This window comes from Amphibalanus amphitrite, unplaced genomic scaffold, assembly GCF_019059575.1.
Source record: "Amphibalanus amphitrite isolate SeventyFive unplaced genomic scaffold, NRLGWU_Aamphi_draft 000032F_arrow, whole genome shotgun sequence".
Classification (NCBI taxonomy): Eukaryota; Metazoa; Arthropoda; class Thecostraca; order Balanomorpha; family Balanidae; genus Amphibalanus; species Amphibalanus amphitrite.
This window is the reverse complement of record NW_024881528.1, coordinates 578,463-722,641: the sequence shown is the minus strand read 5'-3', so window position 1 is coordinate 722,641 and position 144,179 is coordinate 578,463. Positions and strand designations below refer to the sequence as shown.

Genomic DNA, 144,179 nt, shown 5'->3' with positions numbered 1-144,179 from the left:
GCGAATATCTTAAAAATAGCTGCTTTCGGGTCAAGGTCACTCAAGGTCAGGTCAACAGGCCACGTCAAATGATCTCACCTCGTAAGAAGTTTCGATGCCTGCAATAGGCATACCGAGTGTCTGATCGCCTTTGAAATTTCAGCGATTGATAAGGGCGACAATGTACAAAAGGAATATTTCGGAATTTTGATATAAGGTCAGTGAGCTAATGTCAGGTCATTTTTCCGAACTCTATTTTTAAATCGCCTGTTAGGCAGTTTTGGGGCCCTGTAGTCAGACCGTTGACTTTAGGTCAAATTTGAGAAAAGATTCAGAAATAGCGTTAATAATAGGGCTACTATTAGACGAGCTTTTCGAGGTGCTGTGGGTGTATTGGCTTCTGAGTCATTCGCCAGTTTGTTGAAAGTTTCCGACGTTTGACTGATAATGGGCAAAATTTAGCCTTCAATGACATTGATGACCTGACTTTGGCCTAAACAAAGAGTGACCGGAACATTTTGACGTTATTCGTCAGCCTTTCAACAGGATTTTTGTGATTTTTCATTTTCTCATTTTGGTGTTTTACATTTGTCTCGACGTTTCAGGTACCAAGACGCCATGGCCATAGTACGAGTGTACGGCCGGCCGACGTACTTCGTTACCTTTACCTGCAACCCAAACTGGCCTGAGATACAGGCGGCACTGCTGGAGGGGCAGGATGCACAGTCCCGCCCCGATCTGGTGGCCAGGGTGTTCCACCTAAAGCTGAAGGCTCTACTGAAGGAGCTCACCACCAGCGGTATCTTCGGACGCTGTGTCTCCATGCTGATGGTGGTCGAGTTCCAAAAACGAGGTAGGTAAACATTCAATCTTTGTCACTGTATTTTTTGTTCGGGGGGGGGGGGGGTCACAATAGCCAGCAGTCTCTTAAAAGGTCATCTTAGGTCATAAAAACACTATCGTTTTTCAACTTAAACCTTTGTGTAATGCGTGTTACAGCAATGGCAGCCGCATGGATTGTGTTAATTTCACCATGTAAAATCGATTAACCCGCGCCCTGCTGGGGGGTGGGTGGGATGTTTGACCCCCCCCCCCCTCCTGTGGTAATTTGGCACACCTCATCACACATCAATTCTACACATGTTGTGAAAATTTCAGACCGATATCATTAAAGGCCAGGTCACCAGGTCACTTGAAGTGACCTCACCTCCTAAAAAGTTTCATTTTCTGTCATAGCTGCACTGAGTGACCGATCGCTTTGAAACTTACAGTGATTACTGGCAAAAGTAATGTCGTGCAAGGCTTGAGTCAAAAGTTATTGCAGAAAAACTGTTACCGAAAAAAATCGGTTTTTTGGCAGGTTTTGCCCCTGCAGGCAAAACCGTTGAGGTTAAGTCAAAGCTGAGAGGATTACTCAGAAAGGGCGTTAATAGGGCTATCGAATGCGCTTTATGTCGTGCAAGGCTTGAGTCAAAAGTTATTGCAGAAAAACTGTTTCCGAAAAAACGTTTTTTTTTGCCAGTTTTTGCCCCGCGCAGGCGAAACCGTTGAAGTTAGGTCAAATCTGATTAGGATTATTCAGAAAGGGCGTTAATAGGGCTATCGAATGCGCTTTTCTGCGGCGCTGTAGCTCAATTGGTTCCCGATTTATGCGTTGGCTTCTTGGAGACTGTCGACATTCGACCCGAAAATCGGCGAAATTTTGCCTTCAATGACCTGGTGACATGACCTTTGACCTGACCAAAAAAGTGACCAACTTGATTTCGTCAATATTTTTGGCGCTCTTTCGAACGCCGCCTTCCGCGTATCGCTACGTGTCCCAGGAGCCGAGTTAGGATGGGGGTGTTCAAACCCCCCCCCCCCCCCAGCAGGGCGTGGAAATCCAAAGCCCCAGCCGGGCGCGGGTTAATATGTAACATTCTTTCCCCGTCAGGTCATGACCTTCACTTAAAGACATTTTTTTAAGTTCATATTTCATCTCAATCGGCTTTTGTGTTCCATTTCATTTTCAATGTTTATCTCTGTCGTTAACACATTAATGTTATCTTTACGGTCAAGTTATGCGTCGTGTAAATTTTCCGTATAGTGCATCTTATCAGGCACAGCGAGTGATTCCCTATGCATCGTTGGCTTAGCTAAAACATAATTTATTTTTCCTGCAGGTCTGCCGCACGGCCATATCCTGGTCATCGTCCGGCAGGAGGACCGCCCGCGGACTGCCGACGATGTAGACGCGGTGATCACGGCGGAACTGCCCGACCCGGCCAGGTCAGACCAGGCACGCCGCCTGCACGAGATCGTGGTGAGTACCATGGTACATCGCCAGTGCGGCGCCGCCAACCCGACAGCCGCCTGCATGGACGGCGGCCGCTGCTCCAAGGGCTTCCCCAAGCCGTTCGCCAACGAGACAGAGTGGCGGGATGACCATCCGTACCCTGTCTACAGGCGGCGACCAGCGGCCGAGGGCGGCCAGGAGTTTGTGCGTGACGGACGGCTCATCACCAACCAGTGGGTGGTACCCTTCTCTCCATACCTGTCCCTAAAATATGAGGCGCACGTGAACGTGGAGGTGTGCTGTTCGGTGCAGAGTGTGAAGTATCTTTTCAGGTACATCTACAAGGGCCCGGACCGCCAGATGGTGCGCGCTGACAACCTGATCGGCGGCGATGACGAGATCGCCGAGTACCAGGACATGCGCTCGATCGGCGCCAGTGAGGCCTGCTGGCGTCTGTTTGACGTGCCGATGAGCCAGCGGCAGCCGAACGTGGTCGCCCTACAGGTGCACCTCGAGGACCACCAGCTGGTGTACTTCGAGCCGGGACAGGAGCGGCAGGCGGCCCAGGCCGCCCGACGCACCCACCTCACCGCCTGGCTGGAGTATAACCGGGAGTCGGCCGCCGCCGACCCGGACTGCCGCCGACTGCTCTACCCGGACTTCCCGTCCCGGTACACCTGGCAGGCCGGCCAGAAGGTGTGGCGCAAACGGCGCCAACAGCAGGCGGCAGAGGCCATCGGCCGCGTGGTGAGCCTCTCACCGCGTCACGGCGACGTGTTCTACCTGCGCGTGCTGCTGCACCACGTCGCGGGGGCGGCGTCCTTTGAGGAGCTGCGCACCGTGGACGGCGTGGTCTGTGCCACCTATCGTGAGGCGTGCTGCCTGCGCGGCCTTCTGCAGGACGACCGCGAGTGGGAGGTGACGATGGAGGACGCGGCGCACGCACAGATGCCGGCTCAAATCCGGCGCCTCTTCGTGACGCTGCTGCTCTTCTGCGCACCAGCCGATCCGTCAGAGCTGTTCAGGCGTCACCTGGACGCCATGTCTGATGACTTCGGCCGCCGTCATCGCGACCTGCCGGACGAGCTGCGCGCTGCACTAACACTGGTGGACCTTGAGCGGCAGCTACAGCAGGCCGGCAAAGAGCTCCGAGACTTCGGTCTGCCGGAGGTGACGCCCGATCAGCGGGCGCGGGCGGCTGAGCTGCAGCAGGCCGCCGAGCTGCGCCAGCTGCCGCGGCTCATTCAGGAGGAGCTGGAGTATGACGCAGCAGCGCTCAGAGACCAGGTGGCCATCCAGCTGCCCACCCTGCTGCCGCCGCAGCGCCACGTCTTCGACCTGGTGATGACGGCCGTCGACGGGCGGCGTCCGCTGGCCGTGTTCGTGGACGCCGCTGGCGGCACCGGCAAGACGTACGTCTTCAACACGCTGCTGGCGGCGGTGCGCTCGCAGGGTCTGGTGGCGCTCGCCGTGGCCTTCAGTGGAATCGCTGCCACTCTGCTCGACGGCGGGCGCACTTATCACTCGCGTTTTAAGGCACCGCTGCAGGTGGACGCGACATCAACGTGCGCTATCAGCGCGCAGAGCCCGCTGGCGGAGCTCATCCGACGGACGGCGCTCATCGTGTGGGACGAGGCGCCAATGGCCCACCGTCACCATCTGGAGGCGTTCGACCGCACGCTGCGTGACGTCACTGGCAGCGAGGAGCCGTTCGGCGGAAAAGTCCTCGTGCTGGGCGGGGATTTCCGCCAAATTCTCCCAGTCATCAGGTAACTAACAACAACAGGCGTTCAGTGTGTATGAGAAAAAAGTATATACAAAAATAGCTGTGGTACGTTTGTTGTTATTAGTGTGTAATTGAATACGACTGATATAAGGCTCTTCGGCCCAATCGCATTATTGCAGTTTAACATGTGAAATAAGTCGTAGCCATGAACATTCAACCGCTATGCCTTCAAAACGTATTCACTGACTTATATCGATGCCAGCGTCGTAAACACACTGCCGCAGCGGATTGATCGTAGACCGCATGCTTTGTGGTTTCTTTAGCTTCGCCCTGGTGGGAGGAGCTTTTTGACCACACTCGCCAGTTTACACTCAGACTCGCCCACACAGTGAGCCCAGTAAAGAAATCTGGGATAAATTTGTTATGGCCGAAAATAAATCGCCTGTGCATCGAATGAGTTATTTCTTACCTCCGGTCACATAAGGTCAACGGGTCTCCAGATTAAGATTAAGACGGGTCATCCAGCAGTTTTTTTGCGATAACTTTAGCTAAACATGTTAGAGCGATGCAAACACGTTAGTTAGATGGATTCAGTTAAACGATACAAATCGACAGTTATGACACATGACCTTTACCGGTAGGGTCACGACCTCGACCCTAGGTCAGATTTTGTAGTCGGCCTTTTGAGGTGAGATTATACTTCATTCGACGCGTCTCAACGAGCGGAATGCGTCGCTGATAAAATCGACAATACAACCTTGATGAAAAAGTTTCGCAGAAAAACGTTTCCCGAAAAATGTTAACGCTTTAGTTTTTCCCCTGTGGCTTAGACCCCCACCAGGGCGCCGGCTAAGCAGCCATTTCTGAGCATTAGTGGCCGTCTCGGCGCGTTTTTATATGCATATTATTGTCCGTTTCAGGCACGGTACCCGCGCACAGGTGGTGGACGCCTGTCTGCGGCGGTCAGCGCTGTGGCGTCACTTCATTGTGGCGCCGCTGCTGGAGAACATGCGGGCGCGGCGGGCAGCCGGGCCGGACGGTCCAGAGCTGCGGGCGTTCTGTGACTGGCTGCTCGAGCTGGGAGAGGGACGCGCAGAGGGCCCCGAGGATGGGTTTGTTCAGCTGCCCCCGCACCTGGTGATGGACGCCGATATCGACGCTGTCATTGACTGGGTGTTTGATGACCTGGCAGGGCGACACGGCGACCGGGAGTGGATGGCGTCGCGGGCTGTGCTCGCGCCGCGAAACACTCGGGTCGACGAGCTGAACGCCGCAGTCACCGAGCGCTTCCCCGGAGAGGCCGTCCGCCTGCTGAGCGCCGACAGTCTGGTGGAGGAGGCCGAGCAGCTGGATATTCCACATGAGTATCTAAACACTCTGTGCGCTCCCGGCTTCCCACCTCACTGCTTGATGATAAAGCCAGGCATGCCACTCATGCTACTTCGTAATCTGTCCGCCACTGACGGACTGTGCAATGGCACGCGACTTATCGCTGGTCGCATCATCAGCCCGCGACTCATGGAGGCCACTATCGCCTGCGGCAAAAACGCCGGAAGGCAAGTGCTTATTCCACGGCTCCCACTCCAGCCCCCGGATGACGCGTTTCCCTTCCGCTGGGAGCGTCGCCAGTTCCCCGTGCGGCCAGGTTTCGCCATGACGGTGAACAAAGCCCAGGGGCAGACGCTCGGTCGGGTCGCGGTCTTTCTGGAGGAGCCAGTGTTCAGCCACGGGCAGCTGTACGTGGCTGCATCGCGGGTCGGCCGGCCGGCGGATCTGAGGATCGCGCTGCCCAGAGGTGGCCAGGGCGCAACACCCAATGTGGTGTACACGGAGGTGATGGGCCGAGGTGATGGCCGGTAGATCCACGGGTCGCAGAGGCGACGGGTAGCCAGAGCGCTACGAGCAACGTGGAGAGGAGGAGCGAGGAGCAACGAGGAGAAAACGGCCGGCCGACCGTGATGCAGGACGGATAAATCCTGGCGAGCCAATGCGCCGTCAAGTGGAAAATTTACACATTTAACATAATGCCGCAACTGGCTTTGGTGACCTCCAATGCGCGAGCGCAACTTATATTTTGAGGATAAATCAATGTATTGAGTGGCATGTTACAAAACATGTTTGATATGCTCTGATGATATATTTGATATTTGATGATATATTTTGATATTTGAGAGCACATCTAACAATGGGCGTTTGCCTCCAGCTATACAATCGGCTGCGAGTAGCACACACCGAGTACTTCTCGGGGGGCCTTATTGCCGCTGCCCACGGCCGCCGTGTCTTCCCTCACCAGAGGTGTGCGCTCTGCACCCGGTGAGGGGTCTCGGGCGTTAAATAGAGACGCAATCCGATGTGGCAGCCTCCACGCGGCGGGTTGCGGGGTAAAAGCTAATAGCCACACAGAGCGACACGTAAGTATTTCACTGTTGTATTCACTAGATTTGATTACGTTGCAGAAACCTGTCATGTACTGTCACCTGCACACTGCAGCTGCTTCCACTTTTTATCACGACATGACTTAGTGTCAGCCCCGCTGAAGACAAAAGGACGCACAAGCGCTGCGCTGGATTCTCCGACAGCATCTTCTCAGTCGCGGTGGTGACTGATACAACCAGCGTCTTACGGGTAAGGCAAGAAGTAAAGTATGGTTTGGTATGTGTTGAGTAGAGCTTCTGGGTAGGGTAGGGTAGTGTAGCGTATGGTAAGGTTGAGTGCATAAGCGGCCAGCATGCGAAAGACTCAAACAACCCGTAATCAGCACCAGCATACCATACACTTTAAAGTATCAAATTTCACCTAACTCATACAAATGAAAATATAACCTCATACATCAAACTAATGGCCCCATGAACAATGGCCATCGAAACGTACAGTTATCGCGTGTGTCCATCCATCAATCCTGGGTAGGGTAAGGTATTGTAGTGTATGGGTTTGAGTGCATAAGGGCCCAACATCCGAAATACTCAAACAACCCGGTAATCAGCACCAGCATACCATACAGTTCAATTAAAGCCAAATGTCAAACTTCACCTAGCTCATACAAATAAAAATATAACCGCATACACCCAAACTAATGCCCCCTCAAACGTATCTACCCAAACGTACAGTTATCGCGCAAACATGGCCATCTAGTCTATATTATGAATTATAACATGTCCGTGCGTCCATCCGTGTGTCATGACTTATGTGTCTTATTGCGCCTGCAAGGCGCCGCGTATCGGCGTGAAATTTGGCATGCCGAATCTGTGGGCGTGGGCGGCCTTTGTATTAAATTTTGGGGGTGATCGGCCCAGGGGTGCGCCGTCAGCACGCGCTCGCGTGCGCCATAGGGTTAACACAGGAAACGGCCAAAACGAACATCGGACGAAAACCGGCCGACACTGCTTGCTCCCCGCGCTAATAACTCTGCAACGGGGGGCCGCAGCGAAATGGGGTTGCCACCACTGGATAGAGGAGAGATGGGCCTAGCGTATTGATATGGTTTCATAGTATAGTACGCGCCACGTGCAAGACAGCACCCCCGGTTGTGAAAAATGACCGATTTCATGCATTGTGGGAAGAAAACCGATGCCGCTGGAAAACGGCTCGACGGAATGAAATCGGTGTTGTATCATTTTGCAGACAAATGTACGTGTAATAATAGGAAAGCAAATAAAAAGTGACGATCCGTACCATTTCTTTAATAATGAAAAATTAATTTGAAAATTTGATTTGCACGGAGCGCGATGTCCTTTACAACACCAAAACGTATTGAAAACGATGATAAATCGTTATGAAACCTACATATTCGGAAAGAGCATTCTTTTCTGACCAATATCCACCCAAAATATTATCGAAAAGTCAATAAACTTTTGGTGAAAATGACTCAAGCATGCGACCGTGTTTTGATAACGTTACGCGTATTTTCCGACGAAATCGATCGATGGCTTCGGCAGGCAGGCCCAGGCAGGCCATTGAACCTTTGACAACAAACGGTAGCGGAAGGCACCTCTCGCCAGGGGAATTCGCCAGTAAATAAAATAAATTTATTCTTGCAATAACTCAGCCGCTACCGGGCCGATTGTGCTGAATTTTGGGACTGTCAACGGGCACATATCGAACGACACATTACCATATGTAGGGTGCTAAATGCTAATGCACGTGCACACCTGGAAAGGAGCAGTTTCCTATCTCAAGAACGGCTGGGCCAATTTCTCTCAAACTTGGTGCACACTACAGAACCCGTAAAATCAATTAAATACCATACAGTTATCGCGCAAACATGGCCATCTAGTCTATATTATGAATTATAACATGTCCGTGCGTGCGTGCCTGCGACTGTCATGCCTTATGTGTCTTAATGCGCCTGAAAGGCGCCGCGTAAGGACGTGAAATTTTGTGGGCACAATCTTTGGGTTGATATGACCTCTGTATTAAAATTTGGGAGTCATCGGCCCAGGGGTGCGCCGTCAGCACGCGCTCGCGTGCGCCATAGGGTTAACACAGGAAACGGTCAAATCGAAGATCGGGCGAAAACCGGCCTGCGGCGCCCACTTCCCGGGCCCAAAACTCGGCGACAGATTGCCGTAGCGAGGTGGGGTTGCCACCACTGGATAGAGGAGAGATGTGCCTAGCGTATTGATATGGTTTCATAGTATAGCACGCGCCACGTGCAAGACAGCACCCCCGGTTGTGAAAAAATGACCGATTTCATGCATTGTGGGAAGAAAACCGATGCCGCTGGAAAACGGCTTGACGGAATGAAATCGGTGTGGTGCCATTTTGCAGGCAAATGTACGTGTAATCAGAGGATGGCAAATAAAAAGTGATGATCCGTACCATTTCTTTAATAATGAAACTTTAATATGAAAATTTGATTCGCGGGGAGCGCCATGTCCTTTACAACATCAAAACGTATTGAAAACGCTGATCAGTCGCTATGAAACGTACATATTCGGAAAGAGCATTCTTTTCTGACCAATATCCACCCAAAATATCATCGAAAAGTCAATAAACTTTTGTGAAAATGACTCAAACATACGACCGTGTTTTGTTAACGTTACAGGTATTTTTCGACAAAATCCGATCGATGGCTTATGGCCGTCAGGTCATTCCACTTTTCACAATAGCTATCAAAGCATGGGCTGCAACGCACCGCCCGGAAAGGGGAATTCCAAACACTGAAAATAAGTGCATACCAGTAAACAGCACATTATTGTACTAGGAATAACTCAGCTCCTACTGGGCCGATTGCGCTGAAACTTGGACTGTGGGTGGAGGGGGCACTCATCTGGCGATGCATGGTCATTTGTGACAGGTAGGGTGGATCGATTGCACGTGCGCACGTGAGGGGTCCACTTATACATCTCAAGAACGGCTGGGCCGATTTCGCTCAAATTTTGTACACCGTTAGGAACAATTTAGAAGGGTGGCTGGCACAAGTCATCTAGAGTCTCAGCGCGTGCGCACGTGCAGCGGGCCGCTTTTATATCTCAAGAACGGCTGGGCCGATTGCGCTCAAATTTGCTACATTACTTTAATCGAGTATGAGAAGGGTAACTACGTGTAGGTTATGAGTAAGGTAGGGTGTGGGTTGGGTAGGGTAGGGTAGGGTAGGGTAGGGTAGGGTAGGGTAGGGTAGGGTAGGGTAGGGTAGGGTAGGGTAGGGTAGGGTAGGGTAGAGTAGGGTAGGGTAGAGGTAGGGTATGTACATTTGTAGGTTAGGGTAGGGTTTTTAGCGGCGTTTCCGGTGGCGTTTACGGCGTTTCCGATTGGCGGTGGTTGGGCGTGCGATGCGGGCGGTTTTCTTTTTTTGAGGTTATATTTTTTTCATACAGATAAAAATATAGCCTCATGCATCGAACTAATGGTCCCATTAGTTCGATGCATGAACAATAGCCATCGAAACGTACAGTTATCGCGTGTATCCATCCATCCATCCTGGGTATGGTAGGGTATTGTAGTGTATGTTAAGTTTGAGTGCATAAGGGCCCAACATCCGAAAGACTCAAACAACCCCGGTTAATCAGCACCAGCATACCATACAGTTCAATTAAAACCAAATGTCAAACTTCACCTAGCTCATACAAATAAAAATATAACCTCATACACCCAAACAAATGCCCCAATTAACAATATCTATCGAATCTATACAGTTATCGCGCAAACATGGCCATCTAGTCTATATTATGAATTATAAGTTGTCTGTACGACCGTGCCTGCGTCTGTCAGGACTTATGTGTCTTATTGCGCCTGAAAGGCGCCGCGTATCGACGTGAAATTTGGCATGCCGAATCTGCGGGCGTGGGGGACCTCTGTATTAAAATTTGGGAATCATCGGCCCAGGGGTGCGCCGTCAGCACGCGCTCGCGTGCGCCATAGGGTTTACATGGCAAACGGTCAAAACGAACATCGGACGAAAACCGGCCTGCGGCGCCCGCTTTCCGGCTGTATAAATCGGCAACGGAGGGTCGCAGCGAGAAGCGGTTTACACCACTCGATAGAGGAGAGATGGGCCTAGCGTATTGACATGGTTTAATAGTATAGCACGCGCCACGTGCAAGACAGCACCCCCAGTTGTGAAAAAATGACCGATTTCGTGCATTGTGACGGGAAAATCGATGCCGCTGGAAACCGGCTTGACGGTATGAAATCGGTGTGGTGCCATTTTGCAGGCAAATGTACGTGTAATCAGAGGAAAGGAAATAAAAAGTAATGATCCGTACCATTTCTTTAATAATGAAAAATTAATTTGAAAATTTGATTCAAGTGGAGCACGATGTCCTTTACAACATCAAAACTTATTGAAAACGCTGATCAATCGCTATGAAACCTACATATTCGGAAAGAGCATTCTTTTCTGACCAATATCCACCCAAAATATTATCGAAAAGTCAATAAACTTTCGTGAAAATGACTCAAACATACGACCGTGTTTTGTTAACGTTACAGGTATTTTTCGACAAATTCCGATCGATGGCTTATGGCCGGCAGGTCATTCCACTTTTCACAATAGTCATCACAGCATGGGCTGCAATGCACCGCCCGCAAAGGGGAATTCCAAACACTGAAAATAAGCGCCTATACCAGTAAACAGCACATTATTGTACTAGGAATAACTCAGCTACTACTGGGCCGATTGCGCTGAAACTTGGACTGTGGGTGGAGGGGGCACTCACCTAGCGATGTATGGTCATTTGTGACAGGTAGGGTGGATCGACTGCACGTGCGCACGTGAGGGGTCCACTTATACATTTCAAGAACGGCTAGGCCGATTTCGCTCAAATTTTGTTCACTGTTGGGGACAAATTAGAAAGGTGGCTGGCACAGGTCATCTGGAGTCTCAGCTAGCGCGTGCGCACGTGCAGTGGGCCAGTTTTATATCTCAAGAACGGCTGGGCCGATTGCGCTCAAATTTGGTACATTACTTTAACCCGCGCGGGGCTGGGGGGGGGGGGGTAAATTTTACCCTCCCTCGCGAATTTTTGCAATATCTCAAAAACGGCGGCGCGCAGCGCCGCCAAACTTTCAGTACCTTTTCTTACATCAATTTGACACGTTCCCTGAAAATTTGAGCGAAATCCGTCGGAATTTTTTTGAGAAATTGACGTTTTAGTGACGTCATGTTCGCCATTTTCGCCTCAAAAACGGCAAAAGTTCAAACGCCGCTAACATCTTCATTTTTAAAGGAATCAAGACGTAACAAAAAAGGTTATACGTAATTCTTCTTTGTCTATCAAATGGCTATCTCGGTTTTTTGAAAATTTTGGATTTTGGCCCAAATTTTTTTAAAAAACTGACTTTTTTGGGAAAATGATTATAAAATCCAAAATTTTGAGTGTATCGAAAAAACCGGAATATATGTCAGAGAAGTGGTCTATATGCACCTACATACCAATTTTTAGAAGAATCGGTTCAAAAATGTGGGAGTTATTCAAGATTTTATGACGTCACGACACACATAAATTTTGAAAAATGATTTTTTTTGGAAGTTCTAGACCTCGTACGGAAACAAAAATAGCACCATTCGATTCGCCGTGAAAAACTGCATCAGATAGATACCTTTTTAGGCCTTAACAACCAACTTCAAAATTTGACCTTACTTGACCTGACCTTGACCTGACCTCGACCTGAAATTCATCCAGAGGTGGTCCATATCACTTATTGAGTGTGCCTATTGAATTCTATGAGTAAAATGACCCATAAAACATGTGTCGCACATGCCCTTTTCTATATTTTGTTTTTTGGTGACCTGACCTGACCTGACCTGACCTTGACCTTGACCTCTGAATGATATTGTATGCAACGAATATTGTCTTGGTAGCCTAAGAACACGTTTTGGGCAATCAGTCTCAGTCGATGACTCCATTCTTCGGCAACTACGGTGCAAGGCCGATACTGTAGAAACTTGCAATTTGTACCCTTGACCTGACCTTGACCTTGACCTCAAACTTTAAATTAAGTACATGTTTTTAGTTGTTCGTGATGAGATCTTTCGATTGGCGTTTGATTTTTCTAAATCGGACCATTAGTTCGGGAGATAACAGGGGGGGGGGGGTAAAATTTACCCCCCCCCAGCCCCGCGCGTTCGGCTGGAGACCCCAGCCCCGCGCGGGTTAATCGGGTATGAGAAGGGTAACTATTTGTAGGTTATGAGGAAGGTAGGGTGTGGGTAGGTTAGGGTAGGGTAGGGTGGGTTTGAGTTCGATAAAGGCAAACCATGAGAAAGGCTCTAACAACCCGCAACCAGCACCAGCATACCATGCCGTTCAAACAAATATCCAACTCCGACAAAATAAGACAAATAAAAATCATAAGTTCCCCCACCCAAACTAATGCCCCCTCAAACGCTTCTATCAAAACGCACAGTTATAGCGCAAAACATGGCCATCTAGTGTGTCATTAAGTATAACTTCAAATAGTGGGTTTAGTTAGTGACATATGGTGGAGCATTAGGGGTTTTAGGGGTGCACATGCACCCCCTAACTGAATAAAGCACCTTCCCAAAATGACGCTTGAAACACTTCAAAAACAAGTACAGGTAAGGGGAAATTGTGTCTTCCTCTGTTAACCCTCCCCCGTATAGGGGGAGGGGTCGAACAGACCCCACCCCCCTCGGTTTTTCGCGAATAACTCGCGTAAAAACGGCTAATCGCGACGAAACTTTCAGTACCCTCGAGTTAATCAATTTTGCATCTACCCTGAAACTTTAATTACCCTGACCCAAGTGACCTTTGACCTGTGACCTATTTCTCGAGACCATGTTTGGCCGGGATCGCGATTCGGCGTATGTTGGCTCGCATTAGCCGCGCGTTTGCAGTCTTTTCGTGGTTTCAAGCGTTCAAACATGTGATATGATGTTGGTCCCATGCATTTGGATGGGTGTGAAGGTCACCTGAAGGTCAGGTCAGGTCATTGACCTTTGATGACCTCAGTTCACTTTTTCGGGTTTTACATGTTTCTAGGCTAGTTTTTGGAGCTGAACTCGAATTCAGCAACCATTTGAACATTTACGAAGTACTTTTGGTGCCTTCGTAACATGTTACGAAGCTGTCAGAGGCGGTTGACACGTACTACGAATACCCGGCAGGACCACTACTGGTTGACCTGACCCGACCTGGCCTAAATGCATGAAGACATCTTCTGGGATCAACACTAACACGATATTCGTGATCAGCACCCCGGAAAAGCTCAGCCACACTTACGACGCTCTAACAGGTCCCAATTTTCCCGACTTTTGGGTCATTGACCTGACCTGGAAGGTCAACCATGAACCAATGACCTAGGACCTTAAATTGGGTATCATCGTCTTCCTCTCGTCACGAGCAGCACGCTCTTTTTTTTTCGCGAAGCTCTAGCTCGATCAGCGGCCAAACGGCAATGGGGGCAACGCCCCCCCCCCCCCTATACGTTCGCGGCTGACAAAACGCCAATACGGGCGAGGTTTAAATCCATATACAGGCATGAGACAAGAAAGCTCCTGTTTAATAGTGTTAATGAACTATGAAGAAGCTTCAGCTATTAAGAAGCTTCTGAAATCTCTCAAGCTGAAGTTGATTATACTCAGTGTTGTTATGATCATTCCTCAGTTTTCTGACAAGAATCACACATTTGGCCATGGCAAAAGTTGAAAATACCTTTTTCTTTAAAAAAGTGCCTAATGACAATCTTATTTTCAAACAAATTTGCAATTAAAACCAACCAGTACACAATACAGAACACGTGCCTATGAATGCGAATAACAATGTGATATCATGTCAATTTCTCCTACATGTTAACCTTCGCCGGCACAGGCCATTTTGACTCTGGTTGGCAGAGTTTTTCACGTTTGCCCCAAGGTCACTCAATCATCAAAGCAATATTTCAGTTTTTCAGCATAGGAACTTTGAGAATGTTTATTTTTAAGTTTTCTTGACTTATGTCTTGGGGGGGGGGCCAAAAGATAGTATGGCCCCCCCCTTTGACCGTCTTGGGGGGGGATGGCCCCGTTGGCCCCCCCTTGGATCCGCCCTTGGCAGGTGGCCCCCTCCAGGGCGAAATCCTGGGTACGTGCCTGGGAGAAGGACGGTTTGTATTTGTATTTGTATTTGTATTTAAAGAGCACTCCACAGCAGCAGTGGCTTTTCTGGCTCCGCGTCACAATGTCACATGCATGGTAGAAAGGATAAAAATATTCACTCATACATACAAATTACAGGTGCAACGGCACACCAACATGCATGTCACCAGTCACACACATCCACACTCTCATACACGGCGTCAAATCAGGTAATAGAAGACAGCATTCGTCGTTTTAAAGCGCGTTTGAAGCCCTGTCCACTGAGCGAAACCAGTTCGGGTGGCAGCTGGTTGTGCAGCGCCGGCGCTCTAGCACAGAATCGTCTTTTACCCGCCTCGGTCCTCGACCTCGGCACACTGAGCAGACCGTCCTGCCTGGTGGCGCGCTGGCGTACCTCCTCATTACGATGGAGGACGGCTGCTAGTGAGTGGGGCTCTCCTCTGCGGAGCACCCTGTGCGCCAGGCAGAGTGTAGAGTGATCGGCCAGCTGCTGGGCCTCGAGCCAGCCCAGTCTCTCCCGCAGGTCCGCCACGTGATCAAATTTTCCTCGGCCGAAAATCACCTTTGCAGCGAAATTTAGGATCTTCTGTACTCTGACCATGTTCTTTTTAGTACCGTTACCATAAACTGATATGCAGTAGCGGACCTGCGAGAGAACCAGGGCTGTTACAAGGGAGGTGATGACACCTCGCGGCACCACATGTCGCACGTGCGACAGGCCGATCAGGGTCCCAGTGCAGCGGCGGGTGACGGCACCCACGTGACTGTCCCATGTCAGGTTTTTGTCAAACGTTACGCCCAGATTTTTGACCTCGTCACAAGGGACGAGGGTTGTGTCACGGAAGGTGACTGTGAAATTTGGGAGGTTCCGCAAATTTTGGCGGTTTCCGAAAGCAATGAGTTGAGTTTTGTTCGCGTTGACCTTGAGAGCATTGGCGCAGAACCATTTGTCCAAAGAAGCAAGTGAGTTTTCCATGCTAGTGATGAGTGCTGGGAGTTCACTCTTTTTGCCTGAGACAATCACCTGGGTGTCGTCTGCGTACTGCAGCACTCTAGCATCGGCGGCGTGTAGCGACAGGTCGTTGGCGAACACCGTAAACAGCAGCGGTCCGAGGGCGCTGCCCTGAAACACTCCCATGGTGTTCGGGAGCGGGGGCGAGACTCGCTCGGCGCCCGTGACGTCACGCAGGACGACACTCTGCGTGTGACCGCGTAGGTACGCCTCGAACCACGCCGTGTCGATGCCGTGCAGACGCAATTTGCTGATAAGTATATCGTGGTCAATGACATCAAAGCACTTGCTAAGGTCGATCAGGCACAGAAGGGAGATTTCCCCACCGTCGGCGGCTGTCAGGATGTGATCGGAGACAGTAACCAGCGCGGTTTCCGTCGAGTGGTGAGGGCGGAAACCGTGCTGGTTGGGGGATAGAAGGTGGTTTGATGCAAGGTAATGATAAAGTTGGCGATGAACCACCCTCTCTACGATTTTCGAAATTATCGGAATGATGGAAATCGGGCGGAAGTTAGAGGGGTTGGATGGGTCACCGGTTTTGTGGATAGGATGGACGAGGGAATGTTTCCATGAGGCTGGATAGTCTGACAGGACGAGGCAGGTGTTGATGATGTGAAGGATAACGACGCCGACGGCAGGGAAAGCAGCCTTCAGCGCCCGAACACAAACACCATCAGCGCCGCGAGCGGGAGAGTTACGCATACTCAGCAACGTGCTGGTCAGAGAGTCGATGTCAATCGGTAAGAGCTTAAAACCACAGGCACCGACCCTGGGCAGACGGCACTCTACCTGTGGAACCGCGCTCCGGCCCCGGTCGGCTACCTCAGCAGCCACTCGCGGTCCAACAGAGACGAAAAAGCGGTTCAGCTCCTCGCTGGATAGCTGAGGCAGCACCGGTGTACCGGAGCGCTTCCCACCCACCACGCTCCGAATGCTCTGCCAGACAGACCGCGGCCCGCGCTCCCTGATACGGTCCTCAATCCCCTCGCGAGTGTCACGGCGAATGGCAGAGCGGACGGCACGGTTCAGATCGCGGTAGTCGGCCGAGCTACGCCCGCAGGCACGCAGGGCGGCACGGCGGCGAGACATGAGTTCACCGGTGGCAGCCGAGATGGGAGGGGCCGCCGGGTTTCGCACGCGAACAGATCGCAGCGGCGCGTGCTGGTCGAGTATGTTCGTAAAAGTTGATAAAAAGGCATCCCACTTCTCGGTCACGGTTGGCGATCTAAAAACGTCACCCCAGTCGGCATAGTGTAAATCTAAAAGGAAGGCGTCCTGATCGAGTCCTGATCTCGGTTGTGCTCAGCGCGGGTGATAGCGGGTGTGTAGTGTGTGCATTGATCATTCGAGCAAAGGACGTCGTGGAGGACATCGAAAGCACAGCTGTGGAACCCAGAAAAGACGAAACCTGCACGACAAAGACTTTTCGGCGTGCCGGAAACCGGAAAATTCACCCAAGAGACCCTTGGTGGGCGTGTTTGCCCGCACCCGGTGTAGATCTGCATGACTATTTTACGGTCAGCGCCCGGACCCGAGCAGTGCGCAGTATCTGGTCCTATTATCCCTTTTACAGGGTCCGGCATATAAGTTTTGTCTTGTAAAAATGTGTCGTGTAAGCTGCTAGGTGAAAGTCAGTAATTGTTACAGGATGTGCAATGCTCTAATGACATCTCTTTGGTAATGAACAGTTATTTAACAAAAACGCCATTTTTTGCGTTGCTGAAACCACCGTTGATTTTCGTGTTTATAACCGAAATAGATATTAAATATCCATTCATGATGATCTCAGATTTACTTATCCCAAGTTGCGTCTTATCGGAAGAGAAACGGTGAAGCTATGTCCATGCTGTTGTCACCAATGTAAAACATGAATAATAATAAAAGACCAAATGTCTGTGAGTTTTGGATGTGTTACGATATAACCGCAGGTTGTTGTTTCATTAGACAAACACTATTCGTTAGAATTGTGTTTTTCTATTGAAAAACAACCGGAGCGGTCCTTCTCCGGGCTTATAAAGGGAAATCGGACGAGGGAGCTGAGAGTAATGAGACAGTTTCTGAGCAAGTTCTACGACGAATATACCTTAGGGCATTATTATTTTCCCTTCTGGGTTTATGTGGGGTCTAATGCAAGAATACATTGAGATCAGTGATGGAAATCACAGAATAATACGGGAGTGTTAAAGGGACTATCCCACCTTTAACATGGGGTTTGAGTTGAGATAGCCAAGTTTGCGGCGAGGCTCAGAAACCACTATCTATCTAGGTTGCAACCCCCGCGGCCTCTTGGTGTTGAAGAAATTCGTTTCCTTCATTTGAAAATGGGCCTTGCGCAAGGCCCTATCTTCAACATGGAGCGACCGTTAGTGTGACGTCACCTCGTTTAGTCATTCTGATTTAAATGGGTTTGTTCGTTGAAAAATCGCTTAAAACTTGGTCTGAACTTTGCTGTGGTGCCTACAGAGTAAAAAGAATCAGCTTTATGACAGTAATGTGGCCTGGGGAAGGAGGTTATTTTGGGCTGTGACGTCACATATTTGAAAGTTTGTGTTTGGAATATGGGAAGCCTAAGATGTTTAATGAAAAATAAATGCCAGAACCGTGTTTCTGGTCATCCAATCTATAAAGTCGGGCACAATTTAACTGGTTTTAACAACATTTTAGAAGGTGGGATAGTCCCTTTAAGTGGTATAATGCGAGTATAGCAGGGTTGTATACGACTCAGAGTTGAATCATGAATCGACTCAAGAATCAGTCGTTTTTCTTCGAGTCATGAGTTGAGTCGAATCAAATAATTTGAAAGCTTAATGAATCATGAGTCGAGTCGATTCACATATGTATAGGCCATTTGAGTCAGAGTTTGAGTCGATTCAAGGTAACGCGAGTCACATTTTGAATCGATTCAAGGTAACTGTCACAGTCTGCTCCAGCCACCAGGTAAGATAGTCTTATTTTAAGGTCATGAAACTGCTAGTGAAGTAGTGAGCACCTTTTATGTTTTGGCTGGCATCAGCTACCTATTATATTCAACTTTGGCAAGTCAGCATTGCAATTGCCTCAGCCTGTATTTATAACTATATGCAATCACTACATCTGTGGACTGTTACTGAAATACTCACATTGGGTTGGCTTTGTGAGTGCTAGTAAGGGACACTATCAAGTATGAGATAGATACCCGTTTACAATTGAACTAAAACCTTAAATAATTGTCTATCAAAGTTGTCTAGAAAGACCATCAATAACCCTCACATTTTTCTTTTCCGATGGTTCACAATTGCTAATTCGTGAACGCGCATGACGTCGCAAATAAGTATTCGTAAACAAGATGAAAAATAAAGTTTTTATCTAATTCAAGCTGATAAATGAATAGGAACAGTTTTAAAATGATATAAGAACTTGATCTTTTTAGCCAGTGAATCATAAAATGATAAAGGTTAAGAAAAAATATAACATGATTTGGTTTCAAATTAAAATTGTATGACGTCATTAACGTGGACAAATGTTTCTCGAGCTTGAATAGATAAGAGTAATATTTGTAAGTTATTAGCAATTTCGGTCGACAATCATATTTGCTGCCATATCCCGAACGTAAAGGAAAAGCAAAAAATCGTAGCGGCGCTACCATAGCTAAAAAAACGCTACCATTACGCAAATCAACTGGAAAGTGACGTTTTATTTAACTTTGTTATTTATAATAAACGCAAACGTCCATTGTTAGGCTTGGTGTTGTATTTTTCTGCTAAATTTAATAAAAATTGGTTTGTTTATTTTAACCTTCCAGGCGGTGGGGGGGGGGCATTTTTTTGCCCCCCCTTTACTTTTTTCGATATATCTCGAGAACCGCTGCGCCGATCGTCACCAAACTTTCAGTACCCTCCCGGGAGCAGCTAGCGCACATGGTGACCAAAAATGTTTCCAAAGGCTATGATAGGTTGGCCGCTAATGACGTAAGAGTGACGTCATTTTTGCCATTTTCGACCCAAAAAAAGGTTTCGCGGGAAGAGCTGTCAGACCTACAGCTTTAGAGATACAGAAAAATGTTTTAGACATAAAAGATGTGGAATCAAAAGGGCTACAAAACTGCTATTTCGGTTTTTCGAATTTTTCGGATTTTGACCCCCAAAAATCAAAAAATATATTTTTTGAATATAATAGCCAAAAAATCCAAAAAGTTTTTTGAATTTCGAAAAAACCGGAATATATGTGATATTCCCTACCGCCTTCTATCTACATACCAAATTTGAGATCGATACCTCGTTTTTTGGCCAAGTTATAGCGAAAAAACTGTTCAAAATTGATGACGTCAAATTTTCAAACTCAATTTTTAGCAATTCTAGACCTCGTAGCGCAAAACAAAGACCACCATTAGACTCCCCGTGACGAGCTGCATCGAATCGATACCCATTTTATGCAAAAATATCAACTTTGAAATTTGACCTTTTTTGACCTGACCTTGACCTGACCTCCACCATAAAGTGACCTAAACCGTACCTGATGGTCTTATAACCAACACCATTGAGTTGGAAATGAAAAACTGGCCATAAAACATGCATCACATAACCTTAGTAAAGTTGGGCTCATGTGGTGACCCTTGGTGACCTTTGGTGACCTGACCTGTGACCTGACCTGGTATGACCAGTGACCTCTAATAGCAACATATGTACTAGACAACTGACGCCTTATCGCTGATTTTCGACAAAATGCGTTTTACTCGGTGTTATAGCGCTTTCCCTAGAAGCCCTGTGAACGGTGAAACATTTTATCTTTGACCTGACCTGTGACGTCATCGGTGACCCCGAGGTCAATGAAATTTGGTTTCTTACGACAAATTTGACAGGGCTATCGAACGCCGTTTGAATTTTCCGGATCCGTCCAGTAGTTTCGGAGATACGGGGGGGGGGGGCAAAAAAGTGCCCCCCCCCCACCGCGTGGAAGGTGGCTGGTAGGCCCACCGCCTGCCGGGTTAAGTTTAATTAGTTATGACAAGCTAAAGCTAAGGTTAAGATAATTGACGTCATGTGTTTATACCTTTAAAAAGTGGATCACACTACATTATTGGATTAGGCCCTAAACCTTGTCCTGGTAAATTCTCAAGGCCACAAGGCAACAGGGCATGAACAAAATGTTTTTTCTTTGCATTTTGTGATTCTAATTAGCCTTATATTTGGCTTCATATTTGTCATATATTAACCCGCGCCGGGCCGGTGCTCTGAGATTCCGCGCCGGGCCGGGGGGGGGGGGTGTCTGAACACCCCCCCTTCTAACTCGGCTCCTGGGCCACGTAGCGACACGCGGTAAGCGGCAATCGAAAGAACGTCCAAAATAAGACCGAAAACACTTTGGTCATTTTTTGGGTCAGGCCAAAGGTCAGGTCACCAGAGGTCACCAAAGGTCAAATGTCCACTATTTCAACATTTTGGAAACTGCCTACGGCTATCTCGAGAACCGATAGAGCTACAGCGCCGCGGAAAAACGCATTCGATAGCCCTTTTACAGACCTTTCTGAGTAATGTTCTCAGATTTGACCTCAGGTCAACGGTTTAGCCTCCAGAGGGCAAAAACTCCAAAAATAGCCGTTTTTACGAAAAACGTTTTTTTCGGCAATATCTTTTGACTCAAAAGAGCCACGACATTACTTTTGCCACCATCGTGTTCCTCTCGTCGAGACGCGTCGAATGAACTATAATTTGACCTTGAAAGGTCAACTTGAAAATTTGACCTCAGGTCAAGGTCATGACCTGACCGGAAAAGGTCATTTTGCATATCAGTCGATCCGCAACGTCGAGCCGAACACATCTAAGGCGTTTTCAGCGCTCTAGCACGTCTCTATCAGAAGTTATTAGCGAAAAACTGTTAGATTCTGTTCGTGACCTGAGATGACCTCGGGGACATAACGAGGGGTCACAGTTGCCATTTTCCGGTTCAGTGTGTCCATTTTACCTACATCTCGATGTTTGAGAGTGTCTAGAATAACGTTCGTGCAAAACAGACGCTTTTAAATTTTCTCCCATTGACTTATAATGGAGAGGTCGCAAAATTGACCTGACCTTAGGTCACCGATATCAAAATTCCGAGATATACATTTTATAGATATTGTTGCTCGTATCAATCGCTGAAAGTTTCAAGGCAATCGATCAATCGGTGTAGCTATGACGAGCATTCTTATTTTTTCTGAGGTGAGGTCACTTGGCGTGACCTGGTGACCTGACCTAAGGTGACCTGGGTCTGAAATTTTCACAACATGTGCGGAAAAGATGTACGAACAGGTGTGCCAAAAACGGCGGCGCTCCGCGCCGCCGTTTTTGAGATAACTGCGAAAAACCGCAGGGGGGGTGTTCAAACACCCCCCCGGGTGCGTTTCACGCGTAACGCTATGAGAAATGTTTTTCGTGAATATCTAGAGCATCGTTGCTTCGATTGCCTTCGTTTTTGGATATGTTATGAAGGACGTTAACCTCGTCATCACAGAGTGGTTACCGTTGTTCTGCAATCCACGTATACTGAGCAATTGAGACAAACATATTGCAAAATCAAAATTTCAAACGAATAGAACTCAATAGCGGATTGTCGTACGACTGTGATGTTTGCAGTTTTGGACTGAAGAAGTCAAGGAAAACATTTCCTAGCAAGCCTTTTTTCAAATTTTGTACTATGTTTTGCATGATACAATTTTCATCTTGCAGTGCATTGCATGAAAGCCATGACAACAATTTCAAAAATGTGGCTGCTAGGAATCATAAAGACATCGATTCTCTACACAATCCTGTAGAGTGAATCATCATTGCATGCATCACTATGCAGTTCTATTCATTTGAAAGTAATTGCACAGCTAGTTCATAAAATCGCCGAGAGATGTCTCTGGCTGTATGGCCCGCGCGTTTCGACGGTCCCCTCGGCTCGTCACTCAGCGGCGTTTGTTGACACAGTGTCACACCCATTAGTTACGGCGCTCCGCTGGCGTTCGGCCGCCCTCGAGGTGCTCTGAACCCTCCCTGCTAAGTTTCGCCGTGACTAGACGGGTCGGAGGCTCATCCCACGATCTATCCATGAACGGCGCCCAGCCAGGCGTCTCCTATCGCGCGCCTCTCACTCTTGATCGGGAGTACGCCGGGAAGAGCTTGTGAGAAACTGACAACTTTGAAAGAAGTCAGTTTGTGTGAGTGGTATTACGAACAGCGAACAGGTATATTTTGACAATAGGTATTTGACCTGACCTGGGCAGTCGGTACTGAACATAAATAATGAATATAACCGGCAATACCTACAAATTCCATGGAGACATAGACCCCAAGTGACGTGAGACCAAATGTCAGTTCGGCTGTTATGTCAAAACCCTCGTCCTGGCAGGGTATTTTTCATACCCCTCCCCCGGCGTTTCGAAACTGGATGAGCGTCGTAGCTCGCTTCGCAACAACGAGCAGTCGATTGCTCTCAACGAGCCTACCTACTCGCGATTGGTGGTATATTTTTTACCCGAATTCAATATTTGACCCAGTTATGGCAGGTCAAAGGTCAAATTTCGGGGAAAGCTGCAATTATCCAAATTACTAAGCAAATATTGGCGAATCTATGAAAGATAGCGACATTAAACCTTCATGACCGTGTTTCTCAACGAATCAGCAACAAAATGATGTATAATTGATTGCATTTCAGTCAAACTAGCGTCTCTAGAGATAGTTTTTCACGTATCACTTTTGAAGTAATACCTAAAGCTCGGCAAAAACTGCATAATATGCAATTAGCAGCATCGTAATCCTCTCGTAATTTCGCCTCGTAGCAGGCAAGCATACGGTCCGGGACTAGTGATGTCAATTACAGAAAATCGGAATACCGATACCAAACCAAATACCGACCAAAACCGTGGGGAAATACCGAAACCGAACCAACTTTAAAAGATGAGGGAAATACCAACTTTTTACGAATTTCTTAGCCTCTTATATATTAGTAAGGGTTCATAATACCAACAAAATACCAAACACATTAGGATTGAAATACCAAATACCAAGTTGGTATCGGTTTGGTATCGGTATACCAAAAAGTTGGTATCCGATTGACATCTCTATCCGGGACATCAGACATCAACATGTCTAGCTTCTGTGGACTGATCTTGGACCAGACAGATCGAACGTTCCTGGTCAGCGTGCGTTCAGGTTATCCTGGCGCCGTTTTGCTCATCTCTTACAGGACGATCGCCCAAAGATTTTCTATCGGCGACAGGTCGGGGCTATTCACCGGCCATTTGTCCTTCTCCCAGAATGCTGGGAAGTTCGATATGTACCAGCCCTTCGTCGTTCTAGCTCGATGAGCCGGGGCGCCGACTTGTTGAAAGATGGCCCTGGACATGTTCAGCAGAAGTTTTCGGCTGGAAACGTGGCTTGTTGGGCTTCAGCTTTAGAGACATCCTCCGGTACCGATGGATTATCCATTTGAAGACTGGGTGACTGTTGGCAATCAGCCTCCTTGCCAGTTTCCTTGTGGATAAGCCCGTCTTTAGCTCCTCACTTCGCGATGGCGATCTGCGCTGTCCCGGCTGGCGGAAGTCTTCCTGCCGCGACCTAGCTTGTTCCCAGGCGTCTATCCGCTTCTGTCGCGTGATAACCAGCGCCAAATCGTGCGACAACTCATGCCCAGTACCTCGGCGACCTGGCCGTGGGTCATGCCACCGGCAACCATGCCGACTGCCCCGCTGCGGGACGATTTGCTCTGCAGTTTCGCCATCCTGGACACCTGGTCCGCGCGCGCTGGGTACTGTCTCGGAAATGACCTCCGTACACCCCTTGACTGGTCAGGGTCACAAAAATTCGAAGGTCACGTGACTACAATGTAGCGTATAAGATCTGGGAGCCAGTACCGGTGAAATTATATTGATATTGCGCAGAAGAAGGCAAAACAAAGGTTGTGTGAGGGTTGTGACATTAATTTTGGGACACCCTGTACAGATAGTTGCTAAAAGACGTCACTGATACCAGGTCAGGTCACAGAGGTCAGGTCACCAAGGGTCAACACATGAACCAAACTTTACAAGGGCCGTGTGATGCATGTTTTGTGACCAATTTTTCATTTCCAACGCAATGGTTTTGGTTAGACGACCATGAGGGACGGTTTAGGTTACTTTCTGTTGGAGGTTAGGTCAAGGTCTGGTAATAAAAGGTCAAATTTCGAAGTTGCTACTTTTGCATAAAAAGGTTACCTTTTTCGATGTACCTCATCACGGGGAATCCAATCCGTCGCAAAACGTCCTCAATTTTGCGACCGATACACACGAACTCGATTACGACACGCTGACGTTTTGTGATACAATTCGAAAGCTCTGACCCGAACGATTTCTTGGGGGACATAAGTCCGGATGAACTGATAAGATTCCGAGGCATACAAGTTGTAGCTACCAATGGCCTTATTACATCGTGCACTGCATCGTGCACAATACATCGTGTATTGTTACATCTGTTTCAAAGGACTCGGGTATTCACTGTAGCCCTGAAGCGGTGACAAAATTGCAAAGAAAGTGTTTTATAAAGCATATTCTTCTGTGCCTTCTGTTGCGATAGTCCGTTGCTATACAGTGTAGCTCATGCTGATAGCAGAGCTCATGCAATAACCCGAGTTTCGAGCATCTAGGATATACCTGAACTGGGTGACCTAAACTTCTGAGGGTTCCACAATTTCACACACGATGAGAAAATGATGTATGATAAGCTATGTCAAGTTTCGCGGCGCTTATACGGGCAAAAAAAAAACTTGCAAGTTTGATCAAAAAACGCCCAATTTCCCCAAGCGCGGATTAATGAAGCTAACACTATTAATGTGACTGAAGCTGCTTTCCTGTACCTCATTCTGTTAGCCCTTTCATTTTTCCGGTCTTTCCCTATCCGTGTGTGTCGGCGCGGGTTCGGCCCAATGTGGTTCGACTGAGAGCATGACATCTGGTCCTTTCCGCCCGGCCAGACCGGCGCGGTGGACCCGTGCCACTCCTCCCCGAACTCGCGGGGCGCGGATGGGGAGGGGCGGCCCGGCAGCCCAACCCCTCTGCGCTAACAGATGGATGGACAGGGGAAATGTGATACTTGTCCTATGACAACAAACCGGCGTTCAGCGCTAGGGCCATCTACTGGTCTAGAAACGTATCTCTATGTCAGCAAGATCCTCGCCAGGTGGTGTAAAGGTCGCGTGAAACGCACCCTTAAAGGCTTCATATTTGCATTCTTATTTAGAAATCAATACTGTGCTGGCTTGCAGCTGGCACGTAGTTAGGTACCTATCGATTTGCTGCTGACATTTTTATTTACATTATAGGTATGCGAAGTGTGTTCTGTTGTTTCAATAATAATAGCAACCTGTTTTTCTTTATTTTTATTTCATACATAAATAAATGGTTAATGTTAACTTTTTTAAATATCTACATGTATATAGTTCACTAGTTGTCAGGAATTACATATGCAGTATGCACCCATGAATGTATTTCACTACCTAGTAAAGCAAGCGTCACACTTCTTTTTGCAACAAAGGGGAGGCGCTGTAGGTTAGGTTTTAGGTGGTAGGTTTTAGGTTGTAGGTTGTGTTAGGTTAGGTCAGGTTTGATTAGGTTTGGTTTGGTTTGGGTTGATAAGAAAGCATCTCTTGGTACAGCGCCTCTCCATGGTTGCAGAAATAAGTGTGACGCCTGCTTTACGACTACCTGTATTTCTTGGGTTTGCACAAACATTTTATGTTAAATAATTTGATGAGTCTGTCCAATGAGTTGAGTCAGAATTGAGTCATGAGTCGATTCAAATTATTTAACAGAACCCTTGAGTCATGAGTTGAATCGAATCGTTAAACTGAAAATATGCTTGAATCATGAGTCGAATTGATTCATATATTTCTTGTCATGTTTGAGTCAAGAGTTGAATCGAATCATTTCAATTAAAGTTTTTGGAATCATGAGTCGAGTCGATTCAGTTTTAGGAAACTCTCTTCTGAATCGACTCACCAAAAATTTGAGTCGTATACAACCCTGGAGTATAGTTTGCAAAATATTCCCCTTATACGCTTAGAAGGAATACTAGAGGTTTCGATGTAAGGGTATTTTGGTAGGTTAAAAGGAGTGTACTGTGGGTATGGCAGGGAATAGAACAGGAATCATATTCCTTTCCTCTTCGGTACTTACTAGGGTATATTAGAGGAATTCAAGGGAGCTATTTAAAGAACAAGGGTATAGTTTCGGTATATTCGAAGAAATGATCAGGGTGTTGTTTTAGACCAAAAGACCTAATATGCTTAAAAGGAATCAAAAAGGTTTTCAGTGTAGGGTATATAAGAAGAATTTCAGAGCGATATTCAAAGAAAGCGTATTTGGGGTATATTCGGAGAAATGATCAGGGTGTTGTTTTAGACCAATTCCCCTAATATGCTTAAAAGGAATCAAAAAAGCTCTCAGTGTAATGACCTTTGCTTATTGTCACATGTGCGCCGCATTCACGATTGTTGCCGACGCCTGTTTGCAAGTCAGCCCACTACAGTTGTTATACATATCGACAAACCGATAAGCTTTTAGGCGAAAAAAAACACTATTCCAGGCCCATTTTTTTATTTCTTTTTGCGATATCAGGTAAAAACAGAAGCTTCTTATCCTAGGAAAAATAAAATGGGGAATCATTGGAAAGTGGCACACTCCCTTTAAAGTCCGAGGCGGTGGGAGGCTCAAAGAATTGACAAACGCTTCCAACACCGCGCCGCAGCACGCTCTCGGGGGATCTCACTCCATTTGCTTCACGGTTGCGATGGCCGCCGCTGATGGAGGCATATCGGCCTTCAGTCCACCGGACACTTTGGAGTTTGGTTCTCAGAAACCAATTCAGATTGGCCATGTTTTTAGGAGTTTTGATGTTAAAAATCCAAAAGGCGGCGTGCCACAACACTCACAGCCAGACATGTGCATGGATCCGAGTGATGGATCTATGATCCCAGTGGATCTCGAAGCAAAGTACAGGTTGGGATCTATGATCCCACCGGATCCGGCGTGAAAAATACATCTTGGATCTATGATCTCATATGATCTGACAATAAATTAAGAACATGGATCTATGATCTGAGTGGATCCCACCATGCACCACATTTGAAACCATTTTTAATGGGTTTATATGCCAATAAGTGACACAAAACTATGGATTATGACGTGCGATCACATAAAATCACTAAAACAGAACGTTTGTGAGTTGAAACAAGTGTTTTTTTTTTGGATATATGTGTTGACAAAAAATAAGTGAGGATCTATGATCTCACTGGATCTCAAGCAAAAAAGAGACTCGGATCTGTGATCCCTACAGATCTCTCGATAAATTACAGAGCTGGATCTATGATCCCGTCGGATTCGAGATCAGGATCCGTGGGATCAGATTCCAGATCCATTTTCTCGGACCCATGCACATATCTGCTCACAGCAGGATTGCTTGGTACTAGAGATTGCAATCCCGGGATCGGGATCCCGGGATCCCGGCGGGATTTTAATCCCGATCCCGATCCCGAAATTCCGCCAATCCCGGGATCCCGAAAAAATCAGTTTTTCACCATAAAAAGAATGCAGCCGCTGCACGAGTCTTGTTTACACTGTTCATGGTGCTGCGTGACATAAAGCAGATAAACTATTTAGCTGGCACCCCGTATTGGCCGTCCACAATCGACCGTGTTGGTAGCTCCCGGGTATCACCCACAGCGGTTAAGCCGCTTAAATACGTACGAAAAAGGGTCCCGAACGCCAAAAAATTGCAGCATCAGCGCTGCAACATCTTTATCAGGACCACAGATCGTTCAGCGATTCGGCCGGGAAAAAGAGGTCATCAAGACAGTCTTTGAGCTCGTGTCGCAGATGTCACGCAAGTGACGGCAGAGCTCACTGATTCAGACGTTGAAGACGGTAGAGTGGAGCTCTCCCAGTCAGTGACTCTGCTCTCAAAGCGACTTTCGAGCAAATTCTGAGAGACATTAGTGATGAAAGCGGAACCGAAGGAGGTGAAGTGACCAACCGACGTCTTGAAAACATTGTGAAATTCGAAATAGGGAGCTGCCAAATTTGGCGTACACTGGTTGCGAGTTTTTAAGTAGACAGACCTATCAGCAATGGCTTAAAACTGTCGCGCTAACTACGAGTAGCGTAGACGAAGAATGAGTGAGGCGTGGATATGCTGGAACCCGTCTAGTAAACGTACTGGTCGACGCTCAGTTTTATAAAGGCCAATTGGGAATAAATGATAATGCTAATCAAATCGAAACATTTTCTTCGCAAATTCAATCGTTTTTAATGCAAATGACATAGTTGGCTTTTGATGCCTCTTTGTTTGTGGTAAGCTAAAAGACGCAAAATATGTCAGTAGGAAATCACTCTTACGACATTTAGTGACAAGACCGGGATCCCGGGGTCCCGGGATCCGGAAATAAAAACATTCGGGATCCCGAGATTGGCAAAACGTTCCGGGATTGCAATCTCTACTTGGTACGTACGGTGGCGGCGCTACCACCTCCTGGGCTTCGACAATTACCGCGTCTTCCCCGTCCGGCTCTCCTTCCACGATGGTTGGATGGATATTTTGCGGGCCTCCATTGGCTTCCGCCGTCTCTTGGAGGAGCGCTGCAGGCTCTCCAGCTCATCCCCTGCAAAATGTACATAACCATGAAACCATAGGTACGCTAAATATTGCGTGAAAGGATATAGAGGAGAAAGAAAAGGAGAGAGGGAGGGAAAGAGCTTAGGAGGGAGGGAGGAAGGAAGGGAGGGAGGGGAGGGATGAAGGGATGAATGAAGGAAGGAAGGAAGAGAGGGAGGGAAGGAGGGCGAGAGGCTGATGGAGGGAGAGAGGGAGGCGAGGGGAAGGAGGGAGTGAGGAAGGAAGCGAGGAGAGATGGAAGGAAGAAGTGATGGAGGAGAAGTAGGCAGATGAAACAAGACGGACGAGACGAGACACACGCGACGCGACCTGACGTGTTGGCACTGATACTAGGGGAGAGTGGGGTAAAGCGGACTAGCAAAGAAACAGCGTCAGATAGCTGCTAAGTGGTAGTGAAAATGCTAGTTTAAACCGCCCTACGTGTTAGCTTAATCCTTCAGCCCAAACTTCCATGTAGGTGAGTTTTGTCTAGCTCATACTTTGGAAAGTGGTTTACCAGTAGGGGTCGTGACGGGTATTCGTGCTTCGTTCTAGGGGAGAGTGGGGCAAAGCGGCCACCTTAACGCTTCTTACGATACCGACGCTTGATTTTGAAGCTTAGAAAGATTCTTTTTATACCAATGTGATCCCTATTAAATTGCCTTTTATTTCAACTGCGTTTAATTTCCAAAGACGTTCACATATGGAAGATATTAACTAAACTTTGAAATTGAACCTATGCATATTGGCCGCTTTGCCCCATACCCTGGGGCAAATCGGCCACCGGCGACTTCTCAAGTCTCGATATGAGAAACAGAATAGTTGCCTCATGTACGACTAGGATATTTTATAGTGACAAGGTTTAAGCGAGGATGGATGCTTACTTTGTCAGCATCCCACCTGTAGGTAGGTAAACAAAGAAAGGATTTTCATGGAAAAACATTTAATTGCATTATTTGGTAACTCGTGTAACCGGAAAGTGGCCAAGATGAATGCATGACGACATATTTGAACATAAATCATGTTTTTTTTTATCCAGGTGAAAACAACTTATGGTCATTTGGGGGCTGGCCACTTTGCCCCGGCCACTTTGCCCCGCGCATACCGTCCGAGACAAAAATATTTCAGCTCAGCTATCGGTGGGGTAAACAGCATTGAAATTGGTGGAAGACATGTACGATGACCACGCAATGCATGGACAAGAACGCTTATAAAAATTCCAAACAGTTATGGAATAAAACAACATTTAAAAGTGTTTACATAGTTGGTAATCTGGCAAGAAATGCTTTTCAGTGTTTCACTAAACAATGGCTATGGGCCTAAAACCCCGGTCTGGCTCATTCGAACGACCGCAAAGAGAAGCATAATTGGAAACCATAAATTGGAACTGAAGCCAGCTGTGGAGGGCTGAAACGATGGGTGGCCGCTTTGCCCCGGGTGGCCGCTTTGCCCCACTCTCCCCTACGTGTCAACCGCCTCTGACAGCTTCGTAACATGTTACGAAGGCACCGAAACTACTTCGTAAATGTTCAAATGGTAGCTAATTTCTAATTCAGCTCTAAAAACTAGCCTAGAAACATGTAAAACACGAACAGGTGAACGAGGTCACCAAACGTCAATGACCTGACCTGACCTTCAGGTGACCTTGACATCCACCCTAATGCATGGGAGCAACATCAAATCACATGTTTGAACGTTTGAAACCACGAAAAGCTTGCAAACGCGCGGCTAATGTGAGCAGACATACGCCGAATTGCGATTCCGGCCAAACATGGTCTCGGAAAGTAGGTCACAGGTCATAGGTCATTTGGGTTAGGGCCATGAAATTTTCAGGTTAGGCGTAAAATTGATCAATGCGAGGGTTCTTAAAGTTTCGTTGCGATCGGCCGCTTTTTACGCGAGTTATTCGCAGGGTTGCATCCCTTGTGCCGGCGAGGGTTAACCCCGCGTTCGATGTCTCTCGGACGACGAAGATTCTACGTCGTCCGGGCAATGCCGTTCAAGGTCAGCGGGGGCTTGGCGGCGGTTATGGACCGTGATTAGCCGGAGCCCGGACGACGTAGAAACTTCGTCGTCCGAGAGACATCGAACTGGGGCAAGACTGCATTTGATGGGTGTGACACTGTTAAGTGCTGCCACCTGGTCAGAATTGTGTTAGCGACATCGTGCGGGACTGAAGTGAAACCCAAGCAGGCGATGTTATCGCGTTGAACTAAACGATCAACAGGACCAATTATAATTCCTAACAAATTCTGATAAAGAGCACTGAAAACTTCTGGCATTGGTGCCACTTACATAGAGCTATTGTGGCTGCCTGTATTGCACCTATTATATTGTATTAAAGATAAGCCACACACAGGCAACGCCCATTTAAGGTGGTCCTCATTAACCCCTGCACTCACACATGTGACTTTGTAAACAATACATAGCAATAGCCTTTACTGTCTAAAATAAAAGAAAATCTGGGAAAGCCCTAAAATGTGAACATTCAAAAATAGAAACACCAAAAATAAAGGCAGTCTAGCCTAAAAATCATGATAAAAAGACTGAGTAAAGTCGCCTTAGAATCATTAAATATGTCGTAAGAAGGGTGTTTGAGTAATCGTGCGTTTAAAACACGTGGGAGCCGACAGAACAACGAAGACGAGCACGAGAACGCTCCAACGCGAGCAGTTGGAACACACATGAAATCAGCACGGCGAGTTTGATGAACGGGAACGCGCAACGGAAACAGACTTAGCAGAAGAGAGCTGTCTATCCTACCAGACATGACACCATGTTAAAACGTGTAAATATCTTGCAAACCGGTGAATATTTTTTTCGGTGAAATTTGGTACATATTCCTTTTTGTTCTTTTTGAACTGAGCGACATCACTTTTATGCCATTCAATAACTTTTTTGAAGGTGGGAGGGTCCCTTTAATGGGGGGAAATATAGAAACTGTTTTTTTTTTGTGCCGGGAATGATTTTAAACTATTTCAATTTTCAAGCACATGTAATCATGATTTCATGCACTTCTGGCAAGGTCCAATGCTTCGCATTTACGTCGTTGACCTTGTGTGACGTCATCTAGTCATCTATGACGTCATTAACTCGCACCGTGCTGGTGGTCTGTTTTCCGTGGTGTGCTGGGGGGGGGGGGGGCGTATTTATGCCCCCCTCTAACTCGGCTCCTGTGTCATGTAGCAACACGCTTGCTTCGCAAAAATGGCAGTTATTGGTGCTGAAACACGCCCCCCCCCCCGCCCCCCCCCCCCAGCAGGGCGCGGGAAAAACTCTTTAAGAAATATGCACTATGTTTTTCGCAAATAGCTCGCGTTAAAGGGACTATCCCACCTTCTAAAATGTTGTTAAAACCAGTTAAATTGTGCCCGACTTTATAGATTGGATGACCAGGAACACGGTTCTGGCATTTATTTTTCATTAAACATCTTAGGCTTCCCATATTCCAAACACAAACTTTCAAATATGTGACGTCACAGCCCAAAATTACCTCCTTCCCCAGGCCACATTACTGTCATAAAGCTGATTCTTTTTACTCTGTAGGCACCACAACAAAGTTCAGACCAAGTTTTAAGCGATTTTTCAACGAACAAACCCATTTAAATCAGAATGACTAAACGAGGTGACGTCACACTAACGGTCGCTCCATGTTGAAGATAGGGCCTTGCGCAAGGCCCATTTTCAAATGAAGGGAACGAATTTCTTCAACACCAAGAGGCCGCGGGGGTTGCAACCTAGATAGATAGTGGTTTCTGAACCTCGCCGCAAACTTGGCTATCTCAACTCAAACCCCATGTTAAAGGTGGGATAGTCCCTTTAAAGCCCCCTCCTAAGCGTTAGCGACTGGGGAAACACCAATAAGCGCGAGAGTTAGCGCTAGGACCGGCAGCATGTGCACTATACCGGGTACTTACCCTCCCGTTTAGCTCATTGACTTTATTTACCAACAAGAGCGGAGCGGCGCCGTCTCTCTCACTGAGCTGACGTCGCGGCGCGGCGCGGCGGCCCTGGCATGGTGGGGCGGTTTACGGGCGGCCGTGCACAGCTCAGACCGCGTGACGTCACTGCACTGGCAGCGGTGGGGAGCCGGTCGGGCGGTCGGAGCGCGGCGGACAGCGGACACGCAGTGCCGCCGGGTCCGCGCGTTTGGGCAGAGTGAGGGGCCGCCGGCAGCCCGCGTTGGAGTAGACTGGCTGAGACCGCTGCGCGCTGGCGTGATGTGGAGACTAGTGATGAGGATACCGGCCCTCCTGGCGTTAGCGGCCGTCGTTACAGCGCTCGAAGGGCCGAACGTCTGTACTAAACAGGAAACGTGAGTACGCTATCCGCAGTGCGAGGCGCGTCGAACGGCTGTGCGTAATTAACATGTGGCCTTCCTCAGTGTTCCAGTGGCCTTCCGCGACAAATATCCACCATAGCAGCTGCCGTTTACCCTACCTCGCCGTAGTCTGCCGTAGTGCCCCAGTCGTGCCTGAACGAGTGACCTTCCTCTGTCCTGTTTTCCTCGCCACCAAATGGCTGGGCCATTACGCAGTTTTTGTTCGTCGAGTTCTGTGAAACGGCCCCGCGAGACGGGCCGCCGCCGGCGCGCGGCGCGCTTGCTGTGACGTCACCAGCAGTGCGTACAGCGCGCTCGGACTTTTCAACCCGTGTCAACTGCAGGGCACATCGAACTCCAATACCTACCTTCCCCTGTCTCCAGCTGGGGTTCCACAATTCAGTCGTGCTATTTGGAAAGATAGTGCGCATGGAAAAATGTTTTGCATGCCGCATGCGTACATGTCTGTGATTTCACGTAGGTAGGTAGGGGAGTGAGCATAGGTATAAGTAAGATTGAAGAGATGGGAGGATTTTAGTCCAAACACTGCCGTGCCTAAGATTTACAAGATATTTCCCTATTGGACCTCGAAAGAGGCTATTTTGTGGGGTAGGGGAAAGGTCGAATTAGACTGTGACTGAAGTTAAGCGGTCCGCAGGGTGGAGATGACTGCCAGTTTAGGTAAAAATGTCCATGGTGAATGTGAATGTCCATGGTCAACGTCAACGTAAACAGCCGCCTCGTCTACCTATTTGTTTTTTCTGCATCGCCATCGCCATAATGGCTCAACGGAGTTCTGCTGAGACTGACATCACGGCCAGAAGACGAGTCACGTGACTGACGCGAGAGGACACGTGTTTCGCGCAGCGCTGCAGCTCACGGCACTCAGCACTCGGCAACGATGTCGATGACTGATGTTATCTTGTTACCATCAGAACCGATGCGTGGCAGTCCGTCTTCGTCTGTAGCCGGTCACCTATCTATGATTGTGGTTCTACTTAGTGACTGTTTACCCGAGAGGAAAGTCCACAAAATGCCCCCTGTGGGTGAGCCTTATTTGTCACTCATGAATCGGTCCTGGCTAGTGGTTGAATCGGAGCGCAAAACTGAATAGTCCGTCAAAATTCAATAATGATTACTTTCTTGCATAGGCGGCGGAACGGGGGGGGGGGGGCACCGGGGCACCATGCCCCCCTTGATTTTGCCATTTTTACGTTAGCCCTATGGGCGTTGCATGGAAAGAATGGGACCAAAAGTCGGCAGTGCCCCCCCCCCCCCCCACCTAATTGAAGGTAGGGGGCTACTGTTTTGTTGCTGTTCCGTCCCTTATAATGAAGTTTGACGAAAAAAATATCATTATAAAGCCAACTTTTGCAGTGCATGCATTTATTTAAATCTCAAAATAATACGCCAATGGCCTCGGTGTACTCGTAGTTTGGTCAGAACTGTTTTATCATTGACGATGTAAAATGAATAACACCAGAGCCAGCCTCAGGTCAACTGTTCGGGCTCCTGAGGTGAGAGTTCACCCAGAGCGGCACGAACACGCTCGAGCCAAAGGCCAACGGAAAATGGATCCTGCTTGGTGAATGCACTCACCTGTATAACGGACATTTTGCTTATCGAATGACTCAATTCTAGGGCTGTCCGTGACCATTACCGACCTTTGAGACTGAATGAATACGAGTACAGTTAGTCCTTCAAATCGGGCCTTTATCGGGGTCTATCCAGGCCCACGCTGCAAGGCACTGGTGGTGTTTCCGCGACGTTTTCTGGGTTCTGCTCGTCGGGGCCATGTGCTGCTGTTTGCTAGTGCACCTTGTGGCACCTGTAGGTGCACTGTGGCCGATCATCGGTGAACAGATCCACCGATATCGACGGTACCGCCACCAAGCTTCCTGCGGCTGATGGGCTTTTGTTCTCCGCGACCGATGACGACCGAGGTCGACGGAGGTATGGAGGCTTGTGTGACAGCCCAGGATGGATCGAAATGCAAGCCGTGCAGGGCGACCGTGGTTTCTCTGAACTCTATCCTGTCTTCAGAGATCATCCCCAAATTTCATCAAATGTCGTTTGAAAGCTGACAACACAGTGGCGCGGGAACTTCTTCCAGACTGTGGGGTAGAGGTCTGCACCGGCCGGCTGCAGCCGCGGCTGGCTGCAGCCCCACGGCTGTGGGCCGGGGCGGCTGCAAATATCTCCAAGAACACGGCTACGGCTGTGGCCACGGCTGTGAGATTTCAAGCTCAATCTTAAGTACTCAAATATAAAATTTTAAATCCTTAATCTTACATTCTGATAAGCAGTCTAGCCTGTAAATATCATGCAAAGGATGCCCAGCAACATTGAAAGTGGTGAAGCCTTTGAAAACCTGTAATGGTTTTACCATTTGCTGCAGGGGAGTTTGACCTCTGGTACAGAATACTAATTATAGGTTAAGGTACCAATTGTTCCTTCATCATCAAGAGCTTGACAGTTTCAGAAAATGCAACATGTTGCATTGTCACATCCCTCTCAAATCAATCTCACCTGGTCATTAGGAGAGCACCTTACAGCTATTGAGGACGAGCGTTCAATAATTCTTTCAGGTAATAAAAAAAGAAATCACATCTAGGTAAAGGCAGGTAAAGGCTTCATAAAATATTATCTAAAATACCTCTTAGACGCATTTCTGGATTTTCGGCAAGTCCAATTACATAATATAAAACTGGCGCTTTATGTTCTAACTGGTGTGTGAGTGACCGCTAACAGAAAATGCTGATCAACGAAGCCAATGGAATTAGATTGTAAGTGAGCATGAACCTTACTTACGGTTAATTCACATGATGGTGAAAACCCTGAACACGTAATTCACATGACTGTGAAAACCCTGAACACAATATTTCTTACGCGAGCTGTTGACTTTACTAATAAAATGACGTCTTCTTCTAAAAATATAAGAATTTGATAATCAATCTTTGTTTGAGAGAAAGCTTTTAACTGTATAGCATTATTATTTATTAATTTTAATTTTTATGGCTGTTTATAGTGACACAAAACAATTTTTCGCCACTTCTTTGGTATTTACGTCATTACAAACTCAAGTAAAATTTTTGATTGAAAGAGGCAATTGTGGCTCACACGTCCTTGGGGATTTGAGCGAAGATCATTATTTGGAAAAATCAAAATAGATGAATGTTTTTCTTTCTTGGATGCTCACTAGTGTTTTGACTTTTGATGCCTTGCACATCAAATTAGTTTGAGACTTGCTCAGAAGGCTGCTTCAAGCCTGACATATCACACCCCAGAAAATATGCAAGGTAAGAAAGAAGCAAGAGTTTTGACTAGACAATCACTGTTTGACAGTCCATCAACTTCAGTTTCATTTTCCATACCTAACATTGATAATGAAAAGCATCAGGGTCTGTTGTTCTGTCCCACAACCATGCTTCAGGATTTGGCATTAGATGTCTACACTGCTAGTGCTTCTATTCTGGTTCGTTGTTTATGTTTTCTGTTGATGTAGGTACCTACCTAGGTACCCATCTTTCTTAACCCCTTGCAAGGGCTTGTGTAGGCATGCGATGCGCATCAGGCTTCAGGCCTTCGGCCTAAAGCCAGATACACAACCACTTAATCTATGATGCTTCATGAGCTTGAGAATCTATAGCCCATTGCAATGTGCTTTTGGCTATATGTTTCAACTAAAAACAACTTATTATATACTATTTGGTTGCATTTCATTGAAAGTATCCACACTGTAAACCAAATCTACAAGTTGGCTCCTTGTTACAAGTTTGGTTCCAATTCGCATAGGCGTCACCTTGTCGATACCTTGTCGATTCACCAACCCCAGGCTTGTTGGCCAACAAACTAACAGTTTGTCTACAAGTTTGGTTCCAATTCGCATAGGCGTCACCTTTTTGAGTACTAGTCTGGGCCTTGTGGACCTACCAACTTCTGGATAGGCATAGTCGTTTCCTTGTCGGTTCACCAATCCCTGGTTTATTGATGAACTAGCCTAGCCTTTGACTGGGCATTGCTAGCTTACAAATTGTCAACAAGTAAGTGCACTAACGCTCTGTTCGAACTTGCTCTTCCTTACAATCGCTTTGTTTGCGTTGATACTTGATAACCTTAAGAACTTACGATTCGCGTTCGTTTTCAATTGCCACGATACTGATTCAGGAAATATTTTCTATACGGACAGGTTATTTTTTTGGCTGGAAGTGGTGCACAAAACCATGACTGGCATCAGTTATTGCTCATGCTCAAAGGCTTGCGCTGACAAGAAACGAAATGCTGATGGGTTATATAATCAATGAATGCATACACCACATCCATTCGGAAGTTTCTGGAAGCATTAGTATTTATTACGGTCACGTCATTAATACTATTGACTGGAGACAATTCCGAGTGCATATTTCCGAATGGATGTGGTAAATGCATGAGGTAGGTATACCCAGTAGGTATACCTATCGTGCACCGTCAGCATATAAGTATTTGAAGCAAGAACTGCTGCGTATGTGGAAGAACATGGTTTTGTGCACCGCATCAAGCCAGAAATATAACATGCCCGTATGACGAATACCTATTTCCTTAACATTAAGCATAACAATCATGGCAGTTGCACGATCACGCAGATAATTCGAATAAATCATGATCGCCAACCAGATTAGCTTTTACAGATCATATATGTCCATCAGTTAAGTTAAAAATACAAAGAGTTGAATTAAAGGCAAATAAATGTATTTATATATAAAAAACACCGACCGCAGAACATCTGCTCACATGTGCATGCACAGGTCTGGTCCACTTACATTGCGCGCGCAGGGGAATGGAGGCGTCTCGACCGCGGGTATAGTCACGATTAGTGCGTCCCGCAGGCCAGAGGGGGCCTCACTCACAGCACGAACACCACAGTTCACAGATTTCACTTTTTACTGCACAAATGCTGGAACAGCCCTCGTCGCTGCTCCAGGCTGCACGGCGGCCGCGCGACAACTGCTGGTTCGAAACCGCCGCGCCGGGGCCCGCTAACGGCTGGCGGCGACCGCTGATTGGTCCGCCAAGTCTGACGTCATGGGCGCAGCTGACCATGTGTATGCTGACCAGCTGACCAGTACAAGTTAGGCGCCGGTTAAATAACCATGCGGCAACAAGTTTCCAAAACTGGTTAAGAAACAAACGTTGAAACAAATGTAGAGTTGGTCTGGATACTGAGAAGTTGGTGTGCATAGTAACTATTGACTCGTAATTGTCACCTGACAAGCAATGCACCAGACAACGGCTTGTTTAAAAAGTATAAGTTGGTAAACATACCAAGAGATGATTGGTTATATTACACAAGACTTGTCAATTTGGTTTACAGTGCACGGCCGGCTGACGGCTGGCTGCCCACAGTTTGCCACGGCTGTGGGCGGCTGTGGCTGTGGAGCCACGGCTGCGGGGCGGCTAGGCTGTGGAAAAGTGCAGCCGTGCAGAACTCTACTGTGGGGAGCTGAACCATAATAGAGACCAACCTAGGGTACCCCCAAATCTAGTTTTCTCACCGGTTTTGGGCCACTTATTTTTCAGACCTTGGCCTTCCCCCCCCCCCCAAAAAAAAACACGCAAATATTTGCAAAAAAGTCAGGTATTCCGTCTCAGCTGAGTGAAGAAACTACCGTTTTGGCAACCTGGAATAAAGGTTTCAATCTGCCAAATGAGTTGCCGAGCCAGTGAAAGAGGTAGATTTTTCACTTACATGCTTCTTTCCTTTGTGACCCACAACCCCTAATTTGGGGAGGACAAGCTGCCTCAACGGGTCTGACCTCAAGAAAAGTTGTGGGGCACCGCCCCCACGACCCCAGAGCTGTGGGGCAAGCTCCCCCCACTGCCCCCTCCCCCGGTTCCCGCGCTTACGTATGAATCTATGAAATTATGTTGGTAGATTTCCTATTTCGATTCCTCCAGCTGGGGGGGGGGGGGGCTCAAATACATTACGAGCCCCCCAGCCGAAAAGTTGGAGGGGCTCAGCCCCCGCTAGCCCCCCCCCCCGGTTCCCGCGCCACTGCTGACACATAACCAATGACCATCCTCTTTCTTCCAGCCTTTGAGACATGTATATGAAAAGGTCCGCGAGTAGCCGCCCGTGTCCCTCCTAAGTGTCTTTCTGACACAATCTTTCCTACATAATCCGTTGAGCTTTGCGTTGCAGCAGGGTCACAACACTGACCGCCTGATGTCCACTGCCTACTCAATCGCGTTCGCCCAGTGACAGTGTCCCAAATCCAGCAGTGGTTCATTGTATCCGGTTGATATCGATACTTCTGTTCATCGGAAAGTAGCTGTCATTAATGCTGAAAAATGTATTTAACGTTGAGTGTTTTCGTCTCACTTGAATACCGAGCGTCGGCTCTTCGTGTATTGTCACAGCCGATTGAGGAAGAACAGTAAATTAATGCGATATTATGTCCTGTGGCACGTGCCCTCCTCTTCTGCGTCCCTGGAGCGCCAGCTGACCCAGTGCTCTCGGTGCCATGCTGGAGCGGGACCCCGACCGGCCGGCCGGCCGGCGCGGCGGATGCAGCTCGGAGCCCACGGGATCAGATAGGTTTCCGGTGCATCGGCCGGTTTCTGTCGCTCCCGGCCACTGGCGGTCGCAGCCGCTAGCAAAAGGGGGGCCAAACTCACACTCGCAGGACATAACATTTATCCGTCACAGGGGGGGGGGGGTGATCGGCCTAATGTTTTACGTCCACGAGGCGCCGCGCAGTTGGCACTGCTCATGCTTCATTCATCTCATTCTTGCGTGGAATCTTTAAGCTAAATTTAAGGCAAAATCACCAGTTCCATTTCCCGTCCCACGGTGTTTCCACCGGTCGGGCCACTGCACCATGGCGACGGATCAGTGTAGCATATACTGGAAGGTTGGGCACGCGGACTCATGACCTTACCACTATAAACCAATTCGGAAAAGTACAGATACCTACCTCTTGCTTTGAACAAGCATGTGAAACCCAGAGAGCATTTTCAGACTATGACATTTACCCATATAGTTGTGTGGCGGCGGGAGAGAGTAGGTACACCGACTGACCGACCTCTGGAGACCAAAGGTTCCTGGCTTTCAAAATTGGCATCTGAGGGCCGCGCGCGACTCCTGTGGGCTTCGCAACGGCTCTATTGGGGCTCACTCAACCTGCCTAGTCCTCATGCTAAAAAGACTGGCCCTGAGCCCTGAGGACTTCATCAGTCTCTGCCAGCCCCAGGAACCACAACGGCTCATGGGGTCCCGACGTCGAAATATGAGGGAATCTACGCGGGACCATCAGGACGTAAAGTGATCTCGATCAGGACCAACGTAAGGCTGTGCAGGTCGCAGGAGTCTGCGTAAGCCCTTTGATCTTCAGAAGCCCACCCATGTATGTTTTCACTTAGAGACCAGTTTAGGGCCCTCAGAGACCAGTACAGGGCCTGCAAACTGCAAAGGCCAGTAGTTTGAGACCATCAGAGACCGTGTTGGACTCTCAGAAGCTAATGTGGTCCTTACTCATCACAGGCCAACATGGGGCCCTCAGAGGTCAGCGTGGGGCTCTAAAAGACCGGCATGAGCCGTCGTTGGACCCCAGAGGCCAGCAGAGGACCCTCAAAGGCCAAGATGGGCCCTCCTCAGAGGCCAATGCAGGCCCTTAGAGGCCGGCATCGGGTCTTTAGCAACCAGTGCGGGGCCCTCATTGGCACCTAAAGGTTCGTCTTGGGACACCAGAGACAGAAATAAGGCCACCAGAGACCGGTGTGAGACGCTCAGACGCCGGTTGGGGCCCCTGAGGCCGGTTAGGGGCCCTCATAAGCCAGCTGTGGGGCTTCAGAGGTCAATGTGGGCTCTTAGCGGCCAACGTGGGCGCTTGACCGCCACTGAAGTTCCCTCAGAGGTCAGCGTAGGATGCTCAAAGACCGGTGTGGGAGCTATATTAATAGCTGAGAATGGGTTTTTTGAGCCTCGTGACGATCGAATAAGGGCCAGGGCCCCATACACCTATGGTGGCCCATCGGTTGTTTGAGGGGGGAGGGCAAATGATATGATGGCCTCCTTTATTGGCCTTTGGGGGGGCATGGCCCTGATGCCCCCCCCCCCCACCGCGACCGCCACTGTGTACACATTACACACAGGCCTCTGAGATTGCATACTAGTTCATGCAAACTCTATGCAGGCTCCGGAGGTCCCAACTCCCACGCTAATCCTTAAGAAACCAAGCCGGCATACGGCGTCACCACCGGCCTTCTGAGGTGTACAGCACCAACCCACGAGGTCTTACTTTAGTGTCGTAGAGCCACGCTCATTTGGCATGGCCCACCCGCCACTGCCGAAGAGGGTCTCAGCCAGCCATTGTTGGGCCTAGAGAGCCTCAATTAAACCCACGCTGATATTCCATATAAGATCCGGCCATACTCGTCAACCGGTGCCAGCGACGCTGACCGCCAAATTGACAGAATGCGAAACTGAGCCCACTCATGAGTGAAATTTACGTCCTTTGATGGCGCAAGAAAGAAAATGAAACATACAAAAAGCTTTCTAGGACTTTTGTTCGATCTGAAAGGTGGGGCCAAAAGATAGTATGGCCCCACCTTTCAGCACCAAAGGGGGGGCCATGGCCCCCGTGGCCCCCCCCCTGGGACCGCCTATGCTCCCGGCTAGCGGTGACAGACTCCGGGCGGACCGGCAGCTGACCCTGCCGTCCGCTGTAGGCGGTGACAGACCGGCAGCTGGCCCGGCCGTCCGCTGTAGGCGGTGACAGACCGGCAACTGGCCCGGCCGTCCGCTGTAGGCGGTGACAGACTCCGGGCGGACCGGCAGCTGGCCCGGCCGTCCGCTGTAGGCGGTGACAGACCGGCAGCTGACCCTGCCGTCCGCTGTAGGCGGTGACAGACTCCGGGCGGACCGGCAGCTGGCCCGGCCGTCCGCTGTAAGCGGTGACAGGCCGGCAGCTGGCCCGGCCGTCCGCTGTACCCTGTGGTGGCTGACCTAGCCGCGCAGGCTGACCCGTTTGCGTGTGGCGTACCAGAAGGAGCAGGATTCACAGGCCGGTGCAAGCTTACACGGCTATTCCCTCCGTCCTCGATTGTAGAAGGTCTGTAGGGGACTGCAGATATTTCGGCTCGTGAGGCGTTTACCGATGACTTGGTCCAACACGGCTCTCCGTGAGCCATTGCTGCACTGGTCGAAGAGGTCATTTCATGTCGGCGACCAGGTCAGCTACCTGTCCGTACTCCGACCACCTGACCGGTCATCGGAGCTGTGCACGGACCATGTGTCCGGTGAAACCACAGAACCGCACGTCCCACTTGCAATGACGAAAAACGGCGATTGTCAACAGCAGTCTGGAACCACAGTCGGCGGCCGTCATATACATATATAGTTATGCTCGTCGTGGTTCGCCGTCTCATTTTCTTTGGCAGTGACGCTTTTTTAATTTGAACATATCTAACTGCTTTAGCTATATTGTCATGGATGATATTGTTCTACACATGTGGTTCATTTCTATTGTTTCGTTTTTCAGTTCCCTGTAGGATTGTTTTTGTAATCAGTTCACAACACATGCAGGTGTGCCTTTTTTCATGCTACAGTTTGGGTACTTATTGGGGTTTCAGCAGCCTAACCCTGATACAAAGCAATTCTGGAACCCTGACACCTGCTTTCAACAGCAGTCCGTCGAAATCCACTTGGCTGCCTGCCGAAAGCCGTCTGTGTGTGTGCCAGCATAGCGAGCTGACGTTTAATCCGCACACTTTACTGAATGTCCCGCGGGGCTTTATCGGGAAATGGACCGACTCCGGGAAAATGGAATGGGGAACGCCAGGAGTTTGCACTAGCTTCGGTAAATAAGAACTGTTTTTATGAGCAGTTGAGCTGAAATCAGCTTTGTATATTTGGCTGTGGTGAATCAGGGCGCTGATCAGCTGTTAGGGGAGCTTCCTTTTGATGTTTTATGTAGTATTTTACCAGTAAAACGCCTTTTGGGCGAAGAACGAGCGAGCAAGATAGTGAGCCCTGCACGTGCGGAAGGGCGAGAGGGTACTTCCAACGGGCTTGTGCAAAGCACCCTTCTAACCGGCCGCTAGCGGTGTGCCAAATTTGAACGCAATCGGCCCGGCCGTTCCTGAGATCTGGAAGCGGCATTCTGCACGTGCGCACGTGCAAACGGTGTCCAAACTGACTTATGCACGGCACCCTACTAACTGGTCCCCAACTGTGTACCAAATTTGAGCGCAATCGGCCCAGCCGTTCTCGAGATCTGGGAGCGCCCCCTGCACGTGCGCACGTGCAGTAGCACCCCAACCTTAACACATGCAGATGAATTATCTGATGGAGACCTAACTGTGTACCGAGTTTCAATTCAATCGGCCCAACCGTTGTACCGTTGTTGAGGTTGCAATTTTGGGGGTTCTTAAAAAATGTCCAACTTTACCACGCGCCACGTGCGGTGGTTGGCAAGAACGCATGGTGGCCATCACACCACAGAACTTTTACGTCCAAGTGACATTCAGTAAAGAAGACCGCTTGTCAATCGGATGTCCCGTTCCTAAGATATTAGCTTTTGAAGAGCGTCCCCACGGCCGGCCGGCCGGCCGGCCGCTCATACTCAGGATTTTCCCTTAACCCGCCCGGCTGGGGGTCCTGGATTTCCACGCCCTGCTGTAGCCTTTCTCATAAAGCTTTGTCTAGTAAAAAGTAATAGCATGGATGATATAACACTGGATTGGTGTCTCGTGGAAATTAACATTGGGATCCGCGACATTGGGATCAGGCCTGCCATCTAGCGAGAGAATTATCGTAAGTTAGGAGCAAGCCGAGTGAACGCCATCTCTCAGCATTATGACACACGTGGGTGTGGTGTGTTAGTTGGCTTGAAGTGCATATTCCCACGAGTTGGAGGTAATCTTACTGGACCTGAGACGACAAAAAACGTCTTAAATGCTTGAAAGCCAAAAACGTCAAGCAGCCTTTAGGTAATAACGAAAATAAAATGCGTAAGACGGTGTGTATTGAAACGCCCAGTCCCATCGGCTTGTACGACCTTTTATATGGTCATTTACTCACAATGGTACAGCAGCTTGACAATATGTCACTTACATATTTGGTAGGCTTATTCCTTCTTCTCCGAATTTCGCCCGATTTTCTTCATCTTAGTTAATGTTACGGCACGTGTCACGTGCCAACTTAGGGGTGTCGAAATTGTTCCACATAAAGTAACTCCGCAATGGCTGGGCCAATTACAGTAAAACTTCGTCAATAGTTAGGCACCCAGTGGCCAATGCATTTCCATGTGTCACTATGGGGGTGCTACTGCACGTGCGCACGTGCGGGGTGCCGCTTCCATATCTCAAGAACGGCTGGGCGGATAACACTCAAACTTGGTACACAAATGTCACATCGATGCTCGCACTGCATTGATCAGTGCTTACATTGGTGCAGAGCTGTTAGGAAAACGATGAAATGAGATGCGTGGTGTTTATGCCTTTCTTTTCCAGCAGCTGATTGATTCGCAACAGGAGATCCTTGTTTGCGAAGGCTTTGTCTCCCTTTTCCACCCCTTGTTTAAAATAACATTAACAATGTACGAAGAAGATCACACATAAAAGTTGTTTTAGGCGGCTATCTTGGGCCAGGGCTGCGAAGTTGTCGTCAGAGCCAGCGGTTCTGTTCCGACTCGGAGTCGGTTGATTTTTAAAAGCTGTAGCCCGAGTATGAGTCGAACGTCACCGAAAAGTCATCACTCCACAGACTTACCAGGGCTGCAGAGTCGAGTGAGAGTCGGTGTCTGTGTGAATTGACAGTTCTGCCCGGAGGAGTCGGAGTCGATATTTGGATACCGGAATCGGAGTTGGAGCCAAAGTTACTGAAATTTCATCGACTACGCACCACCGGTTGGGTCCTTTTCATAGAGCGTCTTGAATGACATATTGAGCGGCAATCATAGGTGTAGCAACGTATCTCTTTGGTGAAGGATACCTTTCACCAAAGTTTTAGATTGGTGAAGGATCCTTCACCAATCTTGAGCAATGCAGGTGAGGGTCTTCACCAATGCTAGAACGACTGGGTTCGACGGTCGATCAAATGTTAAAAAAAGAAAAGCAATGCCGAATGGGATGAACAAAAAGGCTAAAACGGCAACAGGTACCCAATTACCCCATCCTTTCAGTTATGAAGTGTTATGCCCACCTTCTATCTTCACAATTCACACCATTTAATAAATGATAGGTAAAGCCGAAAACTGTATTGAAGTTGGTAAACGTGTAAATGTGTCTCAGTAAATGCCGTGAATATCAAAATAAATTGGCTTGTTTTTACTCGTGGGAAAGTTGTAAGACTTTGGTCACGAAAAAAGAGCAGTGGAGCATACCTTTAGGTTCCAAAGGTATGCTTGGATAGTGGATACCTTTGGTAGGTATCCAAAGGTATGCTTGGATACCTAAAAATTCAATTTTAGGCACGTACTGAAAAGTTGGCGTTAATTAGATGATAATGGCGTGAGACATTTGCTAGAAAAAAAAAACAGGAGGAGTTGGCGAAATTCCCCCCCCCCCCCCCCCCTCCACTGCGGTAAGGTCCTGCACCTTCTCCGAAGGCTCAGGTGACTTCTCCGAAGGTTCAGGTGACATCCTTCACCAATATTTTTGGCGCTCCTACACCCATGGCGGCAATGACGTTAGCAATTCCGTTTTAAGTTTTTCATTAGACTTATAGATAGTACTTACGTTCGTTTTGTTCTTTGATCGGACAATTTGTTTGATTTAGGCCAAGTAAAGACTCATGTGAAAAATAGCGAAAACGACACGTGCTGGCGAAGTCTCCAATAACTCCCTGTTTCACGATTTAATGAGGAAATAACATGAAACTGCTTATCTTATTACTGACCCTGCACATAAATCTATTAATTTCTTCGCTTTTACTGACATATAAAGACATAACCTTTTGAAAAATTGCACAACAAGCCTGCTACTACACCACACTCCCGTGTGTCACAATGCTAATCAGCGGCGTTCACTCGGCTTGCTCCTAACTTACGACAATTCTCCCGCTAGATGGCAGGCCTGAGCTCAATGTCGCCAAAAACTGCGAAGACACCAATCCATTATTATCTCATCCATGGTAATAGTAAAAAGCACGATTTTACTGTTGACCAGTAAAAATCTGTTTCATAAAGCAAAAATTACTTTTACCTAGAGTTGCAAATTTACTAGGTTACTATAGCGCAGTTTTACTGGTGACCAGTAGGAAGATCCTGGGTTGTGTTTCATAAAAGCACGTGCCGTAGTAAAAAAGTCGAATGATGTTTGCTTTCGTGCTGTCAATTTCACCCAGGGGGCTGTCATCCCGAGCTTTCCTATGTGCCGGGCGCCCGACTGTTTAACATTACCCGTGACGTCACCGGGGCGTACACTTGTCAGCTGGCCTTCCCCGCAAGTTTGGCCCTGAATACGATTTTGAGGGTCACGGTTGTAAACAAGTTCCTTTCCGGAAACGTTCCGGAAACGCTGGAAACGTTGTGATCCTTTTACTTTCCGGAAATTGCTTCATTACTACTTTGCGTCTAAAATCACTTTAACCCTCGCCGGCACAGGGAGTTGAGTTGATGCAATCCACCTAAGGTTTTTCGCGAATAACTCGCGTAAAAAGCGGCTGATCGTGACGAAACTTTCAGTACCTTCGCATTGATCAATTGTACACCTACCCTGAAAATTTCATGACCCTGACCCAAATGACCTTTGACCTGTGACCTACTTTCCGAGACCATGTTTGGCCGGAATCGCGATTCGGCGTATGTCGGCTCGCATTAGCCGCGCGTTTGCAAGCTTTTCGTGGTTTCAAATGTTCAAACATGTGATTTGATGTTGCTCTTATGCATTAGGGTGGATGTCAAGGTCACCAAGGTCAGGTCAGGTCATTGACCTTTGGTGACCTCGGTTCACTTTTTCAAGTTTTACATGTTTCTAGGCTAGTTTTTGGAGCTGATTTCGAATTTAGTAACCATTTGAACATTTACGAAGTAGTTTTGGTGCCTTCGTAACATGTTACGAAGCTGTCAGAGGCGCGAGGGGGGGGGGGGTCGTACCAGCCCCCCTGCCGTCGAATGACGCAAAATGGCCTGTGCCGGCGAGGGTTAAGCAAAGGCTACTTAACGCTTTCCTAATTGTAAAGTGTTGCATTGTCTGCATGGTGAGGAGAACGCTTACCGCTCAGAAGGGCGGTGTGTTGTGAGGAGGGCGCCGACAGGTCAGGAGGGCGATGTACGATGAACGGCGACGCTGACTGGTCGGCAGGGCGATGCATGGTGATGAGGGCGCTATGCGTTGCAAAAGGCGCAGGCTGGTCAGGAGGGCGCTGAACGCGAAGATGTCGCCGACAGGCGTGAGGCGAGGGCGCTGACAGGTCAGGATGGCACTGCACGGTGATAAGAGCTGCGACAGATCTGGAGAACGCTGTCCGTGAAGAGGGCGCCGACAAGGCAGCAGGGCGCTGTATGGTGGGGAGAGCGCCGACAGGTCAGGAGGGCGCCCATGGTGAGGAGGATGCTGTACGATGAGAAGGGCACTATACGAGTGAAGAGGGCGCTGACAGGTCAGGAGGACACTGTATAAAGAGGAGGGCGCGGACAAGGTGAGGAAGGCAATGTACGGTCAGGAGGGCGCCGACAGGTCAGAAGGGCCGTCTACGGTGAAAAGGACACCGACTTGTCAGGAGGGCGCTGAACGTAGCAGGAGCCGGTCTGGAGGGCTTTGTATGGTTAGGAGGCCGCTATACAGTGAGGACTGCGACAGGTCAGGAGGGCACTGTACGGTGAAGAGGGCGCTATAATACGATAGGCGCTGCCAGGTCAGGAGGGCGCTGACAAGTGTGGAGGGCGAGACAGATCAGGAGGATGCTGTGTGATAATGTCCATGAGGGCGCTAACTGGTCTGCCCGGAGGGCGCCGAATGTGAAGAGGGTGCCGACAGGCCAGGAGAGCGCTGAAGGGCGAGAAGGGTGCCGACAGATCAGAAGCGCGCCGAGCAGACAGAAGGGCGCTGAAGGTGAGCCGAGGGCGCTAGATGGTCAGGTGATTGGGAGTGGATATCCGGCATTTCAGGATTGTGGGTGCATCTTCACCCACAAAGAGATATAAAATTGTAAATCTGGGCGCCAGTACCGCATGATGACGTCGCAATGGCTTACCGTCGAGGGCGACTAGAGTGCTGGACACTGAAAAGGCGCCATCGGCGCACAGAATGATCGTGGAAGGCGCTGCATCCAGGGCGCCTTCGGCGCCTGGATGGCGTCTTTCCAGAGGGCGCCTGCTAGATTTGGGAGGGGCTAAAGCCCTAGTGTGCCCCTCCCCCTTGGCTGCGCCCCTGAGTCCTTTGTCTAGCGATTTTCGAAGCATGTATCGCGTCCGTAGGGGCCTTGGGAGCTGCCGGTGACCACAGGGGCCTTATAAGGACCCTGATGACTCGGGAGGGTACCCGTAGGCCGTATACGGCTTACGGGTCCCGAGTCATGTGGGCCATATCACCACAGGGCACCGCATCTTTTTCGGATAAATGACCGTTCTTAAGCGTGTCGCATTTTCCTGAGCATGATCTGGCGTTTACAGCCTGACGGCCCCTCTCCTGTCCGGCTGACAGCTTACTGACAAGCCACCTGGCGATCGCCAACTCAACCCTAATTACGACGTTGTCCGATAGGTGGCGGGGTCATACAATCCCAGTCAGGACAAGGGATTCTCATTATTATTTTGCTATCATATTTTCCCCCCTTTTAAAGTCATTTAAAAGCGCTATTGCACAAGTAATTTTTCGATTAGCAGCGATTCCAGCGGCCGCATCAGGGTCCGGATGGAGCCAGGGAGCGTATGCTCCGGTGACGTCACCGTAGTGTTGCAGATTTGTAACATTAGCGAGCCCGGACGATCTTACCTAACTTATACGGCCTTGATTTCACCCTTGCTTTACCTTGCAGTAAAACAGCTTACGAGTTTTGCTTTTAGCTTTAATTGTACTTTATGTCTTAATGCATGTCCTGAGTTTTCGGCATAAGCCTTTTATTGACAAATAACAAACTTCATTTTTTCTTTAAAAACATGTTGCTAAAACCTCACGTTAAATCATGTGAAAACTTGGTTCTCCATCCTGGCAAACTGAACGAGGTCAAGCGTGTTTCTGGCAAGCTAATGTGAAGTGGAGATATGTTCGAAACGTTCAAAATGTGGACTGCGATGGTTTTTCATTGAAGGAGAGACATTAATTGAAAAAGGACAAGACACACGGACAAAGGGCTATCAACTGAAACATGATAAAGGAAGACCCAGTAGGTAACCGAAGCATTTTCGATGTCGGCATAGAATAAACGCAAGTCCAACATTAGCCTACTACTTGAACCTGAACCTAAACTGAAAAAAAAAAAAATCATAATTGGTCTTACAAATACGATGCTGAATATTTTGTGGGCGATGAACACTTAGATGCAACTTGAAGCAAAATAGCGCTCACCGCCGTGACCACTGATGGTTCGAGGGGCACGTTGGAGTATTTGTCCCCCTCTGCAGCGCCCCAAAGGTACGAACATACGCATTTTTCCTCGCATTGAGAGGATAACCAACAACTTTTATAAGAAGTTTGATTTAAACAGCACAAATAAGCATAATATATCACAATATGAGAAATTTTTGAAAAAGCAAAAATGAAGCACATAATTGGGGAGCATGCCTCCCCAGCATATCAAATGACTTATGGATCTTCTAATGACTACCGGTTGGTCGGACGGAGTCATGCATTACATATACAGTGATGCCATCCACTGGGGCTATTGTGTGTGCGACGTTCTCGCATGCCCACCTACAAGCAGCGTTGTAGGTGACAGGTCAGCTACGACGAATGGGATCTGCCGGCTATTGAAGTCATGTGCTCAAATAACCAACCGTGCACACTGCACAGTGTGAAGGAGAAGGCCAACGAGCAAATACCAACTTTGACCGCGACGCGGGAGAGCCCGTACGAGCTCATATTGGGCCGTACTGGCGGCACGTGGGATATCTCTTCTCTCGCCCATGTGTTGTAGATACGTAAGTGTCTGTGCGGTTGTGCGTTTGTAATCTTTGATATAACCATTTGAATATGTAACTACAACGAAATACATGCAACTGAAATGTGATGTGCATTTTTTAAAGCCACGTACAAATATGGTACGGACTAGGCTAGCCGAGCCAGGGAAATCCAACCCAGGGAAAGTCTAGTCCAATCCAGTGCCCAGGTCCGGGGGTGTTTCCCTGTCCTTTGCATTGTTCTGTAAATGAAGCAGCTACCGAAAATGAAATGTTAGTGACCAGACAAAAAAAAAAAAAATTCTCAGCAAAATAAATCTCGACCTTAAAATTGAGTTCGAGCCAATTTAGGCCAAAAGTCAATACCAACATGCTTGCAGGGATCCTTAACTTAATGGCAAGAAGCGCATGGAATACTGAAATATTTTAAAAGTGGGTGTGCCGTGGGGGCCTGCTTTAACCCCCGCACGACCAGGCCATTTCTCATAACACGAACGACCAGGGGGGGGGGGGGTTGTTACGACCCCCCCCCCTGGCGTTTCGAAACAGAAGGTCGTAGAGCTTAGCGGAAAAAACCAACGGATTGCTCTCAACGAGATCTCGCGATTGGTGGTATATTTTTTGGTCCTAGGTCAACATTTGACCTACTTATGACCGGTCAAAGGTCAAATTTTAGGAAAAATCTAACTTTTTCAGATTTCCGCGCCGATTGCGGCAAAACGGTAAGAGATATCGACTTGAAACCTTCACTATCGTGATCCTTGATCAATTCTCTATCGTTTGGTGCGTATTTCGATGTCATAACTCTAAAAATGATGCGTTGGGAGCATCGGAAGTCTGCAAGGTCATTTGTGCATTGGGTCACGTCAGGCGTGTGACGTCACTGACCTGACCCTGACCCAAAATGAACTACAAGAAACAACCGACGATGCCTGAAATGGATAGCAAATTCGAATTCAGGGCATCAAAATACCCCGAAAAGGCATACAAGTGCAAGAAGTCATTACAGGTCAACCGAGGTCACTGACCTGACCTTGACCTTTAGTAACCTTGAAAAGGTCAACGGACATTGTGCCAATGTCAAATCAGCCAGTTATGGTTCTAAAACAATCCATCAGTGTGTCAGGTCAGTCGGCATTTATACCAATGTGAAGCAATCTCCAATTTAGCGTAAATCTGGCCGGAGGTTGTTCCCTTTATGACGTCATAACTCCGTGACCTGACATGACCCGATCAATTTTTTTTCGGCAAAAGATGCGCAAAGGTTGCCCCAGAGGGTATTGAAAATTTCAGCCCGCTACGACAAGCCGTTTAGCGTGCACTTCGAAAAAACCTCAGGGGGGGGGGTTGATACAACCCCCCCCCCCCCCTAGGCGTTCTAGGGTTAAAAACTCTGACCCCCTTTCATCGAAAACAATATATAGTTTCGGTAGCTATCTCCAAATCGCATGATTCATGAAACATTCGCCGGTGCCTTCGTCGCATAAATCGATGTTATTTGATAGCTCGTTCAATTATCGATACGTGGATGCTGGTCCCGTGCCGATCATTGGTCTAGCTACCAAGATATATAGCCAGAACTGCAACGGTGTCTACCGCATTTCGACGATCAAAATAAAATTAAAAAGATATCTTCCACACGGAGGTCTCATGACTCGTTTTCAAGCGTTACTGAGCTCGGAAATCTTACTCTTTTACTAATTACTTTTCACTATTGTTTATGAGACAGAGGACAGAGGGCAACAGTGATTAGTAAACTTGAAATCACTATTCTACTATACACCAGTAATAGTAAAAAATGTTTATGAGAAAGGCTACGGGGGGGGGGTGTTTGAACACCCCCCCCTTCTAACTCGGCTCCTGGGCCACGTAGCGATACGCGGAAGGTGGCGTTCGAAAGAGCGTCAAAAATAATGAGGAAATCACTTCAGTCAATTTTTTGGTCAGGTCAAAGGTCAGGTCACCAGAGGTCATTGAAGGCAAAATTTCGCCGATTTCCAGGTCGAATGTCGACAATTTCCAAGAAGCCAACGCATAACTCGGGAACCAATAGAGCTACAGCGCCGCGGAAAAGCGCATTCGATAGCCCTATTAACGCCCTTTCTGAGTAATTCTCTCAGATTTGACCTAACGTCAACGGTTTTGCCTGCAGGGGGCAAAAACTGCAAAAATGGCCGATTTTTTCGGAAACAGTTTTTCTGCAATAACTTTTGACCCAAGACTTGTACGAGCTTACTTTTACCGGCATCGTGTTCCTCTCGTCAAGACGCATCGAATGAACTATAATTTGACCTTGAAAGGTCAACTTGAAAATTTGACCTCAGGTCAAGGTCATGACCTGACCGGAAAGGGTCATGTTGCATATCAGTCGATCCGTATCGTCGAGCTGAACACATCTAAGGCGTTTTCATCGCTCTAGCATGCCTCTATCAAAAGTTATCTGCGAAAAACTGTTAGATACCATTCGTGACCTAAGATGACCTCAGGGCATAAACAGGGGTCACGGACACCATTTTCATGTTCAGTGTGTCTAAACCACTTGTAATTCAGTGTTTGGGAGTGTTTATAATGTATTTCGTCCAAAAGAGGCGCATTTCAGTTTTCTCCCATTGACTTATAATGGGGAGGTCGCAAAATTGACCTGACCTTAGGTCATCGATATCAGAATTCTGAGATATACATTTTGTACATGCTATTGCTCTTAGCAATCGCTGAAAGTTTCAAAGCGATCGGTCACTCGGTGTAGCTATGACAGACATTGAAACCTTTTATGAGATGAGGTCACTTCAAGTGACCTGGTGACCTGACCTTGAATCCCCTTGGTCTGAAATTTTCACAACATGTGTAGAATTGATGTATGATAAGGTGTACCAAAAACGGCGGCGTTCCGCGCCGCCGTTTTTGAGATATTTGCGAAAAACCACAAGGGGGGTGTTCAAACACCCCCCCAGCAGGGCGCGGGTTAATTCAGTATGAACTCGCTCGCTCGCTGCGCTCGCTCGCTCGTAACCACTTGGCAAATGAGATCCGTGCAAAATTAGGCGTTCATCATTTACGCAGTCCAGTTGATACATTTTCACAAAGTGTCTGTGCATAGGTGCCATGGAAATTGTCATCCCAGCCCTAACTTTTGGTTCAAAGTGGCCTAAGATTAGCGCACTCGAGCTCAGGGCCATCACAAACATGAGCTGATGTGACCCTTCCCGCAATTCCGCATTCATTGTAAATGCAATGTGCATGCATGTTCTAGACGAACGTCGCAGTTGACATAGCTGCTTATCACATGTGTTTGCGACTGATGGGCGCGCCGGTATGCCGTCACTATGTTTATTAATAAAGTGCTGGTCGGTGCGCGGTGTATCTGGGCCCAGTAACGGCCTGCGCTGCCACTGGGAGCGGTGGATCCCGCCCCCACTCGTCCAGTAGCGCTGACCGGGCCGGCAGGGTAGCACCGGTGCCGGACAGAAATGTCGCGATCAGACGCAGGAAAATCGCAACAGCTTTGTCGAAAGCAAGGAAATCAGCCGCGCTGGCTCCTGGCCTTCATGTGAACAATGCAACCTTTGTTTCGAGCCAGTCATCGACCCTAAATAGATGTGTAGGCTAGTGACTTGATCGCTTTTTGCGGCTTCTGCATAGTGTTATTCCATAGTCCCTGGTGACGTTTCCAGAGCTGACTGGCCGCGTTTTCGAGTCTCCAAGCTGACTGGAGTGTGTCTCTCTGTCACTGCCGCTCACAAGCGTGGGTCTCTTTGGTCACCCACTGGTCACAGACCCTGGTCCCCAGGGGTCACCGACTGGTCACAGATTCTGGTCCCCAGGGGTCACCCACTGCCGGACGCGCGCCGGTCGCTCTAAGAGTGACGTGCGAACACGGAGCAGGACCTTACCGGTGACAGCGCGCGTCACTGTGTCACCGTCAGCGACTGGTACTTCGTCAGTCCCATCGTGTCTGTCTTAATTAGAGAGGGATGCTTTGTGATGGTGTTCATATCGTTGAACTGACTTCCTTTGCGACATCCTGTTGAATGACTTAGCTCGATTATCAATAACGCTTCGATTGCGTAGCTTTGTTTGCCAGGAAAGCAGTGAGTAATGATTGAACGTCCACGGGCTCCGAAGAGACATTTGAAAGTAACCAAGTTATTTTGCGTTTCTTTGACAAACCTCATTGCCAGACCAGAGTTTGTCCAGCTGAAGTTTTTTCAGTCGGATTTCCCTGTATCGATGGAGGAATCAATTGATCCGTTGGGATGCTGCGAAGTTGTCGAAGAGGCCCTTCAATGGCACTACAACGGTGCCAGACTTGTAGAGTGTTATCCAGAAGTACGAGATGACCGTCGTTTAGTTGCTTAGGCATTTACGCCTTATCGAAAAGGGTAGCTTGAAAGAAGTGGATACGTGCAAGCCTTACATACCATTTCATTTGTGGAGGGGACTGCGTAACGCACACGCGCCCCCAATTTGTCCAGGCGATTGGCTTGATCACGTGCACAGATTGAGCAAGCCGAGGTCATCGCACGGTGCACATGCGTCTGAGCTCGTTCTCCAAACCGCTCCTCATAATTCACACTAAGAACAGATGTGCATGTTATGTTATATGTCTGTCATAGTGGGGCAATATCGCACGTCCTTCATGATTACGGGAAGACATTGACACTATGCAACGTTTTACTTTTATACACTGCTCGCTAGAAGTTCTCAAAATGCTTTTTTAATATACCTACTTTGCCTCACTGCAATTTCGGAATCGACTAAATTCCGCCTTACCGATAGCTACGAAGCCAGCTGGTCTATTTGCTGCAGGAAATGATTCTGTACTCAATTGAAGCTACACGCTGCACAGTGCACACACGCTGGCTTGGCTGATCCTCGTTTGATTTATTTTCGATAGTGTGTGCGTTTTGATATTAATTGACTGATTTTGTTGCTGCGTTTTCCTGCTTTTCCCAGATAAATATCTGCTTTATATTGTATCAGGTATTATCTCTTTTATTATGCTACATGTTACCCGGAGCGCGGGACTTTGTCCATTTGGTTATCGGTATTAGTTGTCGGCTCTGTTCATTGCACTGAGCTATACTCCTTTCTCATATCTTGCTTTATTAGCAGCGGAATCGAACGTAATTGCCAGCCATGGGAGATACCGTAATGAAATGATGCCACGCGATTGATGTGACGCATCTGGGCCGGACCATGCCACTAATTTATGTTCTATTTATTCCCTAATTTATTGGTGACGTCTATAATATATTACGCATAGGTATACGAGTATACTGGTGACGTTTGACATTTCGAATCAGTGTGGACAGGAAGATGAATAGATAGTGCTTTCACTTCGGCGTCCACTGCTGAAAGTTAGCTATAGTAAACAAAGTACTCGCGCTAATTTTGGATTATGTTTTTTTCCTAAATATAATCAATATTTTTACTGTCCTTTGCCATCGTATCATCATTCCTTATATGGCTTATCTCATGTTTTTCATCCAACCATCTTCTCTCGTTTCCGTTTTCATTCTTTTTCTGTATCCGTGCACTCGTCTCCCTTTCTGCAATATAGTGCGCACACCAGACTTGTAAACGACTCAATTTTTTTTTGAGTCGATTCTTTGTTTGAGTCTGGAAATTTGAATCGATTCATCAAACGACTCATGATGTTAAATTTAATTGATTCGAATCAACTCATGACTCATCAAGTTCCTCGATAAAATGATTCGAATCAACTCATGACTCGAGCAACTAGCCAACGGAATGATTCGAATCAACTCATGACTCACACATTTTGATGAATCGATTCAAATCAACTCATGACTCACACGACATTTTTATTGAACTTATTTCATTCAACCCATGACTCACTTTAGGCATTTGTTGATTATTTGACTCAAAGCTATGATAAAATGAATATGCCGCATACCACAATTGTATTAAGCAGCATAGTAGCCTTGACCAAAGATTCAAGCAGCTACCTAGTAGGACTAGGTACATAGGTACCTACCTTACACCTACCTATCTTCAACACTCAACAGTCAACAGTGCAATGTCAGATAAATTTGTAAGTAACTCTGAGAGACAATTATAATATAAGTAAGGACTAAGGAGTAGCATAGTAACCTATCTCTTATTATTACCTAGAAAGTCTTATTTGAAAATTCAAAATCACAAGTTCCGAGAGGCATTCATGTTTTTTTTTTAATCAAACTTTTTCTTCATGGTAATGAGACAAATGTTACTACTTCTTACTTATCAGATAAAATTATTCAAACAGTACAACCTCAAAAATAGGATTAATCCCACCTGTGAAACATTCAGCATCAGCAGGGACTCCATGGGCCACGAGGAGGCCATGACCTTGCATGAGTGGCTCAGGCCTCAGAATCAGATATGATCTTGAGTTGAGACTCATTGAAAGTAGCTAATGTAGGTAGGTATACAATATACATTCTCCAAACGGCACCTAGTTTAGCAGTGCCAACTGGCTGCCAGCTAGATAGAGCCCATCAGTCACTTACCATTTATGTTGGCTCAACGTGGAGATTAAAATGAAGGAATATAAAAAAATATTGTTAGTCTACAATTTTAGATTAAAAATGACGTCATTGAATATTAATCGATATCAGGAGCACCGGAGCACTGACCAAGTGGCTCTTTTGGTAAAAATAAATTGTCATTGGTGCAATTCGGGCAACGTCATCCGGCCAATTTGTCAAGTATAAAGAATTAGGATCCCATGCTTGCTTTATCGCGCACGCGCCATGATTTGTCACCAAGGCGCCTTTGGGCTTTGGGTCTGGAGAATGCACTACTAAAATATAAGTGGCGAAAGGATGTTGAGATCACGCAGTGCAAGTGTTCGTGGTAATCGTAATTTACTGTTTTTCTTTCTTCCTATGCATCAAATAAAAAATATTTTCAATTTTTTTATTTGTCATCGTATATTTCTATTTTTCAACAAAATTACTCGTTGACTTCATATTTATCGAGATTCAGACGTGGAAGTTATCAACTGCGCCATTAATGTAGTTTTCTTAAAACATACTATGACTTTCACATTCTATTCTCGAATTCATGACGTCACTCATAGTACATATTTTAGGCGAATGGAGATCGCTGAGGAAATATTTCAAAGCCGCTCCTTTACATTATTCTGAAGATTCTATGATGTCATAAAACAAGTTTCTTTTTAAACTTCTATTTCATGGAAAAATGTGCATTTTGTGGTTTATTGGCAGTTGAGCATCGCAATTTTGCGGTTTATAGGTGAGTTTATTTATATTATAGCATAGCCTATAGGTAGTTTATAGGCTTTAGGTAGTTTGGGCGTATTTGACTCTATAGACGCCCAAACTCTTATGCTGTTGATTGATTATTGGGACCAAATTGGGACTGGGAGAAGGGGAGGCAGCCGCAGGTGTCAATTCTGACTCCTGACATGTAAAATGTAGGTACCTAGGTAGTGTAGCAGGCACTTGGTTTGGTAAGACTAAGTACCTACCAACTGCCAAATGCTTTTGGCTCATTAGGCGCCTGTGCCTGAGCCTCTGAGGCTCTTGTAAGTCTGAAATATGGAGTTAAGTGATGGCTAAAGCTGAGGGGGTGATCTAGCATTGATTATTAGGGTGTTGATGGTGACTTGTAAACGACTCAAATTTCTTTTGAGTCGATTCTTTGTTTGAGTCTGAAAATTTGAATCGATTCATCAAATGACTCATGATGTTAAATTTAATTGATTCGAATCAACTCATGACTCATCAAGTTCCTCGATGAAGTGATTTGAATCAACTCATGACTCATCGAAAAACGGTTTGATTCTGAGTCGATTCACGAATCAACTCAGAGTCGTTTACAAGTCTGGCGCACACCTAGCCCATGGAATAAGAAGCAGAGCTATGCGAACCACGGATTACCCCACGCATTGACCAATAGTTACTGGGTAGAGTCCCCTCCTGGGGCCATCGGGACTCGGGAGACCTCGTCACCAGTGAAAGTTGGCCAGCGGTGTCACTGTTAGGTGCCAGGTGCCTCTATCGGTCTAGAGAGTGCGGACGAGTGTTTGCTAGGACAACCAGACAACAGACCGGTCGTCCCGCTGCCATGGCTGAACTGGGGGCAGTAATGGGTGAAAGTGTCGCCAAGGCCGGAGATACAAATGCTCCCCTTTGTGATGGGTGATGGTAAAACAAACATGACTGTGTTCTTATTTTCGAGCTGCTATCTGTGTTGACGATCTCGCATTCCGTGGCTTCACATATAACACATACGACACCGAGTTTGCATTTATGGTAATTGGGCACTGAGTGTTCGAATCGTAGCGTCACTGTTTGTGCGTATTTTGCTGGTTCCTGACAATCGCAAAACTCATCCACGTATTTTGTTTGTTTCGTTTACTGTTTAGCTGTTCTTTGACTTTCGAAGTTGAAAATTGTTGCCTACTCGTATCTTATTCACGATATTTCATCTTTTATTCAAAACAGAATGGCAATGTATAGCTGCTGACTGTTATGTCCCACTCAAAAGATATATTTGCGGATATCTTGCGTATTGTTCAGAAGTCCCTCCCTCTCCCCACATTCCGTTTTCGCGTTCCGTGCCTCCCGGACCCGCCTGCGTCGAGCGCGTGCGCCGCCCCGTGCCGGCGCCCCTGCCTTGTTCGGGAGCTGCGCGCGCCCTGGCCGGGCCCGGTCAATAAGCCGTTATCAGCCGGCCCGGCCCGGCCCGGTGCGTCGCAGGCGGGCCGCCGGGCCGGGCCGCCGGCCCGCCGGCCGACCTGTCGCTCCTCCTGCTGACCCGGTCACCGCCTGTTGCAGCTACGCCAAGCAGATCCGGACGTCATATATGGCGCCATACCGAGTGCGGACAGTCACCTGGTGCCTCAAGATCCCGCCGTTCTGCACCAAATACAAGACGGCCTACACGCTCAAATACAAAACAGAGGTGAGTGGCGCAGAGTGCAGCGCAGCTGACCCGCGCACTGACCTGTTGCTGTTGGATTTGTGGTGGGGCTGTTTTGGCAGAAGCCCTGTTCTTTTTGTGGAGGAGGGGGTTAATTGCTAAATGGCGCTCTCTATATGAGTGTGATATTGCCCATATGGCGCGAGCGATGAAGGCAGATCAGAGGCAGCTGCGTGTGAAAATATGTTTCCTGGCTATAACAATGATATTTATGACCTCACTAGAAATTTAAATTAGGCATGTGTTTACCTATACTGTTTTTGGCCAAAATAGGTATCAGATATTAGATATACCTACATATATGTTGCAACGCATGACTGGAAGTTGAGTATTTTTGCGCCAGTTGGTGGCTTTTAATGGGTGACAGTTTTTTTTTTGGATATTGGCAAACATATGTACGCTGATAATCAAACGTAACATGTATAAATGAGGCAGGAATGTCATGAATGAGTAGGTAATGCTAGGATGCACGCACGAACTAAGTCTATTTGATGGTTGAAATGACTGATGTCTCAGGCTACGGTGTTATTTGCATCGGAAAACATCGCGCTTTTTTGCGAACTTAAATGGGACTGTTCTAGTTTTAATTCTAAGTAGACTGACTATAGGTAACAGTTTGATAAGTTTCCATAGTATATTGTTAGGTAGGTATTTGAACAACATAATAACTATTGGCATACTCGTATTCTCGCGCGGAAATGAGCGAAATCTTCAATACGAGTACATCCAGCTGGAATCACTTTTAAAGTACTGGCGTATCGGCTTACGGTTGCCCTCTGCTCCTATGCGGGCATTGTGCTGTAAATAACAGGAAATGGCGCTCAATGAGCCGCTGATGACACTTCTTTGACACTGATCTCCTCTGTGTGCTCATTGATGCGCGCCTCGTTACCTGCCCTCACCACTATGAGGGAGACAACGAAACGTAGGCCCAGTGGTGGCTGTCGGATGTTACGGCCTACCACCCCTGTAGCTTGTTCTCCAGTGTTGCGGCTAACGAGCCGCCGCCGCCGCCGTCTCCTCTCCGCGGTGTGAGACCAATTGGCTCGTCAGAGATGTGGCCTCCCCCGGCGGAGGGAGGGAGGAGGAGGGTGCTGCTGCTGATTACTGCCGGAGGGATCAGGTTCGCCCGAGCCGCGGGGCGCTCATTGGATCGGGAGGGGGAGGGAGATGTCGATGGGCATTACTCGCTGGGGTGCCCGCTGGGGTAGCTGGTCGGATGCTGCTCCTTTGAATGCCTGTCAGTCGCTACCCATTCTTGGAATTCTTGGACAATATCTGGATTAATCGCACGTATCGTCGTGATGTCACTGTTGTCATCATTATGCACGTCTGCTTTGTTTTCGAAGCAGGCCGTCATGTGTCATCGGTTTCGCGAGTTGGCCGTCAGCCTGTGCCCCGGGCTGTGGTCCATTGGGGCAGCGGCCGCCGAGGGCGGCGTCGGTTGTTGGCCAGTTCCAGTTCGTTGTGGTGGTTGACGCTGGAAGGCTGCCAGTGCTCCCACGGCCGAGCCCGTGCCCGTGCGGTCTGATTATGACCCCAGCCTGCGGTCTGATCATGCTACGGTCGGCTGCATCATACAGTACGGCGCAGTTTGGCAGGTTGCAAACGTTCCATCATCTTTCTTGGAGCTGAATTTACCAAAACATTTGTTCTAATAATAAGCACAGTGCTCATTGTAGATGAAACATCTGACATAATGAAAATTTATTTTTTCAGTCCGTTTCAAATGTGTTCTTAATGAATAACTATCATTGCATGTCGTCTGACCTTACCTCTCGTCTTATAAGCACATGCATACTGCAAAGATTTGTGCTATCTGAAAATGTGTCATTTATAGTTTACTTTGGATATATTTTCCCGATTTTTTTGTCTTCCAAAAAAGTACAATTGTGAGACTCGTGACAAGCTTTTCACGACAAGCTAGATTTAAATCAGTCGCACAAATCATATAACTGGTTGTCCCTTTCTGAAGCCCTCGTCTGCAGAGCAATAACCCGAAGCCGGGGCCCGTCCGCTACCTATGAAGGTAGGGTTTCCCGCGAGGGAGACGGCCGAGGACGGGAGGACAGGTGCCCGCCGCCGTCGCTCGGGTGGCTCGGGTGACCTTCGTTCACGCGCGCCGCGCTCCTGATCGGATCAGGCCGGCTCCACCGCACACCGCACACCGCCCGCGCTCCCAGTCCGCCCGCGGCCCGCTCAGCTGTGCGCCCGGCGTGGTTCCGCACGCGCCTCCGCCTGGATGCGCCCGCTGCGTCCAGACCTACCGTTTGTTGATGCGGTCTGTGCGGCCAGGCTTGAAGCGTGCACTGTGAAGAGTGAAGAGCTGTAAAGATGGCGCCGCCCTTCGGCACGCGTCCACGAAAAACAGCGCCGCTCGACGGCGTCGGGACAGTGGACGAGAAAGCCGGAACTGGCGGCGACCCGACGGCAGGGTGACGTGGCAGCCGTCGGCCGACACGCCGAAGAACGGGGAAAGGGTGAAGAGCTTTCACAGGGTACTTCTCGGGAAGGTGGTTCAAGAACTGTGCCGTTTCCGAGTTAGTCTGATGCGATTCACGGTGAGGCGTAGGTCCGGTCCAAGAATCCGAGTTTTATGCACGGATGTGCTTCTCCAGTTGTTTTGCTTGCTGTATTGGCTCCGTTTTAGTCGAAACGCTATTATCGAGTGACGAGTAGAAGGATTGAAGAGGACCTTTAGCTGTAGGAAGGTGTCTGTTCCTCATGATATTGGGCTCCCCAAAACACAGTAGCATTTACTCTGGCTCGATTCAGCGCAGCGCTTCTGGTTTAAAGCAAGTCAGCTGGCCCAGACAGCCTTTACTCGGCCGTCAGCACGATTCGGAGGTCAGACCGCGCCTCTGCTCACGGAATGCTGTCTCATGGTGTTTTGTTTGTTCAGCGGTGTCGGATGAGCTCGATTTCTCTGTTACTGTCGGCGTTGACTGGTGAAGTTCACTCGGGCTGAGCTGCACCCGCTCAGACACTGGCGCGGTTGGTAACTATAACCAACGTATTAGACAGCGTTATTGGTTTTCTGGGGTGCGTCAACTACTGGTTATTGGTATCATGCTGGCGTGAGTCAGTGAGCCAATACGTGGAAAATGCCCGCTCCTTTCTTACGTGGATTCCTCGGTCGCTCGGCATGGCGTTTCCCGGTAAACGTTTCGGCAGCGCGGCCCGGGGGTGTTCGCGGAATCCCGGTGAGTTGGCACCCGCTCCTGGCACCGCTGTGGCCGCGCCAGACACGTCGCCACCTGACTATCGCCTCCGATCGACATCAGCTGCCGAGCTGCGTGACAGCAGGACGTTCAGTGGAACGGGCTCTTAGGATCCTCCCCTTGTTCATATGGACTAACCCTTGAGCCGCTCCTGCCACCATCACAAATTCACCAATCACCCCGACTTCAACATGTTTTTGATTGGTCCCTGCTTTGGCCCTTTTAAACGTTGTCTTATCACTTCTTTATTTATCTAGTTTCTTAGTGCCAAACGGAATGTCAGCTCCCCTCTTGATCTTCATCCCATCATGCGCCGTGCGATGGCGCATGCTAATCTATCCATGCCAGAGGCTAAACGTGAACAATGGACAATCAAAACAACTCTTGCGTTGAGAGCTTTATAATCAGACCAATGAAGGGTTCGTCATTGGTTCGTCTTATCGCATTGGTTGATCCAGTTCTGAACTCAATACTGCCGCCTGGTAAGTAGATATAACGGAATCCTTTCAAGCGGTCACCAATGACTAATGAGTCTTCAAAACTAAGATGGAAATAATCACCTGCCGCCTAAGCGGGAGATGGCTGCCAGTGCCACCTGGCCGGAGCGTGTGCCGCCGTCACCCCGACCCATGACTGGTGCTGGCGCGGTGTGATCAGCGCCTGCCACCGGCCTCTGTGACGTCACATGGCACAGGACGCCGACCCGCTCCCCTCTGTTTACATCAGACGGCGGCGGAACATCCACCGTCCCTCGGAGGCCGGCCAGCTGTGGGCGCTGGGAGGCGCAGGGATGGACGGACCCGTGAGGCACGAGCGGAGGTGCCGGGCACTGGGACGGGAGGCTCCATCACAGGGTGTGTGGTGGTGGGGGACACCCGTGACCTCAGCACGGGGCTCAACATACATAACCACGCTAATCGAAGGTTATCAGCCGATTTCGTAACGGCTTAGTGGACGGCGGACTTTGCTCGGGATAGTCCCGCTTGGTACAGTCAAAGGGCTATCAGTGTCTGACATCGTGTTCGCTTAGCATTCAAACGCCACGCTCAGCGGTTTGAGGGGCCGGTCAGTGGCAGCAGTGGGGTTCCTGCGACTGTTGGTGTCGGTCCGCCAGGCTCTTGCAAGGCCCTGTGTACCGTCTCTTGTCGGTGCAGAGACGCTATGCCGACCGTTATTATCGGACGTGCACATGTGCTGCAGGGAGCGGCGTCGCCGCCGAGTGGACGCTCCCCGTTATCCGGACTTCATCCAGCTATCACATGTGATATATGTACGTGTAAGGTTGTATGAAAAGTTGATAATGAAATGCGAGTGTTGGAATATATTGTTTCTACAATCTACATTTAACCAATTTACAAAAGTAACATATCAACCAGTGTCAAATCTGCAGACATCAGCCCTACATGGAGACGAGCAGCTGGGATAAACGCTAGCCGTCATGTCACGGCAACTAAGCTAGGAGATGACACAGCGGGTGGGGTCGCAGTGACCAAAGCTCACCCAGAGACCAGATGTATCTGAGATGATGGTTTCAACGTCCCGATTCATACGTCAGAGAAAATGTTTATATTGGTGATTGAAGAACCGTGAGAAGCGGGAAGATGAGACCGAGGAACGCTCACCCATCCAAAAGTCCTAATGCTGACGCGCGGTTAATGTCAACACCAACCACGCAATCGTCTGATGCTGAAGCTGTGAAAGCTTTGTTGGCCCGTCTGTGACGTCATCAATGCCCATTGGGCAATCCTTCCGGGGGAGCCGCTAGTCTACGGGACTGGGACATCGGCCGGGTCCGGGTCACTCCGGGTCGACCCCGGACGGCAGCTCCGGGTCGACTCCGGGCTCCGGCTCCGGGCGGGGTCCGGTGGCTCGAGCTGTTCCGGGAGGGTTCGGTACGATGCGGGACTCTCCAGATGCCTGTCAGTCGTGTGGTTAACGGTTAGTCGGTCAGACGGTACGTGCATGCCGTATACTGTTTGACTATCGCCGATATCGCAGGTGAGTCATCTGTCAACCACAGGCGATTTATCTAATGTAAACGGAAAACCTGGGGCAGCTTCGCTATTTGACGACACAGTGTTGGTATGGAGAAAGTGCACCGCGGTGCGGTAGCCGGTACCGAGCTCGGCATTTGTGACGGTCGCAATAAAAACATTGTGTTTTTGTGGGATTCCTCGGGCACAGATAGCAGTGGTGTTTCCTTCTGAGGGCCTCGGCGACTCGACTCGCCACCTCCCCGGACCCCGGGTTTCAGTATCCGCCTGCTCACGCTGCCATCACCTCTGCGTGATTGATAAAGTAACAACATCAACCCTTTTAGTGCAGGATATTTGTCTTCGCAATAGCGCAGCGCTCTTCGATGGAGACATTAATAAGTGAGTCGCATATGGCGCTGCTACCTCAAAGAGGCATTCGGTTGGTGTCTGGCCCGATTCTAATATTTCGCTGTGTAAGCCTCTTTATTCGGTGATGATTCAACCCGGAACACGGCTGGCTGCACGGTGGGATGCTGTTGCCGGTATGTCGGCCAGCTAATCCCGCCCGTCAGCCCGCTGATGATTTGTCGCTGCACTCAAAACTTTTTTACCACCTCCTGGAGGATTCATTTTTACCAAACCCGCAAGATAAGAGTATATTGAAAGGGTACCTCGCTGCTACCATTATGTACATGGTAACGGTAAGTGGTTAAATTGAAGTTATTCGCCAACAAAGAGTATTATTACCAAGTAAATATCAATATTACTCTCGCAATCCTGAACATGACGAAAACTCTTTCCTCCTGGGTATCGTGACTCGTGTGCAGGTGGTCGTTTCATGCGTGGATCTTGTTTACCCTCGTGAAGATAATATTTGAATGAATATCAATCAGCCAATCAAAAACGAGATCGGCCGTTTGAAGGTTGGAGGCCACGCGCATCTGTCAGTTTTCCGTCGTTGGTCTCCGAGAGCGGATGTGAGCAGTGTCGATGCCGCGCGGCGTGGCCGTTGGTGATTGTGCTTGTGTGCTGTTCATCGCCTTTAGAACCTCTGTGGACATTTTATTGTAAGATACCGTTGTGATAGAGCATTGCGTGCTGTTGAGTGGTGCTAGTTTGATCTGGCTAACAGAACCCCTGCACGGCCACGTGGCAGAGTGTTGTAAGTAGGTACATAAATTTTGTTGTGATGCATTTTGTTGGTGACTTACAAAAAGCCATGCACTGTAGTGATGCAGTTGTATTATCCCACGTAGACGGGCGACCACCCAGGAACGCTGCCGTTCACTTCAAATGTTGTGGTGCCTTATCCAATTGGAGGGAGCTGAATTATTATTCATATTCGAGTATTCATTTTGAGTATTCGTATTCAAGTTGCTTTCAAGTTGTATCGTGATGTTTATTTACCGCGTGTGCATCGCTGAACGCGTATGAGTAAGTGGAGAGTCTCAATGCTCATGGCTGGTGAACCCCTCGTATTGTTTGTACGGAATGCCAAATATATATTGTTGCTCTTGAAGCATGTTTTTTAGTTGATGAACTCCGGTTAACAGAAGCTTCGCGAAGCTTCTGAAGAAAGCGTCTGTGGGTCCGTTACCATCCTCTGGGGGGTTTACACTAAAGGAAAGAGTAAACATTACCATGTGACTTAGGGTAAGCCAGAAGGATATACTCTCTGTAAGAGGGTAAATTACAAATTAGATGGCATGCTACTCTTTAGAGGAGGGTCACGTTAAAGAGTTACTCTTCCACAGCGTGTAACTTCGAAAATGTTACCCTCTAGACGAGAGTAAATCAAAAGAGTTTACCATACAGAAGATGGTAAAAAAACGTCTGTGTGTCACGTTACCCCTCCCTGACGCGTATACTCTCCATGAAAGAGTAAAATTTACCATCTGGAGGGTGGTAAAAAACGTCTGTGTGTCAAGCTACCATGCTATGGCGGGTTTACCCTCCAGGAGATGGTAAAAAAGTTTTCAGTGTGAACTGGCCACTGATGCGCAGGCCTACTGAACCGTGACCCGCGGCCGGATGCTCGAGCCGCCCCCGCCCACCATTACGTAACAATGCTGGTCACGACGCGATCGCGGAACCGTTCCTTTCTGCCCAGTGGCCGCCGCGTGACGCGCTACTCTGTCCGGGAGAAACTGCTGGCGTCTGCCAGTCACGTGGTGGCGATATGGAAAGGAAAACACGGTTGAGACGCAACCACAGTCTGTCACGCCGCGTGTGACGGACGGCGGAAGTGTTGGCAGACGGAGACGTGACAGATGCGTGGTGCGGGCGTGACGGTCTGACTCCGGTCATACGCTGCCGGGCCTCTAGCAGGTGTTTGCGTCGTTTTGCTACAGCTGCGCAGGTTCTGTGGTAACAGTCTATCTACCGATAACGTTATCGCCGCCATCACGCCTCGCCATACAGTGGACTCTGATGTGTGGGTGTTTTACGCCCCTATAACTGGTTGGAAACGGATAGATTTTGCCGTATGAAGGCCTTGATTGTCCGTGTTGAAGGCTGCGCAGTGCGCATCGCCAGCCACGCGGGAGGACGGTGATTGATGCGGAGAGAGCTGCTGGTTTCGGAAGCTCACAGGTCACCCGAGTTCACGTCAATCCTTTGTTGTGATGTATAGTCTCTCTTGAAAGTATCGCGTCCTGGGCTGCGGCGGCTCAGCGAACAATTCCATTCAGTTTGAGGACCCCAGTAGTGAGGTCATGTCCTGTATCATAAAAAGTACGCTGTAACACGATTTTACGCCAGCGGTAGAAGGAAAACTGCTATTTGACGCAGGCCCCAGCGGCTGACAACTGGGTCGAAACAGGTGAAGGCCGGCCAGAGGTCATGCTCGTATCGCTCTTCCGTGACCCCGTCCACCGCCCCAGGTGGATACTGGCGCCGCAATTGGGTTCACCAGCCGGGCGCTCATTGGTCTGCCTTAGTGGGTGCCAATCACTGTTAACTCAGTGTGCGTGACGCGTAAAGTCACAACGAAGCAAAGTTCCGCCATGACCTTATTGACCCTTTCTGAAGGGGCCTTCTGAACGACGTAAACAGGTCAGGTAAGGGTGGCAACCTGGCATCAAATAAATCTTTTTTAAAAAGAAGACAGATAAAGGGTAATATTTTTTTTGTCGCCGATTACTAACCGGCTTATTAACAAAGAAAAAAACAGAGAACGTTCAAATGAAGGACAAAGTGGCTAGAGAGCAGATATTTTTGTGATTGGAATCCGCTCGCGGGTGCACCTGCAACCATGGATGCATTATGTTAGCCGGTGCAACTGAAGCTTTTCTTTTTGTTCGTATTCGTGCACGCCGCACGGGTTTCCGGATTATACCAAAAACCTGTGGTAGTCGTGCTGATGTCAACGCCGCAGTCGATGTCAATGCTGCAGTCAAATTTTCAGCTTTGTAATGAAACAAATCTCAACAAATCCTCTGCGAGTAGGGTGGCTTCCGTTGACCACATGCTTACTGCCATCGCAAGTTACCGCACGGCGACCGCCCCCCCCCCCATCCCTCCGCAAACCACTCCCCTCGCCCCGCCGCGCTGGCTGCCACCGCGCGTCAGGCTTCGGTCAGTGCTACCAGTGGCTCTCAAACCTTTCCGCTCAAACGAGGCTGGGACAGGTGGCGCCCTCCCCTCAGAGTTGCGATACTTTCAAGAGAGACTATACAGGGTGCACGGTTTGATATGCACACTAGGAAGTGGGTGAACTGTTAAAATATACGGCGAGGTGTATGTATGTGTATGCGTGACTGTACTGTTTGTGTCGGTATTCCCGGTGCTGGTCCGGACCGGGATCCGTCTCAGTAAACATCCGGCGTGCGGTCCTCGTGCGCCCGCTCCAGGGCCGGGTCCAGGGCCGGGTCCAGGGCCGCTATCAGGCCGCAGGGCAGCTTCAGCGACGCCCACGGGCTCGACGTATCTTATCCTGCTGACAACGCTGACCTCACCATGGCTATACACACACAGTACACACGCCCGTCTCGGTTATCTCAGCTGAGAAGGCGGGCTGTGTGCCTCTCTCCGGCCTTTCATCGCCACTGCGCCGGCATGACTGCGCCTCTGATTACCTCGGTGCCGAGCTGACCTCACCGCGGTGCCGGTGTCGCTGCATCTGGTGCAAAGAGGCCGTCACCGGCCGTCTCGTCAGCGGCCGGACCGACCGGCGGGGGTCGGTCGGTCAGGAATAGGGCTGCAGCAGCGCAGCGCCGCGGCGGCGACACCGCAGCCTCCGCGGGGCTCTTTGTCTCGCGCGGCGCCGGCCTTTGGGGCGCCGCGCGCGGTTCAGAGCCGTATCCGGCGCGGCCGGCGCACGTGCGGCGCGTGCCGACCGGCCCCGAGCCGTGCCTGCCAATACGGGACTGATTGGCTGTGATTGGGGAGCACGGTATCGGGATCACTTCCATCAGCTATATACGTCACTTCCGCCCCTGGACGGCGCCATACTCGTGTGGCATATGCTTTTACTGGATTAATATCATATAACTATAATTTGTAATAGAAATGGCGAAAACCATGGGCACGTTTGAACTCCACATTTGGACCATGTGCTAACGAATTATCAACAAATGAATAAATACTATGAAGCTTGGTGTAAAACAAGAAGCAATCTGGGTCTTTTTGAAATGTTAATTTGTGCGTGTTTTCGGAAATATTGATGTGATGTGTCCAGCCAAATATCACTGACACCACACCCTCTTTTTGATATGTGCGCCGACAGAACAGCTCAGCGTCGGCCCCTGAGGAATTCATTCAGTGACATTCAGTGACATTCAGTGACACTCAGTGACATTCAGAGTCCGTTGGGAGTCGTGTGGACGACGGCGGAGGGGCCGGACGGGCGGCAGCTCGGCAGGAGGTCCTTCGGGGGACGCGGCTGGCGTCTGAGGTCACTAGATGAATGAGGAGAGGGTCGGATGTGATTACAGCGCCCATCTCTGCCTCCCAAGTCAGCGGCTGTGTAGCTGTGTGTCCGCCCTCCCTCTGAGCGGGTGGAGCGGATGCACAGCTGTGCCTTTGAAGACGCTGTGAAGTTCGTTGATGTGCTGAGGACGTGTTACGAGCTGACTTCTGTCGTCCGTGGGTTTCCGGACCATTTACCAGCGTGTCATCGTGCCGCGAACTCATGCGATGTTTATCTGAGCACTGAGGGACGATGAACGGAGGCCATTACACTTGTCATTCTCTCATTCACTCACGTCATTCGCTCCTGCAGAGGAGATTCCGCTTCAGTATCGTTTGATATCATCCCATACGAATCATCCCTTGTACCAAGAAAGACGTTCAACGGCCAGCGCACCGCTCATCAGATCCTGCCTACAAAGTATTTGACCAGTCTAACTGAAAACCGGAATTGAATCTGCATCGTCACACATTCGTAGGTTGCGGTGACCGGTTGGGTTTCTCTCTGAATGGGGTCGGTCCGCGTTCAGGTTTGATGCGGCACGAGCGCGGGTCACTGCCGGCAACCGGTCGGGGCGGAGGAGGATCGGCCTAGATGGCGGCGAGCGATTACTGAGTAGTCGCGCACTCGGGAAGGTTCCGGGCCTGCAGGTCGGATTGGCGAGGATCGGGTCAAAGAGCGCGGTCCAGTTGTTGAAGTTAGGTCAGGAGGTGAGTCAAGTTATAACGAGGCCCTGTGTGCGACGTGCGTGCTAAAGGTCGATCAGGGAGGTCGAGGACAGGTTGACCTATAGGGTTATGCTGTATGTACTGGACTGTCCGTTGACTGGTTTTGCGGCCAGTCCGGTTCCGCGTCGGGTCAGTCGGGTCGGCGGACAGATGGGTCAGGCTGGTCGGCGACATTGGTCCGCCCTGGATCGCTGTGTCAGCGGCATTAGTCCCCCCTGGAGCGCTGTGTTGGCGGCGTTAGAGTGGGGCAGCCCCGGCTCGTCAACGGCAGGACGTGACGAGACTAGTCTATCCAGCCGGCCGATCACGTTCCGTCGGGCTGCAACCGTTTGGAGTCTGTTTCTGGTTCGTAAAAATGGCTGGACGCTACCGTTTACCCGCATGCAAGAGAAACAATGTTCAGCAACAATCAGCAAACACAAAGCAGTCACGTTTGCACATTATTGCACGTCACGAAAAAAAATATGACCACCAACAAGTCTATGTTCCGTTCAAATATTGCCACGGTTCCGACTCCATCAAATGATGATCACGCCTGCATTAGATATTCAAGGCACGATTAGTTGGCTCTATTGTTGCGTGACGGGCGGGTTTCATCCTACCCCTGCGCCCGTATATCGACCTCCACCCACTCCCTCCCACTCCGCCCCCGGTGCAGGATCAGGGCGTGGCTGGACACGGGCCAGGGCCGCTTATATGGGCAGGCTGAGCTAAACTCGGGCTGACGAACGGGGAGCTGGACTTGTAGCTTAGACCTGTGAACTTGCGGCACGGGCGGAGTTCGGAACAGTGGACTGACTTATCCGAGCTGTGTTCGTGCCAGTGAACTCACGGTGGACTGGGCTGGAAGTGGTGATCCGTATTCCGTGGGCTGAGCAGAGTTCGAGTCCGGAGCTGAGCTGTACTCAGTCCTGTGAACTGACAGGCAGGGACAGAGCTGGGCGCGCTATGTACCCACGTACCGGGTGCAATGCTGCACGACGTGCGGGCCAACAATGGGCGGAGTTCGCAAAACCGGTTCCGGAATGCAGCGGTTTTGCACGGGCCGCCCGTATTCCGTGATGCTGTGTTAATGCACTGCGCTGAGATGAGGTGGCACTAATAACCAAAGCCGCCAACCAAGGCCTGATGGAAATGTCAGCAATGGAGCGTCCAAAAGTTTTTGGAACTGTGGTGGTCTAACGGGAATTTGAGAGTAGTTTTGGACCTGCATCTGGGATCAGTTTGGCAGCTGCGGAGAAGCTATTGACTAGAATACGTGCGACGGTCTGATTTACTGAGAGCTATGTTTGATTTTTACAGATGGTTGATGTATTTGACGCGTTAGACGGGCTGTTCAAGAATGGTAGCTTGGACTGCCGCACTGACATTGTACCGTGCTGACTGTCGTTCCGTCTGTCTCCGCAGGTGAAGGTGAAGACTCGCACAGTGGAGCTGTGCTGTAAGGGCTACACCGAGTCGGCCAACCGCTGCCAGGCCGTGTGCAGTCCAGAATGTCTGCACGGCCGGTGCACCGAGCCCAACAAGTGCGTCTGTGCCTCCGGCTACGGCGGACCCACCTGCGAGCTGTGTGAGTACCCATACTCGGCATCCTCCCCTTTTCTACACACAGACGTCCATAAACTGCCTTAACCCTCGCCGGCCGAGGGGGGGGGGGCGGGTGCCGCCCCCCCCCCCCGTAGGGTTTTTTCGCGATAGCTCCGAACACGCTGGCGATAGAGAGCTGAAACTTGGCATACCTGACCTTTGATCCAAGCCGGATCTTTTGACACCAACCGCATTTTTGGGTCAGGTCAGGTCACTGACCTATGACGTCATAAGTGAACCTCTGCACGGTCTTCAGATGTCGCAACTTCGCAACGCCCTCACTGCCAGAGGAGATGTCACAGGGAAATGAAACTTGCAGGATCTAGTATCCATTATGAGTCCCACAACTTGTATATCTCGGATTTTTCCTAAAGGTCATATGAGGTCAGGTCATTTTCGTGACCTCACCATTATAAGTCAATGGGGAAAAATGAAAACTGCTATTCTGGCGCCGGGAACGATCTCCAACTATCTCAAGCACACAGAATAGTGATTTGATGCACTCCTTGCAAGGTTAGATGCGTCACTTTTGCAATGTTGACCTTGCGTGACGTCATTTATGACGTCATCAAGGTCATATTAGTTTTTCGTCAATAACTCTTGATCAAATTGAGCTAGCGAGTCGGGAAAGCCACCAATGGACTCAGGAAGGCCTGCCGAATCGAATGATATGCGACATGACCTCTTTCGACCAACTTCGTGACCTGGGGGTGCTGACCTGACCTTGACCTGAGGTCAACACCCCAAGTTGACCTGACCCGGACAAAAAGTATATCATTCGACGCGCCTGAGCGAGGCGAACACGATGCTGCCAAAATCGGCGCTCTGCGGCCGTTTTTTGCGAAGTTATTCACCAAAAACTGAACCCTACCTTGGGGCACTTGACCTGACCTCAGATGTCACCGGTTGACCTAGGACCTTAAAATCGGGTACCAATCTCTGCGTCTCGTAACGGCGCACACGCTCGTTTTTCCGCGACGCGCTAGCTCCACCAGGGGCGAAACGGCGAGGGGGGGGGGTCGTACCCGCCCCCCCCCCCCTCGGCCGGCGCGTATGTAGAAAACCAATAGGTCCGGCGAGGGTTAAACTCTAATGATTACGAACACAATGAGCTGAGAGAGTTCGGCAAAATGAGAGACGTCATTCATAACTTCGGTCACACTTCACAGATACTAAAGCTGACCAACCGTATCGTTGAGACACATTAAAGCGAACATATCTGATTCAGTCCCACTGTTCACGTAGATCTAGCCCCCAAAGTGTAATTTAGTTTGTACCTTAGCTGTTCGGCATTCAAATAACCTCTGAGTATCTATTGACGATGTTGGAATGTGTGGCAGCTAATGGATCTCGTAAGTGAACAGCTATATCAACAGCTTGGCTTTCCGCTTCATAGCTTGGCTAACTCAACATTACCTATATCCAACAGAGCGACATGCAACGCTGCCAATGTAGAACGAGATCGACGCTGTATTCTGGCTTTTTACTTCTGTACCACATAGGGCTTAATGAAGTAGCTGATCTGCTTACAGGCTCGCTCTCATAATAGCCGGAAACTATAGGTATACAGTAGTTACGAGCGAGCAGTTACAGCAGTTAGTTACGAGCGAGCGAGCGCAGCGAGCAAAGCGAAGTATTTTCAAATAAGGGAAAAATCTCAGTATGAGCGGCCCGGCCCGGGCCGGGCCGGCCTGTAACGCTTTTGAGAGGCTTATATCTCAGCAACCGCAACCGCCAATCGGTCCAGCGCGCTGGACCGATTGGCCTGCGGTCTTTTTTGCTGGGTAGCCCCATCCCTTCTACCCCGTAATTGACTACTTTTGATACATTTCAGTGACCGTCGTGGCACGTGCCACGTGAAAAGCCAAGGGTGTTCAAGCTGTTTTGCAAAAGTAGTGATTCTGAGAGGCTCATATCTCAGCAGCCGCTTGGGCGATTGTCTTGCAGTAATTTTTGTAGGGTAGCTGCATCCCTTCTACCAAAGGTCGGATACTCTTGATCTATGTGAGTGACCCCCACTGCACGTGCAAAATGCAGAAAGAAGAGGTGCCAAATTTGTTCCCATTTCAATAACTCGGTAATTACTGGGGCGATTTCGCTGAAACTTGGCATACAGGTAGGCACCCACCAGGCAATGCATTCCCATGCGTTGCGGTTGGGGTGCTACTGCACGTGCGCACGTGCAGGGGGCGCTTCCGGATCTCGAGAACGGCTGGGCCGATTGCGCTCAAATTTGGTATATGGTTGGGGACCGGTTAGTAGGGTCGGGTGCCGTGCGAAAGTCAGTTTGGACCCCATTTGCACGTGCGCACGTGCAGAATGCCGTTTCCAGATCTCAGGAACGGCTTGGCAGATTGTGCTCAAATTTGGCACACTGCTAGCGACCGGTTAAAAGGGTGCTTTGCACAAGCCCGTTGGAAGTACCCTCTCGCCCTTCCGCACGTGCAGGGCTCACTATCTCGCTCGCTCGTTCTTCGCCCAAAAGGCGTTTTACTGGTTATATGACTACTCGGAACTTGTTTTCACTGCACCGTTTTTTTATGAGGAGCCAGTGCAGCGAACAAGGTTGCCATGCCGTGAAGTTTGAAGAAGATGCCCTCTTCTCGATGACACCGCAGCGATAAGCGTATAAATGCACCGTGAATGTAGCTGTTGTCTCATTCCGATCGCACAACTGAGTCTTGTTCGAAGCTGATTGGCTGCCCTGTGTTCATACTTCATACAGAGCCTGTCTATTATGGGAAGCAGCATGTTTGTCCTTTACACCACACGGAGGTCACTGAGATGTCGCACTTGGTAACGAATGAGGACGCAGCTGGCTACCTGTCGACGCCATCGGTCTCCGTATCATCCTACTTTGTTCTGCTACCTTCTCCCTGCCCATACACCACACCTCACACCATGAAGATTTTCCATTCACTTCTCCGTTATCCCGGACATTTTCTCGGTGTCGTTCGGTCACGCTCCGCGGGACGCTCGTTTCCGCCCGATTTGTGTGATGGCGAGAAGACGTCTGACCGAGAAGTGCTCCGTTTTGTTAGGCTCACCAGGAGCCGTCGGTGTGACTAAGGCACGCGTCGAGAGACCTCACGTGGTACGTGAGGAGTACGAGTGCTTACATTGGGATCAGGGCGTCGGAGCGCCGGCGGTGGGCTGGAAAATGTTCATAGAGTGCAAGTCATAACGTCCAGCAGGGTAGCTGGGAAAATTAGTCATCAAGGGAGATTCAGATACCTAGATAAGTCGTGGCAGCTGTGAATGATATTGGCACGTGAGATTTCCTGAATTAAGAGTCGGTTACAAACATTTTTTGTCGGTCATTGCAATTACAGTTTAGTTTAACTTCCGCTGTCGAAATGAATAGCTGTTATAACAGCCTATTCATTATCAACCGGAGTGAGTTGAGTATGCTCTGCCAGTTAAAAAGGTTAAAAAGTTCCAAACAGTTTTCAGGCGTGGCTTCTTCCATTGCTCCCTTGACACCTGAATGCAGTGAAGAGGGTCTCCTATCCCGTCGTATCGCTCTGTCGCAGGACGTTTCACCGGGGTCATCCAATTCCGCTGGCACCCCGGGGAGTCGGGTCGGCGGCGGCGGGCCCATGTCGATTGTCGATCGTCGTCGGCGGCGGCGGGCCAAGCTCTGCGCCGCGGCGGGCCGTATGGTCGCGGGCCCACCGACCCGGCGCCGCCGCCACCGCTGCATTGTTGCATTGATCGGTCGGGGTGCGGAGGGCTGGGAGGGGCCGGCGCGGGGGACGGACGGGCTGGGGGCTGCGCCAGCTCTCAGCTCGCCCACCGGGCGGCCCACGCAGTCAGCTCGCGGCGCCGGCGACCCACGCCCGCCGCCGCACGCCTCGGGGCATCCCGAGAAGTCACCGTGTCTGATGGAGGGTGGACGGTTCGAGTACACCCGTCCCGACCGAGCCGTGACCGTGATGCCACTCTAGTCAGGGCTCGATGACGCACTGCGCGCGGCTGCAGCTGCAACTGTGCCAGTAGTCGGTATTACTGAGCTCGCAGTCAGCCTCGCTGCAGAGCGGAGGACATGTAGGTCTGCCGTTCGTCAGGAATGTATATGTGATGCCGCGGATGAAGAACTACATCTACGGACCATGACGCACTGCCAGCCTCCGCCTGCACCGTGTTGATACGCTAAACCATCGCTTCAATGGAAATTCTGCTCACTCATGCACGTGTTTTCACGCTTACGGCTCATCAGCTACATTCCAGTAAATAATCAGAGATCCGGCGAGCCACGGTGGCTGCGCCGTACGGAGCGACGCTGGCATGCAACAGCACCACGCTCCAGAGACTCAAGTTTCCGTCGAGCCGCCGTGGACTTTGTTTGTGTCGCACCGAGTCTCGGCATTGTGCCACGGCCGGCTTTGATAGGAGCTTCAGACGTGTCCGCGGCTCCTTCGAACCGGTGTCCGGTGGACGAGATCCGGCTCCCGGGACAGGATCCGATTCACCCCGTCCCACTCGGTGCAGGCTGCTCACGAGTCCGGACCTTGCTAATCACGAGTCCGACCTCCGGGCTCGGGTTCGATCGTGAGGCTGGAATGCAAGTCTTCCAAGGTCATATTCTCATAACGTTTTATGCTAAGTCATAAAGCATTTTGTGATGAAAGTCGAGCGGGTTCACTTGAAGGTTAAAACGACGTATGCTCGTATTATAAATATAAGATTCGAGGTAAGACGCGCCGTTTTCAGATTCTGGAGATCGCATAGATATAGCACAATTATATAAGTTCGTGTCTTTTTCGGTTCACCATTTTCAAGAAGTAGACCAGTTAATTACATAACTTCCAATCCTCGGTTTCTCGTCGAGAGTAGTCTGAGCTCACTGTGGCCGCTCTGACGGCAGCGCACGAGCGGCTCAGCTCGCCCGGCTGAGCCGCTCGCCTGTCGCCGTCACGGCTCAGGTGACCGTGACACCGAGCTGCGGCGCGTGACGCCGGGATCACGTTCCACGTGACGGCCGGTCGCGACACCCGACCGGCGTGGTGACGTGACGGCGGTCGTGACTCTCGAACTCGTTGTGATGGGGGAGGGTCTGCGCTGTCACACGTCGTCAGGGCGGCGCTGTAACTGCAGCAGGGCTGTAACATGCCGCCGGTGCAGTGGGCGGAGAGACGGTGCTTTATAGACATCTGGCATTCATAGCTTGTTCCACAGCGACACATGGTATTGGCTGAATGAAAGCTGAATGCAATAATGCTTGGCAAAGGCTCAGCCAACCTTGTTCCGTCCCGTTACTTTGACGTTTGTGACTTCTCTGAAGCGTTGTCATGTCCGGTTAGTGGTTATTATGTATAGTCGACTACAGAATGTTGTTCCACTTTTCACAGGCCATTATTTGCCTGGAGTGGTAGGTTGTGCCGCATCACACGGGCTGAGTTAACAAATTATAGCTTTGTCCCAATGCTCACAATCGACACGCTTAATTGCGTGATAAACGGCACAACTTAGCGCTCCGGTCAACTGATAGCTTCTGAGGAGTGGAACATCATTCTATAGTCGACTTTACCTACCTATAACTATGTAGCCAGTTTTTGTAGGTACCTACATCATACCTAATGTTGCTTCTCTCTAACTCTCGCAGGCACGGTCCGTTTTAGCCCTGTTACTCTCTCTATCTTCCTCTCCCTTCCTCTCTCCTCTCACTTCTCTCTCTCTTTCTCTCTCTCTTCCTCTCCCTCTTTCCTTCCTATCACCATTCCTAATCCTCACCTTGTTCCTCTCTCGTCTGTTTATAACCCTATCCTACACCCTTACAGCCTCCGTGCAGCCTGGCTCATCCCATCCCGCGCTGTCCGGCTTCTTCTGGAGGACTTGCAACACGCTTGGGCTCAATTGCCTTGTCGTTTTTGTCGCGGGTGACGCGAGGTCACGCCTGTGTTCTGCCCGGCGCTGCTGCAATCTGACCCCTGGCGGCTCGTCCAACTTGTCAGCTGTTTATACAGAGAGATAGATAAGTTCCGCGTGAAGTGGTGGATGAGCATCGCTCGATGTTTGGCGCAGGGTGTGTGGCGTGTGACTTGTGACGCGTCAGGCCACAAGCTGGCGTGTGACGCGCCGGTCTCACGTGCCTCTGTACATATACCGCTGGTCCGTGCCGCTCAGTGTTGGCCAGTGACCCGGAGCCCTCCTACTGCGCTCGCGGAGCAGCGGCTCATGAGCTGATGATGAGGCCAGTTGTGGCTTCTGCGCCGCAGCGGCACTGCTGCTGATACTGTGGGTCCGGTGGGCCCCCTGCCCCGGCCTGACTCACCTCGCGACATTGAGATACCGAAAGCTGCAGCTCACGCGTCATTTTCACGCGGCAGGACGTGGGTACTTTCAGGGGTGCAGTGTGCAAGATGTGTCAGCTCGTTTATCGGCAACTGTTCCGTGCTTACTGCTATATGTTTGGGGCCTGTTCGGGAGGTCGGAGAGATGTTCGTGTCGAACACAGCTGTACCATCGTTCATCAGGGGGTCCGCGTGCGGGCAATCATTTCGTCGAGGCCAAAGTTGGCGTCTTATGCAAATCTGTCGCTACTATAGATATAAGTTATGTAGGTATTTTGCTACCTGTGCCTTCATTCCATGATAAGTCAAAGGACACTTGATTATTGACAAATTTTGGTACGAGCTGACAAAATGTTGCAAAAATATCCATTACTCAAGTCTCTTGTCTGTCATCGTTCATTCGCTTTTATCTTTCGCGCTTCTCTGACAGGGATGCAGACCGAGGCGGAAGGACAATCGAATATCGAATAGAGCAAGCTCAAATGATTCGCTTATCGAATTTGTTTCAGTCTGTTATCTGCTCTCCTCGTCACTTTTGTGTGGCGTCCTGTCACCTCGTCACTGACTCTCGGTCCCCCTCTTCTTGCAGCCTGTCCGGCGGGCACCTGGGGCCGCGGCTGTGCCAACGAGTGCGCCTGCATGAACGGCGCCGCGTGCGACCCGCTGACGGGCAGCTGCACGTGCGCGCCCGGCTGGCGCGGCGCCACGTGCCAGACGCCGTGCGCGCCGCACACGTACGGCCAGGGCTGCACGGAGCCGTGTCAGTGCGCCAACGGCGGCCGCTGCGACCCGGTGTCGGGCGCGTGCGACTGCCGCGCCGGCTGGACGGGCCCGCTGTGTCTGGACAAGTGTCCGCCGGGCACACATGGCGACGAATGCGCCAACCGGTGCCAGTGCCAGAACGGCGGCACCTGCGACCCCGAGAACGGCAGCTGCAGGTGCCAACCCGGCTGGGAGGTGAGTGCAGGCCCCGGGGCCCGCCGCGCGGCGGGTGACCAGGGGTCCGGCTGGGTCTCCCCGGCGGGCCTCCGAGCGCTCTGATTGGGCTGCTTTGTGGCAGGATGTTATACGGAGCAGTGAGTACCCGTGGCAGTCTGTTCCCGGAGTTTTATGAGTGCTCGGTCCGCCAATGTGAGCTGAGCGAGATAAGCCCATGAATTCCCCGGACAATACGAGGGAGGAAGCTGCTGTGGGTCCCGCCTCTGTGCAGACCACGCTCTGCATCATACCAGCTCCCCTCTGTGGCAGGCGTTTCCGGGCTGCATGGGTGGCTGTGGCCTGGTAGTGTTTGGTGCAAAGACGCGCGCAACGGGAGAAGGATGGAAGGTGCCCCATGTCCATGAGGTCACTGCCGGGGTCATGTGGCCGATGTTGTTTCGACGTCATCGCTGCTCCCGACGGAAGCTGCCTGTCGGTTTGGAGACGGACACAGCCGGATACCATGGCGTCCGCAGCTCCGTCCGTGTTGTCCTCCGCAGCGAGACTGTACTATCTCCTCAGTTCCGGATCTGTGAGGCGCTGGGAGAGGCGCGGAGAGATATGACCCGTTCAGTCTCACTGTGTCCCCTTTTCCTCGTCTCTTGCCAGACCTGGTGTTATACACACTCACTCCTGGCACATTATGGACACACCAATGGGAGCCATATAACTTTATGGTTACGGAGTTCCTCAAACCCCAATCGTCATCAACTTGGCACATCATTACTCTATGAAGTGCAGCCACATCATTTCCCTGTCCCTAAACCTCACTTTATGACAGAGTAGTCCCCAGTCTCTTTGACGCCAGTAGAGCGTCAATAACTGAGGTGTCCTCTTAGCTCAGTCTCACCCCGTGCTCTCCTTGTTACTTCTCTTGTTCCCCCTTCCCCATATCTGCGACAGCATATTATGTTGTGCTGTCAATGCATTGCCATGTTAAATGGGCTTGAAATAGCCGCCTGTGGAGAGTTTCCAATACAAATACAAATACAGCTCTGCCGCTGACCGTTCAAGCCTCTGCAGTTTGTCAGGGGATGTCTGCGGTAACCTCTGCCCCTCTCTGTGTCGTCTGTCTGTGTGTGTGTGTCTGTCTTCTGCGTCTCGATACCCCTATGGACTGTCCTCCATTCTGTGGTTGTTAGAAGGATGTGTGCGGTGACCGCTGTCTCTCTGTGTGTGTGTTTTGCCAGCCGCGGCTCTGTCACGTCCGTTCTGTGTCCGTCAGGGCGACGTGTGCGGTAACCGCTGTCCGCGCGGCACCTGGGGCCAGGACTGCAGTCGCCGCTGCTCCTGCTACAACTCGGCTACCTGCAATCACGTGACGGGCGTCTGCGAGTGTACCGCCGGCTACATCGGCACTCAGGTGGGCTACACCGCTCCACCTCTGGCGTGGAGTGAGAGTGCAGGACTGCTGACCAGGCATGTCGGTGGTCAGCAGGTCTGCAAAATCTGCTGACCGAACGCTGACAGCACGATTTAATCGTGTAAAATTACCGCAACCGTTGGTGTCGTTTGTGGTCGATGATATGCGGAGCTCTCCCGAAACGGTGCCGCGTGGCAGGATCATTGTAGCATTCATTACAAACGAATATTGGATAATTGGTTTATGGGAGCATTTTAGAGAACGGTTCATTCCCGTGAAGCGGTGTGTTGTACACATTCAACGCCTTATATACGAGCTGTCCGGTCTGTCCTCAGTGCCAGGACCAGTGTCCGCTGGGCACCTGGGGTGTCGACTGCGTCGGCAACTGCACCTGCGTGAACGGCGCCACCTGCAACATCGCCGACGGTAGCTGTCGGTGCGAGCTCGGCTGGAAGGGCACCAACTGCGAGCAGCGGGCCTGCGAGCCGGACCACTACGGACAGAACTGCCACGCCGTCTGCACGTGCGAGCCCAGCCAGACAGAGCTGTGAGTGCCCGCGCCTCGCCGGGGAGACGTGTGCGCTACTGTCGATTCGATAACCGAAATGAGTATTATGTGGTATTCTGATTCGAAAAGGTCTAATGTTGCCTTCCTAGGAATTCGGAATATTCTATCGCCCAGTTGTTACTTGGGTATACTTAAAAATGTATCCGTGGCGATGAGCGCTGCCGTCCAAAGGCAAAACCGCATATGTCGGGTCAGGTCATGACCCGACATATGCGTTGTTGCCTTTGGACGGCAGAGCGACTGTGATGATCGTTCGTGTTCACTAGCAGCACACTCGAAGCGACCTCGTCGTTGTGAACTCCCAAGACATTGTAGGAACGGAGAGAGCGAGTGGTGTCGTCTGCTCCTCACCCCACCCGTGTTTCCGCCAGATGTCACCCATGGACGGGCGACTGTCAGTGCAAGCCCGGCTGGTCGGGCCGGCTGTGCGAGCGGCCGTGCCCGCCCTACCAGTACGGAGAGGACTGCCAGGGCATCTGCAACTGCAAGAACGGCGCCTTCTGCGACCAGTTCAACGGGACGTGCATCTGCAGCGCAGGTACTGAGGCACTCTGGTGGTAACGACCTGACCCGGGCAGACCACATACATGTCTCGGTCTTCCTCAGTAGCCTGCTATAATTGTACCAATTGTACCAATTGTACCAAGTTGTTACGTGAGTATTGATCCTGCTGACTGCTCTCCTCTCCTCAGGTTACATCGGTGAAGACTGCAGCACCCAGTGTCCTCCCGGCAAGTACGGCCGCGGCTGTCAGCTGACGTGCTCGTGCGCCAATAACGCCACGTGCAGCCACGAGGACGGCCGGTGCCAGTGCACGGCCGGGTGGCACGGTATCAGCTGCAGCGCCCCCTGCCCGGCCGGCAAGTACGGCCCCGGCTGCAACACCACCTGCCAGTGCGCGACCGGCGCCGCCTGCGACCCCGTTAATGGTGAGAGGGGGTGGAAGTTGGGCCGGTGGTGGGTCGATCGCTGGGGCACTGGATGGGAATGGATGGTGGTCATGAGGCGCGGATGTGTATGGAAGATAGACAGAACGGTGTTGACTGTTGAGTTCTATAATGCGTTTGTTGGTTAAATGGTTCTGGTTGGAGTCTGCTCTGTTTCGAGTAGATGTGGATGCCTGCTTTAGGTTCTCAGTCGCTTATCCTTGGAAATTCGCTCTTTTATTCATTGCTGCCTCTTTCGATGTCACTCAATTCCCCTCACGGTACAGGGGTGTTCACTTGTTTGATCTTCAGCTTTTGAGAGCCCTACACTTGCTGGAGAAGCGCTCGTAAACTTTCCAGTTGAAGTGCCATTATAGCTAGCCAAGCACCGGCACCCTCTCACCCGATCACCGCTCATGCTATTGACGCGTCCAATGACCCGCTCTCCCTCTCGCATCCACCAGGAACATGTACGTGCGCTGCTGGCTACAAGGGCGAACTGTGCGACCAGAGGTGTGACGAGTTTACCGCCGGTCTCGGCTGCAAGCTGCGATGTCCCTGCGTCAAAGAGAACAGCGAGGGCTGCGACCCGGTCAACGGGCGCTGTATCTGCAACCCCGGCTGGCGAGGTGAGGCATTGGACATCGGGCGCATGCCGAATTGGGTGCGTGGGGTGGGGTGGATTACCAAGAAATTTGGGAAAAGTGGGAACTATTGATGAGGTCAAGCTGCTGTAAGAAAGAGCGAGTGGCACTGCGTTATTATTGAACGAATTTCATAGAAATACAGCAAGTTCTTATTCGTGATGTTTTTTTTGGTTGTTGTAAAACTGGCAATGCTCTGTCTTGTCTCTACCTGACCTTCCCTGCCTGACCTGACCCGTCCTCTTCTCTGCCAGGCGTACGCTGTGAGACTCAGTGTCAGGAGGGCCGCTACGGACCAGAGTGTAAGGACGTGTGCCACTGCAAGAACAACTCGTCCTGTGACCCCAAGTCGGGCGCGTGCACGTGTGCTCCGGGCTTCCGCGGCACGGACTGCAACGAGCCCTGTCCGGACGGCCGGTTCGGCCTGGCCTGCCTGCAGACCTGCCCCGACTGCGCCCACGGTGAGTGTTTGGGAGACATGAGCGCTATGATCCCCTATAAACCTGCACCGACTGCGCCCAAGGTAAGTAAGAGGGAGGGGAGCGCTTTGTACCCGTATAAACCTGCCCCGAATGCGACCATGGTAAGTGACAGTGAAGGGCGAGTGCTGTGTACCCCTACAGGCCCGTCCCGACTGGACCCACGGGGAAGGGGAGGCACACACAGTTGGCGATGGCCCATCGGTGAGAATATGCTGCGCTCCAGGGAAGTTGTAGCGGGGATTAGAAATCGAGAGATACTCTACACATTGTTCAATGTTTTGACATTGGGTCGAAGCGGGCTTCTAACCATTCGCTAACGGTAACTGACTGTATAATATAGATGTGCTGGGTACCCGGCTGGGCTTCGCATCAAGGGTGGTGCGTTGGTGGTGACGGTGCCAACGAAAATGTGTGCTTGTTGGGAACAGTGTCGTGTCTTCGTGTGACTGTTTGTCAACCAAGTTAGTGAAACTGAATGATGTAGCTAAAGTACAAACTAAAGATAAACAATGTTCCGTAAACCCGTTAAATATTCACTTATCATTCCTATTGCTTGGTAACGTGTTGGTGGCTGACGGATGGTCTCGTTCTTTTTCATGTGGCAGCTGTGATTGGTAAGTAGTTAGTTGTAACCCCTGCCGCTGCCCCCTCCCCGTGACATGCAACTCCCCAGCTTTGACTGTGCTGCCGCGTCACCCGGATACTAGCAGGCGACACTGACACCTCTCATCTGCCCAACATCACAGACGGACCGCTCGGTAGTGCATGTGGTGTGGCTGAGTACATTGCTCAACAGATAAACGGTGGTGATGCATCAGCTAATCCGTCGCAAGGTCGAGCTTTGTCCCCGGTTTAAGTGGTAGTTTACATCATCTCATGCGCCATGAGTGTGGCGGTCTTTGTTCTTTTTTTTTCGGTTGGGGTCTATCTGGCTCGCTAGCTGTGTTGGTAGTTTTTGTCCGGTATGTTTAGTTTTTAGTGTTTGGTTCTGCTTCGGTTGGTCTTGTTTGGTTCTCGTATATCCTCCCATTTCTATAAAGTGGTGCTTGGGGATTTTTAGAGAGGCGCTCGCTCATCGCTGTTCCCAGCAGAACGCCACTAATTCAGAAATTTGACGGTGATTTGTTACACCTTTCACGTTGTCCGTACTTTTTTCCTCTTTACTTCATTTTGACTCTTTCTTTTGACCGTGACAGCGTGACTACATCGATGGTTATAGTTTTGGTTGCTGCCTGATGGAGCTTGTGGCTTTCTTTTAATCCTGTGGACGGGCTTTGACAGCTGGTCCTGGGTCGTCTCTGTGGATCTGTTTGGTTTGACTGATCATTAAGCATTATTCTTCGGGTATGCCCGACTTTTGTATCTAACTATAAGCTATTCCACGATCATTAGCTTACGAGTGTCTTACAATGCATGTTACTGTATAGAAAGTCATAAAGTCGGGCCAAATGAACGACAGTTTAATGAGATGCACTGGAGACATCTTTCTGTCGTAGTCGGTTGGACTCGATGGAGCCTGGTTGCAACCCATGTTGAATTGTTTCTGCTGGTGAGTAGAATTGAATGTCATTTCACGCGCAAATCTGTCCTATCTTTTAACTCTGCCGATCTTCTTGTTCGACCAGGCCCCTGACATAAGCCGTGACTCCTGACGTTCCACTGTGACTTATGACATCCCACACGAGCTCTCCTCGCATGACGTGACGTTAGTGACACGCCGTGTGCCCTGCCACAGGTAACGGCACCTGTGACCACGTGACCGGCCAGTGCCCGTGCGCGCCCGGCTACGCTGGGGCCCTCTGCTCAGAGGCATGTCCCAAGAACACGTACGGCCTCATGTGTCGCAAAACGTGCGACTGCGCCGAGCACGGAGAGTGTAACGCCGTCACAGGTCGGTCCGGTGTCCTACTGGGAGATCCATTCACATCACGGGGTCGGTGTCAGTCATGAGGTTAATTTTAATCGAAACGGTCTGTTTTGATAACTGAATAAACTTTCCAATATAAACCAAACTATTGGGTTGTAATAGAAGAACAGGAGTTGAATAGGCCAAATATTACCCAAAGTCTCTTAGATCATTAATTGATAAGTCTATTTTTATGGTGAATCATGCCCTATTGTATTGCAATGGCAGATGTGATCTCTATAACAGCTGTTTTGCCATCTTCCCACAGGAGAGTGTCTATGCTACCCGGGCTGGACGGGGGAGCGTTGCAGCGAGCACTGTCCAGCCAACACTTACGGCATGAACTGCGCTCAGACGTGCGACTGTCTGAACGGCGCCACGTGCCGGCCGCTCGACGGAGCCTGCGGGTACGTGCCACATGCCACGTGTTGACCGCCTGCTACGTCCAACAGACTGGGCAGATCAATCAGTAGATGATTGTATCACCTCTGCCAGCAAACATCGAAATTAAACAACTGCACATATTGTAACGAACACGGAGCCAACTCTTTTCGACTTATCATTTCCCCTAATGATGACACTACTCGACGCCCTCAGGTGTCCGCTGGGCTGGACCGGGAATCGCTGCGAGGAAATCTGCCCCGAGGGCTATTACGGCAACCAGTGTATGAACTCCTGCAACTGCAAGTCCAACAACTTCATGTGCCACCCGGCCGAGGGCTGCATCTGCAGATACGGACATACAGGTGAGGACTGAGGAGGGGTCATATTTCTATGGAAAGTTCATGTCCAAATACTTTATCGGAGGTTTATAAAGCCCGTTGAGTTGGGTAGTTGTAAGTTCTGTTGATCAATGATTCTCATGTGACATGTTTCATTGCTGTTTCTATAACCTTGTATCGCAGACCCCGTGGTTTAACCTAACCTGACCCATCTAACGCTCGCCTCTGTTTCCCTCCAGGTGAGAACTGCGACATCCCGATCCGGGCCAGTCTGACCGAGTCGGCGCGCGAGGGTCCCGGCTCGGCCGGCGTCACGGCCATCGTGGTGTCGGTGCTGCTGCTGGTGGTGGTCGTGGTGGTGCTGGTGATTGTCTACTACCGGCGCCGGCTCTACCGACTCAAGAAGGAGCTGCACCAGGTGGTGCAGTACTTCCCCGAGGCCAAGGAGCGCACAGGTGAGAGAGCGGGTCGCAGTGGAGGGGGGAGGGAATGGATTAGACATAGGGCATAGGTCTGGAATCGTCTACATGGGGTTTGTGAAATGAGGCGATTGCTACCTCGTTGATGGCTTTGTGCTGACTTTGGCAGCTTTCAGCTGTTAATGTCCTGTGTAGCAGAAGCAGCTGCATCGCTAGTCTACTAAATTTTGGTAGGAAACCTACGTCGCAAGCAGTCGCGATGAAAGTAAATTTCACGATACGATAGCACCTTTTGCGTACTAACTATGTACTACATATTGTTGACCGCTTCTCGTCAGCCTACTTCCGTCTCCGTTGTTAGCAACACATCCTCTGTCAGTTTTTGACACACCCTCCTGCCTCTCCGTCAGACCCACACCACTTCGATAACCCTGTGTACGCGTACCCGGAGAAGGCGCGTCAGGACCCGCTGCCGCTGCCGCCCAACATCCCCGTGCAGAAGAACGACCTGGGCGGCGCCACCAATGTCAAACAGCTGGCTCTGGATGAGGAGGAGGGTGAGTCTGGGGGGAGGTGGGGGGAGGGGTTCCTGGTGACCCCGAGAGGTGCGAGGGTCGCAGGGGTCTTCTTGAAAGGACAGAGAGTAGTGTGTGTAGAATGTGCCGGTTGGTGTTATTGATGTCTGATGGATGTATACTACAGACATGTCTTTTTTGTAGATTATAATCGTCTCGCTTATATATTTGCACTAGCCGTTAACTTTTTTGTGTGTTTTGTATTTCTCAGCATTTCTTGTCCAATACTGAGCCAGATCATATGAATGGGTTCTCCCTTTTGATAGGGACTTGTGGGTTCTTTTACAGCGCTTTTACCCAGAGGTAGACGGTATAGGTGGCACTACCAACCCGCCGGTAAATGTTCACAGTGACTTTATACAGTATATGTCACTTAGCTTTGTGATCTTCCTAGAGCACATGCACCCCTTTTCAAGTCGTTTATGCTCTATTACGGTGATCTTATGTATTTTATTTTTTCATGTGTATTCAGAGTTTATTGAGGCTTTTTGTGACTACATTCTTTCCATCACAGATATCATACAGTTTTTGTGTTCTATCCTGTGTTTTATGTGTTCTATGCTGTTTTTGTGATGGCTGTTAAATGTGCGTGGAAGATAAGTAGTGGCCTCCAATGTCGCTTTTTGTGTCACAAGGGGAGCAGTTGCTTCTTGGCTTTTCGTGCTGCTTGTTGTCCTATATTTTCTTGGTAAAGAGCTATCGAAATAAGCTACGAAGGCCAACTTTGCTTGTCACTCGGCACATTGTGAGCCTATTGTACATACAGGATAGCAACTGTGTTTCTGAGTATTTGCGAATATTTTTGTTTTATTGTTGCCCAGTTTTTTGACGATACCGTCAAAAAGGCACGATGCTCCGCATTGCCGGCTTTCTTGGTCATAGTTGTGATGCAGCTTTGTGTGCTTTGTGTGTTCCGTGGTCATTCGCCCACATTACGGATAAATAAATGTATGTTGATAGAGACAAGTAGAAAAACACGGAACAAATAGTGCATGGACGCGTTTCGATTATTAAATCTTCATCAGCATGACATAATCACAGAGAAAACAAGATATACCTTAAGATATAAGATATATGAGGTATATCTTGTCTTCTCTGTGATTATGTCATGCTGATGAAGATTTAATAATCGAAACGCGTCCATGCACTATTTGTTCCGTGTTTTTTATTACGGATGAACTCGGAGCTTGGATATAGGAAGATGTATTTAGGCTATTAATCTTTAGGTTTCCCATCAGATGTGTCAATTTTCTGCCTGTCAGTACCGGCCAAAACTTTTTTTACGCAATGTTAGTACCAGTATAACGCCTTTTGGGGCGACTAACGGAGCGAGCGAGAGGGTGGGCCTTGCACGTGCGAAATTGCGAGGGGGTACCTCCAACTGACTTGTGCACGGCACCCTACTAACTGGTCTCTAGCGATGTGCCAAATTTGGGCACAATCGGCCCAGCCGTTCTCGAGATCTGGAAGCGGCACCCTGCACGTGCGCACGTGCAAAATGGGTCCCAACTGACTTGTGCACGGCACCCTACTAACCGGTCCCTAACCGTGTACCAAATTTGAGCGCAATCGGTCCAGCCGTTCTCGAGATCTGGAAACGACCCCTGCACGTGCGCACGTGCAGCAGCACCCCAACTCTGGCACATGGATATGCAGTGCCTAGTGGGTGCCTACCTACATGCCAACTTTCAGCGCAATCGGCCAAGTAGTTACCGAGATATTGCAACAATTACAAAAGTGACACCTCTTCGTTTTGCACGTGGCACGTGCATAAGGGGTCACCCACATGCATCGGGAATAGTCCAATACTTGGTAGAAGGAATGAAGCTACCCTACAAAAATTACCGCGTGTAAATCGGTCAAGTGGTTGCTGAGATATAAGCCTCGCAAAAGCGTGACCACGGCCGGCCGGCCGGCCGGCCGGCCGCTCATACTCAGAAATTTCCGTTAATCTAAGGAAAGACTACGCTCGCTTCGCTCGCTCCGTAACGAATACTTCCTGAATGTTCTTATCCTAGCGAACGCTGCATCTTATCACGGTTGCTGCTAACAGACCAATTTTCTGACGGCCTAGGTGGAGCTGTCGGCTATGACTCGAGCCTACTGTCCAAGAAGCTGAAGGACGCAGACTGCGGCAACCCCAACATCTACAACAGCATCGAGGATCTGAAGGCGGACAACAAGAACAACATGGAGCACGTCTACGACGAAATAAAGGGCATCAAGGTTCTCAAAGAGGAAGGTGGGTCCGCGGTACCGGCAGTGCCACTGTAAACTGCATGCGCCACTGGCGGTCGTTTTGCACGGGTCAGATGCGTCCTCTGATATGACGAGTCCCACGGGTGTGCGGATCTCCTACTGGCATGGTGCGTGGAGGCCTAGAACCCAGCGCTCACGCAGACCCTTACTGAGCTGTCGCCCGTGGCTGCAGGACGAGTAACTGCATGACTGTGCTCGCTATTGGCAGCGCTGCTCTATCAGCTGCTGTGTTCACTAATGACAGGCCCGTTTTAGCTGCTGTGTTCACTAACTACCAGACTGGTGGTTGGGGGTGCTGGCATGGTGAACCGCTCAGTCTTCCTCTGTCCTTACTCCGTTGCGCAGAGCGTCCGTGACCGTGTGGACGGACCGAGCTGAGACGATGGAACTCGTGTGCCTGACAGTTGAACATTTATGATGGTCAATGTGCGTCGCCTTGCTGTTTGCGATGTGTATTTTAAGGAAGTTACACCGTTGCATTCGTTAACAATACGTTTTATGAAAACAAATTACTCAAAACCCAAGAAACACGCTAGAAAAATCTTCAGAAGGTAGCTGTTTTTTATTTCTCGAGTACAAAGTTCCATCGTTTCTCCGGTCGCCACCACGACGCTTCTTCTTAATCTGCCTACTAGCCGCGACGTCCCCGATGGTGACCGATCGAGACGAGACAGACTCGGGGCGGATCATCTCCCTGTCTAACGGGACAGTCAGCACGTGACGGACCGCGCCGGTACGGGGACGGGACGGTAACAAAGGCGGACGAGATAACGTGCCTGGGGAGACTGACAATGACAGAGACTGAGGACCGTTCTGCGACGGGAGAACTTTTGTGGACCGTGGAAAGGCTAAACACTAGGATAGGTTAGCTAGTTTTGATGTGAGCGAATTAAATTTTACTATTTAGGCAATCACTCGCTTAGTTTCGCAAAAAACTTCGCTCGAAACCTGCCCCAAAACAGGTACAAGACAAAATATTGTTTCATGAATCCGATAGCAAAAAGGTAAGCCAAATCAATACCAGGGGACAATAAGTGCTTATTGAGTTACAGACATCCATAGATGTTGTTCAAAGAGCACTATTTTCATCAACAGCCTGAGTGCTTCGTGAGAAGGTTAGAGATCAACTATCAAGAGTGCATTTACACTGTTCTGCAGACGAGTGAGTCATTTCTTTTGAAATCGATTTCAGTTGCCTACCAACAGTAACAATGAGACAGCTCAGCGATGTCGAGTACCAACCAAGGAGCTGTTGAGGCGATTGCTGTCGATAAGGTTGGAAGCTACGGTGTTATTGCAGATAGCGTCTAAAACGGTCCTTCCCTAACGGCCCACAGCGTTCTATCGGGACTTGTGGGCCTATCGGACAGACACTGTTCGGTCTGTCTGGCATGGCCCGGAATTGAGGCCAACAATAACATAAGGCGTGCATCTTACTGTCGGCCCTGTCTGCCGCCCGTGCCTGGCACATTTGGCGCCTCTCACGTAACGGTATGTAGAGGAGAGATCTCGGCCAACTATTTTGGCCTCATCGTGATTGAGACGTTCGGCTGCTTCCACCTCCGCCTGTACCAGGTTCATAGGATACCACCTTACGGATATCAGACGAGGAAGCGGGGGCAAAGTGGTCGAATCGATTGCTGAGAGAAACTCGTACCGGCTGCACTTTGAGATAAATCGCTTTCGTTCCGCCTACGGACGGCTTGTTTTAATACGATCGATAAGGGTTCATTTATATTAGTCTTCTTTAGAATGGTGTCATGTTTGCTGACGCTGAATTGCTTTAACCTGGATGAGTTTTGTATTGCATACCGATGAACAAATAGGTCAAGTGAAAGCAGGACATCATTAATTAAGTATTTTACTAGCAGCTCAAAACGACAAAATAACTATAATACCCACGACTCGAGACTGTTTCCCGCTCTGCGCAGGGTGCACGTCCTGGTACGGGGACGAATGACGGCCTGACCCCTGCTCACATAAGCTCAATTAACGGGCTATACGAGCCACTAAAATCACTCACCATCAGTTAGATGTGTTTCATTGTCTTTTTCGTCATCAGGCCATCGGTGAAATGATGAGCTGTCATTGTGCTTGGGCAGGTTTTGTAAAATGTCCTGAAGTGGTATCACTGTGCGCGATTAATTACGTTCGTCTCCGCGAGGAATGTAGCACATTACCTTCCTTTGGGGCCTCTCATTAGCGTCATGTTTACGTTATTGGTAATTCAAGAGGTTTTATTGTTTACTTCCATCTCGGTCTGTCTCCATCTGGTGGCAGGCACCATCCATTGATGTCTTGTGAGTCGGTGTGACGCAGATTAGGATTGGATGTCAGAAATTCATTGCAACCTCTTTAGTAACTACAAATTGTTCAATAAGTGCACCAGTTTTCGGAAATGAGGCTCAGGCCAGCACAATGCGCTTTCTGACAACCTATAGCAGGTAATTGGCGCAAATAATATCGTCAACTTTTTTTGGTCGTTACCACGATCTTCAAATTCCAATCAATTCCTCCATCAGTTGATGCCATGCTGCTCCTTCCTGATGGTTTTCTTCTCTTTACTATGTGTGCCGTGATACATCTGCCCTGTCGATCCTGTCCCGTGTGGTGTGACATTTCAAACTTTGCAGTGGGCGGGTCTCACCATGTCCGTCCTGTCCCCGTCCCATCCTGCTCCCTGTCCCATCACCTGGTGGTGGTGGGAGCACACAGTCCGGGCATCTCTAACCATTGTGGGCCAGCGACAGCCCCTCGCCCGCCGCCGCCGCCGCCACCGCCGCCACCGCCGCCACCGCCGCCACCGCCGCCTCGACGGCGCTGTTCATGCTCTAGCTCGGAATTCAGATGCAGTAATGCCACTGAATCTCAATATTAACCTACACAGTATACACTGAGCTGCTGTAGGAGGGCACGCCCGAGAACGAAATATATCGCTGATTTTGCTTTATTACTTTGGCAGTTCACGGTAGGTATAAGGTAAAGAAAGTATCGGAAAAAATGTCGACTCTCCCTAGAAGTATGAGGAATAAAGTCCTAAGCGCTTAGATGGTTTTCTTCACTGTGGTTCTGTTGTGGTTCAAAATGCATCTCTGCCGGCCAAAACGGTAAACATTCATGACAGATCGGTGTTACCGACGCGGTATTTATCCTCTGCACCCCTGCGGTATGTGACGGCGGTATGTGGCGGCGGTGGCGGGGAGGGCCGCTGGCGGTCCGGTGCTGGGTCCGGTCACCCGGTGCTGGGTCTGGTCAGTGCTGGGTCCGGTACCGGGTCCGGTGCTGGGTCCGGTACCGGGTCCGGTGCTGGGTCCGGTGCTGGGTCGGGTGCTGGACCCGGTCTCCCGGTGCTGGGTCCAGTGCTGGGTCCGGTGCCGGGTCCGGTCACACCCGAGCTCAGAGGTCGGAGGTGAGAGCGGCGCGGCGCCTGTCTGTCCACGCAGGTGCGGGCAGTCCGCTGCTGGCCGCCGCCCGTCGGCGCTCCTCCGACCAGCTGGATGTGCAGTGGAGCTTCTCCGGGGAGGAGGGGAAGGCCGCCGGCCTCAGCCCAGGTAGGTGCGGCTCCCGTGGCGGACGCCGTCCGTCGGCGGTACGTCCTCCCTCCGGGCAGCACTGCTGTCGCCTCCCGACCGCCACGCAGCGGTGCACCGGCCCACAGCACCGCTAATTGATGCACGACACCCCGCTCGCCCTGTGGCTTTTGCAATTTCGATCTTACGTCTGATCTGTTGTAAATAGTTAATGTTGTGTTATAGTGTGCATTTGTGACTAATACCTGCCGTTTTTGCAGTTTTCTAGTTAGTCTAGTGATATGTGTTCAAAGATGTAAGTCTATATTCTTTTAATGCCTAATTTCAATCCTGTGCAAAGTGTCGTGCTAACCACTGTGTTCGTAAATTCCCGGTTCGGGTCGGGTCCTGATGCCAAGGTCCTCTACCGTGCCTGACTCTCCCCTCACCCTCTCCCTCTCCCTCAGATGGCGAGTACGACCGCCTGGACCACGCGCGGGCCACCAACGACCCCAAGCCCAACTACACCAAGATGGACGGCACGCTGCGCAAGTCCAAGTCGAAGATCACGGACAGTGACGAGGACAATGAGTCGACCGGCGGCTCGTAGCCACCAGCGCGGGCCTCGCTCGGTCCGCTCACAGACTCAGCACTTGGCATGTGGAGAGCGATAGGCAGGTGCATCCCATGCCATCCGCAAGGAGTGCGGGGTCGTCAATAAGACTTGCCGGCAAGCGGTCGAAAGGTGGATCCTTGAGTGTTGCTGGCGGACCGTTTTGTGCTCAAAGACCATAAGAAGCATCGTCGTTGATGAACTCGGTTCTCGTGCTTTCTGAGCTTACGTACAGTGGCGTTCCGTGGACACATTTTAGCGGCGGCAGGGCTCGGCTCTGCACATATTGCTGCAGGACACGGTGATGAGCTGGGACAGAAATGCGAGAATAGTGCGTTGAACTCTTGGTGTCTAGTTAGTGGAACATGGAACATATGCAGTTGTACGATCGATTGGATGCGTCTCAACAGACTCAAGATAAGCGGATTTCTCAAATGAGTGCATGAATTCATGTTTGGTTCAGCTGATTTTTTTTCAGCCCGGTGACCGCTATTTACTGGCTCTTCAGTGAGGGTCTCAATATTTACACGAGGCCTTTTTATGCGTGGAACAGTTTGTTGCTATTTCCACTCTTTTTATATTTTCATTGCAATCTGCTGTTATACAAAGCAGGTAGTTGACACGCGCTACCACCCGAGTACACAACCTGTCACAACATCTAGGTAGTCCTTTCGTTTACATGAGGATTAGTTGAAAGCGCAAGTCGTATTTTCGGTTGGTATACCTACCTATAACAGGGGGAAGAAATTCCCTTGTGCCCCATATGCTGTAGTTCGCTGCGCATCTGGATATGTTCGATTGAACACTTGGCCGGTATGTTCCCGCTGTCGCCGACGGAGACCAGGGCTCACCAACTATGCCGCGTGCCCTCTGTGATATGTGTCGCCATTGTTACCGTTTGTATGTGTGTGTGTGTGTCGGTGTGCTGCCCGAGCGCATCATTGTGGCGGGTCCATATCATGTAGCCGGGCTCCGCGCCATCGGAGCCGGCCCATCACCATCGCTATGCAACTTATATATGCGAACTGTGTGCTGGGTTTGTTAGGGGTTCTTTGGTTCTGGGGTTTGGGAAAGGTAGTGTGCAAATGTGAGTGACTTGTGTCGATATCTGCGAGAGGTTCCTCGCTAAGATGTCCATTCTGACATGGACTTTGCTGTGTCTTTGCGATGCTGATATATGGGGTCATGTGAATTGTGTAGAATTGCTTAAGATTGTGAACGAGGTGTCCTGGTGTCTGCTGTATATGAATATCCATCGTATAAAATGTGTTTAAACTCCCTCGGTAACTTGCCAATCGGTGTACTGCTAAATTCCCCCCTCCCATCGGCTTCCTGAAGTAAAACAGCTAAATTTCGGCTGTCGCAAACCACAGTGGGCTAAGGTATTCCCTGTCGAAGTCTTATTTGCTACCAAAAAGGTGTAATTTTTTTCCCTTCAATCGTTTAAAATTCTTAACATGATGCAAGTACCTAAACTAGATGTCTACCATGAAACATCTAAAATGTAATATCATAGACCTCTGTACACCATAGACACCATAATATCATGGACCTCTGTGGTGTACAGAGGTCTATGGTAATATGTAAAATTATCGTAGGCATGAGCGTGATTATAACGCTGGGAGAAACCAGCCGGTCTCAGGTTTAGGGATCGGGCATCTTTAGCTTTTGTGTGTAGTCGTTACCTGGAATTGATTTTTAAAGTTTTTCTTGAAAATTTATCCATGACTACAAGCGATATGCTTTTGATTTGTTCCGTCATATACTATTTGCTTTTTTTGTAAAAATGCTCACCAACTAAGTCGTAAAAACATGCTTCATTGCGCATTCGTTATCTTCGTGTCCAATTCGTAGCAAATCAGCAGTCCCGCTACTCATTTCAATGTTACCTCCTGACTCGGATGGACTCCAAAATCCCATTTAGTGTTGTATGCCGGCTGTTATTAGTCGTTAAGGTAATGTACGATTGTGATTCACGTTGACGTATTCAATAGTGCAACACAGTATATTTACGATAACCTGTAATCATTTTGCATGTTGTTGCTTGTTTATCGAGTTTTCACCCGCCATTCTTCCGTATGAAAGAACGGTCATGCAATTTGTATGCACAAAAACAGGGATGGATTGTGTAATTTTGCATTCCTGTTCACAACTATAGGTAGTGTATTATTGTGTAAATATATTTGTTTTGTAACAGTGTGTTTTGCTCTTGTGGGATTGCTATTCAACATGTGCACCCCGTAGACTTACAGATTCAGCAACAAATAACAAATATCAATTAGAACCATAAAGCCTTGGGGGCATTCCACGTCAAATCGAACAAAAATCGGCTGTTTTGCACCTTACCATCAGCGATTTCATTATAAATTTGTGAGCGAGTTCCTGTGTCGCCCCGAACATTACATTGATGTTTTTTGCACATTCTGACCACAGGTCTTCTAAATATAGGGCATCGAATTTTTACAAAATGTTGCATCTTTATATTTTTGAACGACCATAACTTTGGTTGTACTTGTTTGATTTGGATGAAATAAACCTTACTGTTTAGGTAATTTCTTAAGCATTTGTTTAGAATTGCAACTACTTAAATATATGACCTTGAAATTTGCTTAACTCTGTTCTTAAGCACAAAAATTGAAATAGCAAAAAACACGTCACCTTCGATTTGGCTAATTTTCATATATGTTATTGCCTACCATATTCTTAACAACCTGTGAAAAAATTAGAGTGGGCCATTCATAAGTTTTGAAGAAAATGGCACATATGCAAACGTATGTTAGCACGCGCAGTGGAGGGGGAAGAGTGAATTTCGCCCCACCCCTCCTGTTTTTCGCCAATATCTCATAGTATTAATGCGAAATTAATTATAGCTACCTGTCCAAAATTGAATTGCACATCTCATCGTGTAAGCAAGAAGAAAATCGGTTCACAACTGGTCTAGTAATAGCGGTGTAAAGTGAACATCCTGTCGCCGCGGCGACGCGGCGACTCGGCAGCCGGCGCCGGCCGCTAGCCGCCGCCTGAATTGTAGACTGTGCCGGGACGGAACGGAATGGTTCCGTCTTTACATCGTGCTCCTTACCGCTGATTACGTTCGATTCGCGTCAAATTTTGTGAAAAGACTAAGAAATGTACAGGCAATCTTATGGTGTAAGAATTTTGAAAATCGGTTGGTAAACAATTGAAATATGAACGTGTAAACACAAAATTGTGATTGCTGCGTTTCCCGCGTCGGCCGATCCCGCCTCAGCCGGCGACATGTTACTCTTAGCAGGTCTCTAACTGCCATATTTATTATTGGATTAACTAGAAATTCCCCATACATACTCAAAAATGTATATTCTTTCGTATAGTGAAGATAAAAAGACGTGAAGATATCGTTGCGTGATAATGTTTTCGTTGAATTTTTGGCTTCATGATGCATTTCCACACGGCTCAAAATTCACCGCAAAATACCGTTTGCCTGAGACACTTTTACTATGTAACTTGAATGCTTGACTACGATGACTATGTATTTCCATTCTCGCAGAGTTTGGGATATCACTAATCAGCAATCATTCATTTCAGAAGTGTACACAAGCAAGCATGTCTTGACTCTGTCTTTCAAGGTCACGCGCGGTTGCGTGATGTCGATGCATGAAAACGGCGTTTGCCGCGAGAGTTATGAATGGCCCACTCCAATTTTTTTCACAGATGGTTAGGAACATTGTGACGGACATAATATGTAAAAATTAACCGAATCGAAGGTGACGTGTTTTTTGCTATTTAAATTTTTCTGTTTTGATTCAAGGTCAAATGCATTTCAAGGTCACTTCAATTTAATTTTATAATTAAAAATCAAAGCCTTATCAATTGCCTACAAGACCCTGTTAATATCATTTTGATACCAGAAAAGGAACCAGAGTTATAGACATTTAAAACATTGATGTGTGGCATTTTTGGCTATATTCGATGACCTATATCTCAGCGATACTTTATCAAATTTCGAAAATATTATACGTAACTCAGTTTTGAACCATGCCCAGTCTGCCTACAAATTTTCAGAAAAATCGAAGGGGATGACGGATTTCGGTGTTTGATTTGACGTGGAATGCCCCCTTGACAAGCCGCGCTATATCTAGCATTTACCAGGTCATAGCCATTGACCCTTAGGTATAGTCACAGTCAGGCATGAAACAACGGAGATGCGCGGCCATCCTCGATTGCGGGGGAATGGCGATGAGGGCCTCGTCGCTAAGTTGTACTTAAGTTGTGCTTAACTTTTTAAGTAGGTACACTTAAACAAGCAAAAAAGTGTATCATTCGACGCGTCTTGACGTGCTGAGTTCACTGGTGCTTTTGTTTTTGCTCTCTGTTAATTAGGTCAAAAGGTATAAGCGAAAAGCTTTTGACCTGTTTTAGCCAAATATTTACATTTATACCTCCCAAAACCACCTAAAATATTAACCTAGAGCAACCAAATTTGCACAGGGCGAAAATTCCGGGGGGACACATACCTACCAAATTTGGTGTTTTTAGGTGCCATAGGAGCCAATCGCGAAGGTAGTCGCATCGACCCCCCCCCGCCCCCGCCAGGCCGCGTTATGAAAAATGCCCTGCCAGGGCGAAGGTTAATACATAAAAGGTGTAGAATTGCCAGGGTTACTAAGCCATTATCTCTAAATTTCGAAATTTTTAGATTTTGACCCTCAAAAATGGAAAAATGGATATAATTGCCGAAAAATCTCAATAGTTAGTTTTTCGATTTTCGAAAAAAAAACGAAATATATGTATGTACCTACTAGCGCCTATTAACTCCTATTCAGTATTCACATACCACATTTTAGATCGATACCTCTTTTGTTTTGCCAAGTTATAGCTAAAACACTGTTCAAAATTGATGACGTCAAATTTTCGAACTCATTTTTTTTTTTGCAATTCTAGATCACCTACCGCAAAACAAAGACCACCATTAGACTCACCATGACGAGCTGCATCGAATCAATGCCCATTATAGCGCATTTCCCTAGAAGACCCGTGAACGGCAAAACATTTCATCTTTGACCTGACCTGTGACGTCATCGGCGGCCCCGAGGTCAATGAAATCGGATATTTCTCGACAAATTTGACAGGGCTTTCGAACGCCGTTTGAATTTTGCGGATCCCTCAAGTAGCTTCGGAGATACGAGGGGGGAATAGCCCCCCCCCCCTACCAGGTCGCGTTATAAACAAACCCCACCAGGGCGCGGGTTAACGGGACGGTTTATGTTCCAAATCAATCATCACTCCTTCAGCAGCTCTTTCCCACCGAGGTATCTAACAAGACTATTCAATCAGTATGTTTTGATATTGTGTGTGTATGCCTCTACGGAGGCATCGTCTGACCGCATAAATGTCACCGATGTGACTGAGCCAGTGTCTTGATATGGAGGATAGACATTGGCTTTCGTCGTGAGCGTTGAGTAGTGCAATATCTTATCTAGACCAAACAAACAAGTCAGTCACCGCGCATACCAGCAGCTGAAGCACCCAATACACTGATACACCATTGGCCTTGGGATGGGCGGTAGGGTGAACATTTCAGTTCAACATGGTGAGCATATACAAAGTTCCTTGCTGCTCTTGTGTCGGAGACCTCAGGCGCAACGTGTCGTCGGACACACAGCCGTATCATTACGGAAAGAGTCGCCGGCATCGTCTTGATTTACCCAGTCATATTTTCATAACTTCACACCACGTATTTTTACAAACTTATATCGAACTAGCCCTCGCGGTTATAGGGGGGGGGGGGTCGAATGAGCCCCTCCGTCGTTTTTTTTTTTTTTGCAAATAATTTGCGCAAAAAGTGGCTGATCGTGACGAACCTTTTGACACCCACGAGTCAATTAATCATACACCTACCCTAAAAAAGTGCATGACCCTGACCCAAATGGCTTTTGGCCTGTGACCTGTTTCTCGGGATCATGTCAGGCTGAATTGCGATTCGACACCTATGTCTCAGCGCATGTTATCCGCGTGCGCTTCCAGTCTTTTGAGGTTGTAAACGCTCCAATATGTGAAATGATGTTTGTAACACGCATTATTGTGGGTATCAAGGTCACATGACGGTCAGATCAAGGTCATTGACCTAAGATGACCTTTTGGTTCTTTCTTTCATGTTTTCCATATTTTCAAGAAAGGTTTTTGAGCTGATTTCGAATTTACCATCCATTTGAATATTTGATTAGTAGTTTTGAATTTTGATGCCTATGTAACATGTTACGAAGCCGTCAGTGGTGCATGACACCTACTATGGACAGTGGCGCGGGAACCTCTTCCAGACTGGGGGGCTGAACATAATAGAGATCAACCTAGGGTACCCCCAAATCTAGTTTTCTCACCGGTTTTAGGCCACTTATTTTTCAGACTTTGGCCTTTTCAACAACAACAAAAAAAAACGAAAAAAAACAAAAAAGTGAGGTATTCCGTCTCAGCTGAGTGAAGAAACTACCGTTTTGGCAACCTGGAGTAAAGGTTTTAATCTGCCAAATGAGTTGCCGAGCCAGTGAAAGAGGCGGATTTTTCACTAACATGCTTTCTTCCTTTGTGACCCACAACCCCTTATTTGGGGAGGACAAGCTGCCCAACGGTTCCTGGCCTCATGAAAAGTTGTGGGGCACCGCCCCCACGGCCGCAGAGTTGTGGGGGCAAGCTTCCCCCACTGTGCCCTCCCCCGGTTCCCGCGCCTATGTATGAATCTATGAAATTATGTTGGTAGATTTCCGATTTCGATTCCTCCAGCTGGGGGGGGGGGGGGGCTCAAATACATTACGAGCCCCCAGCCGAAAAGCTGGGGGGGGCTCAGCCCCCGCTAGCCCCCCCCCCCCCCCCCGGTTCCCGCGCCACTGACTATGGACGGCTGGCAGAACGCCTACTGGTTGACCTGACCTGACCTGACCTGACCCGACCTAGCACAAATGCCTGAATACCTACACCATCATTGATCATAACTTCATGAAATTAGTAATTAGGACAAAAACGAAACAGTCTCACTTTACAAAGTTCTAATAGGTGCCGATTTTTCCGACTTTTGGGTCATTGACCTGACCCGGAAGGTCACGCATTGGTCCAGGAACTTATATTTAGGTAGTATCGACTTCCCTCATCACGGACAATAGGCTCCTTTTTTCCGGGAAGCTCTAGCTCGATCAGGGCCCAAACGGCTGGAGGGGGGTCCCCCGTAATCCGTCAGATGCTGTAAAAAGGCCAATGCGGGTTAGGGTTAGTGTATAGCGCGCCCGGCCCGCAGCAGTGAATCAGGGAACATCTGTGACCGGACCAACAGGCCTTTAACCCGCGACCCGGTGGGGGGGGGGGCAAAAGGCCCCCTCTCAGTGTTTTTTCGCAGGTAACTCAAAAACGGCGGCGAATTTCGACTTGAAACTCTCAGTATCTCTCCGGACAACAATTTCAAACAATTCCTGAAAAAAATAGGTCCCAGGGCATTTTTGGTCACGAGCTATAGAGGTCAACCTGAGGTCATGTTCGGCGATTTTTCGTCGAAAAGTTGTTCACGGGAAACAAATCACAGAAAATCAGAGCTTCATTTAAGCGACTCAAAAATTTGACCGTGTGTATCAAAAAGCATGGCAAATATGATGGCTATCTCGAAATTTCCAAAATATCAAAATCCCTAGATCTAGGGATATTCAAACTCAATATTTAGATTTCTTTAGATATTTTCGAAGTTTCAGGAAATTTTAAAAAATCGGAATATATGTCACTGTCAGAGGGCTTACACATTCCAAAAATTAACAAAATATATCTTAAACTGCCAGAGATTTGAATTATTTGACTATTTATTTATTTATTTATAGACTACTATTTCTTATTTATTTATTACTATTTGAATGACTGAAAAAGTAGCGACTGTTCTTATGACGCCACAATAGGTGTTGTCGGTATTTGTACCTGAAATCAATAAGGAGTAATATTTATGATACTTATTAACCTCTTCCTGACTTAATGTGATCTTTTACGTGAGTAAAGTCACTTTTACGTAAAAATTGTTTTTCGTTGTAAACCGGCACAAGTGGACCTCGTTTGACCTTCCTGTGACGTCATAGGTAAAAAAATGATAAAGGAGGTTTCTGTGGTTGCATATATATGACATGTCTTCATAAAGACTTGAATATTCACAATTTAACATGCCTTTCCTTACGATTCAAGAAAGTGTTTTCTGATTGGTCGAGGCTGACCTCTGTTGTTGTGACGTCACAGGTCATCATCCACTCAGGTGACAATCCACATGCCAGATCTATCATATGCATCATATCCACTCATTTTGTTGGATTTCATTTTTATGACCGACTTCTCGTCATTGTAAATTAGACTGATTTTACCTTGTTTGACCTTCCTGTGACGTCACAGGCCAAATATCAAGGTCATCGATATCCTATCTTGTGCATCTCGATGAGCTCTTTCGAATACCATTTGAATTTGTCCGATCCGGCTATTGGTTCCGGAGATACGACGGGGGGCCCTTTGCCCCCCCCCCCCCTTCCCCCCAGCAGGACGTGGAACCCGCGAGACCTCAACGGGGCGCGGGTTAACGATATTTTCCAGGGATGCGGAGCCGTGGAAATTTCAAACGGCTCCGGCTCCGGCTCCGGCTCCGGAGAAAAAATCGGCTCCAGCTCCGGCTCCGTACATCCCCTTTTACTTCACCACCAATAACTCGCTCTTATTCCGGTCCACGGGGGCAGGTGAGGTGTCTCAGCTTTCTCGCAGACCATTTTTTTGTGATTTCCTCTATTTTCTTACGCGAAACAGTCTATTTCGACCTTTGCTAGTGTCATGGTTTATCTTAGAGATAGTGATTCAACTAATAATCATTGTTAATTGCTCGTTTAATGGTAGTTTTGAAAGTTTATCACCACCGTGGCTTCGCCGTCGTCGCCATATTTGAAGCTCATGAAAAATGTGTTCCATTCGTAATTGCGCGGTGCGCCCACCCTATTTGCGCCCTATTCTTCAACCCAGACAAACAGCATCTGGTGGTTGGGACACATTTCATTGAACACTTTGATTATTAGAGCGCTCACCTTACCATTACCTTAGCCTTCACAGCATAAATGGTTAATGGGCTGACACGTTCAAATAGGCTACTTAGTTAGGTGGCAAACCGTTGTTCTTAATAGGGCGCTTTTACATGAGAGGCATGGGCGCTTTTTGATGGGGGAGTCCGTAAAAGCGCCCTTTGCAGATGTGCCGGAAAGTTTTTCTCTTGTTAATTTTTCTGGGTGTGATACTAATTGGGAGTTGTTATTTGATGCCAAAATAACTGGAGGTACAATTTGAGATATCATCAAACATGACAGCTGGTCAACTTTAGCCGCAATAGGCCGATATCCTTAACCCTCACCGGACCTATTGGTTTTCTACATACGCGCCGGCCGAGGGGGGGGGGGGCGGGTACGACCCCCCCTCGCCGTTTCGCCCCTGGTAGAGCTAGCGCGTCGCGGAAAAAACGAGCGTGTGCGCCGTTACGAGACGCAGAGATTGGTACCCGATTTTAAGGTCCTAGTTCAACCAGTGACCTCTGAGGTCAGGTCAAGTGCCCCAAGGTACGGTTCAGTTTTTGGTGAATAACTTCGCAAAAAACGGCCGCAGAGCCGCGATTTTGGCAGCATCGTGTTCGCCTCGCTCAGGCGCGTCGAATGATATACTTTTTGTCCGGGTCAGGTCAGCTTAGGGTGTTGACCTCAGGTCAAGGTCAAGTCAGCACCCCCAGGTCACTAAGTTGGTCGAAAGAGGTCATTTCGCATATCATTCGATTCGGCAGGTCTTCCTGAGTCCATTGGTGCCTTTCCTGACTTGATAGCTCAATTTGATCAAGAGTTATTGACGAAAAACTAATATGACCTTGATGACGTCATAAATGACGTCACGCAAGGTCAACATTGCAAAAGTGACGTATCTAACCTTGCAAGGAGTGCATCACATCACGATTCTGTGTGCTTGAGATAGTTGGAGATCGTTCCCGGCGCCAGAATAGCAGTTTTCATTTTTCCCCATTGACTTATAATGGTGAGGTCACGAAAATGACCTGACCTCATATGACCTTTAGGAAAAATCCGAGATATACAAGTTGTGAGACTCATAATGGATACTAGATCCTGCAAGTTTCATTTCCCTGTGACATCTCCTCTGGCAGTGAGGGCGTTGCGAAGTTGCGACATCTGAAGACCGTGCAGAGGTTCACTTATGACGTCATAGGTCAGTGACCTGACCTGACCCAAAAATGCGGTTGGTGTCAAAAGATTCGGCTTGAATCAAAGATCAAATATGCCAAGTTTCTGCTCTCCATCGCCAGCGTGTTCGGAGCTATCGCGAAAAAACCCTAGGGGGGGGGCAGCACCCGCCCCCCCCCCCTCGGCCGGCGAGGGTTAACCCTCGCCCGCACATGGGGGGGGGGTGGTTGCCACCCCCCCCAGGTAGTCTTTCTGCTCTGCACTCAACATTTTTAGAGCTAGATGGCTGATTTTTCGTATAGCTGCTCCTCTATCCTTTCTTGATGTCCACTGAAAATTTCAAGTTTCTGTGGTTTTTGGTGTCGGAGATATGACCTTGTTTTTCAGGTCATGTCATGACCCAAATGGCCAATTCTCAACATCTTGCGTTGGCTATGGGCCTTGTGAGCTTTTAACACCTTGATTTCGGCCTTTTATGCCAATCCTACCTCCCACCTATCATGAAACATGTTGTTCGACGATGTACAGAGGTCAAGGTCAGGGTCAAGGTCAACCTAGGTCATCTAAGATAATTGCGTTTTAGGCAAGCTGAATTTACTTTTTTTGAAATTTTTTGACTACATTTTTGGCAAAAGCTTCTCAGATCATGATTTCATGTAATATGGACACATAAACAATCGGTGCACACATCAGTATACACACAGACACACACAGACATACAAACACATATTATTGACCTTGACCTAACTTGACCTGAGATGACCTCAGCAGCAAAAACCTGGTCGGGTAGTGTGACAAAGAGGTTCTAGCTGGCTTGGCACCAGAAAACGGCATCGTCATCGGTATATGACAAGCAGCGCGCTTGATATCCAACGGTGACCTAAAACAGCAACATTTTTTAGTTTGACCTGACCTGGAAGGTCAATGACTGACCTGAGAAGGTAAAACTGGGTATCATTGGATTCGTCTCTTCCCAAAGAATCTTTTTGGTCTTTACCGCTAAGCTCTATCTCCAACAGGAACGAAATGGCGCGGGGGGGGTGGCAACCCCCCCCCCCCCATGTGCGTTCTAGGATGGGAAAATGGCATGTGCGGGCGAGGGTTAAGGTGGCGCAATATGACCTCTCTCCCCTACGATTGCAAGAAAAAGACGATGAGATTGGTGCACGTTGCTTCTGTATTTGCATAACAAGGCTATTTTCATATTTTGGATACCGCATGTTTTACGGCCTTGAACTGCCAAACCGAACTAGGTCAATAATTTTTTCCTCTTCAAAAAAAAGAGCCGGAGTCGCCCCCTTTTTTGACGGCTCTGGCTCCGGCTCCGGGCAAAATATGCCGGCTTCGGCGGCTCCGGCTCCAGCTCCGGCTCCGGCTCCGCACCCCTGATATTTTATGTTACGGGCATCACGTCACTGGCGGAGATACCCAATGCTTAAAGAGTCAAGAGACGTCATCATTTAACGATTGTGCATGTAGGCATATGTGCATATGCATACAATAGCTGACCTGTCACCCACTCCGAGAACTAACGGGACGCCAGTGCTGCGCTCATTTTTCATAACCGATATTTTTATAGCTAGAACATGGACCTCTGTATGCAGAGGCCTATGGCTAGAACTATATCTCAGCAGCACCTCTGTCGATAAGTCGCTGTACTCCCAAAGAGGCGCCGGTAAGGGGGTATAGGGCCTTGCCCGGGAGGGGACAGGGGAGCGGGGTGGTCCTGTCCGCTGTCGCCACACCGGCTGGGCAGGCGCGCCAGCTCGCCAGTCGCCGCCCGTCGAGACCCAGCCGAGATGTGAGGACAGTGCTGCCGCACTGCGCGGCTGCGCCCCTCGCCGCTGGACAGTCGGGGCCCGGTCCAGGTGCCAGGGTCAGTCCGGGGCGCCCCTCACACCGACCCGCATCACACAGTGGTAGTGTCGGGCAGATGGTGTCGGTGCCGAGCTATCCAGTGTGACACGGCGCTGCGGAGGTGTCGGTGTGTCAGTCGGTGTCAGTGTCAGACGGTGTCAGACAGGAGGCGGCGGCGCGCTGACGGTTTCTAAATCAGCCCGAGGGCAGGAGCGTAGTGCGGCGAGGTCACGAGCGTCGTTACGAGCGCCGAACCCTCGGCAATGAAGGTGAGAGTGAGCCTCGCGCTGAGACGGTGACCAACGGCATCTGGGAGAAAGAATCTGATAATATTGAAACTAAGCAGGCTTCGCATGATGTAAAATGTTTTTTGGTAAGATAAATCATAATGACAATGTGACGGAGCATCACTCATTGCGCAGAAAACGGGAGGTCTAGAAAAAAAAGAAGTCAAGCAAACGTAGGTACAAAAACGAGAAGCTGAAAGAAACGAGACGCCAGCGCAACGCCCCTCAACGAATAATAAATAATGCTCAGATTCAATCAACCCAATCTGGTTAAGCAATGGAAGGCTAGTAGGTATTACGAAAACGGGTGATGTTCGTCACTTACCTACTAACTAACTCATTTACTAACTCACTCGTTCATACGCTCACTCTCGTTAACCGATTCTTCAAAATCATCGGCATTACCTACGTCAAAAGCTGATTTCTGCCCGCAAGCTGCCAGCTGAAAATCGCGCCTTTGCCACTTCATTTCCCATTCTTTCCCATTCCCTGTGAACTGGCTTGAGTCTTGACCGTATTATGCGCCTGCGAGGGTTGACAACATCACTGCCTACCATGCACTAAGGGCGATTCGTCCTGGAATATACAGCTTCGATTGGACACACACTGGCTTCTTGGCTAGTCATCGCCTCAAATTGAACACGTCAATGCACACGGTGCCTTTGTCACAGGATGACTGGATTGCTCTCCGCCGACGGAGCCGCGGCTCCGCCGGTAAATCGCTCGCGAGCGATTTAGCGAGCCATTCGCTGTTGAGCGATCACAGACGTTCGCATGCGTGCGTCCGGATTCACAATGCAAATGCACATTGCATACACAAGGACAACTTGAACACCAATAAAAAGTATATGGTTAAAAGCTACAAAAAGTTGATTCATTCATTATTTCATCATCTTCAGTGCTTTTTGCTTAGGCTACTAAAGTACAAAAAGGTGACAAAAGTACGCACAGGGTTAGAAACGGATAAGTGCACGATTTGCTCGTGGCTGTCCCGGCTGCTGATTGCCGCCGAGGTGTCAACTGTCATTTGTGGGATGTGTGGTTCTGTCTGATTTTCCGTCAGGTGGACGCGGCGTCGGTGTCCCTCCTGTTCGGCGACATGCGCCGTCTGGACCAGGCTCTGGAGTCCCGCAGTCAGAGTTGTCACCCGCTCTGGATCCTGGCGGACGGTCTGGTGTCCACGCTCAGAGGCATCGCACAGGTGAGGACGCTGTAAAGCGCAACAACGTAAGACGCGAAGGCCGTCTTCCTCCGCACCAACGTAAGGACGCTGTCCGACTCACTAACGTAAGGCCGCTGTCCGGCGTAACGGAAGGCTGCTTCGCGCAATACCGTAAGGCCGAGCTGCGACGCCACAACATAAGGCTACTGTCCGGCGCAACAACGTAAAGCCGCTGTCCGGCGCACCAACGTCAGGCTGCTTCGCGCAACAACGTAAGACCGAGCTACAACGTCACAACATAATGCTACTGTCCGGCGCAACAACGTAAAGCCGCTGTCCGGCGCACCAACGTAAGGCTCCTGTTCGCGCAACAACGTAAGGCCGCAGTGTCCGGCGCATAAGGCCACTGTTTGCACAACAACGTCAGGCCAATGTTCAGCGCACCAATGTAGATCGTTGTCTGCAATGCAAGACTGTTGCGTTGAATGTACATTTGTGCAGTGTGTATTTATGAAATAAAGGGTATGGATATTGTTTTAATGTCTGAGATGTCAACATCACACACTTCCCCGCACTGTATGATAATCGGTATTCGGCTTACAATATTCAAAGAAAATGTGTTTCTAAGAGTATCGTGTCGTTTTGTTGGTTTGACGAAGGCTTGTAGCCGAAAGCTCACCGCATGGACATTCGAGGCATGAAAGGCAAAAAATCGACTTTTTCAACAAAAAAAAAATCAACTTTTGGCATTGTTTTTACTTCTTCGAGGAAAAGTTCAATGATTCTTCACATATTTATTTTCGCTATGTTTCTCGCTAAAGCACTTCACACCATGAAAACTGTGTGGATGAAGTTGCAGGGCATCACATTGACTCGAATCATTTGATATAATAAGTAATGACATTCTAGCGGTCTTTTCATAATTACCACATCTTATGCGAATAATTGTTTATGAGGCACTGATGACTTTGTGGATTTTCCTTTGGGGGGGGGGGGGGGGAATGGAGGAGGACTTGAGCACAGTCGTCAGTCAAAAAGACGGTAATTGATTTCTTAAATAGGCCTTGTGATTTTTATATGTGGGCGCTTGCCAGTGAACACAAAGCCTCCCCAGCCACATGGACATTGGAAACAGCTCACCAATTTCGAATCGCACTTCTCATCAAATGTTGACCTATGCATGAACGCAAACACAAGGCCCTGTATTCCTCAAACAGATTAGGGAAGCACCACTCCACAGACCATAATTCTTCGACATTATCAGTTCACCTTGCACGATATCAGCAGCAGGTGAACTCCTCGGCTTAGTGCGAGTGTGGTATCAGGTTATGCAGTGAGTCAGGTATGAGATATAGGCATACTCGTGTCTGTTATCTCGTATCTGTTATACCTATGCAGTGTGCATCCTTTGTAATGTTACCGATGCCGATAAACCCATGCCGGTCTGGCAGTGCTGTCCTAAGCCAGAGCGCTACTCTCGTGAGTTCTTCTGAATTACACTCAGCTTAGTATACATAGAACAGATCGGATATAGGTTTGTACCGGAGAGGGGTATGAATTAGAGTAAAATCTGCTAACCAGCGACCATCCACCCTTTCCCTGCCGACCACTCGGGAGCCAGTCCGCGCCGCCGTTTATAGTGGCTTATAGGGGTTTATAGGGCCTCGATGGGTAACGGAGGCGCTCCGCGCCGCCGTTTTTGGCACACCTGTTCGTGCATCTTTTCCGCACATGTTGTGAAAATTTCAGACCCAGGTCGCTCAAGGTCAGGTCACCAGGTCATGTCAAGTGACCTCACCTCAGAAAAAAAACTTAGAATGCTCGTCATAGCTACACCGCGTGAACGATTGCCTTGAAACTTTCAGCGATTCATAAGAGTAACAGCATCTATAAAATGTTAATCTCGGAATTTTGATATCGGTGACCTAAGGTCAGGTCAATTTGCGGTCTCTCCATTATAAGTCAATGGGAGAAAATTGAAATGCGCCTCTTTTGGACGAATGATGTTCAAAACCCACTCAAACATCGGTTCATAGGTAAACATGACACGCTGAATCGGAAAATGCGCCTGTGACCCCTCTGTGTGCCCCTGAGGTCATCTCAGGTCATGAACGGTCACCAGCAGTTTTTTGGCTATAACTTTTGATTAAGACCTGCTATGCTAGAGCGATGAAAACACGTCAGATGTATTCAGCTCGACGATGCGGATCGACTGATATGCAACATGACCCTTTCCGGTCAGGTCGTGACCTTGACCTGAGGTCTAATTTTCAAAATGACCGTTTAAGGTCAACTGTAACGCAGATGCGCTACATTTTTTCATCTTTCATGCGGAATAGCAAGCCGTGCCACAAGCAAAAGTGCAATCATTGACCAGATCGCAGGACGGCCGACCGCGCGCCGGGGTAGCCGGGCGCCGGCGCACTCAGGCCGGCCCAAAAACAGCAGCTGCACCCGACTCGGACGAAAATAGGCAGAGGCTGGGACCGGGAACGCGGATGCCGATCAGCCATGTCGTCCGATGAATGGAGAGCCGGGCTGTGCACGCAAACAAAGTCATTTGACCCCCTGACCGTCGGCCTCAAAACCATCTGGCGCACCGCACGGACACGGTCAGTCGGCTCAATCGGCGGCGATACCTATCTGCGTCGCAGACCGGCGTACACAAGGGGTGCAGCCGGCTTTGACAACAAGGCTCCGCTGTGGACTACCACCCCCAATTCGTGAGAACCAGGATCTGAAGTCGACAAATAGCATGCCGGAGCACACCACCTGCCAGTGGCGAGTCATTTATCAGTTGAACCTTTGGAAAACAAGACTCTGTCCCACGCTCGGCACCCCGCCAGAGAACAAGGAGAGGGGAGCGCAGACCGGCCCTGATTTGAACCAAAACAAGAAAGGGGAGCGGGGACCGACCCGGTTTGTTCGAAAACAGGATGAAATGGAACTCGGTCGCCAACGACAAAATATAGGACATCTGGCCGGAGCTGACTTCAAAACAAGGGGGAGCGGAGGGCCAGCCCCGCCACCTGGCGCCCCAGACGCCGTGATCGCCGGCGGCGAATTCCACCCGACCGCTGCGTGAAAGGGTGTGACTGCCATGGCCGGGGGTGCTGAACTTCAGCAAATCACGAACGTTTGAAGGCGGAGCCAAACGCGCTTTCTGGGAATGGAGGACGAAGATTGGACAAGGAGATGCTGCCCGGCCCTCTGAAGTATGACGTCATCAAAAGTATAAGTTGATGAAACGGAACTGGAACTCTCTCTCTGGCTCTCTCTCGGACGACGCATTCGGCCTCTCGCATCGCGGACAGCCCACGAGACACCAGCGGCTGGCATCACGGCGCCGGCGGCGGCTCTGGCCGCCGGGCCGGGCGCTGGACGGACACGGCCATCATGTCAGCGACTCCATCTCAAGTAAGGTCACGCGGTGAACACGGGTGCGCACCTAGTCCCTAAATCCTTCAAGTAACCCCCCCCCCCTTTCGTTACTGCTATGTGAGCCACATTATATTCCCCTTTTTAGGTGTCGTTGCGCAATAATTTAGGCCATTCAGTTTAGGTAGTTCAATTTATTTTGGGAACCTTCAGTCTAGGTAGCTTAAATTAACAATCCGATTTCGGTCAATTATTTAACTGTGGGCGTGGTGCGAGACGCGTGCCGACGTTGAATGGACCCTCGTCCGGCGCCTTGTGGTGATTAAGACGGATGGAGGGTATTATGCTCCGTGGGGAGTCGGGAAAGGGACGGGCGACTGTGCACCGCACCGTGCGGCGTGTGAAACTCAGTTGCTGGACGGCCGGGCCCCAGAACGTTTTCTTTAAAATTTGGCAGGTACAGGGTTTGAAAGTATTGTGTCAGCAAGAATGTAAATAAATGTGACTTGTAAATATTGCAATACGAGTGTAAGGAGTGGTGAAAGAAAAGGACCGGAGAGTAAAATGTCACAGACCATATGCCATCTACACAGCCGGAGAGGGAGTCGTTGCGGGGGGGAGGAAGTGGTTTCGAGGTATACAATTCGCCATAGTATTTGGTAACAGAACAGTTCTTCCTGTCTGCCTGGTTCTCAAGGGACATCCAAATCCGATAGGGCCCAGGTAGTTTATCGAGCCCGTGGGGCCCGATACCACCAAACGGGGGGTGGAATCCGTCGTCACAGCCGTCAGTGATCGGCTCAGTTGGGGTCAGTCAAGGGGTGGGCCCAATTTTTCTAATCTCGGAAGCCACGACAGTGGCCAGGCTGGCCTCAAACATCTGAACCGATTCCACCCCTTGTTGTCGTCTGGTCAGTGCTGGCCGGTTACCCTCCTGCCTAACAGCGCCCGCACAGGAGCTGTTCATTCTCCTGCCTAACAGCGCCCGCACAGGAGCTGATCATCCTCCTGCCTAACAGCGCCCGCACAGGAGCTGTTCATTCTCCTGCCTAACAGCGCCCGCACAGGAGCTGTTCATTCTCCTGCCTAACAGCGCCCGCACAAGAGCTGTTCATTCTCCTGCCTAACAGCGCCCGCACAGGAGCTGTTCATTCTCCTGCCTAACAGCGCCCGCACAGGAGCTGTTCATTCTCCTGCCTAACAGCGCCCGCACAGGAGCTGTTCATTCTCCTGCCTAACAGCGCCCGCACAGGAGCTGTTCATTATCCTGCCTAACAGCGCCCGCACAGGAGCTGTTCATTCTCCTGCCTAACAGCGCCCGCACAGGAGCTGTTCATTCTCCTGCCTAACAGCGCCCGCACAGGAGCTGTTCATTCTCCTGCCTAACAGCGCCCGCACAGGAGCTGATCATCCTCCTGCCTAACAGCGCCCGCACAGGAGCTGTTCATTCTCCTGCGTAACAGCGTCCGCACAGGAGCTGTTCATTCTCCTGCCTAACAGCGCCCGCACAGGAGCTGTTCATTCTCCTGCCTAACAGCGCCCGCACAGGAGCTGTTCATTTTCCTGCCTAACAGCGCCCGCACAGGAGCTGTTCATCCTCCTGCCTAACAGCGCCCGCACAGGAGCTGCTTATCCTCGTCAGGTCAGCACTGGCCGGGTCATACGTTCCCATTTTCCAACCCAGAACGGCCTCAATTAAGGAGTTTCCGCTCAGCCTGGTCCGCACTGGTCGGTGGCTTAACTTTGAAAAAAGGGGTGACGGTGGAGGACGAGAACGAGAAAGACGAGTTGTTAGTTCGAGCTAGAGTCTCAGTAAATCATCCCCACTAAAGTCAACCCGCACCTAAGATGAATAAGGGACTCAGAGGGGACAGATAATGCACGTCACGCCCCTGTGCGTGGAAAGTCCACCGGCGCGGCCATGGGTTAGGAGGGAGATGAGACGCGAGTGAAAGGGAGGAGGACTGTACAAATAGATAAATCGGGTTTCCCGAATGACGCTGAACTCGGACAGACCCCACTAGATATTAGGCCTCGATTGAGTAAGCCCTGGATGCGTGCAATAAGTCGCGAAATTAAACGTGAGGATGAAGGCGAGTCGGGCACAGACCGCCGAGGAGGGTTTCAAGAAATGTTACCCGGTCAGCCTCGTGTCCTGGCTCGGAGGGGACGACGGGCTGTAGTCTGTCTAACCTCTGGCTAGCGGGACACGGGACCAGTGGCCCGATTGTTCCGGCCCAGGGTAGGCCTGGGTGATAATTAAGGTCACGTGGGCCGTCGCCTGGGATGTGTATCGGCGGGTGGACCGTCGCGAGATGACGGTGTTCCGTCTCGGATTAACAGCCTCGGAGGCTGGGCAGATTTTAGGCTGCCGGGCTGGCCCGGAAGCCCTGAACTATGACTGGAGCGAGATGCGGTCATCAGTATCACGGATGGACCTTAGTTACCCAGCCCGGTTTCAAAAAGATAGGTAGGCCCGCTATCGGTCCCTCAAGTGGTCGGCGCGGGACGTCATTTGAAGAGCGACATAGATAGTTTCGGAGGTGGTTAGGACCCCGGGCGTCTTAGCGAGGGAATCGTATGCCGCCGGAAGAGTAATGCCCCGCGAAGAAACGTATAATGCCGCAAGACGGGGGTGAACATTAGATACCGAGCATTCGAGTCGGGTGATCGCAGTCAGACGGTGCTGGCCACCCGCAGTCAGTCGAGTAGCTCCGGCCATGCTCTGGTCCTTTCGAATAGGTCTGTGACGACAGCTTAACTACCAGCCACGGATAGATAGGGCTTTGGACACCTATGTGCTGGTAGTCGACGATGTGTGTTGAGTGCAGGATGTCCCCGAGTGGACCTGCGTGCGTGGAAGACGCGTGTCGTCTTTGTAGTTAGCCGACGAGAGCTAACCCTTTTTAGGTCGCCGGGTTGGCCCGGAAACCCTGAACTATGGCTGGTGCGAGATGCGGTCATTAGTATCACGGACGGACTTTAGTTACCCAACCCGGCTTTCAAATTTTAGATACGTCCGCCGCGGAAAGCCCGGGCTACTGAGTGCCCTGCGAGCTCTAGCTCCGGAACCGTGGGCTGGAGTGTGTTAGAGATGCTGACTGACCACTGGCAGCAGAAGGTAGGTCCACACGTGAGTGGCCGTAAGACAAGGGCTGCGTACGTTGTTCCAAAGGTTTACCGGCCCATGCTGTAAGTCCATTGTTCGCTCAACAACCTGCGTGCGTGTGTGTTTATTATTTGTGTGTAGGTAGTTCGGCATGGTCTTGGACCCGCTATAAGTCGCGTAATTCAAGGGCGGAGTGCCGAAATCTGTGGTGGTTCGTATATTCTATTCGTGTAGCGTGAGCATTATGAAGCGTTTGTCTGATGTACGGAGCATTGTGGTTATGAAGGGATAACGGTTAATGAAATTTAAGGCCAATGACTCAATAACGACTTGCGCACGCCTTAGCACCACCGGGGGAAGTTAGGAAAAAGGGGAGGGACCGGAGATGGTCAACTCTGGTAAATTACGAGGTATAAGTGGACGAATGACAGGGTTGTAAGAGGATGGATAAATGGACGAATGATTCATACATATATCTGGTGGGAGATGACCCTCAAGCTAGGAAGGGCGCTGTTGTCTGAGAGTGGGACCTTGGGTTATGTAGAGTTGAGTTCTTATTTCAACGTGATCAAGGATAATGGGTTATTATTTATCTCTCCTCCCATTCCTTAACCCTGGCCTATGTGTTTCCGATGATTGATCGCCCCGGAAAGATAGAGTCAGAGTCGGAACGGGTTCGCGAGGGGCTGGACACGGAGAAGGGCTTCTAGGAGCGCACCGACGGAGCTCTCATCACATCTTTCTCTCTCACTACCGAAAGACACTGCCCGGTTAGCCCCGCAACGCCGCGAAACCCCGCTACATCAACAAATAGTACATTCGACGCGTCTCGACGAGAGGAACACGATGCTGCCAAAAGTAATGTCGTGGCTCTCTTGAGTCAAAAGTTATTGACGAAAAACCATTTTCGTTAAAACTGTTATTTTTACAGTTTTTGCCCTCTGGAGGCTGAACCGTTGACCTGAGCTCAAATCTGAGAGCGTTGGTCAGAAAGGTCTGTAAAATGGCTATCGAATGCGCTTTTCTGCGGCGCTGTAGCTCTATTGGTTCCCGAGTTAGCCGTTGGCAGTTTCCAAAACTGGTGAAATGGACTACATTTGACCTTTGATGACCTCTGGCGACCTGACCTTTGACCTGACCCAAAAAATGACCAAAGTGTTTCCGTCATTATTTTTTACGCTTTTTCGAATGCCTCTTACTGCGTGTCGCTACTAGTGGTGTCAATCGGAACTTCAATCTTCGGAATTCCGATTTTGTCCAATGTCCAATTCGGAATTCGGTTGGACAATGGCAGCAGGCTTTGGACAAATTTGGAATATCGCTTGCTACACCTCAACATTTTTAAAAAGTAGTCGTGTTTAACATTGATTGGCTATTAGAAAGCTCAGCTTTCGATATGATTAACACTTTTGAGCTTGTAACGGTACATGAAAAAAATTAATTAACAGTGTTGAGTGTAAACTATTGCGTAAGTGTCGGACATCTTTGGACAAATGGCTGGCTTGGACATTTTTGGACGGACAATCGACATAAGCATTGGACATTGGACGGACTTTGGACATACGTTTTCTGAAATTGATACCACTAGTCGCTACGTGGCCCAGGAGCCGAGTTAGACGGGGGAGGGGGGTGTTCAGACCCCCGGCCCGGCGCGGAAGTCGCGGAGCACCGGCCCGTCGCGGGTTAATTTGCATCCATAAAAGCACTGTGGATGTGCTTAGGTGTAGATTCGCTGAAAATTTTTTTTAACGTCACCCCCTATGTCGAGCCTTCCGCTCCAGCCAAAATCAGAAGTTGATCATGCAGACTGGCGTTAGCAGTTGATACCCATTCTCCCTTACCTTGTGTCCTCCTCTTTTCCATCCCGCGCCCCAGTGGCGGTCTCAGCCAACTTCGCCCTAGTGGGGGGGGGGGGCATATGTTACCACCCACCTCTAACCCAAAAATCAGAGGGCTAGAAAGACGCGGTAAAAAGCAGTCGATAGCTCTAAATGCGTACGTTTGAAAGTATTTCGGTCATTTTTCATCTTGGAGCAATATTGGGGTCACTGGATGTCATCAAAGGTCAAAATTTGCCAAATGTCATTATATTTTTCAGAAAACATGCATTTATCTCAGGAACTATGATAGCTAGAAAAGCGAATTGAAAAGCAATCGATAGCTTTTGAACTCTTCTTTTGATAAGGTTATCATCAAAATTGACCTCAGGTCAACAGTTTAGCCTACAGAGGGCAAAAACTCAAAAAATAGCTGCTTTTTCGCAAAGTGTTTTTCGACAATAACTTTTGACTAGAAAAAGCTACGACATTTCTATGGCCAGAATCGTGTTCCTCTCGACGAGACGCGTCGAACTATAATTTGACCTTGAAAGGTCAACTTGAAAATTTGACCTCAGGTCAAGGTCATGACCTGACCGGAAAAGGTCATGTTGCATATCATTCGATGCGTCTCAACAAGACAAACACAATGAGGCCATCCCCAGCGTCCTATCTCTTTCCAATCGAGAGTTATTGGCAAAAATATGTTTGTAGCCTCAAATGACCTCGGATGACCTTTCTAGAGGCTATCAGCAAAAAAGACACCTTGGTCGTCACGGGTGGTCCAAATCATTGTGATTCTGAAATATCTGGACTGTTCCTATGCGTACACACGGATCTAGAGGCATTTTCATTTTTCTCCATTGACTTATAATGGTAAGGTCACGCCACTGACCTGACCTTAGGTCACGGATATAAAAAATCCGAGATATACAAATTGTAGGTGCCTATAACATCATGCAATCCACCAAGTTTAAAACCTTTCTGACAAACACTGCAGGCTGGACATGATTGCAAACTTTTTTTTTAGGCCTGGTCAGTTAACTTGACCTGGTGACCTGACCTGGGGTCAAAAATTTCACACATTGTCCAAAATTGATGTACAAAAAGCTATGCCAAGCGACGCGGCGCTACGCGCCGCGGTTTTTATTTATACGCAAAAAACGCGACAGGGTGGTAACATATGCCCCCCCCCCACTGGGACGAAGGTTAAACAGCTGGGCGCCTTCAGCACCATCCAGCTAGAGTGGCGTCAGTCGGTTGGCCCTCTGAGGTCCCTTTTTCACGGCTCTGAAGTGCGGCGGTGCACCTGACCGATACGCGTCCAATCCATGCAAATGAGATGCAAGAGACGTAAATGCATCCACTTGTGATCGGGAAGGTCACACCAAAGCGTCAGAGTGTCACCGACTGGCAGTGGCGTGCTGAGAAAGGTGCTGGATGGGGGAGGGGGGGGCGCACTGATATTTCTTGCGATGATGTGGATGGTAGCTCAATTGAAAATATTTGGAAAAAAATACCGACATGAGAGCTCAATACCCAATAGTTAATTGCCCATTGCAAGAAAGGCCGTGAGTATGAGGTGGCTGTGGAGAGAAAACTGTCCGAGATCGCTGCATCTGTGACGCTAAGAAATTCCCCTCGAGAGACGATTCCATACGAAACGTATTCCATGCTCCATTGCACCACATCCTCGCTTACATTTCCACCTGTTCGACCGCTCTGGACAGCCGTGTAGACACTGCTCCGGTCGTCCTTGACAGTCGTTGTTGTATGTATGGCCTGAGGTCCTTCTGCGCGTGGTGGCCCGCCCCGGCGGAGTGCGGCGGTGAGGGGCTGGACGTGTACTCGACGACGCCACGCGGTCCCAGGTCGATGGGACGACCGATACTCGGCAGAGGTGTGATGATATCAGACGTCGCACTGACCACCGACCAGTAAAAACGCACCAGAGGAGTGTTGGTCTTCCGAACACGTCCAATAGGGTGGCAAACATGGGAGAGATTTTAGGTACGGGGTGCGGGTGTCACCTTTTTATTCGTCACTGTGCGTTGTGTTACATTGATGGCAATTGAATTCATGGGCGTCGCCACCACTACGGACACTACGGACAGTGTCCGTACAAGTTTTAGAAAGCCCCAAAACTTGTACGGAATGTCCGTACAAGTTTCGACGACCGAAAGTGAGCTTTTTGCATCATATTCAAATTGCAAATGCCGCTAAAGCATTATCAATATTGCTAGTTTTCTTGAAAGTATTCAGGACGTTTTAGTTTTGACAAGGAAGGAAGCAGTCTTTATCACGTTTTTTCGATGCACATCTACCAGCTCAATGACTGGTAGATGCAAATTGACTCTTTCAATTTGCATTTATACATTATTGCATTTATACATTATTATGGTGTCTGTATTGCATAAGCTTTCATTAGATGACTGTGAATTGCTTCCTTTTTCAGTATGTGAAGTGACTAAAGCCATTAACCCTAGAACGCCTAGGGGGGGGGGGTTGTATCAACCCCCCCCCCCCTGAGGTTTTTTCGAAGTGCACGCTAAACGGCTTGTCGTAGCGGGCTGAAACTTTCAATACCCTCTGGGGCAACCTTTGCGCATCTTTTGCCGAAAAAAATTGATCGGGTCATGTCAGGTCACGGAGTTATGACGTCATAAGAGGTACAGCCTCCGGCCGACAGTTACCAAACGTGTGCGCCGAATCCCTAGGTTTTCTGCCGGTGATACCCACATTGTTTGATAGATCATGATGAAACTTCCCATGCATGTTGGGGCAAGCATTGGCTATCGTGTGGTGCAAGAAAATTGACCGGGTCAGGTCAGGTCACGGAGTTATGACGTCATAAGAGGTACAGCCTCCGGCCGGATTTTCACGAAGTGTGTACCGAGTCCCGAGGTGTGTACCGAGTCCTGCTGAAGGGCTCACCATGAAGACAAGAGCAGCCATCGAGAACGTCCTGGGCAGCCGTCTACACTGTAAAAAAAAATTCACTAGCTAATTTTGAAATTAGGCATTTTTTACGAGTGCCTCCCTTGCTCCTCGTTACAACATATACGGACATTAGTAGTCAGAGCCATGCACGTTAACAATGCCGCTTGTGGAACAAATGCCTACGAGCGAGAACATGTTCAGGAACCTAATTTTGCGCAGTGTTAATGAACTACGCACAGCCTCACAGTGTTACCCGCCGTTGGCTTGTTCTCGGCCAGTTTTTAGCGTGTCCCTCAATTAGGTCATTTCGCTATTAGCTCAGCTGACGAGGCCCCGGCTGGCACCTACTAAACGGATAACCTTGCGTGCAACCCCGCTTGTTGTCACGAACGCCTGCAGCTGGTAAACGTGCTGGCAAGCTTGCGTGGTCAGCGGCTTTGGATGGCTATGAGGATGTGCCTCATAGCTATCCTCGTCGCACGTTACAACCTAGGAGTCTGTGGCTGCTTTCAGAAGGAGTCCCCCCCCCCCCCCGCTTCCGGGAGCCGGCGTCCATTTTGTGTTGCGTCGCCATTACTGTGTGTGTCTGCCCAACTGCTCTTTGGCTTGATTGAAGGTGAGGCATCTTGTATTATTTGCTGTGTGCTCAACAAAAAGGTTGTCCATTTGTAAACAAAAGTTATTATGTTGTTGAGCTAGAAGATGTATAGTATCGCATAATGTTTGCCCGTCGTTGGCAGAAGTGCGCCGGTATCGTCTATCCAAGTCAGAATAGCTATATTGTTTGGGACTTAAGCTAGCTTGTGGCAGGAATCTATCACTTTATTCAACTTTAATTTAATCATTTTCCAGATTGGTATGCCTTATGATAATAATAATGTTAATATTCGTTTTTTCACCCATTACAGACTTCTCTGGTAAAGAATGGGGCCAATGTCCTGGCCTACCTGCACCCCGCGACTGCCGCCGGTGCAGAGCTAATGAAAAAATCACAAATGTTTGATGGTGGTTATTTAAGAAACCTTATTGAAAATTATTCAGTTAGTTGTTGTTGTTGTTGTTGTTGTTAACCCGCGCCCCACTGGGGGGGGGGGGGCTATTTATAGCCCCCCTCCCGTTTTTCTGCAATAACTTCCAAACCGCTTGACGGATCGACGCTAAACTTTCAGTACCTTCGGCTGCATCAATTTGACACCTTGTGTCAAAATTTGAACTTCGTAGCTACCATAGGTTGGCCGGAAATGACGTCAGAGTGACGTCATGTTCGCCCGATTTCGACACAAAACATTGAACCACGGCAATCGCTCCCAAGAGCTCAGTTTTTAAGCTAGATCCAATTTCTTTGCATGAAAGCACTCAGAATTGACCGCGCTATCAAACTGCTATCTCGAATTTTCAAAATTTTGAAAATTTCGAAAATTTTATATAATAATATTCAAAATTTATATTTTTATTTTTTTTTCAAAAAGTTTTTGTTTTTTCGAAAAAACCGGAATATATGTGACAGAGCGCATGATTATGACTAACTCTAGCAAGTTTTAGCTAAATATCTTCAAAAATGGCCAAGTTATACGCATTATTGCAAAAAATTCACAATTATTAATTTTTCAAATCAATTTTTCAGTACGTATTTGACATCGTACACCAATATAAATGGCACCATCGTGTTCCTGAGCTCAAACTGCATCCAATAGACACCTTTTTTGTTGAAAAATTTCAACTTCAAAATTTGACCTTTTTTGACCTGAAAGTGACCTGACCTAAGCTAAATTCGTCTCAAAATGACCTCGAATGACACAGACGACATCAAATTCGAAATCTATGGCCTAAATGGACCATAAAACATGTGTCACGTGACCGACGCATGCTAAAATATTTTCGTGACCTGTGATGACCTGACCTTGACCTGAAAATCAAAGTAAAAGTTTGGTACCCTCAGGGTATTGTAGGGATCATCTATGCGATTTGTCATCTATGCGATTTGTCATTTCATGTTGTCATTTTCATTTATATTGTCACCGCTTTATTAATCAATCTGTTACCTGTTGTCAATTGTGCGTTAAGTTTGTTATTTGTAAACCGGCCTGCCGCTGGTCTCAGCCTTCCTAGTAACCGCTGTGCCATACGCTATAGAACGTGTCTGCATAGGTCACGGCGGCACCTCTGAGGCGGCCGCTGCCCGTACGTTTAGGAACCCATTGTCGTGACGTCATGACTGTGAACAAAGGTCGCGGCAGGGGCTCTCCCGGCAGCCGGACGGTGACTCATACGTTAAGCTTGTTCCTCGCCGCGCCTGCGGGCATATTGGTAGTACTAGGGACGGCCAGCATGTGACCGCGGCTTTTGGCGACATTGTCAATTCGTTTTTCGACTCTGCTGTTCGCTGCAAGACAAATACACGTAGAAAACGGCTCGGGCATTTGGAGAAGAGCGGCTACTCTGAGGCGAGGGAAGAACACGGAGATTCACTCGAACGACCTTACTAGGTCGCATCGGCCACAGCCAACTAAGGCTCTGTCGGCCGTCGTACGGCTCACGGATAGACTGACACAGACCGTCCGTCCAGCCACGCGCTACCCACAGCGCAGTACGACATTGGTGACCCCGACGTGATCTCCGTCGTTCGACCTTAGCCTCTCGTCATGCCCGCGGACAGCGCACAGTCCGGCGCCGCAGCTCAAGACCCAGCCAGCGTTCCAGCTTCAGCCTCCGAGTCAACTCATCGGCCCATGGCTAGCTTCCGGCTACCACCATACTCTCCGGAAGAGCCCGACCTGTGGCTACTGCAGGTGCAGTGCGCTTTCGACGTCAGCGGGGTCGACTCCGACGAGCTGAGGTTTAAGCTCCTCGTCGCAAACCTCCCCTCCAACATCGCCGTCCAGGTCAAGGACGTCATCCGGTCATCCCGGTCTTTTGACGTGCTGTGTGCGGCGCTACAAGCCCGCCTGGCACAGTCACGCGCCGACCGACTACAAGCCCTGCTCGGCCGCCAGCAGCTCGGCGATCAGAAGCCGACGGCGCTGTTGCGCTCAATGCGCAACGAGCTAGCCGCAGCCGGGGACGCCCCGGTTGATACAGAGCTCTTCCGTACCCTGTTTCAACAACGGCTACCGCAGCCCGTCCGTGCTGCCCTCGCCCTCCTGCCAGCCGACAGCACGCTTGACGCACTGGCAGAAGCGGCCGACCGGTATCTGGAAGCTAGTGGACCGGACCCACGGCTATCAGCGATCGCGGCACAGCCGTACACACAGCCGGCACCGCCCATCGCTGCTGCAGTGACAGCCCCAGCGCCAGCTGCAACCCCTGCGCTGGACACCGTCATCGCCTCCCTGGTCGCTAAGATGGAGCGCCTGGAGGCCAGCAACCGACGACTCGAGGACGCCGTGCGACGCGACCGCAGCCGTTCCCGGCCGCGCCAGGCGTCTCGCCAGTCTCGCCGCCCGTCACCGGCTCGTCCTTCAACGCCGCCGCACGACGACACGCTGTGTTGGTACCACCAGCGATTCGGCGCCCAAGCGCGCCGATGCAAGTTGCCGTGCTCCTGGATCGCCTCGGAAAACTGAGGCGCCCCGTGCTGATGGCGCAAAGCACGGGCGCCCCTCCTGCCGCGCCACTCCTCTTCGTGAGGGACACGGAGACGGACCGGCAATTTCTAGTCGACACCGGGGCGCAGGTCAGCGTGCTGCCTCGCCGCTGCCTGCCCAACGGGTCTACGCTGACCCCTGCTCCTGTCGGCCAGCAGCTCGTCGCGGCAAACGGCTCACCGATCGCGGTGCACGGCACCTGCCTGCTGGACGTCACCTTGAGTCAGCAGCACCGCCTGAAACATCGATTCTTCGTCACTGACGTCACCACACCCATCTTGGGCACCGATTTTCTGGCCGCACATCACCTCGTCGTGGACGTTGCCAACCAGCGTCTCCTGCGGGACGGCACCGTCTGCGCCAGCGTCGAGCGGTCAAGGCTGTGCTCCATCGGAGTGCGTCTCGTCCGGGAGCAGGCTGCTGCTCGCTTCGCAGCTGTCCTCGCCCGGTACCCGGATGTGACCTCACCAAAACCTGGACCAACACCGGTGAAGCACAACGTGACGCACCACATCGTCACCAAGGGTCCACCGGTGTACCAGCGGCCACGACGTCTCCCGCCGGAGCGCCTTCAAATCGCACGTGCCGAGTTCAACAAGATGCTCCAGCAAGGCACCATTCGACCGTCGAGCAGCAGCTGGGCAACTCCACTACACATGGTGCCAAAGAAGAGACCCGGCGAGTGGCGCCCTTGCGGCGACTACAGAGCGCTGAACGCCCGCACCGTACCAGACCGCTACCCGCTGCCGTACCTGCGGGACTTTTCAGCCGACCTGCATGGGTGCACCGTCTTCAGCACCATTGACTTGGTGAAGGCGTACCACCAGATTCCGGTGGAACCTGCCGACGTCGCCAAGACAGCCATCACGACACCGTTCGGCCTCTACGAATGCGTTCGGATGCCGTTCGGCCTCAGGAACGCCGGGCAGACCTTCCAGCGTTTCATGGACGAGGTCCTCCGCGGCGTACCGGGCTGCTTCGTCTACCTGGACGACATCCTGCTGGCCAGCCCGACTGCCGAACACCACCTGCAACTCCTGGACCAAGTGCTTCAGCGCCTCAACACCTACGGCGTCGTCGTCAACAGGCACAAGTGCGTCCTGGGACAGGAGCAGGTGGTGTTCCTCGGCCACTCGGTAGACGCCGACGGCGTCCGCCCGCTGCCTGGACGAGTCGAGGCCATCAAGAACTTCCCAGAACCGACTACGCAGTCCCAGCTACGAAAATTCCTGGGGATGGTAGCGTACTACCACCGTTTCGTCCCCCGGGCAGCCGGTCTCTTGCAGCCCCTGCACGCCCTGCTCACTAGCAAGGGCAAGAACTCCAAAGCGCCCGTCGCGTGGACGGACGCGACACGCCAGCGCTTCCGAGACATCAAGGATGCCCTGGCCGCGGCGACGCACCTCGCGCACCAGGTCCCGGACGCGCCGCTCGCCCTCTTCGTCGACGCCTCGGACTGCGGAGTGGGCGCCGTCCTCCAGCAGCACGTCGCCGGCGAGTGGCAGCCCCTCGCTTTCTTCTCGAAAACGCTCCAACCTGCGGAGAAGAAATACAGCACGTTCGGGCGCGAGCTCCTCGCTATCTACCTGGCCGTCCGGCACTTCAAGCACGCCATCGAAGGACGGTCAGCAATCATTTTCACAGACCACCGACCACTGGTAACGGCCATCGGCTCCTCGTCCGACCGCTACTCGCCGCGAGAGGTCCGCCACCTGGACTACATCGGCCAGTTCGTGTCTGACATCCGCCATGTGCCTGGCAAGGACAACGTGGTCGCCGACACGCTGTCACGCACGGTCTCGATGGTGGCCCAGCCGCGACCCCCGCTCGCCGACTTCGCTGCCATCGCCAAGGCCCAGTCCGAAGACGGCTCGCTGGAAGACCTCGAGGCCTCAGACACCTCACTGCGCCTGCGCCACATCCCGGTCGGCGATGGACTCCGTCTGCTCTGCGACGAGTCCACCGGATCGCCTCGGCCGGTCCTCCCAGTGGCTCTGCGCCGGCCCTTCGCAAAGGCTCTGCACGACCTGTCACACCCTGGCGTCGAAGCCACCGTCAAACTCGTCTCCAAACGGTTCGTCTGGCCCGGCATGGATCGTGACGTGCGTCGCTGGACCCGAACCTGCCTCGCCTGTCAGCGCTGCAAAATCGGCCGGCACACCAAGTCTGACGTCGGCACCTTCCAGCCACCTCAGCAACGCTTCGACCACGTCCACGTGGACCTCGTCGGCCCGATGCCTCCGTCAAGAGGGCACTCGTACCTCCTGACGTGCGTCGACCGGTTCACTCGGTGGCCAGAAGCCATCCCTCTGCCGGACATCCGCACCACCACGGTCGCCCGCGCCTTCCTCGAGCACTGGGTCGCCCGATTCGGCGTTCCGTCTATCATCACGACGGACCGAGGCGCCCAGTTCGAGTCGGCCCTCTGGTCGGAGCTACAGCGTTTCCTGGGCTGCCAGCGAACTCGGACGACGTCCTACCACCCGGCCTGCAACGGTATGGTGGAACGCCTGCATCGCCAGCTGAAGGCCAGCCTCCGTGCACACCAGGCTACGTCATGGACGGACGTGCTGCCGCTGGTGCTCCTGGGCATCCGCTCCACCATCAAGGCGGACCTGCAGGCGACGTCGGCCGAGCTGGTGTACGGCTCCTCACTGCGGCTTCCTGGTGAGTTCTTCACCAGCAGCCAAGCCTCAGCAGCATCGCCGGCCGGTTTCGTACAAGACCTGAAGCGCGCCATGTCTCAGGTGCGGCCGACACTCCCACGTCCGGTCCAGCGCGCCACGTACGTCCCGACGGCACTCCAGACGGCGACACACATCTTCGTGCGCAGGGACTGTCACCGCTACCCGCTGGACGCTCCATACGACGGACCGTTCCCGGTTACCGAAAGGACCACCAAAACCATCACCATCGACCGTCGACAGAAAAAGGAGGTCATCAGCATCGACCGGTGTAAGGCCGCCTTCCTGGAGACGCCAGACGAATCCGGTCATCGACAGTCTGACCTGCCGACTGTGCAGCCGCACGGTACTCAGTCCAGCGGCCCGCCGGCCGCGCCCCCGCTCAGCAATGAGCCCAGCGGCCCGGAGCTTCTGATCTACGGTGACGCACCAACTCGCCCTGCAGCCGTCGCTCGGGCTGACGCTGCACCATTGCAGCCTCAGCCGATACTACGGACGACCCGCTCCGGCCGCGTCATACGACCTCCGGTAAGATATCGCCATGTCACTTTTGTCCGCGACATGTCTGGCGAGGGGGTACTGTAGGGATTATCTATGCGATTTGTCATCTATGCGATTTGTCATTTCATGTTGTCATTTTCATTTATATTGTCACCGCTTTATTAATCAATCTGTTACCTGTTGTCAATTGTGCGTTAAGTTTGTTATTTGTAAACCGGCCTGCCGCTGGTCTCAGCCTTCCTAGTAACCGCTGTGCCATACGCTATAGAACGTGTCGTGCATAGGTCACGGCGGCACCTCTGAGGCGGCCGCTGCCCGTACGTTTAGGAACCCATTGTCGTGACGTCATGACTGTGAACAAAGGTCGCGGCAGGGGCTCTCCCGGCAGCCGGACGGTGACTCATACGTTAAGCTTGTTCCTCGCCGCGCCTGCGGGCATATTGGTAGTACTAGGGACGGCCAGCATGTGACCGCGGCTTTTGGCGACATTGTCAATTCGTTTTTCGACTCTGCTGTTCGCTGCAAGACAAATACACGTAGAAAACGGCTCGGGCATTTGGAGAAGAGCGGCTACTCTGAGGCGAGGGAAGAACACGGAGATTCACTCGAACGACCTTACTAGGTCGCATCGGCCACAGCCAACTAAGGCTCTGTCGGCCGTCGTACGGCTCACGGATAGACTGACACAGACCGTCCGTCCAGCCACGCGCTACCCACAGCGCAGTACGACAGTATCTAGAGCATCTGTTCAAGAGTGTGTGTACCAAAAATGAGCCTGATCTGACTTGTAAGACGGCGGCCAGAGCCCAAAATGTGAACAAACCAAAATGCTAATAATTTTTACTTTGACCTGACCTGTGACGTCATCGGTGACCTCGAGGTCAATGAAATTAGGTTTCGCTCGACAGTTTTTCCGGGGCTATCAGACGCCGTTTGAATTTTGACGATCGGCCCAGTAGTTTCGGAGTTAGGAGGGGGGGCTATGAATAGCCCCCCCCCAGTAGGGCGTGTTATACACAGACCCCAGTGGGGCGCAGGTTAAAGTTATAGTTATTGTCCTGGCGCTGTTATTGTTCTCGTTCTCGTTCTCGTGCCCGAATAAATGTGCTGCAGCGCTACTCAGTCTGTTTACTTGCGGGTGGCGGTCGAGAGTCGGGGGCACTGGTCGACGGAATTCCGTCGACGGAATTCCGTCGACCCAGTGCCTCGACCCCGAAGGCCAGTAGTGGTACTAGTTAACTAGTGCCACTACTGGCCTTGAGCTAGTACCACCACTAGCCTTGGGGGCTAGTACCATTACTGGGTATGGATTAGTAGGCAGTGGCTAGTTACCTTACCAGGCAGGGGCTGTTATGACACCTAGTAGACGCACTACACTGTAAACCAAATCTACAAGTTGGCTCCTTGTTACAAGTTTGGTTCCAATTCGCATAGGCGTCACCTTGTCGATTCACCAACCCCAGGCTTGTTGGCCACCAAACTAACAGTTTGTCTACAAGTTTGGTTCCAATTCGCATAGGCGTCACCTTGTCGATACCTTGTCGATTCACCAACCCCAGGCTTGTTGGCCAACAAACTAACAGTTTGTCTACAAGTTTGGTTCCAATTCGCATGGCGTCACCTTGTTGAGTACTAGTCTGGGCCTTGTGGACCTACCAACTTCTGGATAGGCATAGTCGTTTCCTTGTCGGTTCACCAATCCCTGGTTTGTTGATGAACTAGCCTAGCCTTTGACTGGGCATTGTTAGCTTACAAATTGTCAACAAGTAAGTGCACTAACGCTCTGTTCGAACTTGCTCTTCCTTACAATCGCTTTGTTTGCGTTGATACTTGATAACCTTAAGAACTTACGATTCGCGTTCGTTTTCAATTGCCACGATACTGATTCAGGAAATATTTTCTATACGGACAGGTTATTTTTTGGCTGGAAGTGGTGCACAAAACCATGACTGGCATCAGTTATTGCTCATGCTCAAAGGCTTGCGCTGACAAGAAACGAAATACTGATGGGTTATATAATCAATGAATGCATACACCACATCCATTCGGAAGTTTCTGGAATCATTAGTATTTATTACGGTCACGTAATTAATACTATTGACTGGAGACAATTCCGAGTGCATGTTTCCGAATGGATGTGGTAAATGCATGAGGTAGGTATACCCAGCAGGTATACCTATCGTGCACCGTCAGCATATAAGTATTTGAAGCAAGAACTGCTGCGTATGTGGAAGAACATGGTTTTGTGCACCGCATCAAGCCAGAAGTATAACATGCCCGTATGACGAATATTTCATAAACATTAAGCATAACAATCATGGCAGTTGCACGATCACGCAGATAGTTCCAATAAATCATGATCGCCAACCAGATTAGCTTTTACAGCCCATATATGTCCATCAGTTAAGTTAAAAATACAAAGAGTTGAATTAAAGGCAAATAAATGTATTTATATATAAAAAAAAAACACCGACCGCAAAACATCTGCTCACATGTGCATGCACAGGTCTGGTCCACTTACATTGCGCGCGCAGGGGAATGGAGGCGTCTCGACCGCGGGTATAGGCACGATTAGTGCGTCCCGCAGGCCAGAGGGGGCCTCACTCACAGCACGAACACCACAGTTCACAGATTTCACTTTTTACTGCACAAATGCTGGAACAGCCCTCGTCGCTGCTCCAGGCTGCACGGCGGCCGCGCGACAACTGCTGGTTCGAAACCGCCGCGCCGGGGCCCGCTAACGGCTGGCGGCGACCGCTGATTGGCCCGCCAAGTCTGACGTCATGGGCGCAGCTGACCATGTGTATGCTGACCAGCTGACCAGTACAAGTTAGGCGCCGGTTAAATAACCATGCGGCAACAAGTTTCCAAAACTGGTTAAGAAACAAACGTTGAAACAAATGTAGAGTTGGTCTGGATACTGAGAAGTTGGTGTGCATAGTAACTATTGACTCGTAATTGTCACCTGACAAGCAATGCACCAGACAACGGCTTGTTTAAAAAGTATACGTTGGTAAACATACCAAGAGATGATTGGTTATATTACACAAGACTTGTCAATTTGGTTTACAGTCCCACGCTATTTACGTGCGTGTTGTCAAACTAGGTGGAGCACGGTGGTCGTATGCATACGAGGCACAGCCTTGTCGAACAAGCTTGTTACTCGGCAACTAGCCTAAAATTAGCCAAATTTACACGCTCCTGCAATGTTATTTTTGCGCTGAGAATTCCTCTACGAGGGGCTTGTAAGTTTTTTTTACAGTGTACCGGCCCAGCCGCAGCCACGCCGAGAGCCCACCACCGCACGCGCCAGGTGTGCCACCTGCGTGGCAGACCAGCAGGGTGCCGGCTACAAGCGCAGTCGGCACACCAACGTGAACAAGGTGAAGTCGCGGTGCTGCTTAAGTGCACCATGCCGGTGTGCCGCAAGCACAGCAAGCGGAGCCTTCCTCTCTGCAACAGCTGTGACGCTGGCCCGTCCGGCGTGGAGTGAGCGGCAGTGGCTGGCAGGTGACGAGTCACATGTGTTGTGAGGTCACTTGTGATGATGTGTCTTTCATGATGTGTCTTTTATATGTGATGATATGTGATACATCGTTTGCTGTGAATTGATTGTTGGAAGTTGGAAATACACTTTTCTGAGTCGTTACCTATAACAGTATTTATAGCGGAGCAGTGGTCAACAGCCGACGAATCGGGACAAACACCGGAGGGTGATGTGACACCATATCACTCATCAGCAATAGGCCTCTTACTTTTATAGGGTAAATACACCAAAAACACCATATATGATGCAGAATTGAGTGGGGAATACGTTGTTGAAGGTTTGAAGTTAATATCTCTCACCGTTTTGCCGCAATCGTTGCGCAAAGTTGAAAAAGTTTGATTTTTTTCGGAAAATTTGACCTTTGACCGGTCATAAGTAGGTCAAATGTTGACCTAGGACCAAAAAATATACCACCAATCGCGAGACCTCGTTGAGAGCAATCCGTTGGTTTTTTCCGCTAAGCTCTACGACCTTCCGTTTCGAAACGCCAGGGGGGGGGGGGTCGTAACAACCCCCCCCCCTGGTCGTTCGTGTTATGAGAAATGGCCTGGTCGTGCGAGGGTTAAGGAGTTGTCCTCAGGCCGTTCAGGCGGCAATGATCATCTTTGTGCTGAACATTTCAAATATGCTGGTAATTTATGTGCTGTGCATTTGTCCCTGTGTCTCACGCTGATGGTTAGACATGAGTTTTTGCCACCTTCATTAACTAAGGTTGTTTTGGTACCCATTGTGAAGGATAAAAATGGAAAACTAAGTGAGAAAAACAACTACAGACCGATTGCAATTGCCAGTGTATGTTCTAAGATTTTGGAGAGAATTATTCTCAACCGCTCTTCTGTACAACTTAGTACTGGTCACCACCAATTTGGATTCAAGGAGCGTCACTCAACTGATATGGCGATATATGCTCTAAAGGAGATCACAGATTATTATTTGCGCAATGATAGTCCGGTGTTCATTTGCTATTTGGATGCTAGTAAAGCATTTGACCGTGTTAATCATTGGAAATTGTTGGATAAGTTGCTGTGTAGAGGTATGAACTCCCGACTGGTAAAACTTATAGCGTTCTGGTATAAGTCTCAACGTTTTCATGTACGATGGGGAAGTTCTGTATCGGCGGGTTTCACTGTGTCAAATGGTGTCAGACAAGGTGGTATTTTGTCTCCATTTTTGTTCAATGTATATACTGATGACCTCTCCGATACGCTTAATCGATGTGGTTATGGGTGTCATTATCTTGGTAGCGTAAATCATCTGTATTATGCAGACGATATGGTCTTACTTTCTCCGACTCCCTTTGGCCTGCAGCAAATGCTGCACATATGTGAGAGGTATGCGAAAGACCATGATATTTTGTTTAACTCCACTAAGACAGTCTGTATGGCCATGCTTCCAAAGAGATTCGGTGGTATGCATGTACCTACGATATTGCTCTGTGGACATATGCTGAGTTTTGTTAGTACGTATAAATATCTTGGGTATCAAGTGTCTAATGATTTCTCCAGAGCAGATGATCTAGAAATCCGCCAGCAATATCGAGCACTGTGCTGTAGAGCCAACTCGCTCATCCGCAAATTTGCGATGTGCACGCACAGTGTGAAGAAGTGTCTTTACAATGCTTACTGCTCAAATGTCAGCTATGTACACTTGTGGCATTCTTATCACTTGTTTGATCTGAGAAAGTTCAAGGTCTGTTTTAACAACGCCGCTAGGATGTTTTTCGGCTACGAACGGTTCTGTAGTGCTTCTGATATGTTTGCTCAAGAGCATATAGATGGTTATGATGCACTGTATCGCAAAGCTGTATATAACTTTATGTCACGCTTATCCATGTCTGAAAATCGTATAATATCTGCATTTTACAACAATGACCTAAAATGCTCTTCATCTATTAGGGGGGTGTGGTCTCGAGCGTTATATGGATGGTAGACGCTACCATGGACCGGGGTGACTGTTGAACACCCCTTTTTGTTATGGACTTCGTGTCTGTTAATAAAGTGATCTCTCTCTCTCTCTCTCTCTCTCTCTCTCCTCTCTCTCTCTCTCTCTCTCTCTCTCTCTCTCTCTCTCTCTCTCTCTCTCTCTCTCTCTCTCTCTCTCTCTCTCTCTCCCTCCCTCTCTCTCTCTCTCTCTCTCTCTCTCTCTCTCTCTCTCTCTCTCTCTCATTATTGTAGATTAGGTGCATTTCAATTTCAATTTGCATTTTGTAGATTAGGTGCCGATCGATTCCAGATGATCGCACAGGCTTGAAAGAATTCGCCCTACACTGCGGAGCAGCTGGCAGGGGACCTCCCCCTAGCCCTGACTCTCTCCTTGTTGAGCAGCAAAGGATACGGAAGGGCAAAGTCAGCAGACTGAAACTGACTAGACCGGGTCGAACCGAACTGAACAGAGTAGGGTGGGGGATGAGTAGGGAACAGAGTAGTAGGGCAGGGATGTAAAAATCGAAGACAGGCCGGGGTTGCTAAGGAGAAAGGAGAATGAAGGGCACCTAAGGATGGTTTTGAAGATCATGGATCGCTCACTCGTCAGGAAAAGAAGGGCACGACATGCAAGGGCATTGACGAATGGGGAGAGACTACCTAGCTGGGGCATCAGACAGAGAAGGCACTGGGTCGGGCCGGACACGGGAATCGACAGGGCGCAGGGCAGGACAAAGATCTAGAGAGGGTAGGGTAGGGTAGGAGATATGCAGGGGATATAGGACATGACATATGCAGGACAGGAAGCAGACAAGACCAGGCACAGGCAAAATAATCCACAGGATAGAGCAGATGCAGAGATATCATGCACTATGACTGGGCACAGGGAATGACGGTAGGTATAAAGTACGAGACAGAACACGCCATTTGCCATGGACAACAGGACAGGGGATAGCGTGGGGCACATGGAACAGAGCACAGGAAGGACACCTACACAGGGAAGGACATAGCTCAGATAGGCGGGGACTCAGAGTCAGTACTACAAGGGCCTGTGAGAAAGAAGACTATGTCCTTCGATATGGCCATGTGAAGGGATCACATATCGCTCTAAGGTTGGTCCCACAAATGTCAAATTCATGCTAGTCAGAAACAAGTATCATTATTTGGAGAACACAAGAGCTTCTCATCGAGCGGGCCCAAGCGACGCGGGGCGATATTCTAATACGAGGAAACCGTTATCTGAAAGAATGAAGAAAAAACCGAAACTGTTACTAACGTTGGTGATAATGTTGTTCGTGTTGTTGTTCATGATGAGCACAAAGTTCGAAAACTTTTGAGTTACAACTGTCAACTGACTGGGCTCAGCTATCGCTGGCCCGTCATTCTCCACGCCATGTCCTGGAGCACCCAGAGGTCGACGCTGGCTCTCAGAGTCAGGTGGGGCCCTCAAAATTATACTAAGGAGTAGAGACCGTTTACCCTAGAGGCCGGACTGAGGCCCTCAGAGGCACATGTAAGGCTAGGCCCTCATAAGCAATGGTTCCCTTCGAGGTAGGCTTGGGCTCCCGTGAGCTGGAATGGGGCATCAAAAACTGCATGGGAGTTAGAGAGGTCAGCTGCGTTGAACCCTTAAAAGTCGGCGTGGGCTCCTAAAGGTCGCCTGGAAGCTCGAGATATATGTGTAGCGGTATTCAAACGTTTATATAGGCCCGCCACTCGGTAGCCGGGGAGGGCCCTCAGAGGCCAACAAAGACCCTCAGGAGCTAACGCTGAATGTAAGGGCCTAAAGTCATTTAAAACACCCAGTCATCTGGAAGTAGACGTTTTTATGGATCCGTCGATCAAGGAGCATTTGCATATTTGTTTGCAATATGTGGATGTAAGAGGTCATGTTGACGTAGGAGGTGTCTCCAAAAATATATGTTTGATTCTCAGTTATTCTGGATTGGGATGCTAGAGTACATCCTGTACAGAGTGGAAAGAAAAAAGGTACCACATTTTGTTGGTGAATAACTTGAACACCACATAACATACACGGCTCTGCATGAGATCATTTTAAACGCAAAGTTTGTGAGATTTAACTGATACCATTTTGGAATGTGTTTGACCGAGGTAGCCCGATTACAGCACGTGCTCGAAAAGAGCCCTGTTTTTCGCCAGGCAAACGCTGAAACGTTTTTCCGATATGTTTTTCCACTTCGCGAACGGCTTTGTCGCATGTTTCTGCTGAGGTCTTCCGTATCACTTGCTTGATTGCTTGTTTGGTAAGTTGCAGCAGGTTTTGAGGAACATTCAGGCACACTTTTCCTGTCAGGCAGCCCGCACAAGAAAAAGTGGGTGGTGGCTCTTACCTCTTCAGTGATCTCCTTCATCAATTTTGAGGGATTCCATTCCGCTCAAAAGTGATCCTGAATTTCTCAATGACCGCTGTATTATCTTTTGATTCTCGTCGACCACTGGAACCCTTGTTCTGGTTTAGAACTAAGCTTCCTTTCAAAAAAGCCTCACAGAGATGAAGAATTGTTTTTCTCGTGGGCGTGTACCGTGACTTAAAGTGGACTCGAAAACAAGCTTCACCTTTAGGTCCCATTACACTCAAAAGTAAATCGAACATAATCTCCCATGTTCTCTCTTTCGAATAGCATATAAATTTGCGCGTTTAGTCACAAATTTCATCCGTCAGAAGCAAAATTAACGTGGTACCTTTTTTCTTTCCACCCGGTACCTATCCTATTAGGTATACGAGATATACAGGAGTGCTTATCTACCTGCTCAAGCATTTCCTCATTCTACTGCATTTCGATAACAGACAATTAAATCTTTAAGTTAAAAGTGTCCCATTCAAATTTGATTTACCGTTCAAATTCAAATTTGATTTCCCGTTGAACACACCATGCAAAACGCAGAACGTTTGGTAGACTGTGGTGAGATAACAATATTGTTGATGGGGTTAACACTTCTGACGAGTGAGACAACCGACGGAATGTGTCCGTAGGTACAAGTTGGGGAGCCGTGGCGACGCCCCTGCAATTGATTATTGATCATAGCCACCATTTGCAAATAAATGCACTGCCACTGACCTGTTGTATGGTTGATTACTGAGGTCTGTATGTTTGCTGCCACTGCGGCTGTTGTTTACCGGTCTGAGATGGTGACACCACACCGCTGTTAACCCGTTTCGTCAGGTGATATTCGTCAACAACCCTGTGTGCGGCGCACTGATCCTGATAGGCCTATTCTGCAGCAACGTCTTCACGGGCGTGGCCGCCATCGTCTCCGTCATTGCAGCTCTGCTCTGCTCCAAGGTGAGGCAATGTGCGTCCTGTGACCGGCGACCGCTGCGTGATCCGTCATTGCAGCTCTGCTCTGCTCCAAGGTGAGACAATGTGCGTCCTGTGACCGGCGACCGCTGCGTGATCCGTCATTGCAGCTCTGCTCTGCTCCAAGGTGAGACAATGTGCGTCCTGTGGCCGCTGCAGCGTCTCAATCATCGCTTATCTGCTCTGCTCCAAGGGGATCAATGTCACGTAATTTGTCTCCTTGTCCTTTGTTTGTCCTGCTGTGTTGTGCTATGTTATGGCCACTATAGGTTTATCGACACCACTGCCTTCTTTTCCCTGGTTTGCAAGCTCTGTGCCTGGTAGGGCCCTCCAGGTATTAAGTGGTTGGTTGCCAACATCACAATAATCGACCTGCGTTGATAAATACGTCTAATGGCTGTTGAAAACCTCTGCCGAAATGTGTGCACGAACCCTCTTCTCATTTCTATTGAGTCATTTTACAGGAGTGTCTCTGTCATTTAAAGTTATTACACCAAAAGTACATAGGCTAACCAACCACTCTTTTGCTGGAGGGCCGTACGTACTACGTACGTTCTGTGCCTGACACTTGATGCGCTCTGTAACCGTTGGGTGGGTGCGCCGGGGCAGCTGTTTGACCAGCCGCAGGACGCGCTGCGCGCCGGCCTGACCTCGTTCAGCGCCTGCCTGGTGGGCACCGTCACCGTGGAACTGGTGCCGGCCCTCTACCACCGGCCCGTCACCGGCACACTTTTCTTCTGGATCATACTCATGTCGGCACTCAGGTGACCGGGGCAGTGAAACATCCCAGCCGAATACCGCGATAAACTCTCGGAAATATTCCATAACGCGGCTGGCTGATTGCGGGGAGAGGCTCCGCATAGCCCACTCGTTTTTGTGCAATTATTAACTGTCGGGAAGTACACACAATTAAGTCTTTTTTATTTTATGTTTCTTTGCTTTTGATGTTTTGCGATTTCAGCATTTTTAGTTTGATATTTTGTCATGAAATCCTCGTAAATATCTAAATATCTTATGCTTATGTAACCACACGGCTAAAAGGTATTTATGTTTGTATCATTTCTGCATCATACATATACATCGCACAGTTTATCCGACATCAGCGAGAGCGATGCACCGTGTCTGACGTCCGTCTCCCACAGCGTCCTGGTGGGCTGCGGCCTGGGCAACATCCTGGGCAAGTTCCAGCTGCCCGCCTTCACCCTGCCCTTCAACACGGTGACGGCCATCCTGTTCCTGTGCCTGCACCCGCCGGAGGCGACAGAGGTGGCCGCGGCGCCAGCGAACGTCACCACTGACACCGTACTGTGGGACCAGGTGAGTGGTCATAGTCCACCGTAGGGGCACCAACCCAATGTCTCGGACGGGCGCCTTAGACTATAACTGCTATCTGCGGACCATTGCCGACCTAAATAAGTAATTATTGTCCATTTAAAAACAGCATAACCTATGCATAAAGAAATGGATTGCCTATTTATATAGGTATGTTGCAGAGAGTATGCGAAATTCGTTAGTTGTAACTTTATATAGCTTTATTCGGCAGTAAATTGTCCCTTACGTACGGCTCCCGCTGTCTCCCGTGCTAGCCGTACTGACTATCTAAGTGCACCGTAAGTGTGCCGTACCGTCAGTTTGTGATGTTGCCCTTTTCGGCCGGTCTGTTGGTGCCGTGCTGTGTTCCCCGTCAGCGGTCTGTCGGTGTCCCGTCAGCGTCTGTCGGTGCCGTGATGTGGTCCCGTCAGCGGTCTGTCGGTGCCGTGATGTGGTCCAGTCAGCGGTCTGTCGGTGCCGTGATGTGGTCCAGTCAGCGGTCTGTCGGTGTCCCGTCAGCGGTCTGTCGGTGCCGTGATGTGGTCCAGTCAGAGGTCTGTCGGTGTCCCGTCAGCGGTCTGTCGGTGCCGTGATGTGGTCCAGTCAGAGGTCTGTCGGTGCCGTGATGTGGTCCAGTCAGCGGTCTGTCGGTGTCCCGTCAGCGGTCTGTCGGTGCCGTGATGTGGTCCAGTCAGAGGTCTGTCGGTGCCGTGATGTGGTCCAGTCAGAGGTCTGTCGGTGCCGTGATGTGGTCCAGTCAGCGGTCTGTCGGTGCCGTGATGTGGCCCCCGTCAGCGGTCTGTCGGTGCCCGGTGCCGTGCTGTGATCCCCGTCAGCGGTCTGTCGGTGCCCGGTGCCGTGATGTGGTCCCGTCAGCGGTCTGTCGGTGCCGTGATGTGGTCCAGTCAGCGGTCTGTCGGTGTCTCGTCAGCGGTCTGTCGGTGCCGTGATGTGGTCCAGTCAGCGGTCTGTCGGTGTCCCGTCAGCGGTCTGTCGGTGCCGTGATGTGGTCCAGTCAGAGGTCTGTCGGTGCCGTGATGTGGTCCAGTCAGAGGTCTGTCGGTGCCGTGATGTGGTCCAGTCAGAGGTCTGTCGGTGCCGTGATGTGGTCCAGTCAGAGGTCTGTCGGTGCCGTGATGTGGCCCCCGTCAGCGGTCTGTCGGTGCCTTGATGTGGTCCAGTCAGCGGTCTGTCGGTGTCCCGTCAGCGTCTGTCGGTGCCGCCAGGTGCTGCTGGGCTCGGTGTACAGCATGGGCCAGGTGTACGCCGCCTACACCCTGGCCGGCAGCGCGCTCATCTACCTGGGCTGTCTGCTGTGCTCGCCCGTGCTGACGGCCGCCTCCTACGTCGGGGCGCTCACCGGCACACTGCTCGGTCAGTGTCAGACGACCAGTGTCGGACGACCCGTGTCAATGTCAGACGACTCGTGTTAGTGTCAGACTGCCAGTGCCAGACGACCCGTGCCAGTGTCAGACGACCCGTGTCAGTGTAGGACTACCAATGTCAGACGAGCCGTGTTTATGTCGGACGACCCGTATCAGTGAAGACGACCCGTGTCATTGTCAGACTACCAGTGTCAGACGACCCATGTTCGTGAAGACGACCCACTAACTAAGTACTCGCAGGCTCACTGGAACTGTGCCACCAGTGATGCATGTGTTGCAAATGGAAATTGTCGCGCATTGCATCTCTCCTAGCTGTACAGCTGTTTTGTTGAGAGTTGTTTACGATTGAATGTCATAAATTTTATGTTGTGTCTGTCACTGGGTATAGAGGCTAGGGGGTAGGGGCATTAGTAAAGTCAAAGCCAAACAAATCGGGCGAATCTCATCTCATGGCTTTTTGTTGCTAGTGCGCGTCTTTTCGTATAAATAACCAGCAGGATGTGCAAGTGCATTAAAAATAAACATTTATTTCAGGTTTGAACCATATAAGTCATGATATTTTACTTTGCAATTCGAATTCGTCACAATGAACGTCAGTGATGAGTAGGATGAATCGTAGTAAAGGAATCTTGGGATGAATGGTCCATTGTTGCAGGTGTGGCGTTCAGCGACCCGCCTTACGACAGCGTCTACAGCGGGGTGTGGGGCTACAACGGCATCCTGGCCGCCGAGGCCATCATGTTCTTCATGGTGCCGTCCGTCCGATCGGTGCTGCTCGCTCTGCTGAACGCCGTCCTCGCCACCATGATTCAGGCCGCGCTGGCCGTCAGCTTGAAACAGGCGAGTGTTGTCGACAGGTGTGGGCTGTATGATCCCTGCTTGACGCCGTGAGACGCCGCTGAGGCATCATCTACATACAATTAGAAATATACGCATATCAGTCACATGAGTCCATGACCATCTCTGAGTCACTTCGGGATTGAGCTTCTTCTCAATGATCATATAATTATGAGCACTCATTCACGGATGATGCCCGTAGCGTCTATTGAACTTGTGTGATGCCGTTCTATTGCAAAACCCCTTTGTTTGTTTGTTTGTTTTGTTTTGTTGGGTTAGGCCCTTTCGGTCCAATTAGACCATTTCAGAGCCGGGAGGATGATAGGATATAGGGGGAGACATTGGTCTGGGCAGGCACCCTAGTGAGTCGCCGGGGCTGAGCCCGTCCAGAGGACAGGCCACCCAGCCCCAAGGCACTCACTGCACCCGGCTACGGGGTGCGCTCCCTCGGGAGCAGCGGTGCCGCTCCAAGGGAGCAGCCCGCATGAGATAAAGTTGCCTGTCCAGCCCGGAGGGGGGTTGCGGCGTGGAGGAGAAGGATTTCAGTATCCTGAGGATAGAAGCACGGAACGGTCGCAAAACCCCTTTCCGATGGTCTGTTTCGCAGGTCAACCTTCCCGTCTTTACGTTTCCGTTCGTGACTTCGACTCTGCTGCTGCTGGCCACCACCACGGCAGGCTCCGGTGAGTCTCTGTAGTCGGTGAGTCCCTGTAGTCGGTGAGTCCCTGTAGTCGGTGAGTCCCTGTAGTCAGTGAGTCTCCGCAGTCAGTAAGTCACCCGGGGTCGGTGAGTCACCGTAGTCAGTGAGTCCATGTAGTCAATGAGTGTGCGCAGTCAGTGGGTCACCTTTGCTGTGATCGGTGAGACCCCGATGTCGGTGAGTCCCCGCGGTCAGCTGGCTGTCCGCCGCAGGGCTGCGGAGTCGGAGTCGGAGTCGGAGTCGGAGTCGGTCGGAGTCGACAGTTGTGACCGGAGTCGGAGTCGGAGTCGGAGTCGATTTTAGAAACCCGAGCCGGAGTCGGAGTCGGAGTCACCGAAAATCTGTCGACTCCGCAGCCCTGCTAGGTCTGCGGAGTCGGAGTCGGGAGTTGGAGTCGGTCGGAGTCGACAATTCTGCCCGGAGTCGGAGTCGGAGTCGGAGCTGGTTTTTGAAAGCCAGAGTCGGAGTCGGAGTCACCGAAAATCCATCGACTCCGCAGCCCTGGTCCGCCGCCCGCTGACGGTCCGCACTCCGCAGTCGGTGAGTCCTCTCCCCGTGACCCATCTGTCGTCGGTGGGCCCTCCGCAGGGTCGGTGGGTACCCCACGCTCAGCAACCCTCCTGGCGTCGGGGAGTGCCCGAGGATGATATTTGTAATTTCAAACTCAATCCTATATTTTGTCTGCGATTTTTCGCAATGTTATGTGTTCGCTCTGTTGGTATTTGGTATGATTCAGTTCCCCACTGGGATCTGAAATTGACAGCACTATACCACGCCGCGGTCGGTGATCACCAGTAGAATAGTCGGTTGTGGCCAAGTCTGGGAGGAAGCTGTAGTGATTCACTGCACTGCCAGTGCCGCTGTCCTCTGGTGCAGCCTGCTGATAGTCCAGCTGCGGTTTTCTGAGCACAGAATAGCAATTATTAAAAAGAAATGATGTTTCTCTGCAGTAATTTGTAGAATAATTGCTGCGAATAATGCAATCAGCTCAGCAGGTGCCTCCGCAATTGCCATCAGTATTTGGGTGTCTAAAACATATAACAGTTGTGTCCAAATGCATACCTACTGCACGAGTGAAACACTAAGCAGAGGAATAGGTACCGCTTTCACGAGCTGAGATAAAAACTCGTGCTTCTGACAGGGACTCTAACGTAACGCATTTTTTGTATAGTTAGTACTAGTTCATATCACATCCATTACCATAACGATTTTGCAGGCCTAACTCGTGTGAAGAATCTTCGTTACCCGGAGCTGCACTTTCGCGAGAGGCCCCAGAAGAGGCGGCCCGATGACGAATCCTCGGCGACCCCGGATCTGGACCGTGACTAGCACGTGGGCAGGCGCGTCACGGCTCACTTCAGCGCGGCGAATCGACAACCCACTCACAGGTAACTTTCTCCCACGCAAAAAAAAACTTAAGTCACATTAAATTAAATAAATGAAATAAATAGAACACAAACAGCTATAGGTAACCTGTTCGTAACGTTTTTTCAGTTTTTTTCTTCAGTATCGAATGCTAGGCCAGCTGAGTATACGAGCAAATCACGCAGGATGCCTGAGGAAACAGTGTCCTAAAATTTCATTTGGGCTTGGGTGTCGGAGGGAGATACTCCGCACTGTAAAAAGGGCTGAGAGTGGAAAATCGCCAGTTAGAAAGGCACAAAAAGTTGAAACAGTGATCATCAATTTTTTTGTGAATGTTGGAGAATGTGGGAGCTGCATTATGAGATGATTTAATGCAATATGGAGGTAGGTGAAAGCCAGTCAGCAAACATACGTGCAAGTGCTCTTTGTTGGTAAAATTAGGAGTGAAAAATTGTTCTGGAAAATTGGAGATGAAAGAGGAAAATTGATTTCATTTGGATGTCACTTCCCACCCAAAACTGGCAAATTTTGGGACACTGTGAGGTAATATCGCTAAATGACGCTCAGGTGGCTTGATGATCGGTGTGTTGAAAAGCACTCAAAACTTTTTTACTACCTCCTGGAGAGTTCATTTTCATCAAACCCGCAAGATAATTACGAGCGAGCGAGCGCAGCGAGCGAAGTGAGTCTTTTCAATATAAGGGAAAAATCTCAGTATGAGCGGCCCGGCCCGGCCTGTAACGCTTTTGAGAGGCTTATATCTCAGCAACCGCTGAACCGATTGGCCTGCGGTCTTTTTTGTTGGGTAGCCCCATCCCTTCTACCCCGTAATTGACTACTTTTGATACATCTCAATGACCGTCGTGGCACGTGCCACGTGAAAAGTCAAGGGTGTTCAAGCTGTTTTGCAAAAGTAGTGATTTTGAGAGGCTCATATCTCAGCAGCCGCTTGGGCGATTGACTTGCGGTAATTTTTGTAGGGTAGCAGCATCCCTTCTACCCAAAATAGGATACTCTCGAAGCATGTGGGTCACCCCCAGTGCACGTGCAAAATACAACAATAAGAGGTGCCAAATTTGTTCCCATTTCAGTAACTCGGTAATTACTGGGGCGATTTCGCTGAAACTTGGCATACAGGTAGGCACCCACCAGGCAATGCATTCCCATGTGTTGCGGTTAGGGTGCTACTGCACGTGCGCACGTGCAGGGGGCGTTTCCAGATCTCGAGAACGGCTGGGCCGATTGCGCTCAAATTTGGTACACGGTTGGGGACCAGTTAGTAGGGTGCCGTGCAAAAGTCATTTTGGACCCCGTTTGCACGTGCGCACGTGCAGAATGCCGCTTCCAGATCTCAGGAACGGCTGGGCCGATTGCGTTCAAATTTGGCACGCCGCTAGCGACCGGTTAGAAGGGTGCTTTGCGCAAGCCCGTTGGAAGCACCCTCTCGCCCTTCCGCACGTGCAGGGCTCACTATCTCGCTCGCTCGTTCTTCGCCCAAAAGGCGTTTTACTGGTAGTATATTGAAAGGGTAACTCACTGCTACCATTATGTGCATAGTAACGGTACGTGGTTAATATGAACTTATTCGCCAGCGAAGAGTATTATTACCATGTAAATATCAATATTACTCTCGCGATCCAGAACATCACGAAAACTCTTTCCTCCTGGGTATCGTGACTCGGGTACAGATAGTCGTTTCATGCGTGGATCTTGTTTACCCTCGTGAAGATGATATTTGAAATGGAAACAATCAGCCAATCAGAAACGAGATCGGCCGTTTGCGGTTTGAAGGCCGCGCGCATCTGTCAGTTTTCGGCCGTTGGTCTCCGAGAGCGGATGTGAGCAGTGTCGGTGCCGCGCGGCGTGGCCGTTGGTGATTGTGCTTGTGTGTTGTTCATCGCCTATAGAGCCTCTGTGGACATTTTATTGTAAGTACCGATGTGCTAGAGCATTGCGTGCCGTTGAGTGGTGCTAATTTGACCTGGTTAACAGGACCCCGTGCACGGCCACGTGGCCTAGTGTTGTGAGTACGTACATTAATTTTGTTGTGATGCTACAAGTTTATGCATTTTGTTGGTGACTTTGAAAAAGCCTTGCACTGTAGTGATACAGTCTCATTATCTCACGCAGACGGGCGACCACCCAGGAACGCCGTCGCTCACTTCAAATATTGTGCGCTCTGCCTAATCCAATATGAGGGCGCTGAATGTCTTGTATTCATATTCAAATTGCATTCAAGTTGTATCGTGGTGTTTATTTACCGCTTTTGCATTGCTGAACGCTTTGTATAAATTTGTATGAATAAGTGAAGAGTCTCACAATGTTCATGGTTGGTGTGCCCCTCGTATTGTTTGTACGGAAGCCAAATATACCTACATTGTTGCTCTTGAAACATTTTTTTTTAGTTGGTGAGCTCCGGTTAACAGAAGCTTCGTGAAGCTTCTGAAGGAAGCGTCTGTGGGTCTGTTACCATCCTCTGGGGGGTTTACACTAAAGGAAAAAGTAAACATTACCATGTGACAAAGGGTAGGCCATAAGAATATACTCTCTGTAGGAGGGTAAAGCACAGAGTACATGATGCGTTACTCCCTAAAAAAGGGTTCCGTTAAAGATTTACCCTTTCAAAGAGTGTAACCCAAAAAATGTTACACTCTAGACAAGAGTAAATCAAAAGAGTTTACCATTCAGAAGATGGTAAAAAACGTCTGTGTGTCATGTTACCCCTCCCTGGCGAGTTTACTCTTCATGAAAGAGTAAAATTTACCATCTGGAAGGTGATAAAAAACGTCTGTGTGTCAAGCTACCATGCTATGGTGGGTTTACCCTTCAGGAAATGGTAAAAAAGTTTTCAGTGAGGAAAGGCAGATTGTTAATAATGTTGCCGTTATATATCCCTTTATTAAGCACATTGTCTCGTACTATTAAAACTTTCATGCAGGCAGGAAAGGTCGCTGCACCTGTGCATGCAGCTTTAGAAGATGCTTCATTACACCGCACTCAGTAGGTCTATTTCAAAAGCCCGGCAGGACTTTTTTCCCGTCACGTCCAGAGTGCGTGTGGAAGACGTTCCAAGGCATGCTCGCTACTAGTAGTGTTTCTTCTATAGGTAATTCATTGTAGGCAGTTTTTTAGTTGATGGAAAAGGGATTTTCCCTCTGATTTCTGTGGTTCACTTGTAACTTACGAGCTGCAAATGTGTTTCAGACGTGATTGCCGGCAAGGTGTAATTTGAAGCCAGCATTTGGAATGCAGCAGAATGTGACTTGTAAACCCATTCCATTTCTGCGAATCAACATTTGAATGTGGCATGGTTTTCCATAATATTTGTAAGTGTACCAACAATGTGAACAAGGTTTGAAAGATCTTCGGCTTGACTATGAATGTTATTATTGAAATATCGACGCATTAGACGGTGTCTGATCGAGCTAATCAATAGCGTACCCAACCCTCTCAGTACTAGCTGAAAGGGATTGAATGTTACATGTTTAATTTCTTCATGCAATGCGGTCACACCGATTGTATAGATCATGGGATGTTTAATATATTTCAACTCCAGGAGGTTGACATTTGAGGTTTGAACTTTGTTATTCATATGATCTTTTTATTTATCAAAGCTAATGGAATAGTGTTTGCCTTACACATCATCAGCCAGTTCATGCACCACCAGCCAATCAGTTTCACTCAGTTTAGTCTTAGACGTTATCCCGGATTTCCTTTATGTTGAAACTGAGAGTAAGAAGCATCAGACCGATGAAATTAGCTTACTTTCGTCTCAGTAACAAGCAAACCCGATACTAAATATTCGTCTTAAAAATAATTGCATTTGACAAGCAGTTAGAGGACAGTAGCACCTACGATAGGCCCGATGGCACTTTGAGCCAATAGTCTGCATGACACAAGCGCGGTCTACACGCCAGTTCGTGCTATGCAAACACCTCGTCAGATGTGATGGAGAGCCGGAACTGCATCGAATCACGGGACGAGGTGGAGGGGTGCACCGCTCCCGGGGAGGTGTCGGAGTCGCCGGGCCCGGCCCCGGGCACTGGGACCGTGTCAGACCAGCTGGCGAGTCCAGAGTCCATCGACTGCGCGCCGAAACTGGGCAGGGACGCCGTCTGGCCGCGGCTGAGCTGGCTGCAGCTGCAGCTACCGTTGTCCATGCTGGGCGACTGGTGACACCAATGCTGCACCATGTCCAGCCAGCCGGTGGCCTCCAGCGACTCGAGCCAGGCCGGCGGGCCGCCGTCGTGTCGCTCTATTTCTGCCTCGATGCTGAAGCTGCGCATTGCCAGGTGGAGGCAGTCCCCATCTCCAGCGGAGCCTCGCAGCGACACGTCCTCAGACGGACTGGCGGAGGGATCGTCCCCGTCACCCTTCCGTTGCATGGTGATGGCGTGCTTCTGACCTTTGATGCTCAACAGAAGCTCTTGACTCTGATTCTGGCTGCGTGTGAAAAACTTAAACTTTTCTCTAGCACGCATTTTGATCGTAAACTTGCAGCATTCATAGCGTATGCTGTGGATTTGATCCCAAGAGATGCGCAGAAACGGCGTCAGTTTGTCCTCATAGACGTTGATGCCGAACGGTGTGACGCCGATCCAGAACCAGCAGACGCGGCGGCCGGCCGGCTGTCCACCCAGGGGATTCTCGCAGCGGATGTGATAGAAGGTGGTGCCGAAGCCGGGCAGCTGCTGGGCGCGCAGCAGATACTCGTGCTGAGCGTCCCGCCGCGGCAGGCCGTGCAGCCGCCGGTGAAGGGCGGCCACGCGCTCCTGCCACTCTCCGGAGCCCCGCAGCGGACCCTCCAGCTTTAGCGGCAGGTGCCGGTTCCTGGTCAGCTGGCCACTCTCCAGGCGAGCGTCGAGGAAGTCGCCGCAGCGAGCCTGCAGCGCATAGGCCGCCAGCTCGATGGCGGTGGCCAGCGGACAGAAGAGCGTGCCGTCGAGCACAGCTCCGCGCACCTGGAGAAACAGCAGCTCCGTAGCTACGTCTCCCAGCGTCCACGCCGATTCTTGTGGCCAAAAGCGAGCGCAAAAGGTGAAGCGAAGCGGCGACTGTTTTTGCGCGGTGCGACTGGTCAGACGCTCTTCAGGCTGCAGCCAGACCGTTTTTCCACTCTGGTCA

At 49.8% G+C, this 144,179-nt stretch overlaps 3 protein-coding genes across 7 annotated transcripts in view; all 3 read left to right on the top strand.

The window, feature by feature from the left end:
* The window catches only part of LOC122368642, a 7,706-nt gene extending 1,653 nt beyond the window's left edge, over positions 1-6,053 (top strand). The window contains exons 2-4 of the mRNA XM_043342794.1: positions 585-832; positions 2,142-4,023; positions 4,901-6,053. Of these exons, the coding sequence (XP_043198729.1) occupies positions 585-832; positions 2,142-4,023; positions 4,901-5,840 (3,070 nt within the window). The 3' untranslated portion in view covers positions 5,841-6,053. The remainder of the gene's footprint in view (positions 1-584; positions 833-2,141; positions 4,024-4,900) is intronic.
* A 27,210-nt stretch (positions 6,054-33,263) lies between these two features.
* Positions 33,264-95,332, top strand: LOC122368365 (protein draper-like). 4 transcript variants are annotated; one of them, XM_043342245.1, is made up of 19 exons: positions 33,265-33,463; positions 59,316-59,442; positions 71,702-71,864; positions 78,764-79,131; positions 80,378-80,515; positions 80,851-81,062; positions 81,455-81,621; positions 81,776-82,012; positions 82,474-82,638; positions 82,908-83,114; positions 83,741-83,749; positions 84,871-85,026; positions 85,310-85,448; positions 85,639-85,787; positions 86,003-86,218; positions 86,593-86,739; positions 88,832-88,999; positions 92,460-92,567; positions 92,993-95,332. In XM_043342245.1, exons 1-19 carry the CDS (start codon positions 33,369-33,371, stop codon positions 93,133-93,135), a joined length of 3,114 nt encoding a protein of 1,037 aa, XP_043198180.1. In that variant the 5' UTR covers positions 33,265-33,368; the 3' UTR covers positions 93,136-95,332. The 4 variants fall into 4 exon arrangements, with proteins under 4 accessions (XP_043198194.1, XP_043198180.1, XP_043198186.1 ...); XM_043342259.1 differs by lacking the exon at positions 92,460-92,567 and having other exon boundaries at positions 33,264-33,463; XM_043342251.1 differs by lacking the exon at positions 83,741-83,749.
* Positions 95,333-105,152: 9,820 nt separating this feature from the next.
* LOC122368356 (urea transporter 2-like) lies at positions 105,153-142,618 on the top strand. 2 transcript variants are annotated; one of them, XM_043342223.1, is made up of 10 exons: positions 105,155-105,475; positions 106,557-106,694; positions 133,323-133,442; positions 134,067-134,221; positions 134,600-134,774; positions 135,995-136,142; positions 136,809-136,993; positions 137,598-137,673; positions 138,907-139,078; positions 142,260-142,618. In XM_043342223.1, the coding sequence occupies exons 1-9, from the start codon at positions 105,470-105,472 to the stop codon at positions 139,017-139,019; spliced, it is 1,116 nt and encodes a 371-aa protein (XP_043198158.1). In that variant the 5' UTR covers positions 105,155-105,469; the 3' UTR covers positions 139,020-139,078; positions 142,260-142,618. The 2 variants fall into 2 exon arrangements, with proteins under 2 accessions (XP_043198166.1, XP_043198158.1); XM_043342231.1 differs by lacking the exons at positions 137,598-137,673; positions 142,260-142,618 and having other exon boundaries at positions 105,153-105,475; positions 138,907-138,960.
* The last annotated feature ends 1,561 nt before the right edge of the window (positions 142,619-144,179 follow it).

Bases quoted from the DNA above. Each gene is read 5' to 3' on its own strand.
- LOC122368356 (XM_043342223.1), top strand. The intron at 106,695-133,322 runs GTGAGGACGCTG...CCGTTTCGTCAG, and splicing joins CGCTCAGAGGCATCGCACAG to GTGATATTCGTCAACAACCC. The intron at 134,222-134,599 runs GTGACCGGGGCA...CGTCTCCCACAG, and splicing joins ATACTCATGTCGGCACTCAG to CGTCCTGGTGGGCTGCGGCC.
- LOC122368365 (XM_043342245.1), top strand. From the start codon at position 33,369: ATGTGGAGACTAGTGATGAGGATACCGGCCCTCCTGGCGTTAGCGGCC. The intron at 59,443-71,701 runs GTGAGTGGCGCA...CTGTCTCCGCAG, and splicing joins CGCTCAAATACAAAACAGAG to GTGAAGGTGAAGACTCGCAC. The intron at 92,568-92,992 runs GTAGGTGCGGCT...CCTCTCCCTCAG, and splicing joins GGCCGCCGGCCTCAGCCCAG to ATGGCGAGTACGACCGCCTG.